The 113,058-nt window shown below is 39.0% G+C and overlaps 5 protein-coding genes across 7 annotated transcripts in view; 1 reads left to right on the forward strand and 4 right to left on the reverse strand.

Annotated features, from left to right (window-relative positions):
* Positions 1-5,485, forward strand: part of LOC139130691 (uncharacterized) — a 17,904-nt gene extending 12,419 nt beyond the window's left edge. For 2 of the 3 annotated variants that reach the window (XM_070696445.1, XM_070696453.1), the window contains exons 7-10: positions 1-761; positions 1,617-1,862; positions 2,222-2,282; positions 4,055-5,485. The exon at positions 1-761 is cut by the window's left edge and continues 322 nt beyond it. In XM_070696445.1, coding sequence (XP_070552546.1) covers positions 1-504 — 504 coding nt within the window. In that variant the 3' untranslated portion in view covers positions 505-761; positions 1,617-1,862; positions 2,222-2,282; positions 4,055-5,485. The remainder of the gene's footprint in view (positions 762-1,616; positions 1,863-2,221; positions 2,283-4,054) is intronic. The other variant, XM_070696461.1, reaches the window with a different exon arrangement.
* A 7,621-nt stretch (positions 5,486-13,106) lies between these two features.
* On the reverse strand, positions 13,107-19,074 carry LOC139130709 (uncharacterized). Its single transcript, XM_070696475.1, has 3 exons — positions 18,878-19,074; positions 17,046-17,684; positions 13,107-14,665 (listed from the first exon to the last, which is right to left on the reverse strand). The coding sequence occupies exons 2-3, from the start codon at positions 17,665-17,667 to the stop codon at positions 14,418-14,420; spliced, it is 870 nt and encodes a 289-aa protein (XP_070552576.1). The 5' UTR covers positions 17,668-17,684; positions 18,878-19,074; the 3' UTR covers positions 13,107-14,417.
* A 14,206-nt stretch (positions 19,075-33,280) lies between these two features.
* Positions 33,281-45,047, reverse strand: LOC139130714 (serine/arginine-rich splicing factor 3-like). The gene is made up of 6 exons (XM_070696487.1): positions 44,910-45,047; positions 39,182-39,434; positions 38,265-38,417; positions 35,844-35,951; positions 34,423-34,485; positions 33,281-33,545 (listed from the first exon to the last, which is right to left on the reverse strand). The coding sequence occupies exons 2-6, from the start codon at positions 39,391-39,393 to the stop codon at positions 33,464-33,466; spliced, it is 618 nt and encodes a 205-aa protein (XP_070552588.1). The 5' UTR covers positions 39,394-39,434; positions 44,910-45,047; the 3' UTR covers positions 33,281-33,463.
* Positions 45,048-47,808: 2,761 nt separating this feature from the next.
* LOC139130722 (zinc phosphodiesterase ELAC protein 2-like) lies at positions 47,809-98,841 on the reverse strand. The gene is made up of 23 exons (XM_070696500.1): positions 98,552-98,841; positions 97,321-97,377; positions 96,408-96,478; positions 95,339-95,406; positions 95,037-95,091; positions 93,713-93,781; positions 93,145-93,258; positions 92,448-92,512; positions 91,809-91,867; positions 91,248-91,308; positions 90,218-90,269; positions 88,035-88,194; positions 86,966-87,116; positions 85,763-85,848; positions 84,633-85,097; positions 84,084-84,222; positions 83,323-83,361; positions 82,516-82,625; positions 81,336-81,423; positions 80,799-80,919; positions 79,566-79,644; positions 49,338-49,488; positions 47,809-48,648 (listed from the first exon to the last, which is right to left on the reverse strand). The coding sequence occupies exons 1-23, from the start codon at positions 98,767-98,769 to the stop codon at positions 48,514-48,516; spliced, it is 2,613 nt and encodes an 870-aa protein (XP_070552601.1). The 5' UTR covers positions 98,770-98,841; the 3' UTR covers positions 47,809-48,513.
* A 2,831-nt stretch (positions 98,842-101,672) lies between these two features.
* Positions 101,673-105,714, reverse strand: LOC139130727 (ceramide-1-phosphate transfer protein-like). The gene is made up of 2 exons (XM_070696511.1): positions 105,358-105,714; positions 101,673-103,297 (listed from the first exon to the last, which is right to left on the reverse strand). Exons 1-2 carry the CDS (start codon positions 105,489-105,491, stop codon positions 102,778-102,780), a joined length of 654 nt encoding a protein of 217 aa, XP_070552612.1. The 5' UTR covers positions 105,492-105,714; the 3' UTR covers positions 101,673-102,777.
* Positions 105,715-113,058: the final 7,344 nt, after the last annotated feature.

Consider the following 113,058-nt stretch of genomic DNA (forward strand, 5'->3'; position numbering starts at 1 on the left):
ACTAGTCATGTTACACCAGATGACAACTTTTATATCAAAATGATCGCTGTCGTTGGCCCCGAGGGGGGAACAATATCTAGCTCTGAGACAGGTGTGTCGTTGTTTATACCCGAAATGGCAGTACCCGCTTACAAGAAGCAAAACGTCGAAATCCAAGTATCTAGTAAACTCTCCCCTTTTAACCTTAAATTTGATGACGAAGACAGTGGGCTCCCTTTGAGTCCAGTTGTCCACTGCCTTTCTCCGGGACGTAACGAATTCTGCAAGCGAGTGCAGTTAAAAATTCCCCACAGAGCTATCCTTGAAGAAAATTCGCGATTTCGTGTAAGGTACAGCCATTCCCCGCTTGGTACAAAAATGAAATGGAAGACGTTAGAAATGCCAAGTGAGAAACAACAGAACAATGTTGTTGATGATTCTCCTTCACTGTCGACGAGAAATACTTTTACATTTCCACCCTGCATTTCACAACTTTCCTTTGTGAATCGTGTGGTAAAAATGTAAATCTAAACCTGCAGTCAGTAATTTATGGCCGATACGAGTTACGGGATGGAGTCAAGCAGGAAGTTTACTTCAATGTCTATATTTTTGATGCCATCCTTGATAGCGAAAAGGCCATTGAAAGGAACGAGAGGGCGCATGCTCAGCGTTCCGAACATTATTCTTTGAAGCCCAATGAATCCATGAATCAATGGTGTATCGCTTTGCTTCAACCTCCCGACTGGAAATGAAAACTTGACCCGAGGTTTGACGGAAAACAGGTACATGTAGGCTGATACAATCTTTCTAAGATAATGCTAGATAACAAGATAAGAAAATCTTTACTACCGACAAGTATGTTTCAACTTGCAAGCTTGTTTTAATTTCTATGTTTGTATGTATGTATGTATGTATGTATGTGTGTATGTATGTATGTGTGTATGTATGTATGTATGTATGTATGTATATATATATGTAGTTCATTTATATATATATATATATATATATATATATATATATATATATATATATATATATATATAATAACACAAATTATTACTTCAAGTAAAAAGTAATAATATTTGTTACTAACTTACTTGAGTTTCGTGCATCCTGCAATCTTCAGACAGGGAGGAAATGATTCTTAGGCTGACACTCTCATTTATATGTTTGGAACGTACCATTCTATTTGTAGGTGGATGTTGGTTTTATAATGTCGCCAGGAAAACAAATATTATTTATCGAACTTTAACAGCATCTAAGGGTTTGCTACAGCTCTTCAAATAATTACCAAAACGCTCAAATTAATGATGTTAAGCTTATTCCACTATTAATATATTTATTCCTCAAAGCCTTTTGAAAGTTTTGCGTTTGCAACATCGTAGAGTAAGCGGAAAGCGGCAGCAATTTTATTTATTTACTTTATTTACAATCAAAGTAGAGATGTAGTTCGTCGGGATACTCCAAAGCTGATGACGTATTTATAGTGCATGTCTAGACGTTTACTGTTTGATATGACGGCTGATATTTTACGGTAAACGTCACTAGAATGAAGCGATGTGGGCATACATGTATGATAATTCCATGAATCAATCAAAAAGTGACCTTGATCTTGTCGTTACAATTATCAATCTTAGGATATAAAGATGGAAACACTGCACTGTCACTTCAAGTCGGATGCACCTGTACCACCCTTTGCCAAGTTCAAGGTCGTTGCTGTTACTGATGAGCCGAACAACAATCTCCATAGCCACATTGATGCAATGTTCACTATAGTACAAATCAGAAAGCCGCCATATGGATCCAATATTATTGAGGACTCTAAGACGAAGCAAAAGCTATCTCTAGATTTCAATTTTGCTGATATACAGCAAGATTCGAAGGTGAATATATTCAAGTTGTAACCTGTTTGATATCGGGACAGAAGTTATATGCAGTGTCGTCATATAAATTTTGAAGGTCGTCTGATTTTACCAAAATAATTTTGCACAAATAGACGTTCATAATGAAAGTTTTGAAATCTGAGTAAAGTGACATAGAAACTGCCAGCTCTTCAAGAATCACTTAGTACATAAACCATAGCCAGCAAACACTCTCACACTCTCTCTCTCTCTCTCTCTCTCTCTCTCTCTCTCTCTCTCTCTCTCTCTCTCTCTCTCTATATATATATATATATATATATATATATATATATATATATATATATATATATATATATATATTGTTTTGTTGTTTATTTCAGTCATCAAAGACTTTACGGCAAACAGCAACAGCTATCGCAGACGCGGTAAATGACCCTCGTGGTGAGTATCTCTTGCCTTTATATTTCACTACATCGAATGTTAGGACCATTTTACATTACGTTTAGAAACTTCGTGTTGCGTTGTACGTGAATTGTCTTAGGTTCACATATTTCTTTTGATTTACTGAATCGCGCCGATAGAGAATATTTGAGAACCAATGTAGATCAGGGGACAAAGGTCAGGAAGGACGATGCTGTTCACTCTGTCTCTTTTGTAACCTGAAAATCTCACTGGATTTTCAGCGAATAACGTGAAAATCTGCCCGTGTCTGATTAGACTCTCCAACAGTCCCTCATTGGCCACACTGTTGACGGTGTAGCTTAGTTCAGTGAGCTTGTGCAGCCAGCGAGGGACTGTTACAGTAACACTTTCATTTGTTGAATTTTTGTCTCGATTTTTCTTCTTGGCTGTAAGGTCTCAAGAACTCTCCTTTTTCAGATAAGATAATGCTGATTAAGTAGAAAATGGCAGTCGCATTTTCAGTAATTAATATCTGTGACACAGGTTAGGTGAAAACATGATATGATGATCAAGTAAGATATCGATTGATGTCGTGCATGGATAATAAACAATGGCAAGTCAAGCTGTACATTTGAAAGGCACCCAAAAGCAAATACTCCACTGGCCTTCATTCGAGTAGTTTGCTGAAATTGGGTATGTCAAGGACGGTTTAAACAAATTGAATAAATCAACACAATTTCCAAAGGAGGACGAAGGATAAAACCCGTAAATTGCTCCCTTGCCGTAAGATATCTGCCTTCAAGTTATGTTTTCTGCACAATCATAGATAGTGGAGCAGAACTGTCAATAGTACTACACTATGGGATTTATGACATAACACAGTCAAAAACTATAATGTGCCACCCACTAAATTCAGATCACAGATAATCACTCCTTTAATAAAGGTTTGCTGTTTCTTAATTTTACACATTTGTCTGGCCATGATACTACAAATATATTATTACCATTTTGTAGACGGTTCCATTAGAATACAGGTCATGGTGGACACTGTATAGGTGTCTGCGTAACATGAACTGTTATCCATTTTGATAACAGTGGAAGATATCCGCTGATCAGTCTTCCTATCTAAAATGAGTTGGACCCTACGAGGCATGAACCAGTTTCTTTCTAAGTAAAATGGTTGAGGCCGGGGAATCAGTTATCAATAAACAAATCCAAGGAAAATACTTGGAGTGAAAGTGTTAAAAAGTACTTTTCTGGCTAGCTGAGCCGGCTATCCTTGTGCTGAACCAGGCCTCACTTTAGACTCTCTCCCCGGGCTCTCTCACAGCCCCCTCGTCCGCTAGGCAGCTCTACCCTCAACCATGTGGTGACGCGCCCTCAACGGTCTTTCTAGCAAGCAAGGCTCGCCGAACCAGCTGGGTTACTGCGTAGGCCGGCTCGCTGAGGGCGGTATTATGGTCTGAGCTGAGATGAAGCCGGCGACGAGCTGTGAGAGAGTCTAACCTACTTGTGTACGTAGCCAGTGAGAGGCTGAGAGAGTTTAGTGTGTAATTACCTCTACTTGGGTCAATGTTTGCTTAATATGAAATACCGACCCCTATAAGTATATATATTTAAAGAAAATGCATATGCAGACATTGTTGTTAGGAAGTTTTTTTTATATTTAGTACCAACGTCTTTTACATTTCGTTAAATTAGTACAGTATTAACAAAACATTTTAGTAGAGGGGGATTTTACAATAATTTGACTTTGTTGAATTTTCGACGGAAATCCGAAGATTCTGTGAAATGTTAATTCTCTTTTTCAGTGGTCGACGACATAACATTGAATAAAGTTGCTGAAGATCTGGACGAGAATGGTTGGAAAAGCACGATCAGGCACTTGTTTGTTGGAGAAGGTGAAGAGGGAGATAACGTACTGAAAAATGTAGATCATGACCAGCGCACCTTCAAGGAAAAGAAGTACGCAAGTCTGAAACAGTGGAAAAGCATAAAAGGTTCATCCGCCACCTACAGTGAACTGCAGGACGCTTTGAAGAAGGCCCGGGCTACGTCGTTAGCATCTTCCCTACAACGCAAAGTAGACGAAACCAGTGTTCAGGAAAAGATAGAAATACAAATAGAAAGTACAATCTAGATCAGGAGAACAGTGCAAGATTCCCTGCACTCCCCGATAACTTTAACGTCCAGTAACAAAAGTGTAAATGTATTACTATCGGCCAATCTCATTACATTTTCAAACAAAAGGATACGGCAATGTCAGACATAATTCTTGTTTTTATTATATCGTCGATGACATGCGAAATAGCTTTTCCGGGGTAAGTGGCCACAAAGCTAGCACACATGTAAAAATCATCCTTGGTGAACTTCCCCTTTAAGAGTTCAGAACTTGTAATTTAACTGTGTTTGTTCAACTTACTTACTGATATTTTGGATTTGTCAGCTCTTTCCCACATAACAAATTATATAAACGTACTTTGTAAAATTGTTTATAAATCGCAGATTTTAATCATTCAGTTGTTTTTTATTTTGCAGATCATGGATAGTGAATTTTTCCTTTTCCTCTGTCACATTTCCGCTATGTTAGAGAACCTATAACCCAACGTTTAAGCTTTAGGGTGCTAAAGGTTATGGGATGACCACTTTTTAATTCGAACATCGAGAGAGCTTGATGTTGTACCGTCTCCCTGGTGAATGTGGTCTGAACGATTCCTGGGTACCTATTCTCCGAATCATCTGATCTTAAACAGGAAGCTGTTCGTCAATAGGAATTATAAGAAGTATATTTACTTGAGCCAGCAAAATGCATGAGTCAGAAGCCAAGCTTTAATTAATACCTGGTACAAGCGTTGTATCAATTTCAGAAATAGTTTGATGGTTTAGGTTGTTACATGATTTTTTCTTTGACATTATACAATAGAGTTGTACATTTGATATGTTTGCATTATTATTAGAATTGATAGAGGAAAGAGTAACTCAACTAATAAAAACACTATATTGAGTGTTGTACCTGAATATGATTTTTCTCTCTAGTGGTGGTTTTATATCGAAATAGCAGTTTTTTGTACAAAATTTCTTGAATTTTCATTTTATTTCTGTCATGTCTTTGAAGACACCTGTGTCACTGAATAGAATCGATATCCACATAGATTACGCTTTTACTTTTGTTTTTGATGTTCTTGTTATAAGTCAGGATTGAGTTTATTAATTTTATATCAAATATAATGCCCTTTAAGCAGAAAAAAGTGCGTGATGGGTGTATGTATTTGAAGTATGTTGAAAGTATATCAACGGAGACATTTCTATGAATTATTGTATCGTGTAGAGCGCCCCACAGTGACAGCTGCTAGATTTACAGACAGGCGTTTGCAACAGCTCTGTATAGATTTTGTGACTCCGCCATTGGCTCTTTGGTGATACGGAAAGTCACTGCAGATTGTATCGTAATTCCAAACGTAAGTGAGCCAGAATAAATATCTACTAACGAAGTCTAGTTTTAAATCTTTTATAATATTCATTGAACGTAGAAAGTAAGAATGTTGTAAAATTTGCTGCATTTTTTACCTATTTACAACAATGCAAAAGTCAATTTTGCAGTTAATGGTCATGACATCAGTCTCTTAAAAATATTTTAGACAGCCCAGCTTTCCAATTCTATTGTCTGCCACTTGATTTTACGTCTGTAGGTAACCAAAGGCTGTCAGCAAAACTTCTCGGCAGTCTCTCCATATAATCAACACAATGAAATATTCCGTCATATTAGCTCATCGCGACAAACCAGATGAACAAGATAAAGCGTATGGACAACATTACCCGTCTATGTGTCTTAAAATATTATAAATCAATTTTAAAAACATTTAACGACTCTGATTGAATCATGCTACGTGAAACATATACCTTTTAGAACTGCTTATTATATAAAACAAGAAATTTTTGATATGTCGAAAATTATAGTCGGTGATTGAGCGTTTCTCGTTTGTTAAAGCATAGACAGTGGAGCGGAAAAAATCAGTTGTGGTGATGGTAGGGAGGAAGTACGGCGTTTGACGGCGCTCCTTTAGTGCCGAGTAGGTGAGGGCGCTCTGTCCTGGATTGTTGACCAGATCCTTGTTGGTCGACACATAGAGAAACATGGATAGAGTGGCAACGGTTATTGTTCAAGGCGTGAAGCGGTTAGGTAACCCATCCATGTTCGCCTCGCCTCAGGTTGCTCTCGCCTCTCTTTTCCGAAGAGTGCCGACCATGAATCCTTCGGTAATTTACGGATTTTCGCCAATTGTTAAGCGAAAGTATGTTCGGCAAAGTTTGTGTTGTTGTTGTCGTGTGGTGCTGAGCAGAATTGACGTGCTGGCGGAAACAGGAGTGTTTTGAGCTTCGGAAAAGTGAGTTTTACTGTTTTAAAAATTCCTCTCATATTTTTATAAATATATAATGAGTGTGTTTGAACCAAATTTGAAAGTCTTTTATCGATACTGTCTGGTTTTACTCAATGGTTTACGGTCAGTCATACCCTCTTTTACACGTGCGTCAAGGAAGGACATGTTTATGAAACTGCTGGCGTGTTATGTTTAGATTGGCGTGAAGCAGTGTTTCTGGCCTGAGAGCTCACAAAGTAACTATGGTTGCTACGCGACTGGCAGTACGATGCCACCTCGTCGTATTTTTCGCATAATCTCGTGTAATTATCAACCACAAACAAAGCCTCCAAAAAGTTTAACACCTTTGAAGCTCATTTTAATATGAAAAGCCAATAGTCTACCGAGACGACCATGGAACAAAAGGCATGCAAGCGTTGCGACTCTGTCCATGTTTCTCTGTGGTCCACACTAAACAAGGTATTGATAATCTAAAGTACTAATAAAATCAAATCTGTCACAATCTCCCTCTTAAGCATCCTATTAACCAATATGTGTACTTGTAGTTGTTTTTCTGAAGTCATTTAAACTTGACTTATGCCAGCATTCAATGCAGATCGACGTCTCTTTACACACCAAATTTTCTTTTTCTCGTATATGTGCCGATATTTTTAGTTAACCAATGAAACATAAAATTGGTTGACGATGTGTTACATGCAACATTTTCATTGGACTTATTTTTGCTACCCTTAAGACAAGGGGACAGTGTAAATTGATTTCACACCGTGATCTTGGTGAAAAATTCAAGTGTACAGTTTTCCTAGATAATGTTTTGTGGAGTTTTTGAATTGTCAACTCGATCGTCATCAGGGCCTGTAACACCAAAATACTTGAAAGTAAAATGAATTACCAATGCAACTTCTGTCTTTAAAAAAGTAATGTTATATCATATTTAAAAGCATAACTATTTTGTGGCACGTATGACTAGATGCTTGCATTACGTTAATGCATCATAACTCTATTATTATTTCTAATCTTCCCAGCAATGTGTGGAAATGAATGAAATTTTGAATAGTTTGGGGTCTAACTGTATCACATTTACACCGGTACGAATGCTTCCATTACCTCGCTGACGTAAAGATGAATCAGTCAACTTGCCATGCACGTCTAGACTTGGTTCAAGTCTGTGATTTGTGAATGTTTGAGTGGACTGAACGCAATGATTTGTATTTTGCTTTCATGTGAAACGCGCGCGTGAGTGGAGTGGACGCTATACAGGGGAGTTTCACCGGCAAAACTTTGGAATCCAGCAAAAACTAACTCACTATACTGCGCAGACTCAAAGGTAACGCATTCAATCGCTCGGAAAATCTGCGTTACCAATTCCGAATAGGTTTGTACGAAATAGGAGAGACACAAGAGAAACTATTATAAATGATTTTAGTTTTTAAAAATTCACCGACTTGAACCAAGTCTAATGCAGGCCCTGTCCTGTTGTATACGCAACGCTAAAACCATAGTCCACAATATATATTGGGCGCCGTAAAATAAATTCTTTACTTGCCGTCCGCGTGCGGGGTAGGTTTTTGGGCGAAATCTGAAAACAAACACAGATCGTCTGCTCGAAAATACGGCGCGTTGATCTCTTCCTTTGTCCGCAATAACACATTCGGAGTGCCATCACGCAGCAGTTTTTACTTAAATGTCGCAAAAATGCAAATTTCGTACGATCGTTTCATTGTAAATCAGACTACCTATCGTAAAAGGGTATATCAGCCGCTGTACGTAAAGTGTACATCTCTTGTTGTAGTGGACTAGTGTACTGTACGATCGATCGATCGACCGTTTCAAAAGTTGATTTCCCCCTCAAAGTTTCGTGTCAGTGGAAGGGCGTGAAATTGTTTTGATCTCCACAAAAGACGAATCGAAAACAATTTTTGACTGGTTGGCTTCAAATAAGGAACGAAACTGAATTTCCATCAGCTTTTCCGCGATCCGCGATTGATCACGATATTGGATCTCAGTGCACCGGGGCAAGCAGGTATCGTGAAATGTTCGTTGTTGAATGCTCCAAATAGTTCGTACGCAGTTGAAGTCGCTCTTACTTTGAACAATTTTCCTGCTTTAAGTTCCAAACTATATGGTCATTTTATAAGTCCGGATTAGAATTCAGTTTTCAAAAATGGTTGTCTTGACAGTCGGCATTGCGTCTTGACAATCAGATATTGCATTTAGTATGCAATAGCACTGATCACTGAACGTCATTTTAATATGCAAAAGTAGATATTTGTCCGCATTTTCCGCAAGAACGATGAAAATAAAACCTGCTGATGTTACAGTGCATACTAAAAGTCACATTACTTCTATGAATTTATGGCTCCGACTTCAAGCTGCAATAACAACCGAGCATACAACAACAAAATTTGTCCGAATTTCAGGCAGCAGCACACTAGTGTCCGATTTCGCGCGCATACAGCTATATTTAGTAACAAATGTGACATCACGATCGGCGCTATTGGAAGTCGGCTAAAAGACTAGTTGATACGCAGAATTCAGAATAAATAGCCATAAGTTACAGCTAATGGAGCATTTAACTCAACAGGAACTGTGCTCGGTACTTGTACTATTTGACACTTGATTTACACTCAAGGCTGTTATGATTTGCTAAGCTACCCACTCTCCTTACTAAAAAGAATTGTAATTGTATGAAAGAGACAGTAATTTTAACTTTTACCAAGATGTTTAGCATTTGTTTATAGAGTGACAAGTACATACTTTGTTATACTAAGTAACTTTTGCAGTTTAATATTTGAAAATTTTCAGGTTTTAAAAGAACACTTTTTGTTAACAACATTTTTAAATTCATAGTGTACAGGTTGTCAAAACAACTATTACTATTCGTTGTTCTCATGTTGTTTATCTCGTTATATCGTCTTGGTCTGCTTTTACTCATGAGCTCGTCTTGGCTTGCTGAAAGGTACTGGAAATCTTCAAATGACTGCACGAAATGTTCAGAGTTCGTTGGTACTACATAGATTTTATTTTTCGGTAGACAAGCTTGACAGGTGTCATCGCCCAAGATACTTGCTAAATGCTTGGACTTCTCTTGGTCTTCTCCCTGCCCTGTCTGTTGTATTTTTCTCTCTTGTCCTTGTATTCCCTTTCTCGTATTATTTTAGAATGGGATTTTAAACGTTATCTTTAAGGCGTGGCTTTGATCATACTGTCTCGTAGCGTGGTTGTGACCTAACTACTGTCGGGTACGTACACTGTGTGGCAAGGAACGTCAGGCAGTAGAGACGGCAACAGGTACACAAATATACTTTAAGTCGTAGCACTTTATTCAGCTTAGTAACATGAGTTACATGGTAAAACTTCTATGTCTCAGACTAGTCTAATAATAGGCGTCGGTCACGGTCAGTGTCTTCTGGGGCGTCTCAACAGATTCTACAAAGACGTGGTCCACCACAGTCAAACAGATTGGGCTTCTCACTAAAGTCGGTACGTCAAAGTCTCAGAGCGTCTACATCTCTTTACAGGAATGCGTCAAGACGTGAAGTGAAGAGTCTCTCTGTCTTGAAAGTACACAACTTAAATCGTCTCTAAATCTGCATATTGTCATGCCTTTGGTATGCATTAACTCGGTAGTAGAGTCGGTAGTAGTGAAAGACAGGAAAGGTCGCTCCCATCAGTACATCTGTCAACATAGCGTCCGGTCGATACTAATGACTTAAGTAGTTGTCAAAACAATAGATCACTGAAGACGGATGAACGGTTACATCAAAAGGTCATGAAAATAAACAAGGGAATCGTTCTCACGATGCCCCCACGTGTAGAAGGGGTCAATGTCGGTCATTCATTGTCAGTCATACAAACTAAATTCAAGTCATACAATATTAAACTATCGAGTGGCTATGTCACAATACGATAGATATGAATTAAACATAAAATTATACGTCTAATCGTAGACATCAGTACAGGTCTCGATCTTAAATTTACATGTCACAATTAATATTCAAATGTCACAATTAATATTTAATTTGACACGTTGCAAATCCATCACGGGGAATTGTCATGTTCCTTTATCAAGTGTTGACCACCTTCATCATTCTAAATATAATACAAATATATTCTTGTTTTCGTCTAAACTTCGTAAAAATCTGTTTTGAATTTGTCGCAAATATACTTTGTATTCATAATTGAGATCTTGTTATTTTAATTGATAAATTTGCTGCTGCCTATGACCACCTAGATAGTGCATAAACCTACGTCAGAGACAAACCATCTTCGTAACACAACCAGTTGATTACTATCACACTGTATGGAATTTTTGTTCAGACTCACAGTCACCTAACTGGAAGCATGCTTGTTTTACTAATACAAGTATAACTTGTGTTTCCGAGAATTGCTTTCAACGTGCTTATTGTACAGCACAAGAAACACTGCATTGTAAATGTAATAGTTGAGTTTTTATACTTGTTACCAATGGAAAGTCAAAGTTTATGCGATTGATCTCTGTTGTGTTTTTCCTGGGGTTTTGGGGGTTTTGGGGGTTTTTTTTGTTTTGTTTTTGTTTTGTTTTTTTTGCTTACTGGCTGGTAGATTTTACAAAAATCCAAGTACGGCAAATAAAGAATTTTCATTCTATGGCCTTATAACCTAAACATTGGATTACACACTAAAGGGTAGATGACCATTTGTGTGATGTAAAGAGGGCAAATGTTCTCTTGCTTTGTGAGTAAATGGTCCCATGTTTCGACTACAATAATTTTATTACATGTCTCTTACATAATTTTCACTCGAAATTTTTGGGTTTACATACAAATGGCAATTATATGCTCTATTTCCATGTTAGACAAAATATGTTGGAAAAATAAAATGATTTTTAAAATGATATTCATCTCACTGTTATTGTTTATGGATTTTTTCTCAAAAAAACCCCCAAAATTTTGTAAAGACAGTATTTTCCATGTAAAATATATGTCATTTTGAAATTTTCAAATCCAGAAGTTCTTTAGGTGAAAATAGTTCCGGTTCACTTTCGGTTAAATGATGATTATGCGCTCAGCGACATCATCATCGAGTTAACATTAATCCTATGGAGCGTGCGACGTTCGATACACGAGGCCGGCAATGAAAGCATTTTAACGATCATTTCAATCAACGGCATTACTAGGAAAATACATCTTCCTCTATGCTAGTACTGGTGTTGATCGTTATATACACCATTTGTACTTTGTATGAAGATCCAAAGTATCTCTCAGCAAAGTAAAATGAGTAAACCTCCTCAAAAAGGGGAGAGGTGTCCTCATTCACTAACAGTAACAACGACAGCAACCACACAGCATGATTTTTAAAGTCCCACAAAAAAACGGCACGACTACCACCTAAAATGATTTTGATCAAGTAAAGAAAAGACTAGATGACGAGACTAGATTGTAATTTTATTCTAAATGTTTAAATTTTGCTTTAAAATGCCCCTAATCCGCAAAAAAACAAAAGAGAGTTTCTGGATTTGTTTTTGAAATTGGAGTATACTCGATTTTGTCCCCCTGAGATCTTCAGACTTCAACAAAGTGAGTTAACACAAGCTGTTGAGGGGAGAAAATCATTTGAATATCTAAGAATATGAATGGTTATCACCAAGGCACGTTCGATCAGTATGGAAGAATCCCCACGTATACGTCCACGAATACTACGAAAGGAATGTAGCACCCAGTAGCCGAGGTGGCAATTGCACTTTCATCAGACTCTATCGGAAACCAGGTATTAAAGCTTATTACCTGGTAAAATGAAAGAAAATCGATATGTGTGTAGGCTAGAGAAGGGCAAAACACTGTCGCATTGTGCTGTAATTCATGTAACTCAGATCGAATTGCTTTCGGTATAATATTTCGACTGAATCACTCAGCCGTCAGCTCTACCCTGTCATTGTGAATGGGACGATGACGTAAACGGTCCACTGACCGCAGGAGGGCGTTGTAAACTACTGGAATTTCCATCCCCTCATCCCTATTGAGGACAAGTCATTGTGCTTTGATTTCAATGGCCCTCTCTCACTCTACGTTTGACCAATGATCTTCACATGACATGATCTTGACGTTATCAGGATTGGTTGAATGTCCTGTCTTTTTGCAGTCTTATAAATTGCAGAGGTTCTCGACTACGGTGTTCCGTGATTTTGTGAGTAAAAGGTCTGGGTGCGAAAAAAATTCTATCGGACAAAAATGTTGTTTTCAGATGATCTGAGGAACTAAAGGCCTGATATCATCATGGTATTCAGAGGCTTTAGCGATGCTAGATACAAACCTATGTAGTAAATTATACAACCTTACAAATACAAAGGCTGATACAGAGGCCTTTGTATTTTGTAAGGGTGTATAATTTACTTTGAAAACGAGGCTGTGTTTTAATCGCCATAATGATGACGATTATAAACTTCAAGGCGCGTACGGATGAACATTTGTGTTGCTGATGTAACTAACAAACCGTAAAATACATGATGTTAAATTTTACACATTTTTTATTAAAAAATAAACGTTTCAACAAAGTGTAAACAATTTACATGTGTAACTGCATATTTCATAAAATGTTTCCATAACGATATTTCATGACATGACAAGCATTGTTTTTGAGTATATTGTCATGTAGCGTGGTCTCTTCAAATGACAGGAGGCAAAATTATTAGACGGTAATATTTATGTCCACATTAACTCGGGAAGTTGGGACTTTTGGCATTAAATAAATAAATAAATACTAAAAAATCTTTGTTTTACAATGTTCGCTCAATTAAACTGTTGCGGTAAATGCATATAATCATATACGATATTGTAAGGTTTTCCATGAAAAATTGACACTATGGAAATTAATTTTGTATTATTGTTAATAAACTTACAATGAGATAAATTGTAACACACGAAGTGGAAACGGTCATAATTATTATCACAAAAAAGTTCTAATACAAAACAGCATTAAATCCCCAGTGTCGCTGAGTTGTTCTGCAACCCAGTCAAGTATCTGTATATAAGTGTCTGTTTCTTTCTTATTCATTCTGAAATGCCTAAACTTACCAGCAGTGATAGGCGTGGAACATGGCATCTACAGTTTTGAAAATTTTCAAACAAAATTTTCGAGCACTATTGAAATTTCAGTTAAAATGTTATGTTCGACCATGACAATAATGCATGTTTAACAACACAGGCAGTGGTGCGAGAGCTGAATACTTGGTATTTCGCATGTCAGCAGTGCATAGGGAACTGAATATGCATGATAAGGAAAACATCGCGTTCAGTCAAAGTCACTAAAAGAAAAAAAATCACATAAAACAGAGTTTGTAGTTGTCAATAGACGAAACCTCAATATATCTTGGCACTGTGCGGAAAATACACTATGGAAATGCGTTGTTTTTTTCATTTGGTAAATAAAAAAGATTTCTGTAAACTGGTTTCATAATTGTGGTTTGTCAGGTAACAGGAAACACATCGTTACCTCTTGGTAATGTAAATAAGGCACTTTTCTAATACTGAACATGTAAGACACATTCATTCTGGGCGCTCTCCAGAAATTGTGGTCGATGAGCACAAGAATTCAAAAGTCATAGTCTGTAGTTCATATTTCAAAACTAGCCGTTGTTGAAACTGAACCCCCTCTGCCTTCTCTGAAATTAACAACGAGTTGCTTTGGTTGAGACGTTGACCGTGGACTCTGTGGACTGCTGAAAATAAAGTTTGATGCAACAGCCTGTGTGCAAATCGTTGGATCTTGCATTTGTCCTCTAGTTGATGAATAATCCTCTTCAGTAGTTACGATGATCCCATCAGCAGATAACAGTGGTTCTCTCGTGCTCATTGATACTGGTTTCTATGGTAACATCGCTGTCTTTAGTAAATTTGCTCTCGGTATATGCCGCAGCAGTGCTGTCACTGAGAGTTACTTTGTCGAACAATTCTTCTTTGGAACCCAACGGCTTCGTGTCTTTGCAATTCAGCGACCGGAGGAATTCCGTTGTTGACAACCGTTGTCTTGAAAACAGACGTGGTCTACGTATCGTGTAGCCGTTGTTATCTGTTCAGGGTGAGAACAGTGCCAGGTTAGAATTTTCAAACAAAATTAATCTACAGCAATACTCTTTGCAGAACACTCAGTCTCTCTATTCTCAATCAAAATCATTTATACTGACTATAATACGATTGGAACTAATTTGGGAGCGAATTGGATCTTTTAATGGTTCAAATTTATCAAAAGCGTTGTATGCCCTGTAGCTCAAAGTTACAATATTACAAATTATCCATAAAAATAAGTTTTTTCACAACAAAAGAAAAGCAGATGAGCTTACATTTGCAGATCACACAAACATTACTGCACTATCCAATTTATCCCAAATTCGTTCCAATCGTGTTCAATATCGTCTGAGTCTGTAAGTTGTCAATGTATGTATGTTCAGTGAACGTCAAAGTTTGATGTGAACTTCAACTTGATTGTAGTCGTATTATATAAGGGTCTGATCAGGGTTCTCTGTAGTGTCTAATGACCGCTACATAGCCTCAGTTTATTTGAAAAGGAGGCCGCTGTGTCTTTACACTTACAGAGTGGAGAGCATTACCCCGTCTTTACAGGAGAGCGCATGACCTCATTACATTTAGGTCAAAGGTGAAAGAATTTATTTAACCTGTTTGACTTTGACGACGTTCCTGAGTGTGCTTGATCATTTTGGAATGACTGCAAATACAGTTGTTACGTTTCATGGTCGTTTTTCCCGACCACGACGTTAACCTGTGAGACTTCATAACACTAGGTTTACTTTTGCAAATAAAGATCACTCCACACTGCAGCAGAGTGTTACTGGCTTCAAATGGCTTTTATGACCTGTGACCACGTCCATACCCACTTTATCAACACCGCCGTGACGTCGAAGAGCAGACGTCACATCTTATTTAAATATGAATAAGTCTGTATCAGGACCTTTTACAAGGCCACTCCAAATATGGACACACCTACGACTTTAATATACGTCACACCACTATCTCTGATGTCACAATGGGCCAACAAACTTTGCTGTAGCAACAATTCTAAACAATATGTAGTTGGTATTTGACGCAAATCGTTTGCACTTTTGCTGTGTCAATATTTCTTAACAATGAAAAAAGATGGTGTTTGACGCATGTTACAGTTCACGATCTTGCAGTGACCAAATTGTGAGTTAGCGATTGAGGTGGATTGACCTAGTTCAAATATTGAAAGCTTTTCACTTGAAATTTCAACTTTGAGTGTTATGTATTGAAGAAAATGTATCATGCAGTAGGCCTATCTCTGAAATTTTTCTGTGGCCATACAAAATACGTCATCAACAAAATGCCAAGAAGTCAAATTCAAAAATTCAGAATTTTGATTTTTCAAAAATATTTATATCTAAGTAAATTGTTTCTACACGTACCTACTGCTAACAGTCGGTGTGCAGGCTATGAGAGTTGATTACTAGCCGAGAAAGAGATTCTAAACCCGTGACTTTTTTCATCACATGAAGTGTTTGCCCCCTGTACTTCCTCTTGGCTTTATCCATAATGCTAATGGACATCCTACGAATCGAACGAATACCGCGGCAGGATATTACGCCAAACTTGCCGAAAAACAAACCGTCTTTCATTGGTCAGCTTGTATTCAAAGGCGAATCGGAAATGATGATTGACCATAGCCCAGGAGTCAACACCTTGGGAACACGGACGTGCAACATGTTGGCGTTGTACTTGCACATGTCGATTCCCTTTCTTTTTGAATTTGCTTTTCACTTCGTCTCACTTTTCGCCAACTCACCACTTAGCTTAGAGCAACGGGAGCGACACAGCCCAGTTATGATAGATCAGGAGATGCATGTTGCGACAGCTTAATAATTATAATTTCAGATCACTTTGAAATTATGAATATTTCGTGGTCCAAACGATACAGGCGGACTTTAGTTTTGGCGGTTTTTTCATTTATAATTTTCATATACATATACATATATAAATGAAAAATCAGCAGGTGCATGTTGCGACAGCTTTAAACTACTATTTCAGATCACTTTAGAATTATAAATAGAGTTCAAAAACAAGACAGGCAGACTGTATAATTTTGGCGGTTTTTTTCATTGATAATGGATATTGCCACTCTTTGCAATGCGGAATATGTCACATGTCCAAAGTCCATGAGAAAGTCAGAAAGAATTTGTCCGCATTGTCTGGTGGAATGTGTGTAGGTGCATGTGCATATGAATGGATTGGAGACCTTGTCTTTTCAATACAACCAGCGTGGCTTATTGAACAATTGGCAGTTCTAGTTTCGTTTAGGCTTCCATACATACATACTCACATATATACTGTATTTAATATATATATATATATACACTCAAGTATATGAATTATATGACAACAACTTTACATTTTACGGTAATTTGACCGTTTTTTCTTACCTGTTTCTAAGAAGACACTATCCTCCATGCCTTGTGCCTTCTCTGCGTCGCTGAATGAGACGTGTTTTACAGGATATTGCACACAGCAGATGTACGCAATCAGGACAATGACAATGGTGACAAGTGCGATGACTATACCAGCCAGGACATAACATATGACTTTCCATTTGTTCAGTTGATCTGTCGTGTCCTCGCATGGTATACGCAGTTCCTCTGCTTCGACTTCTTGATCAATGTCTGTGGCGCTTTCGCCTGCTTCTGGATCAAAGGGGAGAAAAGTCCTGAATTCACCGAGGTCGCTGGTGACTGCTTCTCTGTCTGTGACACTGTCGGTGGGTGATTTTTTTAGCAGTTTGCTGGGGATTTCCACCTTGGCGCGCTCTGTTGGTGGCGGCCGGGTAACTACAGGTGTAGCGGTACAGACAGTGTCTTTGAAATCTTGGCACGGGCTTTCCTCGCGCTCTCCAAGTTCTTCTACACAAACTGTGCATGGTTTGCAGCGGAATGTACGCACTTCATAGTACCACCCATCATCCGCACATGGCCTCGACTGACTTCGTGCATGGCAGTCTATCACTGAGAGAAGTACAACGCCGACGATCGTGACTGCTTGGAATTTCATATTGCCGAGTAACGTGCCTGAAATTCGTAGATTGATATAGAAGTGGTTACTGAAAAGCTACAGATTGCGCAAGTTTAACAATAGGTGCACAGGTCGTACATTTTTCAAATACTAGGGCACCAAAAAATCTGATACTTCCTATGGATATTTTAAAGGTTTGTCAGAGGCCAGACAACTTAGAAGAGAAGGTTATGACACTCAGTTTATTGCAGGACAACTGAAGAATGACAGAATATATTGTAGGACCCCCTTTAATACAAACATTAACCTAAATCTTTATGCAACAGTGTTGATCAAAGTACGAGTCAATGAACCAGATCTTATCTCTAGCTCTCGTCACGGTAATCAGCCTGTTTTGTACGTGTTGTCAAGACTACAAACAGCCGTACTAGAGGTGTGTAGTTCACTGGTGCTGTTGTCGCGTCACGCTTGTCGTGCCGTCTATGTCAAACTGACCATGTTACGTCGCAACCAAATGTCATGGGCAATTTCAATGGCGAATACTTAACTTGAACCACCCCCCCCCCCCCCCGACACAGTCTACATGTCTATGCGTACAATGCATGTACTTCATTATCCCCACAAGACATTAGTCCACAGGCATATAAAGGATTTTATCCAACGTGGTTTTAACACTGCAAGCACCATAAGCATTTTTCACCGATCGGTAGACCGACACAATCCTTTCGGTGTGTCGTATTGGTCGACATGACATACAAAGTTGTGGTAGGTCAATAACGGGTCGCATCTAGAAGGTAGAGCGGAACGAGCACGTTTCTGACGGTATACGACGTATACCTCCTTGGTTCACACATGACCTGTGACCACGCGAAACTATGTAGAGAAGAATATCAAATTTATGCTGTGGAGGAGAGCAGATTGACATACAGTGGGTAGTCGCCAGTACAATTTCAAGCTAAGTACCGGGTTCGCCAGCTCAACATAGCTCCGTTCCCAACTTCAACTTGATCGAAGAAAACGCTGACAACAGACAAGCTACTGACAAATCCCCTAGTAACTAGCAGTCGGCTATGTTTACCGTTGATCAGCAGACCAACCAAACGTCATGTAAAAGGGTTTGCTGCAATCAGTCGCTCAACCTGAACTAGTAGCTAATGCACGGTCCCTGAATGGTTGGGCGACGGGTTGCTGTAAGGAAAGGAGTTGACAGCGACACTGTGAATGGAAGAGTTATTGTCTCGTGTCTTACCTTCAACAACTTAAAAGCGCGTTTTCTTGAAACCCTTTGGAATAACCAACCTCCGACTTAACTAGGATTTAGTCTTGAAAGTAGATTATCAGCGCAGTACAGGAGCTGAGAACCTTCCTTACGTTAGCACTGAACTCTCAACAAGACTGTCGCAACTTGAGGTGTATCACAGTCCTTCAACTATCGATGAATGAACTGGCTAGCTGGGTTACACACCCCTCGACGTCATTTCTATCAACCAATCAAAAGGTCGACGTCCGAAAATTGAGCCAATGACGTATGTACATTGGTGACGTACACACCCATCTTAGAAGTGGGTCAGAAGGGGCATTATGTCCTGCCTGACTCACTCACCACCATAGGAGGTTGACCCGGTGCTTGACACGGGCGCTGGGGGTTTCACGGTAAACCTTGTCCTGTTCTCTGCGTTTCTTTTACACCGTACACTCCTAGAACCTGTAGCCTGTGCTGACGATCGATCTCGATTCATGGGCAACATCGTAGAAGAGGCATACCAATAAATGAAAGAGCTGTGTACTTATGTAAATGAGGTCAAAGGTTACGTTCTGAACGGAGCGAATTTTGTTCATTGTAAGAGATAGGAAAAGGACCAATCTGGATGTAGAGTACGGCGACGTCTTTATAACTACTCGGTATTCTCTTGCTGTCGCCTCTCACTACCAGGCGACAGCAAGAGAATACCGCGTGGTAAAGACGTCGCCGTACTCTACATCTGATTTTAATCAGATTGGAATGGGACGTGTAACCTCAAGGGGACTTTATTGAAAAAAAGGGTCCAAATTTTCACTTCATTCCTCTATTGTGTCATCGATCCGAGCTCTCTCCACGTCTTCTTCAGTTGTATGGAAGGAAATAAACAGAAAAAGGTGTTATTTCTTGAATATTTTTTTTTCTTTTGGGAGGGGTGTTGTTTTTTTTTCCTGTAATAACCAATACCCTGCTGGGGCTCAAACCCAGCATCTGTCAGGTGTGAAGCACGACCTATCACCTGTCACTCCACGAGAACAAGTTGCAAGAAGGGGATGCAATGTTACATACAAAGGTTAGAATAGTAATGCTATGCTGGCACTGGTTGATTTATACCTCTTCACTTGTATTGGACATTTTTGGTTCCTTTTTATCCAGTGTTTGGCCATGCATTTATTTCTTTCTTTACTTTGGTTCTTTACCTTACTTCATTGCCGTGTTTGGTGTGATATTGGTTCAAAATACTTTTATATCATTTGTCGCATTTTCACTCAGACTAGTGTGGTTGGTGAGGATGTCATATATGTTGATACCTCGTGTTTGACATTCATTGTTGAATTTTATCGTTGGCTGCTTTTATACAAAAGATGAGTGTTCAATTTTTGTCGTAATGCAGCTAAAATGAAAGTTGTCCATCACTCAATAGGCTTATGTATGCAATGCAATATTTCATTTATATAGCAAGTGACAATGTGAACAACTTAAATCGTTGAAGATGTCACAAAAATTACATAAAAAAAATCAACCAAATTGATAAAATCTCATGTATTCCTAAATGTGCTGTAAATGCCCTCTATTCATCAGATATAAGCGTTAATCCTGACCGAACGAATCAATTAAATCAAAGGAATTAAAGTTTCGCATCACGCAGGTCAACAGAAATAAAAAGCAACAAGCAGAAGAATCGCGATCAATGTCTCCATAAACACCCAAAGTTCGTCATGGTATCGACCCCGGCAGTATCATTCCGATACTTGAATTCATCAATGTCCACGATACAGCCGTGGCCACCAATCTGTTTGGCGCATGATGATCGCGGGGATAAGGAAACAAATGACTCGACAAAAATTAATCCAATCAAATTACGTATTTGGAAATAATACACAGATGTGATTTTTGGTTTGTAGAAGTAATACAAATGAAAACATACAAAGTTTTGTTTTGTTTTGTTTTTGTTTTAGTTGTTGTTGGTTTTTTTGTTGTTTTTTCTGTCATATCGAATGCTATATACATTTGAATATACGCTGACTTCTGTTACGTAATAGTTTGCCTTCTTTAGCAACTGCACTGAGTATTTGATTTGGTAGAACCATGGATGTAAAAAATAGATTTTTTACATCCATGGTAGAACGCGCTTCGGGGACAGGTACTAGTAGTCCGTGGGCTAGAGGGGGTCTACGTGCACCCCCCCCCCACAGGATAACAAACCTGTTTTTTCAGAACCCTTGGGATCCCTAGAATACGAAATGGAATTTTAACAGAAAAAATATAGGGACGCAATAGCTGTTATGGTCATGTTTTGAAGGGTACCGCAAAATCATGATTTTCCAAGCCAAATGCATTTTCGTCAAATCTGTCTTCTTGTAAGTCATGTGCTGAGCTCATTTTTTAACATAACCTCACTTGTTTGGTATCATTAGAAAGGGAATTTATTCTTCTTTAAGATGACATATTGCATTATGCAATATCTTCTACAGTTTTTGTCAATTATAACAAAAACTTACCCCTTACCCCAAAATTTAACATTACAAATTACAGAAAATCTCAAATTCTACCAATTTTTTAGCTAGGCATAATAAAAAATGCAATGCTTTGTTTGAAATCTATTTTATTTGATACAGGGACATGTCACAAATATGAAATAGACTTTTAACAGAAAAAATATAGGGAATCTACAGCTGTAACAGTCATATTTTGAAGGGTACCGCAAAATAATAGTGTTGCAGATTTGCATGCATTTTTGTTCAAACTGTCTTCCTATAAGTTATCTGTTGAGCTTGTTTTTGAATATAACCTGGCTTGTTAGGTATCATTAGAAAGATAATTTACTAATCTTTAGAATGACATATTGTAACATGCAATATCTTCTATTTTTCATGATATATAACCAAAACTTACCCCGTACCCCAAAGTTTACATTGAAAATTTCAGTCATAGCTAAAACCAAATTCTACAATTTTTTAGCTGACACAAAAAATATGGCCGTTTTTGCTATTAAATGTTTTTATTTGGTACAGGGACATGTGAGAAATATGAAATAGACTTTTAACAGAAAAATATTGGGAATCTACAGCTGTAACAGTCATATTTGAAGGGTACCGCAAATAAATAGTGTTGCAGATTTGCATGCATTTTTGTCAAACTGTCTTCTCATAAGTTATCTGCGGAGCTTGTTTTTGAATATAACCTGGCTTGTTAGGTATCATTAGAAAGATAATTTACTAATCTTTAGAATGACATATTGTAACATGCAATATCTTCTATAGTTTTCATGATATATAACCAAAACTTACCCCATACCCCAAAGTTTACATTGAAAATTTCAGTCATAGCTAAAACCAAATTCTACCAATTTTTTAGCTAGAAACAAAAGATCTGGCCCTTTTTGCCATTTAATCTGTTTTATTTGGTACAGGGACATGTGAGAAATATGAAATAGACTTTTAACAGAAAAAATATTAGGACTCTACAGCTGTAGCGGTCATATTTTGAAGGGTACCGCAAAATCATAGTGTAGCAGATTTGCATGCATTTTTGTTAAATCTGTCTTCTTATAAGTTATCTGTTGAGCTTGTTTTTGAATATAACCTGGCTTGTTAGGTATTATTAGAAAGATAATTTACTAATCTTTAGAATGACATATTGTAACATGCAATATCTACTATAGTTTTCATGAAATATGACCAAAACTTACCCCATACCCCAAAATTTACATTGAAAATTGCAGTCATAGCTAAAATCAAATTCTACTATTTTCTTTACCTAGACATATAAATTCCGGCATTTATTTGTATGAAATCTATTTCATTCGGTAATGGGTCATGTCAGAATTATGAAATAGACTTTTAACAGAAAAAAGAATGGAATTCTGTAGTTGTAACAGTCAGATTTTGAAGGGTACAGCAAAATCTCAGTATTCCTGACTTGCATGCATTTTTGTTGAATCTATCGTCTTTTAAGTCATCTGCTGAGCTTCTTATAGAATATAATGTAAGTTTTTAGGTATCATTAGTAAGATTATTAACTAGTCTTTAAAAAGACATATTGTAACATGCAATATCTTGTACAGATTTTTATGAAATATGACCAAAACTTACCCTATACCCCAAAATTTACATCGAAAACTACTGTCATAGCTAATGTCAAATTCAAGCAATTTTTTTACGCAGACATAAAAAATTAGGCAATTTTTGTATGAAATCTGTTTTATTTTGTACTTGGCCATATCAGAAATATGAAATGAACTTTTAACAGAAAAAATATTGGGATTCTATAGCTGTAACAGCTGTATTTTGAAGGGTACAGCAAAATCTCAGTATTCCTGATTCGCATGCGTTTTTGTTAAATCTGTCATCTTATAAGTCGTCTAATGAGCTCGTTATTGATTATAACTGGGTTTGTGTAGCATCATTGAAAAGGTAATTATATAGTCTTTACAATGACATATTGTAACAGGCAATATCTTGTATAGTTTTCATGGAATATGACCAAAACGTACCCCATACCCCAAGGTTTATATGAAAGTACTGTCATAGATAACGTGATCAAATTCCGTGAAGTTTTAGCTAGACATGATAAAAATAGCTCTGTTTCGGTATTAAATCTGTTGTATATGGTACTGGGTCATGTCAGAAATGTGAAATAGACTTTTAACAGAAAAAATATTTGGACTGTATAGTTGTAACAGCCATATTTGAAGGGAAATGCAAAATCGCAGTACCGCAAACTGGCACCTTTTTTGTTAAATTCTTCTTCTTGTAAGTCATCTGCTGAACTTATTTTGTGACACAACCTGGCTTGTGAGGTATCATTAGTAGGGAAATTTATTCTTCTTTAAGATGACATATTGTAATATACAATGTCATTCATAGTGACCTCGAATATGGTCAAACTTTACCCCATACCCAAAAGTTCAAATCGCAAATTACAGCTTATCTTAAATTCTACCATTTTTTGCTGCACATAATACAAAAGGCAATGCTTGTTTAAAATCTGATTTATTTGTTACAAAAGTATGTCACAAGTATAAAATTAACTTTTAACGGGAAGATGATACAATTTAGTAGCCATTTGGATCATTTTTGGAGGGGAACCCATATATTGCAAATGTATGTGTTTCGGCAAATTTGCCCTGATACCTGGGTACCCTTCCAAATATGATCCAAAAGGCTACAAAATAAAAATTATATTATGTTCCTGTTAAAAGTTAATTTCATATTTTAACATACTTTTTTAACAAAAACACATATTTCATAGATTGCATACAAGCATTGCCTTTGGTATATAAAGTTAATAAATTGTAAAAAATGGTAGAGTTTCAGATTTGCAGTAATTTGCTGTGTAAACCTTGGGGTATGGGTAAGCTTTGGTCCTATTTCATGAAACCTAAACAAAACATTGCATATTACAATATATCATTTTAAAGACTAGTAAATTACCTTTCTATTGATACCTAACAAGCCAGGTTATGTCAAAAATCAAGCTCAGCAGATGACTTTTAAGAAGACAGATTTAACAAAAAAGCAAGCGAGTTGGCAATACTGTGATTTTGCGAGACTCTTCAAAATATGACTGTTACAGCTGTAGAGTCCCAATATATTTTCTGTTAAAAGTCTATTTCATATTTCTGACATTCCCCGTACCAAATAAAAAGATTTTATATAAAGCATGGCTTATTTGTTATGTCTAGCTAGAAAATTGGTAGAATTTGACGATAGCTACGAAAGTAATTTTCGATATAAACTTTGTGGTATGAGGTAAGTTTTCGTCATATTCCATGAAAACTATATAGATATGGCATATAACAATATGTCATTTTGAAAAGTAGTAAATTAGCTTTTCAATGGTACCAAATAAACATGGTTATGTAATAAAAAAAGCGCAGCAGATGACTACAATGGGACAAAGTTAACAAAACACATATGAGTCTGCACTGCTGTGCTTTTGCAGTACTCCACAGAATATGCCTGTTACAGCCATAGAATCCAAATATACTCTGTGAAAAGTCTATTTCATATTTCTTACATGTTCCTGTACCAAATAAAACAGATTTAATAGCAAAAACGGCCAGATTTTATATGTCTAGGTAAAAAAATGGTAGAATTTGGTTATAGCTATGACTGAAATTTTCAATGTAAACTTTGGGGTATGGGGTAAGTTTTGGTTATATATCATGGAAACTATAGTAGATATTGCATGTTACAATATGTCATTCTAAAGATTAGTAAATTATCTTTCTAATAATACCTAACAAGCCAGGTTATATTCAAAAACAAGCCCAACAGATAACTTATAAGAAGACAGATTTAACAAAAATGCATGCAAATCTGCTACACTATGATTTTGCGGTCGCGTCAAAATATGACCGCTACAGCTGTAGAGTCCTAATATTTTTTTCTGTTAAAAGTCTATTTCATATTTCTCACATGTCCCTGTACCAAATAAAACAGATTTAATAGCAAAAACGGCCAGATTTTTTTGTGTCAAGCTAAAAAAATGGTAGAATTTGGTTTTAGCTATGACTGAAATTTTCAATGTAAACTTTGGGGTATGGGGTAAGTTTTGGTTATATATCATGGAAACTATAGTAGATATTGCATGTTACAATATGTCATTCTAAAGATTAGTAAATTATCTTTCTAATGATACCTAACAAGCCAGGTTATATTCAAAAACAAGCTCAACAGATAACTTATAAGAAGACAGATTTAACAAAAATGCATGCAAATCTGCTACACTATGATTTTGCGGTACCCGTCAAAATATGACCGCTACAGCTGTAGAGTCCTAATATTTTTTCTGTTAAAAGTCTATTTCATAATTCTGACATGTCCCTGTACCAAATAAAACAGATTTAATAGCAAAAACGGCCAGATTTTTTGTGTCAAGCTAAAAAAAAAATTGTAGAATTTGGTTTTAGCTATGACTGAAATTTTCAATGTAAACTTTGGGGTATGGGGTAAGTTTTGGTTATATATCATGAAAACTATAGAAGATATTGCATGTTACAATATGTCATTCTAAAGATTAGTAAATTATCTTTCTAATGATACCTAACAAGCCAGGTTATATTCAAAAACAAGCTCAACAGATAACTTATAGGAAGACAGTTTGAACAAAAATGCATGCAAATCTGCAACACTATTATTTTGCGGTACCCTTCAAAATATGACTGTTACAGCTGTAGATTCCCAATATTTTTTCTGTTAAAAGTCTATTTCATAATTCTGACATGTCCCTGTATCAAATAAAACAGATTTCAGACAAAGCATTGCATTTTTTATTATGCCTAGCTAAAAAATTGGTAGAATTTGAGATTTTCTGTAATTTGTAATGTTAAATTTTGGGGTAAGGGGTAAGTTTTTGTTATAATTGACAAAAACTGTAGAAGATATTGCATAATGCAATATGTCATCTTGAAGAGGAATAAATTCCCTTTCTAATGATACCAAACAAGTGAGGTTATGTTAAAAAATGAGCTCAGCACATGACTTACAAGAAGACAGATTTGACGAAAATGCATTTGGCTTGGAAAATCATGATTTTGCGGTACCCTTCAAAACATGACCATAACAGCTATTGCGTCCCTATATTTTTCTGTTAAAATTCCATTTCGTATTCTAGGGATCCCAAGGGTTCTGAAAATACAGGTTTGTTATCCTGTGGGGGGGGGGGGTGCACGTAGACCCCCTCTAGCCACCGGACTATAGGTATTCAGACTCTCAAAGATTTACAATTCTTTTCTGATCTATCACTTGTGGGGGCTCATTTTAAAGCTCTTGATGTAAGAAAACTTTTCATCGGCATAGTTTTTCGAAAATCGAAAATTTCATTTTTCTCCTTAGAGTTAACACGGGGATAGCTGCCTTTTTGGATCTTTTAATATCAGTTATACCACTCTCCGCCTCGTGCCCATTGTTCTAACCATGCTCTCTAATTTCCATAAGCGAATATTTTATAATATACCACCTGGCTTTCTTTTGTTTAAAAAGTGTCCGATTTAAAGTTCTTTTGTTTAAAAGTGTCCGATTTACTAGTAAATCGGACAGTTCTTTGTTAAAAACTGTCCGATTTACTAGTAAATCGGACACTTTTAAACAAAAGAACTTGTAAAATGGACACTTTTTAAACAAAAGAAAGTCACGTGGCGACGAGTAAAAAAAACAAATGCGAGACATTATACCAGAAGAAATTTATTTCACCAATAAGTACAGAGTAAAGACACTTTAAAAGAATCACCGGACTGAATTAATTTTGCACGACTGTACATCTCAAAATCAATTACAGGTCACCGTGAAATAACGGCATTGATCGCAAATATCACTTCAGTGTTAAGGTTATTGTTATCACGATCATTCGAAGCTGAAATTTAAGACTTCAAAGTCAGTTATCAACACTGAATGTAGAGGTTTCAGTCGCCTTTGGTAAAGTTAAATCTAGCTACAGGCAAACACACACGCAGTACCACAGTCATTGTGGATCTACACGTATTTTTTTTTTTTTTTTTTTTTGTACTTGCAGTTTCTGTTGCGCCTTTCTCTGACGTGGCTGTGTAGCTTGGTCTTCCGATTGTGGCCGTTAGCACTGGCGTGACAGGGGGACTTTTCTTTTCCATCTTTGGCTTTGGTACTTGAAGTGCACCGGATACAGCTTTCATTTGTACTTCATCCGCCATATCGATATACGTAGAGCGACTCGGCAATTGCGTGTATGCTGCTCAAAGTTTTCGACCCAAATGAGCAAAGCGTGGCTCTAACGTCGATCTGCAAACACCTTTTCACTTCATTCAACTAACCAATCAATCAAACTTAATTCATACAATTCAAATCAAACCAGGTGCTCAACCACGTCATCGCACTACAATAGCAACACATGTCAACTTTGTTTTATCCAATCATGGTTATTTTTTTATATACTTTCGTTCAACAAGGTGTCAAAACGCGTCAATGTTTCCTGCCAAAGTTTCAACTTGCACTGCACTAAAATTACAAATAAAAACTTTCGGCGTGCAAACAAGGCCTAAAACTCGGCAAATTCGTGGTATAACACGGTCAGCGAACTCGTAGTCGGCGGTTTACGGAATTTAACGGTACAGTTTGCCATAAAACTCCTCGGCCCTGCGGGCCTCGGAGTATTACTGGCAAACTGTACCCTTAAATTCCGTAAACCGCCTCTTACTCGTCCGCTTACCTATAGTAAATCTTGTGTTATTGGTTTCTCTAGTACCAAAATTTGCTCGGTGACCCTCGATTTTTATTCTTGATTTTGTAAGAGAATGGATAAAATATTCCTTGAGCAAAAGTTTACGTCTTTCACTTTAGAGGGTCAGTTTGTGCATGACAAAATATTTGATGTACAAAATGTCAAATGTAAGAAAGGTGACATTGGGCCTGGAATGACACCTAATTACTGCTGCGATTCCATGAACTAACCTTAACCCTAAAATGTGTGTTAGTCTTCATTTGCTTGATTTTGTGAAACTTCACTCGCTAATGCTCGCTCAGTTCTGACAATGCGGTCAGCTAACCCCAATTCCTGACACCCCATCCCCAATGGTGCTTGACCTAGACCTGACATAACAACTGAGCGGTCAGAAATTGTGAAAGAGAGACTCTGTATTTCAATAATATCATAGCCATTTAGTGAATCTGGGACAAATAAGAACATAAAATTGTTTAAGGGCAAAAAAGAACAAAGACAGTGAAAATATTGTCAAAGTTACACCTACATGTATCCCTTTAAGATGCTATTGTATCAGAGGCAGCCCTCACACACTCCACTTCTCTCTCCATGCCTCCTCCCTTGTAGTTCTACATTATTCCACCAACAGCAATGGTAGTACTATACTGTACCTTAATGTGGAACCGTCATATAATCGATGTAGTTAACGAAACCTGAGCAGCAGACATCCTGTAACTTATCTAATACAGAATTTCTGTTTCAGTCGAGTCATCTTCCTTTGCAATCATGTGACAGATGGTAAACCATTGCTGATACCATTTACAAGGCTTGGCACTTTGATAATTGAAATGCTCTCTGAAACATGTAGACAGATTCTATATAATGTGTGCAAAAGCCATTTATCCGATGAAGGAAGAGAATGTGAAGAAGACTATGATGTCTTGATCTATATTGTGGAGAGAGTCCAAGGGCGTGTATGTGCAGAAGTTTGAACACAATGCAATGACATACAGGAAGCCAGGGAAGCTGTTTACTAACACGCGTGTTGTGGTCAGGTTTCTTAGATTACATGTCTTTCAGGTTGACCTGTAAGTGACAATTCTTGCTGCTGTGTTTTGAGCATGATGTAAGCGCTGCAATTAACCAATAGGGCAAGCCATACAATAAAGCACTGCATTTGTCCAGCTTTGATGATATAATGCCACGCACAGTAAGTGAGGCTACCCACAATTACCCTTGATTTGTTCACGCAGACATTTTTATCAGTTTCTTAACAATTTTTAACTTACAATTTAAGTCCAAGATTATTTGTTTAAACTTTGTTCTAAAATTATAGATTATGTTTAAAGTTCAAAAGTAAATTGAATGAGAAGTCGATGTTTGGAGGTTCTAAAAATTGCACACTTTTCAAGATAAAGTTATCAGCAACTAAGATGGTCTCATTATACCACCTGTCAGACATGCAAATTTCCTTTGTTAAGAACATTAAAAAAAATCAATACCCTTTCTTTGCCAACAAAGATGCAACTTATTCCCTTAGTTTCCTTGAAAGTATTGTGTATGGCTGTCAAAAATCGACAAAATTACAAAATTGCTATCTCCTCCACAGAAAAGGGGTTGATCTTCTCATTATTCACAGTGAGAAATCAGAAAATTATGATTATCAGAACTATGTTGCCAGAATTTTGAAATATGGACCCAGTTGTTCTGTATACAGAAGAAATTTCCTTCAGATCAGTGAGTGATCTCCGTGTGTACAGATCATGGAGAATTGTGGGTAGCCTCACTTACTGATCGGATGAGCCACTGATCGGATGAGCGCAGCAAGGATGAGAGTGGCATAGGAATCTTGAGACAAGTACTACCTGATGCCTCCAGTTCCGTGGGGAAGGAAGTGAGTGGCACGGCAGGTGGTACCTCAATGGGTAAGCCCAACACACAGGAGTTTATCCCTCATTTTGTTCAAGCCTCTTTGTGTGCCAGGGTTGCAATAAAGAAAGCTCAACTGGTTGGTTTTACATGTAATGTGACGTAGTCGAGTTTGTCTCAAGATTCCGGCAGTAACTTCAAACACCTAAGGACATCCAACAAAGTCATATGCAGATGCCAAGCATCCAGACTAAACATTGAAGATGATGACATTACATTCATTCCAGTGAAAGCATATAACATATAAAAGAGAACGCCAACACATTTTATTTTCACCTTGCTGTAATGGAAAGGTTTTCTAATAAACCGACGCAGTCTGAGTGATTGCCAAATCAAGAGAGGATGTTTTTTAGAGTATGTTCTCAAAACTTCAAGCAGCTCATCTAAAAATTTACTTGATAGGTTTCGATGACCACATTGCATTCAATTTTCTTCAAACAATAAACTATGACTTTGCCTGTACAACCAAACTATGAACAGCAACACCTTTTACTTAACCACTTTCTTCCTACTGTACATACAGCTGTAAAAAAGCAAAATTTGCATGTAACAAATTTTGAATAAGTCTATGAAATGAAAAAGAAACAGCTTGAGATTTGTAAATAACTTTTCTCTTAAATAACACTTGTCAAGTATCTCTACGGAAAGCTAAATGCTGCAGTTTGTCTCCTTTCAAAATGTATTATGAAGGGCCATAAAAATACAAATTCCAGTACAACCTACTTGCACATTATAGTACTTTTCCTGGCTTAGCATATTTACTCACCCTACAAGCTATGGGGTTTGCTATCCTGCAATGCGCCCCCAAGTTAACATTAGCAAAGTCAGTTCATAGTTTGAAGAAAAAACAGTGTGGTCATCACAACCTTCAAATTAAATTTGAAAGCTTTTAGATTAGCTGCTTCAAAAATTTTGAGAACAATGAGACATTATCAGTAAAATATTTGCATTTATATGATAATGCGAACTTGAATGGGGCATCCCAAGGAATGTGTACCATATATTACATGGAGATCTTGAACATTGATGTTCTTGACATTTTTGTATTTGCTAAAACCGTTAGCATGTGTTAGACTACCATGGTCACTTGAAGAAACCACCACTTGTAACCTTTCATTGATCTTCACATCAAATACTGAGGGGAGATGCATCCAGCAGCCTGGACCTGTTCACCCCTAATTCCCTGTAACGAGGTCCACAATCACCACTGATAACAATGGGTTTGGGCAAAACCATGGTGGCAAAAGGGTTAAGTTTTTAAAGTTGACAGACATACAGATACAGAGACATTCATCCACCAACCCCAGCAGCTCCCATTGCTGCATAAGTACATAAACAAATGGGAGCTAATACCATTGTATCTATGAATAGGCCATCGGCTCCACACTCAACAGCCTCTTCATATTCTTTCTTTCATTGATACACAAATGCCACATAGTTTCATTTGAACACTAAAATTTATTTCTACTCTGCAGTCGTGCATTACAGCATGTGTACATTTCACAAGAGACCTAAGCAGTGCCTAATGCTCAGGTCAAACTTTAGAGAATTACGTATAAAAGGTGGCCATACTTACAGAGAGTTTTGTGATCAAAATTATTTTTTTCTATTAAACATCGATAACTGGCATGGCATGACACTTTATAAAACATCCACACACCAGGAAACACTCCCCCAGTGGCAAGCTGATAACCAAAACTTTTAAAACACTTTTGTTTAGTCATGAATAAAATATGCACCTTGTTTCGAAAAAATTTCATCTGGTAACATACGGTCAAAAAATTAGTACAGTCATTTTCGAACAGAAAAGGGGAAACACTGTATTGTGAAAAGGAGAACTTAAAAAACATAGGGCCAAAGTCCCTGAAGCTACTATAGACATGGATACAAAATTAAGTATTTCCTGACTGTATGAAATTATCTCACTAGGGTCATCCTACGGACAAGTAAACTAAATATTAAAGCTGTCTGACCAGCGGTTTTGAAAGAACAAGCAACTCAACAGTTGACAGAGCTCTGTTGAGTTATGTAGAGAATAACCTTTTGTGACACATGTATTGATGAAGAAGGTGGATATCTTTGATTAACATTGTGAGTTCTGTTTAATAAGTTGAGACTGTACATACTCAGAGAAAGCACACTGAAGAGACAAAGGTTTGAAACTTAAGAAGTTCAAGGTCATCAAAAGCATTATAAGGAATCATGTTACACTTTCATTGCACTGTTTACACAGATTGCATAATTGCTATAAATAGCACATGAGGAATCTTTATACAGCCCAGCTTTACCATAAAAACCCTATCACTTTGACCACTCTTTTAATTGACCACTCTATTTTTCCTCAAAAAGTAATTTTATTTTATCCTTACCAAGTCAACCATAAATGGAAATTAGAACTTTCTCTATCTCTATCTCTATCTATTGACTATTTTGAGCAATTTCTTTTAGATAACATACAGGGCACAATAAATGACGGTTCAGAATATGTCAAAGTTGGGATTCAGGAAAGTTGCCTTTACATGTTTTAATCCTCCAAGATGGTAAGCATTTCACTATGAACTGTCAAAAAAAGTTGAACTTTCTGATAATTCTACACTAAAATTATTTTGGCTTTGATGATTTCCTAATTAATTCAATTATTTAAAATCATATTAATTATTTTTTTCTGGGTGAATTGATAGGGTTTATACAGTACAAGAATTACATACAATGTTAGTCAAATTTTGACCAAAAATGACAAAAAAATTCCTTAAAAATACAGATTTGCATATTTCATCACAATTTGAACAAGTCTAAGTTGGGTTACCCCTAGGGACCTGTATACCAAATAACAAAGCTGTCTGACCAGCGGTCATGAAGAAGAAGATTTTTTACCAAAAACACCTTTTTTGGCATTAATTTGCCTATTTTCAACAATATCAAAAAATTAAAAAAAATAGTTTCTCAAAATCGTATTTTTCATCTACACAACAAATATCAAATCAGTAAGTACTGCGGTTCTCAAGATATTTGAGTGGACGGACGCCTCACAAACGGACATACATACAAACATACATACATACATACATACATACATACATACATACATACAGACTGACGACGGACGCCGGACGGATACCCATCCCAATAGCTTCTATAGACTATAGTCTATAGTAGCTAAAAATAATAAATATGTAGTGGCACATTCCTCTGTTGACACTAAAGTGGCTTAGCAAGGTTTACTGATCCTATAGACATCTAGTTCCGCACAGTATCACTGATATAGGTCAAAGGATTTTCATTTCATTCATAAAACCTCTCTCTAAACACTGAAGAACAAATAATGTAGATGTAATGTTTAATTTACGTGTAAAAAATATCTGTTGAAATGGCACAATGAATGATTCAATAAGACATCTACTGGTAGTACCCTTTATGTCTAAGACTGTCCTACTATGTGTTCCGGATATTTAATTTTCCATGGGTAAGGGTGTCTGTATTCTCTGGCCTCTAATCCTCATCTCCGGATACTTCCCTTACAGGGGAATCGTCACCATTCCGACTCTCTTCCGCTTCAGGAGTTGGAGAGTGGCTGTCAAAAAAGAAACAAAATTCAATTACTTGGTCTTCCTGACATTCTGGGTAGTGTCTAGTTTCTCTCCGTGACAAGACTGAAGCATACAAGGGCCAACACCCTACAAATTTTTTTTAAATCCACATTTTTTTTCAAATCCACATTATCCTAAGGAGTCCTACTTCTTATAAACTATGGGAGGACCACCTAGGTAAACCCAATTGTTTTTGTAAGGAAGATCTAGCCTAGCATTCTTCAGGTGTAAACTCTCTGACAAAAACAAATGACAAGTTGACATTCAAGTTTACATCATATTTTGCATTGAGTTTAAATTGGTAACACTGTTACATTTTGCAAATGCTCAACCCCTTCTTATAGTGACCATACACTGAAAGTCCCTTGGGAATTTTTTTTCAACAATATTCAAGGACTTCTTAAGGTCCAAACTGCCATTTTCAAGATATCATTTTGACAATATACAGTGTTCTCTTAAGAGCTTTAAGCATAATGCCACAACTCTTTAATTTTATTATAACAAAAGAATTAATTAACATAACAATTGATTTTATTGTTATGCATATAAGCCTTTGTGCTATCAAGAAATTCCTGGATGGAACGGTGGTATATCATTTTCATAGACCATTTTCAATGTCATTTTCACAATATCACAAATGATGATCTTCTCAGTGTCGTTTTTGAAAAACAGTGGGCATATCATGAATTTTCCAAACTTTCAAGAACTCAATTTCATTTCCAAGGATTTTTCAGGACTTCCAAGGAGGCTTTCAAATTCAAGGGCTTTCAAAGAGCGTACAGACTCTGCCACTGGGAGCAAGACACATTTGAAAATATCTCATGTTCAAACTGCACCATCAGATATTGCACACACACATACCTCTTTTCACGGGATTTACGTTCGCGAGAGTATGACCTCTTCCTGTCGTTAGACCTTCGACCTCTGAAATGAAACAAAGAGAGGGACCTTAATGGAAACAACAGAAAATCTGGTGAGAAGCAGTTATGTTTATCACTTTGCCAATGAACAGTAATGGTCTGCACTGATTTGAGAGGAACAGATCAATTCACATTCTCACATTCCTGGTATGCTGGCAATGTAAGAACACCAGTGTTGGAATTACATTTAACCCTTTTCCTGCCAAGTCCGTATTTCACCACCAGGTCAAAATGGTTAAAATTAATGAACAACGTATTCCATATGATGTATTTTAACATAATACTGTACATTTGAAGGCTGTTAAAAACATAATACTGTAAACTTGATTTTTTGGGATGAAAGATGCTATAACATACCAAGCCAAGTGGGTCATGTTTTGGCTCAATACTGCTTTTTACTGACTTGGCTGATGCGGAAGTGATACAGTTATTTCTGTCTGGCAGGAAAGGGTTAAATTCTAGAGCATCAACTTTTATGATCAATGACCCCTAATGCAGTTAGAGGTGTACATTTGTGATAAGAAAAACTTCATCAATATTTACACAGCATTTTTGGGGATGTTTTTTGAAGAGGAATGATATGAATCAAAGAAAAACATTGATGATAATAGTGCTTTCTGCCTTTAAATACAATTATTCATTAGCTGTGATTTTCTGCAAGTATTAAAGGGACACAAGAAAAATAATCCCCAATACCAATGGGCTGAGATGAGATGGAACATGTGACACGAGATAGGAAATTTCTGGTTCACACAAGAAAGAGGAGAGTGTGAGATGGAAATTGTGTGGCTTTTATGCGGGACGAAATTCCCCTGCAATTGATACAAATATGCCGGTAACGTCCTATTAACATTCAGTGAAAGGAACCTATCACATGGAGTTGGTCAGCATTCTCAGTTTGTAGTAACTATCAGTAACTTATCTTCACCATAATTGTAAGTTAAAGTTATACATAGATAGAATGGAAAAAATTAGCATATCATGTTACTACACATTCATTGAGCTTGTGGAAAGACGGCACTGTGGTGCATCAGAGACTAATCTTGCAATTCTGAGAATTGGCTTGACCAACAAAGGCAAAGAAGAAAACTATGGTAGTGATCTAACATGGCCTACGGCAGTTACGTCAGGTACAGCAGTGATTCGGCAGTGATGTACAAACGGTGTTTCACATCCTTGACAGATATTCGAAAAAGCAATTAGGGCCATGCTGCTGTTAAATGTTGCAAATTTGTAATCACAAACACATTTCAAGCCTGTGATTTTATCCCAACTAAACACATAATATATATAAGAATTACAATCTCATTCTTCAATGAAATGTAGATCTGTCACACTTTGAAAATAGAAAGTGCAACATACCTGCTTCCACTTCGGCTACGACTTCTTGGACTGCGCGGACTGCGAGGGCTCCTACTACGCCTTGGCCTGCGCCTATGAACTGGAGATCTTGAGCGTGACCTTGGTGACCTACACAACAACAAAATATGTTAGACAACAACATACCCACAGTTTCAATGCAAAAACCTGTATGCTGTTATGGCCTTTTCATTTTTTCAAAATCAAAGTTCAGTAAGCTTGGCAATCCCTCCTGGGCATTGCCGTTGTTTTTTTATCAACATATGAGTAAACCGTTATTGTCTCAAAGCCTCATATGATCTCCAACTTGAATTGTACAATTTTGTGAGATATAGAAACTACCGGTAGTATGGATTTCCATGTGACATGCCCTATTACAATTTTCTGCTTTGTGTTCAGGTTCTGGAGACACGGGATACCACCACATGCAGAAAACTTTTGCAGTCTTCTCCGGCTTGAACCCCTACGTTAATTCAGAGGACTCAGAAGGGAAGACTGTTTTGATTGTATCATGAAATTCTATCATGTAAAACTACGTGTACAGGTACAAGTAGATATCGTTTACGCCCAAACAAAAACATGAGGTAAAACTCTGGCAAAATGTAAAATCTTGCAGATCTAAAGTTAAGAGATGTTTTGTTATTTTACAAGTACACACAGCACTGTAAAACTTCCGAGCTGAAAGTGAACCTGATATTTTTTTCCTTTCACGGCACAATCAAAACATGTTACTATGTATTTAATCTTCAATTAATTATTGCTGTTAACTTTCACCTACTGAGATCTAGAAGTCTTTAACAGGATACTCCTTTTTTTCGATTTCAGTAAAGCCTAGAGTTCCAGGCTTACCAGCAATGAATTTGGTGGGCTATGCATAAGCCTCCTACCTGCCTCAGAAACACACACGCGGCGCAGATTTCATCATATGGGGGTCAGAAACGTTCAACCTTTACAACTTAAGTTAAGGTTGATGATGGCAGTGTTGATAGAAAACAAAAGGTGGCAGTAGTAGTTGTTGTAGAGGGCTGGAGGAGTTGTAGTAGTAGTAGTTGTGGTGGTGGTGGCGGTGTGGCGTGGCTTGTCGCAGAATTCGCTTACGCATGCTCGTAAATGTTGCATGATGTTGAACACTGAAGTGGTGGAGGTGAAGGTGATGGGCCGAAGGTCGAAGGTCGAAGTTGAGTTGAACATTTTTGGAACATGTCGAAGAAGTTGTACTGCATGAGCTGCGTACGTACTTGTTGTTGGAGAACTAGTTGTTGTTGGAGGGCTAGTCCCTGAAAAGGTGTGCACCCATATTATTATTTCAAACAAATAGTACAAGAAAAGAAAAAATTACCCAAACATAACTGAAGGAAAAATTGACCCTATCCACTGAAATATACATGGCACAAACTTAAAATCTAATACCCATATCTTTGATTTAAAGTCTAAGAAAGCAAATTTTATGAAAATATGTCATTGATGTTTCAAACTTGTGTAATTATAAAACAGACTAAATTGTTTCAAATCATCCTGTACAAATCTGCAAATATTCATACACCTACGGTATCAACCTGTTTCTGAGAAAACTGCAAAACATAACAAATTCTAAAGTCATCTAAAGTCAGCTCAAGCAGGTGCCATGCAACAACTGATTTCTACACATACTCAAAACTTTGGTTCTCTAGGTCTCAATCGTTTGTTCAAAATCCTATCTTCTCTCTTTGCATGGTTGGATAAATTTGATGTTTACCAGTAATATCAAGCTTGCAACTATTAAAGTGTATTCGAAAGTTACACCAGGGGTGTCTGAAAGAATTTCTCTGTTAAACACCATCTTATACAAATTTTGACATTGACAAGCACACCTTCCTACCAACTTTTACTTTAAACATATAGATTAACAAATTCCTGCCATACATGTATGTGATAATGTTCTTTCATATCAAAGTATCCGATGGCCTGGCAGCATGTGGCAGAGATATCATTACACAGGCATACCAAACATAATCACTGGTGTGTCAGCAGTTGCTGAATAATATTGTATACATTCGCGTTATCAGTCTACCCTAACCCATACAGTGACAAAATAATTATCAACAGAAAGTTCACTGATGTTCGTTTGATTGAGTGTGTTTTAACCTCTGAGCAACTCACAGCTGAAACATTCCGAGACAATACCCTGCAAATACTTTTTCAAGATTCTTTGCAAGATTAATTACTGCAGTTTTACATAATTGCACAATGATCTCTTGACATGTTTTACATATTCCTTCTGGTCTAAAACGACATCAAACTACTTATGCTCTTTGGTCATCAAAATGTACTTATTCGGCTTGAAAGGAGACAAAATCTCATCTTTTCATCAACTTCATCCAAGTTTTGCACTTCCTGAAATGAATCGCTGAGACAAATATGGTGCATGTCCATTTCCTAACCTACCTTCTGTATCTATCGTATCTGTCGAAGCTTCGATCCCGGTCTCTGTCATCATAATACGAGCGCCTTGCAGGTGGAGGCGGTCTGCCCACATATCGACCTCGACGGGTCTTGCCAGAAGACAGTTCAACTCTAACACGACGTCCACAAATTATTCTAAAATTGTGAAAATTTGAAAAAAAGATTGATGCATCTGCACACACACACTGATAAGACACACAAGAGGTACTTTAGGATATGGTTGTAGAGTCAGTTTAGCCATAACAAAAACTTTGCTCAATTTCTCAATAAAGACAGACAAGTTTCCTACAAGTGACATTCCTACATATCAAATGATGAGAACTGGAGTGCAAGAGAGCAACAAGCCTCTATCAGTTTGAGAAGTAAAAAGGTGATATACACATATGTATGCCTCTACTAGCTACTCCAGGTAGTGTTGCAATAACTTTGGAAAGCATTACAGTCTGTATACCTGATTGAACTATTTGCCCGATATCATAATTACTATAATAGTATAAGTAATCCTAATTAGAGTTTAAAATCAGGGTAAAGACAAACTGTGAAAACTGATTTTGTTTGCCTGTTCAATCTTATCTGGCCAAGTTCATATGTATGTCACCATGATTGCAGTTGGTTAAAACCAGTGAGGCAATTACTTGTCCCATATGTTGTAGTGTGACAAAGATTTGAAAGACACCGATACTGTAAACATGATTTTCACATTCTGATCCTGCTGCATGTACAACATGCACCGCCCATGTGGGTGAAAATGCACACTGTTTTGGCTCAATACAACATTTTGCTGACCAGGCAGATGGGGAAGGGTGGTGGGCTCAAGCACAGTGTTTGACTTGATCTTAAGATGTGCAATGAATTGCTATTCAGAACCACAGACACTACACTGACATGGACATCCTTACCTTCCATCAAGTGCTCGAACGGAATCGCTGGCATCCCTGGGATCTTCAAATTCCACAAAGGCAAAACCTGGAGGATTCCTGGCCACCCATACATTGCGTAGAGGTCCATAGTGGCTGAATGCCCGCTCCAACTCATGTTTGGCAGCTCCAGAGCCCAGATCTCCGACGTAGACTTTACAGTCCAAGGGGCAGGTATCCCGCCAGTGAGACATGGTGTGTTTAAGTTACCTCCCCTTCTGTGTTAGTAAAGTCCCTGCAAAAAAAACACAAATACATATATTGTAGGTAAACTTTAGGTAAATGAATTTTTCAGGCATAGCTCAAAATATGGTTACATGTCAGGGTTTGAAATACCCATTGGCCATGCGTCAAAAGAACACCAATTATCTTATTTGGACCACCAGATTCTATTTTGGGTGGTCAATCTTGACCACCAAGTTTTTGGAGGTCACAATAGTGCACTGCAGAGCTGTAAATCTTACATGCCTCTCACAGTTTATTGCTAGGAGTATCCAGAAACAATATATTTTCTTAAGAGATAGATATTTTAGCAGTTATGTAGTACACATCTTGTCTGTCCAATTACAGTCCCTCCATCGTGGTTCAATGTCAGTCCTTCAACCCCACTCCACTAAATACTCAACTGAGTGTTTCTTTGGATAGACAATGTCTCTCTTTGTTTTACTGTTTACTGCTATGATTATTGTGATAAAGTCTGCAAACATTGAATAACATCTCCTAGCAAATTTCGTCTAGTCATTAAAGTGACACAGATCAATGTACAAAACTCTTACAAAACTTTGTAATAGTCCAAAAAAAATGCAATAATTGTCATGTTATCAGCTGTAATTGTCATTTCTTTATTACACAGTAATTCTGTAAAAACTTAAAATCTGTAACTCAAGTCCTTTGCATATAACCAGTCAGTCAGTCACTCACTCATGCAGCAGTCAAGTTGTTCTGTAAATGACTGAAAACTTTCCAGTGGATTTACTGGGCATCCAACATACATGTAAACCAACTTAACATGTGTAGCAGTATGGTGAAATGGTTCCAAAACAGCATGTACAGCCCACAGGTTATCGTAAGGTTGCTTGGATAGTTGTTCGAGGCAGGCGGCCGCAGGTCGCCGTTTACTTGGAAAAAATAGAAAGGTCAGACACCGATTTCAGACAAGCAGCCTAAAAGAAACAAAAGAAACAATCTGGCGTCAAATAAATGATCCCCGACTATCACAAATACCTTCAAATGTTTATTGCTCCAGTATGGTCGGCCTAGAAACATTACATGTGCCGAAATTTGGCAATATTCACTTCCTGGGGATTCCACACACTTGCCCTGTATCCGCCTACTGACTTAATTGGACTTCGCATTGAATTGTGGGTAAGGTAGTTCAAATTCAGTATGGCGGATACAGGGCAAGTGTGTGGAATCCCCAGGAAGTGAATATTGCCGAATTTGGCACATGTAACGTTTCTAGGCCGACCATACTGGAGCAATACACATTTGAAGGTATTTGTGATAGTCGGGGATCATTTATTTGATGCCAGATTGTTTCTTTTAGGCTGCTTGTCTGAGATCGGTGTCTGACCTTTCTATTTTTTCCAAGTAAACGGCGACCTGCGGCCGCCCGCCTCGAACGACTATCCAAGCAACATTACGATAACCTGTGGTACAGCCCACTATTCACCCCCATGGACCCCAACCTGCACAAGATTTACTCTGATATGACCAATTTTTTGACCACCAAATTTTGCAATTGACCACCAAAATTTGAATTTGGTGGTCAAACTTGACCATCAAACAAAAAAATAATTTCGAACCCTGCATGTGTACCTGTTTGTATGTCCAGGTGTATCAAATTTATATAATGTGTATGCTCAGTGAAAATGAATTTCAAATTTTAATAAATTGGAAATAAAATTCACACAAAGTTGAGGAAATTTTTTCTGTGAAAAGCAGTTGTGTGATATGAGTACCTCTGAGGTATTATGCATATTACCTCCACGTATGTACTATGTACCAATAAAGCAGTTTGGAAACTGACTTACTATACAAGTAGTCATGGGGGTTAAATGTAGAAAGCGAGTACTACATGTATCTCCGAGATAAAAAGGACAATTAAATATTCAAACAAAGAGACAAGGTCAAAAGTCATCAACAACCAGTTCAGGTACAGGTAAATCTCCCATAGTCATAGTCTTTGCAGCTGGAAGCACGTGATATATTGTGATAATGGTTAGATTATCTTTGTCTGATGTAACATGATTTATAACGATTATTGTGGTGGACCACAGGTTTAGTACACGGCAAAATCCTCTGTGTAGCATAAAAATGGGCAAGTTGGGAAACAAAATGGCCACAACAAACACATACTGTAGTTTGGAGACTGATTTCCCTCACAAAAAAAGGCACAATTTATCCAATAAACCAGCATCAGTGGCTTCAACTTCCTGTCTAAATTCATACCTGCAACCCTTCTTCTGTGCATTTTGGGGTGTGGTTTCCAAGGGGTCATATGCTCTAAACAATCCCTTTTGGTTCACATTTGCTCTACACCTACATGTATAGTATAGGTTCAATCAGCATTCCCAAATTCAAATGACTCAACTGATCACACACTTGACAGCAGATATACAATCGCAGCATGGCTACTTTCAAATGTTCAACAGATGTGGCCTACTTAAGTCTGCCTTTCAATATATACCGTACGGTAGTACTTCGCTGTAGGTTACCCCTAGAAATCACGCTACAATATGCATAGAAAATTGATTTTGACACAAAGAGAATAGCAGGCATGAATTTAGGGGTGGAAGCCATTGATGCTGGTACATTGTTGAATAAATTGTACCTTTTTTGTGAGGGAAAGCAGTGTCAGAATCAAGAAATATGTGCCACTTTGTTTGTAATTTCCAAACTGTTTCTTGCTTACCGGGGCCTTTGCCGTGTACCTAACCACATCCCAACTGTGGTTTTACCATGGTATCTTAGCTGTCATTCAGAAAATGCTAACAGTGTGTTATAATGCCAGTTACTTTGTCTTTTGGTAATTGCATTACTTAATCATGAATGTTGTAGACATTCTGCCAATAAGTACATTTCAGACAAATCATAGTGCATGTTCTAAAAACGTGAGCAGGTCACTTTTATACCTGTCCCTTTCAATCTCTTTCAGTCCCTTGCACAATCTCTTGTTGCTTGCTGTGGTCTGCCAAAGATTAAAGAAGCCCTAAAACGTTCCACGTTGTGTTCAAACGAATCAAAAACCATTCTTTCCCTTACAGCCAGTATCAGAATGGGCAATTTGAGTGAATGTGGTCCTATAATGACCTCTTCATGTTCAGTTGGACAGCTTGAACATTACATCTTGACAATAAAACTCAAATCTTCTACCTTATACGTCTCGCTATCAACTCATATCAAGTCTGCCTTTCAATAGGACTTCGCTGTGACACACTATTACTGTAGTCACTGAACAATAGATGGAGGTCAAACCATAACGTATAGCTCAAAGCTGTATTAACGGCCATATTGGAAATCGCAAAGGATTATGGGGCGACCGCAGTCCTGTTGGAGGGGCAAACCCGAAAACATGTCACTCAAGCCATAGAGTTCTAGCATACACATCGTATCAGATACTCCGCTATTTCCGATCATATCGTCTGCAGAACTATTACTTAAAGTTCAGATTTAAGTTCTTTTACTTGTTTTCTGTCGTGAAAAGTATTATTATTACCGTCCAGCCGTTTTAGAAGATTTTTGAAGACCCAAACGACATGGTTTGTTGCTCCATTGCCAGGGATGCCAAGGAAAGGCGCCGACTTATTTTTTTTAGTTGAATAAAATGTTCCTTTTGTTTGTGTTAGTCAATTAATCAAAATATCAGGTTCCAATTGAGTAAATCATAGACAGTCTCGATTCTTCCGTCTATCATTCGATATTTACTGACTCATTCTTTCTATTTTTTGTGTTCGAAAAGCCTTCTTGATTACATCTCTCAACACGGGGCAATTGAAAATTCAAAGCCAAATACTTGGCCAGGTTGTATATTTTACGAGTTTGCTCTCATCAGCGGTCGCGATGAAAAAAATTACACAGTGTCTCTGAAGTCGGTATCATTGCTCCGTCATGTTTACTGTTGGTTGTACGACTAGTTTGACAGATATTTTCTAAACGATAAAATTTATATTGCCATTCAATATTTTACGCACGAAGTTGCATCTGCATTTAAATACGTCCATTCGGAAGCAAAAAACTTAAAATTTTACAGACTTTTGATAGTGATGACTTGCTCCAGGCTGTGAAATGTCTCCAGTTTACGTTTTCCCGCTAAAAGATGCGATGTTACCAGCATTCGCGTTTAAAGGATAGATATTTAACACGACTGGAGTAATTAAAACAGAGTGATGGCATCGACCTGAAATCGACATCATTATCGAGCGTTAACCGTGAACCATTAAATAAATGTCGGCAAAATAAAACATAAAATATCTAGACTTGTCACGAGAGAGGGGGGGGGGGGGGGGTTACAGTCACTAAACAGATATCGAAAATGTACATGCTTTCCCGACATTTGATTAATCATATTACGAGAGTAGAACAAAACGAACACTGTTGAAGTTACTCTTCATATGTTTGTTTCAGAAGTTTGCTAAAGTTAGAATTATTCTTACCGAAAATGGTCGCCGTAGTCTTCTGTTAAAAAAATATGTTCTTCAACACCACGTTTCTTATGATCGGTGATGTCAGATTTTATTATTTTCGTAAGTACAGACTAATGCACTAAACGCCTTTGGATTCTTACCTGCTTGTCAATACTACATTATATACAATTATATATTTCCACTTACTCGTAGTTTGAATGACAAATTTGTCGATCTCAAAAATGTTACCGTTCATGCTATGAATCTGTCATCACATAAAAAACCCATGTTTCGCGTAAATTTCATGATTATGGTCCTTTCTATTAATTTGACGATTGAATTGTTTCAGCGGTGTTAATTTCCGATTAATTAAACGATTTCAAATCGAAAATATTTTTTCTGGTGGAATTTAGAGCGGTTTTAGTAGTTCTGTAGAAGAAATGATCGGAAATAGCGGAGTATCTGGTACGATGTGTATGCTAGAACTCTATGGCTTGAGTGACATGTTTTTGGGTTTGCCCCTCCAATAGCACTGTGGTCGCCCCATAATCCTTTGCGATTTCCAAGATGGCGGTTTAGCAAATTACAACTTACAAGTAGCACGATAAGAAAAACTAAACAGTACAATTTTCGCACATTATATGATGAATAATTCTACCGCCGCCTTTCTTCATCAGTCGTGACGTTCAGTGGATTTTTTTACGAAAAGGATTCCTCGTTATATTTTACTACAGATAATAGGCCAGCATTTTGTAGTTCGCGAAATACGAGACGTTCGATTTCTACAACTATTATCGTGATATTCCAAACACTGCCATCCCGCCAAAATTTGAATTACCCTGGGCAAAAATTAACACTGCTACGACAAAAATCTAAAGCGCATAAATTGAAATGTTGAGATCAAGATCGCCAAAAAACGTTCAAAGGATGGTTCTTTGTTCTCGACAAAGGAGCCGAAGCGAGTACCCACGCGCAGCGCAGACAGCTACAGCATTGGCTTGGCCTTCACGTGCGGTTAACTTTTAAGTCGATGCGCCATACACTATATCGAACACATCATCATTATCAATCAAACAACTTATTACCTTATATCTAATGCACCTTCTGGCCGGTGAGGACCGACATAAACGGCAAAGATGTGTTTGCGGAGGCCAAGTAATATACGTGTGAAGAAACTTGGCCTGGCACAAACAAAATGGCGCTGACGATAACGGCGTCGGTTTTAACGAGACGTCGAGGGCGCTTTCCGAGATTAGACTCGTTCCAGGCTAATTTTTACGTCGCTAACTTGAATACACTTGTGCACTTGGTATATACCCCCCAATTCACTATTTGGGAGGGCACGGTCCCTCCTTTTGTGGAGGGACTGTGGGGAGGGTGACATTACGATTTGGTCCTCTTTCCGCTCACTGAACGCCTATTGATCACACCTGAAAAAAACTTACACGGCAAGTCAAATAAAGTATGCATATGCTATATTGGACAGTGGCTATAATGTGATTTTCCATGCACTGCAGCAGGAATTTAGTTAAACTACAAGGGCCTCATTCTCCTATGATGATGATGATCATGATCATGATCATGATGATAATGATGATGGTGATGATGATAATGATTAAATATTTAAAACAATGAAGAAAAATAAAAATATATTTGGACTCAGTAAATTTGTTGTTGTTGTTGTTGTTGTTGTTGTTGTTTTTGTCAATAGTATTTGCAGAAGAGAACAAAGTATGCGCTGCAAAATTCAATACAGCCTAGTTACACACATGCGCTGCAAAATTCAATGCAGCCTAGTTACACACATGCGCTACAAAATTCAATGCAGCATACCTATACACATGCGCTGCAAAATTCAATACAGCCTATACACATATGCTGCAAAATTCAATGCAGAGTAACTGTACACATGTGCTGCAAAATTCAATACAGCCTTACTATAGTTAGGCTGTATTGAATTTTTCTGTCCCAAAGGTGCAAGCCACCTTCAGTAACTAAAAGATTAACTGATGAAAATTAAGCAACAGACAATGATGTCTTTAAACTGTGTTTGTGTAGGATTTCACACTGAACTATTCAACAAAATCAATCTGGGGTAGGTAAGGTATTTTTGCCATGAACAATTGTTTGCCACTTGATTATTATTATTTTTTTTGCATAGTGGGATATATTACATGGAAGAATTGATCAATACTGTTTATCTGTTATAGTTAGTGTGTGTATGTGTACATGCATAGAATAGCACATACAAATATTGCACTTTTATATATTATAGCCCAAACAAGGGACTATACTAAATGTGCCTGCTGTATGGTGACAATTTGCCTGACATCAGGACGGCAAATAGTCTCCTGCCTTGAGGGTATTAGTCCTTTGTTTTGGCTATGTTTTTAGTACATATGCCTCCCATACAAAGTTTCACTCCTTAAAGTTTCAGGTTAATTTGCATATGACAATGCCTTGTTTCCATGATAGACAAAAATCTTTCCAAAAGAAAGAACGATTTTCATCATCAAATGCTTCATTGAGTTGGCAGTTTATCAATATTTACATAAATTTTCAAAAAATGGATTATGTAAAACATGTAATTTGATCATTTAAAATCAAAAGTTGTGGAGACTAAAACAGTTGTGGGTTACTTTCAATCAAGTGCTATAACTACACAGCAAGATATATCATCAACAAGCTACCATTGAATTTTTACAGGGCACTTAACATCTAATATATCAGATTTGAAATAATATCTGTGGAGGGAACAATTCAGCTGGTCACGTGAATTGATTACTTCCAATTTCGGCTATAACACTGACATCTTTTAACTTTGACCATTCCATGTATATGTGGCGTATTGCCAAGTTTTGCATTTCCGTGTCTTCTGTTACTTTTTCTATGTACTAAGTGAATATATATATATATAATATATATATATATATATATATATACATATATGTCTGTCTCTGTGTCTCTGTCTCTGTTACAAAAAGCTACAAAGCACAACTGAATTGACACAGCATGACATCCGAAAAATGTACATTTATTCCAATTCACAATTCATTTTAAACTTGACATCCGTATTAAATATTTAAAAGTGCAGTCAGATGCCAGGGTGGTTTCTCTAATTACTGGCCGAAATGTACCATGTCATTCTGTACCTGTGTCCACTACTGTATACTGCCTTAATTGACAGGTACTTTGAGTGTGTGAGGTAATGTATACGGGTTGAGTAATAATTGCGGTTTCGTATAGTCTTGAACTAATCCTGTTTCTGTTACATTTGATATTTTTTTATCTTTCATATCTTCTTCAAGACAAGTGTTTCTTTTAAAGAATTCTAATGGCGAGTCTTCCTTGTACATTCCTACATCAGAGATTTGACTACACTGACATGACAGAGCTCCAGTAGAACAAGATTCTTTGGTGGCCAGACTGCTCAAATACCAAATGTTTTTGGTGTACTGGTACATCTCTACAGATAAACTACTTAGGCCTCTCTAGCATTCATCTGTTTTAAAAGTGCTTTCTCAGAGTGAACACAGACACTTGTGTTTCATGTTTTATGCATTCAAAATTGCTGATGATATTCATGCAATAGAAACAATGGATGTTGGATCTATCTTTGTTAGGATACTTAACCCTTTGAGTGCTGTAATTTTTCCCACCAAAATTTTAGTGCAACATTTTACCAAGTTTTAAGAATTTTTGTATTTTATTAACAATTTTGGACCAAACAGACATCACATTTCATTGGCTACAGTGTTTCATCAAAATTTTGGCAAAAACCTGAAAAAATATGACCGGGGTACATTTTATAAAACAAAATTTGACTTTGGCGCTCAAAGGGTTAATGATTGGAAAAGAATTTCCCATTGTATAATTAGATCCAGGGATCAAAATACATACCTTTAATTTTGCAGACAAGCTCTGAAATCTCTAGATCTGTTAATCTTATAAGCTCACTAAAATCAATACTTCAACTAATTGGTGTTCAATTTAATATTCACACATTTTTATTGAATAATTCATTTATGTGATTTGCATAGTTTACATGTTCATATTCAAAGAGGGCTGTGTGCTGATAAATAAATACTGGATATTTCATCATGTTATTTACAGTCACTCAGGAAACTCCAGTAAATTCACCAGACCAAAATATTAAAAAAAGTTGTCTGGTATCTATGAGTGAATTTCAAACTCAAAACAAATGTCTTGTGTTTACAGAACCCCAAATAAACATTAAAAATATTAGACTGTGAAATTTTCATAAAGTTACAGATCACAAACTTTTCTTCCCGACATTCAAAAATTTCAAGTTCTGAATTGAATCATCTTCCATGAGGTTTGAACTCCTAACTCATGGTAAGGATGTATCTCACCAGACTAAGATGTCAGCTGTCAAACTAAATAAATGTGAGAAACAACTAAAATAATACCAACATGGTGACTTTATCTCTCAACCCTTTCACCACCATGGTTTGGCCCAAACGTATTGTCATCAATGGTGAGTGTGGATCTGTTTAAAGGAAATTCGGGGTGAACAGATTAATTTAGATGGGTTTACGTGAAAACTGTGACCCAATTTAAACTTCAATATGACACACAGAGAAGGTGTGAATTAGAACTCTAGAAACCCTGTCAACATTGATTGTCATATTTCCTGGAAACATAAAATCCTATGCCTACAGGATGTTGTTAACTTTTCAGAGATCTATTTTGTCTCAGCGAGCGCTTCTGTGACCTCATTTCCATATCTGCCATGGATTCCGCAAACAGACACTGCAACACGGGCAGCGACTTCGGCAATATCTGCATGTTGCCAAGCGTTACCTGGGAATGAAATAACAAATTTGCAAGGTCATGCCACATTTTTTGATGAATCAAGTCATCTCTGATTGACATGTTACAAGTGTATGCTGTAACGAAGATTTCTGCAGCAAGACACTTTTCAAAACAATAACTGAGAGCAGTTCTTTAACTTCTGACTGACAGTTCAAATGTAAAACAATCATTGCAAAATACATACATGACTGTTGGTATACCCGGGGAATCCTCAAAAATATTTATTAGCCTGTGGTCTAGAACAAAAATCCTGTGATGTTTTCACTTGACAGATATTTGCTTGACTGATCCTGCTAAATAATATACCCTATTTAATGGGTCTAAGTTGAATTATGTATTGATATAAGACTTTCTTGTTAACCTATTGATATGGTAATGAGTAAGCATGATAAGTGTTTACATGTAAATTACACATTTTGAATTGAATACTCTGCAAACTCTGACTGCTTGATGTATTGAAGCATTCAATTAATATCAGTACATTTCACTTGAACAGCAAATTATTCAAAGTACTACAAGTAAATGCATTTAGAGAGTTTGAGTTGTTTGTTAATTGTTTATTGCAAAATCTATCTTGCATAGTACTGGGATATCGGTTGTTGGTTAAGACGCCATTCATATTCTGGTATAGTGTACAGCTCCGAGAAAGCCATCGTATTACAGTCTAATTTACATACCTCCATGTGGTCAAATGCAATTCCTGTCTTCTTCATTTCCTCATCAGCTGTACTGATTATCGGGATCTTGGGATATCGTTGGCTGAAGTGCGTCAGCAACAGGAAGCCAGCATTCATTTTCCTGCTGATGTCAACTGCTTGTGGTATGGTGCTGAGACCGCAAATGTGGAAAAACAAAAACAAGATGAGAAAAAAAAATTGCTATATGAATAAACACTAAAAATATGTTATCTGCATTAGAATGAGGTCAATTGAGGTCAATCAGGGGGCAAAGTTGAAGTCAACCTGGAGCACAGCAGTGCTCAGCAAAGAAATGATACAATTTGTATCTGTATCACTGGGAACTAAAGGCCATCATGTTTATGGGTAGTATTAAAGCATTTTGCACACCATCTCACATGCTCTCATTGAGAGATAGCTGTATTCTTATCACTATATACCTTTGTCTAAAGTCAATTGACATTGTCCCATACGTTGTCAAAACCTGACTCTTACAAGTTCACACTCTGTTTGGAGTTATCATGTATCAATGAACCACTGCACTTGACTCTCAGAACTCTCACACCGACTGTGACAACACTCTGCGTGAAGTTACCATCTATCCATGAACCAATGCACTTGACTCAGTGGGTACACTCACACCTGACTGTGACAACACTCTGCGTGAAGTTACCATCTATCTATGAACCAATGCACTTGATGCTGTGAGTACACTCACACCTGACTGTGACAACACTCTGCATGAAGTTACCATCTATCTATGAACCAATGCACTTGATGCTGTGACAACACTGTGTGTGAAGTTACCATCTATCTATGAACCAATGCACTTGCGCTGTGAGTACACTCACACCTGACTGTGACAACACTCTGCATGAAGTTACCATCTATCTATGAACCAATGCACTTGACGCTGTGAGTACACTCACACCTGACTGTGACAACACTCTGCATGAAGTTACCATCTATCTATGAACCAATGCACTTGATGCTGTGAGTACACTCACACCTGACTGTGACAACACTGTGTGTGAAGTTACCATCTATCTATGAACCAATGCACTTGACGTGTGAGTACACTCACACCTGACTGTGACAACACTCTGCGTGAAGTACCATCTATCTATGAACCAATGCACTTGACTCTGTGAGTACACTCACACCTGACTGTGACAACACTCTGCATGAAGTTACCATCTATCTATGAACCAATGCACTTGATGCTGTGAGTACACTCACACCTGACTGTGACAACACTGTGTGTGAAGTTACCATCTATCTATGAACAATGCACTTGACGCTGTGAGTACACTCACACCTGACTGTGACAAAACTGTGTGTGAAGTTACCATCTATCTATGAACCAATGCACTTGATGCTGTGAGTACACTCACACCTGACTGTGACAAAACTGTGTGTGAAGTTACCATCTATCTATGAACCAATGCACTTGACTCTGTGAGTACACTCACACCTGACTGTGACAACACTGTGTGTGAAGTTACCATCTATCTATGAACCAATGCACTTGACGCTGTGAGTACACTCACACCTGACTGTGACAAAACTGTGTGTAAGTTACCATCTATCTATGAACCAATGCACTTGACTCTGTGAGTACACTCACACCTGACTGTGACAACACTGTGTGTGAAGTTACCATCTATCTATGAACCAATGCACTTGACTCTCAGAACACTCACACCTGACTGTGACAACACTCTGCGTGAAGTTACCATCTATCCATGAACCAATGCACTTGACTCAGTGGGTACACTCACACCTGACTGTGACAACACTCTGCGTGAAGTTACCATCTATCTATGAACCAATGCACTTGACTGCTGTGAGTACACTCACACCTGACTGTGACAACACTCTGCGTGAAGTTACCATCTATCTATGAACCAATGCACTTGATGCTGTGAGTACACTCACACCTGACTGTGACAAAACTGTGTGTGAAGTTACCATCTATCTATGAACCAATGCACTTGATGCTGTGAGTACACTCACACCTGACTGTGACAACACTCTGCATGAAGTTACCATCTATCTATGAACAATGCACTTGATGCTGTGAGTACACTCACACCTGACTGTGACAACACTCTGCATGAAGTTACCATCTATCTATGAACCAATGCACTTGACGCTGTGAGCACACTCACACCTGACTGTGACAACACTCTGCATGAAGTTACCATCTATCTATGAACCAATGCACTTGATGCTGTGAGCTCACTCACACCTGACTGTGACAACACTCTGCATGAAGTTACCATCTATCTATGAACCAATGCACTTGACGCTGTGAGCACACTCACACCTGACTGTGACAACACTCTGCATGAAGTTACCATCTATCTATGAACCAATGCACTTGATGCTGTGAGTACACTCACACCTGACTGTGACAACACTCTGCATGAAGTTACCATCTATCTATGAACCAATGCACTTGACGCTGTGAGCACACTCACACCTGACTGTGACAACACTCTGCATGAAGTTACCATCTATCTATGAACCAATGCACTTGATGCTGTGAGCTACACTCACACCTGACTGTGACAACACTCTGCATGAAGTTACCATCTATCTATGAACCAATGCACTTGACGCTGTGAGCACACTCACACCTGACTGTGACAAAACTCTGTGTGAAGTTACCATCTATCTATGAACCAATGCACTTGATGCTGTGAGTACACTCACACCTGACTGTGACAACACGCTGCATGAAGTTACCATCTATTTATGAACCAATGCACTTGATGCTGTGAGTACACTCAAACGTGACTGTGACAACACTGTGTGTGAAGTTACCATCTATCTATGAACCAATGCACTTGACTCTCAGAACTCTCACACCTGACTGTGACAACACTCTGCGTGAAGTTACCATCTATCCATGAACCAATGCACTTGACTCAGTGGGTACACTCACACCTGACTGTGACAACACTCTGCGTGAAGTTACCATCTATCTATGAACCAATGCACTTGATGCTGTGAGTACACTCACACCTGACTGTGACAACACTCTGCATGAAGTTACCATCTATCTATGAACCAATGCACTTGACGCTGTGAGTACACTCACACCTGACTGTGACAACACTCTGCATGAAGTTACCATCTATCTATGAACCAATGCACTTGACGCTGTGAGTACACTCACACCTGACTGTGACAACACTCTGCATGAAGTACCATCTATCTATGAACCAATGCACTTGATGCTGTGAGTACACTCACACCTGACTGTGACAACACTCTGCATGAAGTTACCATCTATCTATGAACCAATGCACGTGACGCTGTGAGTACACTCACACCTGACTGTGACAACACTGTGTGTGAAGTTACCATCTATCTATGAACCAATGCACTTGACGCTGTGAGTACACTCACACCTGACTGTGACAAAACTGTGTGTGAAGTTACCATCTATCTATGAACCAATGCACTTGACGCTGTGAGCACACTCACACCTGACTGTGACAAAACTGTGTGTGAAGTTACCATTTATCTATGAATCAATGCACTTGACTCTGTGAGTACACTCACACCTGACTGTGACAACACTGTGTGTGAAGTTACCATCTATCTATGAACCAATGCACTTGACTCTGAGAACTCTCACACCTGACTGTGACAACACTCTGCGTGAAGTTACCATCTATCCATGAACCAATGCACTTGACTCAGTGGGTACACTCACACCTGACTGTGACAACACTCTGCGTGAAGTTACCATCTATCTATGAACCAATGCACTTGACTGCTGTGAGTACACTCACACCTGACTGTGACAACACTCTGCGTGAAGTTACCATCTATCTATGAACCAATGCACTTGATGCTGTGAGTACACTCACACCTGACTGTGACAACACTGTGTGTGAAGTTACCATCTATCTATGAACCAATGCACTTGATGCTGTGAGTACACTCACACCTGACTGTGACAACACTCTGCATGAAGTACCATCTATTTATGAACCAATGCACTTGACGCTGTGAGCTACACTCACACCTGACTGTGACAACACTCTGCATGAAGTTACCATCTATCTATGAACCAATGCACTTGACGCTGTGAGCACACTCACACCTGACTGTGACAACACTCTGCATGAAGTTACCATCTATCTATGAACCAATGCACTTGATGCTGTGAGTACACTCACACCTGACTGTGACAACACTCTGCATGAAGTTACCATCTATCTATGAACCAATGCACTTGATGCTGTGAGTACACTCACACCTGACTGTGACAACACTCTGCATGAAGTTACCATCTATCTATGAACCAATGCACTTGACGCTGTGAGCACACTCACACCTGACTGTGACAACACTCTGCATGAAGTTACCATCTATCTATGAACCAATGCACTTGATGCTGTGAATACACTCACACCTGACTGTGACAACACTCTGCATGAAGTTACCATCTATCTATGAACCAATGCACTTGACGCTGTGAGCACACTCACACCTGACTGTGACAACACTCTGCATGAAGTTACCATCTATCTATGAACCAATGCACTTGATGCTGTGAGTACACTCACACCTGACTGTGACAACACTCTGCATGAAGTTACCATCTATCTATGAACCAATGCACTTGACGCTGTGAGCACACTCACACCTGACTGTGACAAAACTGTGTGTGAAGTTACCATCTATCTATGAACCAATGCACTTGATGCTGTGAGTACACTCACACCTGACTGTGACAACACGCTGCATGAAGTTACCATCTATTATGAACCAATGCACTTGATGCTGTGAGTACACTCAAACGTGACTGTGACAACACTGTGTGTGAAGTTACCATCTATCTATGAACCAATGCACTTGACTCTGTGAGAACACTCACACCTGACTGTGACAACACTCTGCGTGAAGTTACCATCTATCCATGAACCATGCACTTGACTCAGTGGGTACACTCACACCTGACTGTGACAACACTCTGCGTGAAGTTACCATCTATCTATGAACCAATGCACTTGATGCTGTGAGTACACTCACACCTGACTGTGACAACACTCTGCATGAAGTTACCATCTATCTATGAACCAATGCACTTGATGCTGTGAGTACACTCACACCTGACTGTGCAACACTCTGCATGAAGTTACCATCTATCTATGAACCAATGCACTTGACGCTGTGAGTACACTCACACCTGACTGTGACAACACTGTGTGTGAAGTTACCATCTATCTATGAACCAATGCACTTGACGTTGTGAGTACACTCACACCGACTGTGACAAAACTGTGTGTGAAGTTACCATCTATCTATGAACAATGCACTTGACGTTGTGAGTACACTCACACCTGACTGTGACAAAACTGTGTGTGAAGTTACCATTTATCTATGAACCAATGCACTTGACTCTGTGAGTACACTCACACCTGACTGTGACAACACTGTGTGTGAAGTTACCATCTATCTATGAACCAATGCACTTGACTCTGAGAACACTCACACCTGACTGTGACAACACTCTGCGTGAAGTTACCATCTATCCATGAACCAATGCACTTGACTCAGTGAGTACACTCACACCTGACTGTGACAACACTCTGCGTGAAGTTACCATCTATCTATGAACCAATGCACTTGACTCGTGGAGTACACTCACACCTGACTGTGACAACACTCTGCGTGAAGTTACCATCTATTTATGAACCAATGCACTTGATGCTGTGAGTACACTCACACCTGACTGTGACAACACTGTGTGTGAAGTTACCATCTATCTATGAACCAATGCACTTGATGCTGTGAGTACACTCACACCTGACTGTGACAACACTCTGCATGAAGTTACCATCTATCTATGAACCAATGCACTTGATGCTGTGAGTACACTCACACCTGACTGTGACAACACGCTGCATGAAGTTACCATCTATCTATGAACCAATGCACTTGACGCTGGAGCACACTCACACCTGACTGTGACAACACTCTGCATGAAGTTACCATCTATCTATGAACCAATGCACTTGATGCTGTGAGTACACTCACACGTGACTGTGACAACACTGTGTGTGAAGTTACCATCTATCTATGAACCAATGCACTTGACTCTCAGAACTCTCACACCTGACTGTGACAACACTCTGCGTGAAGTTACCATCTATCCATAACCAATGCACTTGACTGCATGGGTACACTCACACCTGACTGTGACAACACTCTGCGTGAAGTTACCATCTATCTATGAACCAATGCACTTGATGCTGTGAGTACACTCACACCTGACTGTGACAACACTCTGCATGAAGTTACCATCTATCTATGAACCAATGCACTTGATGCTGTGAGTACACTCACACCTGACTGTGACAAAACTGTGTGTGAAGTTACCATCTATCTATGAACCAATGCACTTGACGTTGTGAGTACACTCACACCTGACTGTGACAACACTCTGCGTGAAGTTACCATCTATCTATGAACCAATGCACTTGATGCTGTGAGTACACTCACACCTGACTGTGACAACACTCTGCGTGAAGTTACCATCTATCTATGAACCAATGCACTTGACGTTGTGAGTACACTCACACCTGACTGTGACAACACTCTGTGTGAAGTTACCATCTATCTATGAACCAATGCACTTGACGCTGTGAGTACACTCACACCTGACTGTGACAACACTCTGCGTGAAGTTACCATCTATCTATGAACCAATGCACTTGACGTTGTGAGTACACTCACACCTGACTGTGACAACACTCTGCGTGAAGTACCATCTATCTATGAACCAATGCACTTGACGCTGTGAGTACACTCACACCTGACTGTGACAACACGCTGCATGAAGTTACCATCTATCTATGAACCAATGCACTTGACTGCTGTGAGTACACTCACACCTGACTGTGACAACACTCTGCATGAAGTTACCATCTATCTATGAACCAATGCACTTGATGCTGTGAGCTCACTCACACCTGACTGTGACAACACTGTGTGTGAAGTTACCATCTATCTATGAACCAATGCACTTGACGCTGTGAGTACACTCACACCTGACTGTGACAAAACTGTGTGTGAAGTTACCATCTATTTATGAACCAATGCACTTGACGCTGTGAGTACACTCACACCTGACTGTGACAAAACTGTGTGTGAAGTTACCATTTATCTATGAATCAATGCACTTGACTCTGTGAGTACACTCACACCTGACTGTGACAACACTCTGCATGAAGTTACCATTATCTATGAACAATGCACTTGACTCTGTGAGTACACTCACACCTGACTGTGACAACACTGTGTGTGAAGTTACCATCTATCTATGAACCAATGCACTTGACTCCCAGAACTCTCACACCTGACTGTGACAACACTCTGCGTGAAGTTACCATCTATCCATGAACCAATGCACTTGACTCAGTGGGTACACTCACACCTGACTGTGACAACACTCTGCGTGAAGTTACCATCTATCTATGAACCAATGCACTTGACTCTGTGGGTACACTCACACCTGACTGTGACAACACTCTGCGTGAAGTTACCATCTATTATGAACCAATGCACTTGATGCTGTGAGTACACTCACACCTGACTGTGACAAAACTGTGTGTGAAGTTACCATCTATCTATGAACCAATGCACTTGATGCTGTGAGTACACTCACACCTGACTGTGACAACACTCTGCATGAAGTTACCATCTATTTATGAACCAATGCACTTGATGCTGTGAGTACACTCACACCTGACTGTGACAACACGCTGCATGAAGTTACCATCTATCTATGAACCAATGCACTTGACGCTGTGAGCACACTCACACCTGACTGTGACAACACTCTGCATGAAGTTACCATCTATCTATGAACCAATGCACTTGATGCTGTGAGTACACTCACACCTGACTGTGACAACACTCTGCATGAAGTTACCATCTATCTATGAACCAATGCACTTGATGCTGTGAGTACACTCACACCTGACTGTGACAACACTGTGTGTGAAGTTACCATCTATCTATGAACCAATGCACTTGACGCTGTGAGTACACTCACACCTGACTGTGACAAAACTGTGTGTGAAGTTACCATCTATCTATGAACCAATGCACTTGACGCTGTGAGCACACTCACACCTGACTGTGACAAAACTGTGTGTGAAGTTACCATCTATCTATGAACCAATGCACTTGACTGCTGTGAGTACACTCACACCTGACTGTGACAACACTGTGTGTGAAGTTACCATCTATCTATGAACCAATGCACTTGACTCGTGAGAACACTCACACCTGACTGTGACAACACTCTGCGTGAAGTTACCATCTATCCATGAACCAATGCACTTGACTCAGTGAGTACACTCACACCTGACTGTGACAACACTCTGCGTGAAGTTACCATCTATCTATGAACCAATGCACTTGATCTGTGGGTACACTCACACCTGACTGTGACAACACTCTGCGTGAAGTTACCATCTATTTATGAACCAATGCACTTGATGCTGTGAGTACACTCACACCTGACTGTGACAAAACTGTGTGTGAAGTTACCATCTATCTATGAACCAATGCACTTGATGCTGTGAGTACACTCACACCTGACTGTGACAACACTCTGCATGAAGTTACCATCTATTATGAACCAATGCACTTGATGCTGTGAGTACACTCACACCTGACTGTGACAACACTCTGCATGAAGTTACCATCTATCTATGAACCAATGCACTTGACGCTGTGAGCACACTCACACCTGACTGTGACAACACTCTGCATGAAGTTACCATCTATCTATGAACCAATGCACTTGATGCTGTGAGTACACTCACACCTGACTGTGACAACACTCTGCATGAAGTTACCATCTATCTATGAACCAATGCACTTGATGCTGTGAGTACACTCACACCTGACTGTGACAACACTCTGCATGAAGTTACCATCTATCTATGAACCAATGCACTTGACGCTGTGAGCACACTCACACCTGACTGTGACAACACTCTGCATGAAGTTACCATCTATCTATGAACCAATGCACTTGATGCTGTGAATACACTCACACCTGACTGTGACAACACTCTGCATGAAGTTACCATCTATCTATGAACCAATGCACTTGACGCTGTGAGCACACTCACACCTGACTGTGACAACACTCTGCATGAAGTTACCATCTATCTATGAACCAATGCACTTGATGCTGTGAGTCACTCACACCTGACTGTGACAACACTCTGCATGAAGTTACCATCTATCTATGAACCAATGCACTTGACGCTGTGAGCACACTCACACCTGACTGTGACAAAACTGTGTGTGAAGTTACCATCTATCTATGAACCAATGCACTTGATGCTGTGAGTACACTCACACCTGACTGTGACAACACTCTGCATGAAGTTACCATCTATCTATGAACCAATGCACTTGATGCTGTGAGTACACTCACACCTGACTGTGACAACACTGTGTGTGAAGTTACCATCTATCTATGAACCAATGCACTTGACTCTGAGTACACTCACACCTGACTGTGACAACACTCTGCGTGAAGTTACCATCTATCCATGAACCAATGCACTTGACTCAGTGGGTACACTCACACCTGACTGTGACAACACTCTGCGTGAAGTTACCATCTATCTATGAACCAATGCACTTGATGCTGTGAGTACACTCACACCTGACTGTGACAACACTCTGCATGAAGTTACCATCTATCTATGAACCAATGCACTTGATCTGTGAGTACACTCACACCTGACTGTGACAACACTCTGCATGAAGTTACCATCTATCTATGAACCAATGCACTTGACGCTGTGAGTACACTCACACCTGACTGTGACAACACTGTGTGTGAAGTTACCATCTATCTATGAACCAATGCACTTGACGTTGTGAGTACACTCACACCTGACTGTGACAAACACTGTGTGTGAAGTTACCATCTATCTATGAACCAATGCACTTGACGTTGTGAGTACACTCACACCTGACTGTGACAAAACTGTGTGTGAAGTTACCATTTATCTATGAACCAATGCACTTGACTCTGTGAGTACACTCACACCTGACTGTGACAACACTGTGTGTGAAGTTACCATCTATCTATGAACCAATGCACTTGACTCTCAGAGACTCTCACACCTGACTGTGACAACACTCTGCATGAAGTTACCATCTATCTATGAACCAATGCACTTGAGCTGTGAGTACACTCACACCTGACTGTGACAACACTCTGCGTGAAGTTACCATCTATCTATGAACCAATGCACTTGACTCTGTGGGTACACTCACACCTGACTGTGACAACACTCTGCGTGAAGTTACCATCTATTTATGAACCAATGCACTTGATGCTGTGAGTACACTCACACCTGACTGTGACAAACACTGTGTGTGAAGTTACCATCTATCTATGAACCAATGCACTTGATGCTGTGAGTACACTCACACCTGACTGTGACAACACTCTGCGTGAAGTTACCATCTATTTATGAACCAATGCACTTGATGCTGTGAGTACACTCACACCTGACTGTGACAACATCCTGCATAAAGTTACCATCTATCTATGAACCAATGCACTTGACGCTGTGAGCACACTCACACCTGACTGTGACAACACTCTGCATGAAGTTACCATCTATCTATGAACCAATGCACTGATGCTGTGAGTACACTCAAACGTGACTGTGACAACACTGTGTGTGAAGTTACCATCTATCTATGAACCAATGCACTTGACTCTCAGACTCTCACACCTGACTGTGACAACACTCTGCGTGAAGTTACCATCTATCCATGAACCAATGCACTTGACTGCAGTGGGTACACTCACACCTGACTGTGACAACACTCTGCGTGAAGTTACCATCTATCTATGAACCAATGCACTTGATGCTGTGAGTACACTCACACCTGACTGTGACAACACTCTGCATGAAGTTACCATCTATCTATGAACCAATGCACTTGAGCTGTGAGTACACTCACACCTGACTGTGACAAAACTGTGTGTGAAGTTACCATCTATCTATGAACCAATGCACTTGACGTTGTGAGTACACTCACACCTGACTGTGACAACACTCTGCGTGAAGTTACCATCTATCTATGAACCAATGCACTTGATGCTGTGAGTACACTCACACCTGACTGTGACAACACTCTGCGTGAAGTTACCATCTATCTATGAACCAATGCACTTGACGCTGTGAGTACACTCACACCTGACTGTGACAACACTCTGCGTGAAGTTACCATCTATCTATGAACCAATGCACTTGACGCTGTGAGTACACTCACACCTGACTGTGACAACACTCTGCGTGAAGTTACCATCTATCTATGAACCAATGCACTTGAGCTGTGAGTACACTCACACCTGACTGTGACAACACTCTGCGTGAAGATACCATCTATCTATGAACCAATGCACTTGACGCTGTGAGTACACTCACACTGACTGTGACAACACTCTGCATGAAGTTACCATCTATCTATGAACCAATGCACTTGACTCTGTGAGTACACTCACACCTGACTGTGACAACACTCTGCATGAAGTTACCATCTATCTATGAACCAATGCACTTGATGCTGTGAGTACACTCACACCTGACTGTGACAACACTGTGTGTGAAGTTACCATCTATCTATGAACCAATGCACTTGCGTGTGAGTACACTCACACCTGACTGTGACAAACACTGTGTGTGAAGTTACCATCTATTATGAACCAATGCACTTGACGCTGTGAGTACACTCACACCTGACTGTGACAAAACTGTGTGTGAAGTTACCATTTATCTATGAACCAATGCACTTGACTGCTGTGAGTACACTCACACCTGACTGTGACAACACTCTGCATGAAGTTACCATTTATCTATGAATCATTGCACTTGACTCTGTGAGTACACTCACACCTGACTGTGACAACACTGTGTGTGAAGTTACCATCTATCTATGAACCAATGCACTTGACTCTCAGAACTCTCACACCTGACTGTGACAACACTCTGCGTGAAGTTACCATCTATCCATGAACCAATGCACTTGACTCAGTGGGTACACTCACACCTGACTGTGACAACACTCTGCGTGAAGTTACCATCTATCTATGACCAATGCACTTGACTCTGTGGGTACACTCACACCTGACTGTGACAACACTCTGCGTGAAGTTACCATCTATTTATGAACCAATGCACTTGATGCTGTGAGTACACTCACACCTGACTGTGACAAACACTGTGTGTGAAGTTACCATCTATCTATGAACCAATGCACTTGATGCTGTGAGTACACTCACACCTGACTGTGACAACACTCTGCATGAAGTTACCATCTATTTATGAACCAATGCACTTGATGCTGTGAGTACACTCACACCTGACTGTGACAACACGCTGCATGAAGTTACCATCTATCTATGAACCAATGCACTTGACGCTGTGAGCACACTCACACCTGACTGTGACAACACTCTGCATGAAGTTACCATCTATCTATGAACCAATGCACTTGATGCTGTGAGTACACTCACACGTGACTGTGACAAAACTGTGTGTGAAGTTACCATCTATCTATGAACCAATGCACTTGATGCTGTGAGTACACTCACACCTGACTGTGACAACACTCTGCATGAAGTTACCATCTATCTATGAACCAATGCACTTGACGCTGTGAGCACACTCACACCTGACTGTGACAAAACTCTGTGTGAAGTTACCATCTATCTATGAACCAATGCACTTGATGCTGTGAGTACACTCACACCTGACTGTGACAACACGCTGCATGAAGTTACCATCTATTATGAACCAATGCACTTGATGCTGTGAGTACACTCACACCTGACTGTGACAACACTGTGTGTGAAGTTACCATCTATCTATGAACCAATGCACTTGACTCTCAGAACTCTCACACCTGACTGTGACAACACTCTGCGTGAAGTTACCATCTATCCATGAACCAATGCACTTGACTCAGTGGGTACACTCACACCTGACTGTGACAACACTCTGCGTGAAGTTACCATCTATCTATGAACCAATGCACTTGATGCTGTGAGTACACTCACACCTGACTGTGACAACACTCTGCATGAAGTTACCATCTATCTATGAACCAATGCACTTGACGCTGTGAGTACACTCACACCTGACTGTGACAACACTCTGCATGAAGTTACCATCTATCTATGAACCAATGCACTGACGCTGTGAGTACACTCACACCTGACTGTGACAACACTCTGCATGAAGTTACCATCTATCTATGAACCAATGCACTTGATGCTGTGAGTACACTCACACCTGACTGTGACAACACTCTGCATGAAGTTACCATCTATCTATGAACCAATGCACGTGACGCTGTGAGTACACTCACACCTGACTGTGACAACACTCTGCGTGAAGTTACCATCTATCTATGAACCAATGCACTTGACTGCTGTGAGTACACTCACACCTGACTGTGACAAACTGTGTGAAGTTACCATCTATCTATGAACCAATGCACTTGACGCTGTGAGCACACTCACACCTGACTGTGACAAAACTGTGTGTGAAGTTACCATATCTATGAATCATGCACTTGACTCTGTGAGTACACTCACACCTGACTGTGACAACACTGTGTGTGAAGTTACCATCTATCTATGAACCAATGCACTTGACTCTCAGAACTCTCACACCTGACTGTGACAACACTCTGCGTGAAGTTACCATCTATCCATGAACCAATGCACTTGACTCAGTGGGTACACTCACACCTGACTGTGACAACACTCTGCGTGAAGTTACCATCTATCTATGAACCAATGCACTTGACTCTGTGGGTACACTCACACCTGACTGTGACAACACTCTGCGTGAAGTTACCATCTATCTATGAACCAATGCACTTGATGCTGTGAGTACACTCACACCTGACTGTGACAAAACTGTGTGTGAAGTTACCATCTATCTATGAACCAATGCACTTGATGCTGTGAGTACACTCACACCTGACTGTGACAACACTCTGCATGAAGTTACCATCTATTTATGAACCAATGCACTTGATGCTGTGAGTACACTCACACCTGACTGTGACAACACTCTGCATGAAGTTACCATCTATCTATGAACCAATGCACTTGACGCTGTGAGCACACTCACACCTGACTGTGACAACACTCTGCATGAAGTTACCATCTATCTATGAACCAATGCACTTGATGCTGTGAGTACACTCACACCTGACTGTGACAACACTCTGCATGAAGTTACCATCTATCTATGAACCAATGCACTTGATGCTGTGAGTACACTCACACCTGACTGTGACAACACTCTGCATGAAGTTACCATCTATCTATGAACCAATGCACTTGATGCTGTGAGTACACTCACACCTGACTGTGACAACACGCTGCATGAAGTTACCATCTATCTATGAACCAATGCACTTGATGCTGTGAGTACACTCACACCTGACTGTGACAACACTCTGCATGAAGTTACCATCTATCTATGAACCAATGCACTTGATGCTGTGAGTACACTCACACCTGACTGTGACAACACTCTGCATGAAGTTACCATCTATCTATGAACCAATGCACTTGATGCTGTGAGCTACACTCACACCTGACTGTGACAACACTCTGCATGAAGTTACCATCTATCTATGAACCAATGCACTTGACGCTGTGAGCACACTCACACCTGACTGTGACAAAACTGTGTGTGAAGTTACCATCTATCTATGAACCAATGCACTTGATGCTGTGAGTACACTCACACCTGACTGTGACAACACGCTGCATGAAGTTACCATCTATTTATGAACCAATGCACTTGATGCTGTGAGTACACTCAAACGTGACTGTGACAACACTGTGTGTGAAGTTACCATCTATCTATGAACCAATGCACTTGACTCTCAGAACACTCACACCTGACTGTGACAACACTCTGCGTGAAGTTACCATCTATCCATGAACCAATGCACTTGACTCAGTGGGTACACTCACACCTGACTGTGACAACACTCTGCGTGAAGTTACCATCTATCTATGAACCAATGCACTTGATGCTGTGAGTACACTCACACCTGACTGTGACAACACTCTGCATGAAGTTACCATCTATCTATGAACCAATGCACTTGATGCTGTGAGTACACTCACACCTGACTGTGACAACACTCTGCATGAAGTTACCATCTATCTATGAACCAATGCACGTGACGCTGTGAGTACACTCACACCTGACTGTGACAACACTGTGTGTGAAGTTACCATCTATCTATGAACCAATGCACTTGACGTTGTGAGTACACTCACACCTGACTGTGACAAAACTGTGTGTGAAGTTACCATCTATCTATGAACCAATGCACTTGACGTTGTGAGTACACTCACACCTGACTGTGACAAACTGTGTGTGAAGTTACCATTTATCTATGAACCATTGCACTTGACTCTGTGAGTACACTCACACCTGACTGTGACAACAACTGTGTGTGAAGTTACCATCTATCTATGAACCAATGCACTTGACTCTCAGAACACTCACACCTGACTGTGACAACACTCTGCGTGAAGTTACCATCTATCCATGAACCAATGCACTTGACTCTGTGGGTACACTCACACCTGACTGTGACAACACTCTGCGTGAAGTTACCATCTATCTATGAACCAATGCACTTGATCTGTGGGTACACTCACACCTGACTGTGACAACACTCTGCGTGAAGTTACCATCTATTTATGAACCAATGCACTTGATGCTGTGAGTACACTCACACCTGACTGTGACAAAACTGTGTGTGAAGTTACCATCTATCTATGAACCAATGCACTTGATGCTGTGAGTACACTCACACCTGACTGTGACAACACTCTGCATGAAGTTACCATCTATTTATGAACCAATGCACTTGATGCTGTGAGTACACTCACACCTGACTGTGACAACACGCTGCATGAAGTTACCATCTATCTATGAACCAATGCACTTGACGCTGTGAGCACACTCACACCTGACTGTGACAACACTCTGCATGAAGTTACCATCTATCTATGAACCAATGCACTTGATGCTGTGAGTACACTCAAACGTGACTGTGACAACACTGTGTGTGAAGTTACCATCTATCTATGAACCAATGCACTTGACTCTCAGAACTCTCACACCTGACTGTGACAACACTCTGCGTGAAGTTACCATCTATCCATGAACCAATGCACTTGACTCAGTGGGTACACTCACACCTGACTGTGACAACACTCTGCGTGAAGTTACCATCTATCTATGAACCAATGCACTTGATGCTGTGAGTACACTCACACCTGACTGTGACAACACTCTGCATGAAGTTACCATCTATCTATGAACCAATGCACTTGATGCTGTGAGTACACTCACACCTGACTGTGACAACACTGTGTGTGAAGTTACCATCTATCTATGAACCAATGCACTTGACGCTGTGAGTACACTCACACCTGACTGTGACAACACTCTGCGTGAAGTTACCATCTATCTATGAACCAATGCACTTGATGCGTGAGTACACTCACACCTGACTGTGACAACACTCTGCGTGAAGTTACCATCTATCTATGAACCAATGCACTTGACGTCTGTGAGTACACTCACACCTGACTGGGACAACACTCTGTGTGAAGTTACCATCTATCTATGAACCAATGCACTTGACGCTGTGAGTACACTCACACCTGACTGTGACAACACTCTGCGTGAAGTTACCATCTATCTATGAACCAATGCACTTGACGCTGTGAGTACACTCACACCTGACTGTGACAACACTCTGCGTGAAGTTACCATCTATCTATGAACCAATGCACTTGACGCTGTGAGTACACTCACACCTGACTGTGACAACACTCTGCATGAAGTTACCATCTATCTATGAACCAATGCACTTGACTCTGTGAGTACACTCACACCTGACTGTGACAACACTCTGCATGAAGTTACCATCTATCTATGAACCAATGCACTTGATGCTGTGAGTACACTCACACCTGACTGTGACAACACTGTGTGTGAAGTTACCATCTATCTATGAACCAATGCACTTGACGTCTGTGAGTACACTCACACCTGACTGTGACAAACACTGTGTGTGAAGTTACCATCTATCTATGAACCAATGCACTTGACGCTGTGAGTACACTCACACCTGACTGTGACAAAACTGTGTGTGAAGTTACCATTCTATCTATGAACAATGCACTTGACTCTGTGAGTACACTCACACCTGACTGTGACAACACTCTGCGTGAAGTTACCATTATCTATGAATCAATGCACTTGACTCTGTGAGTACACTCACACCTGACTGTGACAACACTGTGTGTGAAGTTACCATCTATCTATGAACCAATGCACTTGACTGCAGAACTCTCACACCTGACTGTGACAACACTCTGCGTGAAGTTACCATCTATCCATGAACCAATGCACTTGACTCAGTGGGTACACTCACACCTGACTGTGACAACACTCTGCGTGAAGTTACCATCTATCTATGAACCAATGCACTTGACTCTGTGGGTACACTCACACCTGACTGTGACAACACTCTGCGTGAAGTTACCATCTATTTATGAACCAATGCACTTGATGCTGTGAGTACACTCACACCTGACTGTGACAAAACTGTGTGTGAAGTTACCATCTATCTATGAACCAATGCACTTGATGCTGTGAGTACACTCACACCTGACTGTGACAACACTCTGCGTGAAGTTACCATCTATCTATGAACCAATGCACTTGATGCTGTGAGTACACTCACACCTGACTGTGACAACACGCTGCATGAAGTTACCATCTATCTATGAACCAATGCACTTGACGCTGTGAGCACACTCACACCTGACTGTGACAACACTCTGCATGAAGTTACCATCTATCTATGAACCAATGCACTTGATGCTGTGAGTACACTCACACCTGACTGTGACAAAACTGTGTGTGAAGTTACCATCTATCTATGAACCAATGCACTTGATGCTGTGAGCTACACTCACACCTGACTGTGACAACACTCTGCATGAAGTTACCATCTATCTATGAACCAATGCACTTGATGCTGTGAGCACACTCACACCTGACTGTGACAACACTCTGCATGAAGTTACCATCTATCTATGAACCAATGCACTTGATGCTGTGAGTCACTCACACCTGACTGTGACAACACTGTGTGTGAAGTTACCATCTATCTATGAACCAATGCACTTGACGTTGTGAGTACACTCACACCTGACTGTGACAAACACTGTGTGTGAAGTTACCATCTATCTATGAACCAATGCACTTGACGTTGTGAGTACACTCACACCTGACTGTGACAAAACTGCGTGTGAAGTTACCATTTATCTATGAACAATGCACTTGACTCTGTGAGTACACTCACACCTGACTGTGACAACACTGTGTGTGAAGTTACCATCTATCTATGAACCAATGCACTTGATGTGTGAGTACACTCACACCTGACTGTGACAACACTGTGTGTGAAGTTACCATCTATCTATGAACCAATGCACTTGATGCTGTGAGTACACTCACACCTGACTGTGACAACACTGTGTGTGAAGTTACCATCTATCTATGAACCAATGCACTTGATGTTGTGAGTACACTCACACCTGACTGTGACAACACTCTGTATGAAGTTACCATCTATCTATGAACCAAATGCACTTGACGCTGTGAGTACACTCACACCTGACTGTGACAACACGCTGCATGAAGTTACCATCTATCTATGAACCAATGCACTTGACGCTGTGAGCACACTCACACCTGACTGTGACAACACTCTGCATGAAGTTACCATCTATCTATGAACCAATGCACTGATGCTGTGAGTACACTCACACCTGACTGTGACAACACTGTGTGTGAAGTTACTATCTATCTATGAACCAATGCACTTGACGTTGTGAGTACACTCACACCTGACTGTGACAACACTCTGCGTGAAGTTACCATCTATCCATGAACCAATGCACTTGACGCTGTGAGTACACTCACACCTGACTGTGACAACACTGTGTGTGAAGTTACCATCTATCTATGAACCAATGCACTTGACTGTGTTGAGTACACTCACACCTGACTGTGACAACACTCTGCGTGAAGTTACCATCTATTTATGAACCAATGCACTTGATGCTGTGAGTACACTCACACCTGACTGTGACAAAACTGTGTGTGAAGTTACCATCTATCTATGAACCAATGCACTTGATGCTGTGAGTACACTCACACCTGACTGTGACAACACTCTGCATGAAGTTACCATCTATCTATGAACCAATGCACTTGATGCTGTGAGTACACTCACACCTGACTGTGACAACACGCTGCATGAAGTTACCATCTATCTATGAACCAATGCACTTGACGCTGTGAGCACACTCACACCTGACTGTGACAACACTCTGCATGAAGTTACCATCTATCTATGAACCAATGCACTTGATGCTGTGAGCTCACTCACACCTGACTGTGACAACACGCTGCATGAAGTTACCATCTATCTATGAACCAATGCACTTGATGCTGTGAGCTCACTCACACCTGACTGTGACAACACTCTGCATGAAGTTACCATCTATCTATGAACCAATGCACTTGATGCTGTGAGCTACACTCACACCTGACTGTGACAACACTCTGCGTGAAGTTACCATCTATCTATGAACCAATGCACTTGACGTTGTGAGTACACTCACACCTGACTGTGACAAAACTGTGTGTGAAGTTACCATCTATCTATGAACCAATGCACTTGACGTTGTGAGTACCTCACACCTGACTGTGACAAACTGTGTGTGAAGTTACCATCTATCTATGAACCAATGCACTTGACGCTGTGAGTACACTCACACCTGACTGTGACAACACTCTGCGTGAAGTTACCATCTATCTATGAACCAATGCACTTGATGCTGTGAGTACACTCACACCTGACTGTGACAACACTGTGTGTGAAGTTACCATCTATCTATGAACCAAATGCACTGGATGCTGTGAGTACACTCACACCTGACTGTGACAACACTCTGCATGAAGTTACCATCTATCTATGAACCAATGCACTTGATGCTGTGAGTCACTCACACCTGACTGTGACAACACTCTGCATGAAGTTACCATCTATCTATGAACCAATGCACTTGATGCTGTGAGCTCACTCACACCTGACTGTGACAACACTCTGCATGAAGTTACCATCTATCTATGAACCAATGCACTTGATGCTGTGAGCACACTCACACCTGACTGTGACAACACTCTGCATGAAGTTACTATCTATCTATGAACCAATGCACTTGATGCTGTGAGCTCACTCACACCTGACTGTGACAACACTGTGTGTGAAGTTACCATCTATCTGAACCAATGCACTTGACGTTGTGAGTACACTCACACCTGACTGTGACAAAACTGTGTGTGAAGTTACCATTATCTATGAACCAATGCACTTGACGTTGTGAGTACACTCACACCTGACTGTGACAACACTGTGTGTGAAGTTACCATCTATCTATGAACCAATGCACTTGATGTTGTGAGTACACTCACACCTGACTGTGACAACACTGTGTGTGAAGTTACCATCTATCTATGAACCAATGCACTTGATGTTGTGAGTACACTCACACCTGACTGTGACAACACTGTGTGTGAAGTTACCATCTATCTATGAACCATAATGCACTGGATGCTGTGAGTACACTCACACCTGACTGTGACAACACGCTGCATGAAGTTACTATCTATCTATGAACCAATGCACTTGACGCTGTGAGTACACTCACACCTGACTGTGACAACACTCTGCGTGAAGTTACCATCTATCTATGAACCAATGCACTTGATGCTGTGAGTACACTCACACCTGACTGTGACAAAACTGTGTGTGAAGTTACCATCTATCTATGAACCAATGCACTTGATGCTGTGAGTACACTCACACCTGACTGTGACAACACTCTGCATGAAGTTACCATCTATTTATGAACCAATGCACTTGATGCTGTGAGTACACTCACACCTGACTGTGACAACACGCTGCATGAAGTTACCATCTATCTATGAACCAATGCACTTGACGCTGTGAGCACACTCACACCTGACTGTGACAACACTCTGCATGAAGTTACCGTCTATCTATGAACCAATGCACTTGATGCTGTGAGTACACTCAAACGTGACTGTGACAACACTGTGTGTGAAGTTACCATCTATCTATGAACCAATGCACTTGACTCTCAGAACTCTCACACCTGACTGTGACAACACTCTGCGTGAAGTTACCTTCTATCCATGAACCAATGCACTTGACTCAGTGGGTACACTCACACCTGACTGTGACAACACTCTGCGTGAAGTTACCATCTATCTATGAACCAATGCACTTGATGCTGTGAGTACACTCACACCTGACTGTGACAACACTCTGCATGAAGTTACCATCTATCTATGAACCAATGCACTTGATGCTGTGAGTACACTCACACCTGACTGTGACAAAACTGTGTGTGAAGTTACCATCTATCTATGAACCAATGCACTTGACGCTGTGAGTACACTCACACCTGACTGTGACAACACTCTGCGTGAAGTTACCATCTATCTATGAACCAATGCACTTGACATTGTGAGTACACTCACACCTGACTGTGACAACACTCTGCGTGAAGATACCATCTATCTATGAACCAATGCACTTGACGCTGTGAGTACACTCACACCTGACTGTGACAACACGCTGCATGAAGTTACCATCTATCTATGAACCAATGCACTTGACTCTGTGAGTACACTCACACCTGACTGTGACAACACTCTGCATGAAGTTACCATCTATCTATGAACCAATGCACTTGATGCTGTGAGCTCACTCACACCTGACTGTGACAACACTGTGTGTGAAGTTACCATCTATCTATGAACCAATGCACTTGACGTTGTGAGTACACTCACACCTGACTGTGACAAAACTGTGTGTGAAGTTACCATCTATTTATGAACCAATGCACTTGACGCTGTGAGTACACTCACACCTGACTGTGACAAAACTGTGTGTGAAGTTACCATTTATCTATGAATCATTGCACTTGACTCTGTGAGTACACTCACACCTGACTGTGACAACACTCTGCATGAAGTTACCATTTATCTATGAACCATTGCACTTGACTCTGTGAGTACACTCACACCTGACTGTGACAACACTGTGTGTGAAGTTACCATCTATCTATGAACCAATGCACTTGACTCCGAGAACTCTCACACCTGACTGTGACAACACTCTGCGTGAAGTTACCATCTATCTATGAACCAATGCACTTGACTCTGTGGGTACACTCACACCTGACTGTGACAACACTCTGCGTGAAGTTACCATCTATCTATGAACCAATGCACTTGACTCTGTGAGTACACTCACACCTGACTGTGACAACACTCTGCGTGAAGTTACCATCTATTTATGAACCAATGCACTTGATGCTGTGAGTACACTCACACCTGACTGTGACAACACTGTGTGTGAAGTTACCATCTATCTATGAACCAATGCACTTGATGCTGTGAGTACACTCACACCTGACTGTGACAACACTCTGCATGAAGTTACCATCTATCTATGAACCAATGCACTTGATGCTGTGAGTACACTCACACCTGACTGTGACAACACGCTGCATGAAGTTACCATCTATCTATGAACCAATGCACTTGACGCTGTGAGCACACTCACACCTGACTGTGACAACACTCTGCATGAAGTTACCATCTATCTATGAACCAATGCACTTGATGCTGTGAGTACACTCACACGTGACTGTGACAAAACTGTGTGTGAAGTTACCATCTATCTATGAACCAATGCACTTGATGCTGTGAGCTCACTCACACCTGACTGTGACAACACTCTGCATGAAGTTACCATCTATCTATGAACCAATGCACTTGATGCTGTGAGTACACTCACACCTGACTGTGACAACACTCTGCATGAAGTTACTATCTATCTATGAACCAATGCACTTGATGCTGTGAGCTCACTCACACCTGACTGTGACAACACTGTGTGTGAAGTTACCATCTATCTATGAACCAATGCACTTGACGTTGTGATTACACTCACACCTGACTGTGACAAAACTGTGTGTGAAGTTACCATCTATCTATGAACCAATGCACTTGACGTTGTGAGTACACTCACACCTGACTATGACAAAACTGCGTGTGAAGTTACCATTATCTATGAATCATTGCACTTGACTCTGTGAGTACACTCACACCTGACTGTGACAACACTGTGTGTGAAGTTACCATCTATCTATGAACCAATGCACTTGATGTTGTGAGTACACTCACACCTGACTGTGACAACACTGTGTGTGAAGTTACCATCTATCTATGAACCAATGCACTTGATGTTGTGAGTACACTCACACCTGACTGTGACAACACTCTGTGTGTGAAGTTACCATCTATCTATGAACCAATGCACTTGATGCTGTGAGTACACTCACACCTGACTGTGACAACACTCTGCATGAAGTTACCATCTATCTATGAACCAATGCACTTGATGCTGTGAGTACACTCACACCTGACTGTGACAACACTCTGCATGAAGTTACCATCTATCTATGAACCAATGCACTTGATGCTGTGAGCACACTCACACCTGACTGTGACAACACTCTGCATGAAGTTACCATCTATCTATGAACCAATGCACTTGATGCTGTGAGTACACTCACACCTGACTGTGACAACACTGTGTGTGAAGTTACCATCTATCTATGAACCAATGCACTTGACGTGTGAGTACACTCACACCTGACTGTGACAACACTCTGCGTGAAGTTACCATCTATCTATGAACCAATGCACTTGACGCTGTGAGTACACTCACACCTGACTGTGACAACACTGTGTGTGAAGTTACCATCTATCTATGAACCAATGCACTTGACTTGTGAGTACACTCACACCTGACTGTGACAACACTCTGCGTGAAGTTACCATCTATTATGAACCAATGCACTTGATGCTGTGAGTACACTCACACCTGACTGTGACAACAAACTGTGTGTGAAGTTACCATCTATCTATGAACCAATGCACTTGATGCTGTGAGTACACTCACACCTGACTGTGACAACACTCTGCATGAAGTTACCATCTATTATGAACCAATGCACTTGATGCTGTGAGTACACTCACACCTGACTGTGACAACACGCTGCATGAAGTTACCATCTATCTATGAACCAATGCACTTGACGCTGTGAGCACACTCACACCTGACTGTGACAACACTCTGCATGAAGTTACCATCTATCTATGAACCAATGCACTTGATGCTGTGAGCTCACTCACACCTGACTGTGACAACACTCTGCATGAAGTTACCATCTATCTATGAACCAATGCACTTGATGCTGTGAGTACACTCACACCTGACTGTGACAACACTCTGCATGAAGTTACCATCTATCTATGAACCAATGCACTTGATGCTGTGAGCTCACTCACACCTGACTGTGACAACACTCTGCATGAAGTTACCATCTATCTATGAACCAATGCACTTGATGCTGTGAGCTTACTCACACCTGACTGTGACAACACTCTGCGTGAAGTTACCATCTATCTATGAACCAATGCACTTCATGCTGTGAGCACACTCACACCTGACTGTGACAACACTCTGCATGAAGTTACTATCTATCTATGAACCAATGCACTTGATGCTGTGAGCTCACTCACACCTGACTGTGACAACACTGTGTGTGAAGTTACCATCTATCTATGAACCAATGCACTTGACGTTGTGATTACACTCACACCTGACTGTGACAAAACTGTGTGTGAAGTTACCATCTATCTATGAACCAATGCACTTGACGTTGTGAGTACACTCACACCTGACTGTGACAAAACTGCGTGTGAAGTTACCATCTTATCTATGAACCATGCACTTGATGTTGTGAGTACACTCACACCTGACTGTGACAACACTGTGTGTGAAGTTACCATCTATCCATGAACCAATGCACTTGATGTTGTGAGTACACTCACACCTGACTGTGACAACACTGTGTGTGAAGTTACCATCTATCTATGAACCATTAATGCACTGGATGCTGTGAGCACACTCACACCTGACTGTGACAACACTCTGCATGAAGTTACCATCTATCTATGAACCAATGCACTTGATGCTGTGAGCTCACTCACACCTGACTGTGACAACACTCTGCATGAAGTTACCATCTATCTATGAACCAATGCACTTGATGCTGTGAGCTACTCACACCTGACTGTGACAACACTCTGCATGAAGTTACCATCTATCTATGAACCAATGCACTTGATGCTGTGAGCACACTCACACCTGACTGTGACAACACTCTGCATGAAGTTACTATCTATCTATGAACCAATGCACTTGATGCTGTGAGCTCACTCACACCTGACTGTGACAACACTGTGTGTGAAGTTACCATCTATCTATGAACCAATGCACTTGACGTTGTGATTACACTCACACCTGACTGTGACAAAACTGTGTGTGAAGTTACCATCTATCTATGAACCAATGCACTTGACGTTGTGAGTACACTCACACCTGACTGTGACAAAACTGCGTGTGGAGTTACCATTTATCTATGAACCAATGCACTTGATGTTGTGAGTACACTCACACCTGACTGTGACAACACTGTGTGTGAAGTTACCATCTATCTATGAACCAATGCACTTGATGTTGTGAGTACACTCACACCTGACTGTGACAACACTGTGTGTGAAGTTACCATCTATCTATGAACCATTAATGCACTGGATGCTGTGAGTACACTCACACCTGACTGTGACAACACTGCTGCATGAAGTTACCATCTATCTATGAACCAATGCACTTGACGCTGTGAGCACACTCACACCTGACTGTGACAACACTCTGCATGAAGTTACCATCTATCTATGAACCAATGCACTTGATGCTGTGAGTACACTCACACCTGACTGTGACAACACTGTGTGTGAAGTTACTATCTATCTATGAACCAATGCACTTGACGTTGTGAGTACACTCACACCTGACTGTGACAACACTCTGCATGAAGTTACCATCTATTATGAACCAATGCACTTGACGCTGTGAGTACACTCACACCTGACTGTGACAACACTGTGTGTGAAGTTACCATCTATCTATGAACCAATGCACTGGATGCTGTGAGTACACTCACACCTGACTGTGACAACACTGTGTGTGAAGTTACCATCTATCTATGAACCAATGCACTTGATGCTGTGAGTACACTCACACCTGACTGTGACAACACTCTGCATGAAGTTACCATCTATTTATGAACCAATGCACTTGATGCTGTGAGTACACTCACACCTGACTGTGACAACACGCTGCATGAAGTTACCATCTATCTATGAACCAATGCACTTGACGCTGTGAGCACACTCACACCTGACTGTGACAACACTCTGCATGAAGTTACCATCTATCTATGAACCAATGCACTTGATGCTGTGAGCTCACTCACACCTGACTGTGACAACACTCTGCATGAAGTTACCATCTATCTATGAACCAATGCACTTGATGCTGTGAGCACACTCACACCTGACTGTGACAACACTCTGCATGAAGTTACCATCTATCTATGAACCAATGCACTTGATGCTGTGAGCTCACTCTAACCTGACTGTGACAACACTCTGCATGAAGTTACCATCTATCATGAACCAATGCACTTGATGCTGTGAGCTTACTCACACCTGACTGTGACAACACTCTGCGTGAAGTTACCATCTATCTATGAACCAATGCACTTGATGCTGTGAGCACACTCACACCTGACTGTGACAACACTCTGCATGAAGTTACTATCTATCTATGAACCAATGCACTTGATGCTGTGAGCTCACTCACACCTGACTGTGACAACACTGTGTGTGAAGTTACCATCTATCTATGAACCAATGCACTTGACGTTGTGATTACACTCACACCTGACTGTGACAAAACTGTGTGTGAAGTTACCATCTATCTATGAACCAATGCACTTGACGTTGTGAGTACACTCACACCTGACTGTGACAAAACTGCGTGTGTGAAGTTACCATTTATCTATGAACCAATGCACTTGATGTTGTGAGTACACTCACACCTGACTGTGACAACACTGTGTGTGAAGTTACCATCTATCCATGAACCAATGCACTTGATGTTGTGAGTACACTCACACCTGACTGTGACAACACTGTGTGTGAAGTTACCATCTATCCATGAACCAATGCACTTGATGTTGTGAGTACACTCACACCTGACTGTGACAACACTGTGTGTGAAGTTACCATCTATCTATGAACCATTAATGCACTGGATGCTGTGAGTACACTCACACCTGACTGTGACAACACGCTGCATGAAGTTACCATCTATCTATGAACCAATGCACTTGACGCTGTGAGCACACTCACACCTGACTGTGACAACACTCTGCATGAAGTTACCATCTATCTATGAACCAATGCACTTGATGCTGTGAGTACACTCACACCTGACTGTGACAACACTGTGTGTGAAGTTACTATCTATCTATGAACCAATGCACTTGACGTTGTGAGTACACTCACACCTGACTGTGACAACACTCTGCATGAAGTTACCATCTATCTATGAACCAATGCACTTGACGCTGTGAGTACACTCACACCTGACTGTGACAACACTGTGTGTGAAGTTACCATCTATCTATGAACCAATGCACTGGATGCTGTGAGTACACTCACACCTGACTGTGACAACACTGTGTGTGAAGTTACCATCTATCTATGAACCAATGCACTTGATGCTGTGAGTACACTCACACCTGACTGTGACAACACTCTGCATGAAGTTACCATCTATTTATGAACCAATGCACTTGATGCTGTGAGTACACTCACACCTGACTGTGACAACACGCTGCATGAAGTTACCATCTATCTATGAACCAATGCACTTGACGCTGTGAGCACACTCACACCTGACTGTGACAACACTCTGCATGAAGTTACCATCTATCTATGAACCAATGCACTTGATGCTGTGAGCTCACTCACACCTGACTGTGACAACACTCTGCATGAAGTTACCATCTATCTATGAACCAATGCACTTGATGCTGTGAGCACACTCACACCTGACTGTGACAACACTCTGCATGAAGTTACCATCTATCTATGAACCAATGCACTTGATGCTGTGAGCTCACTCTAACCTGACTGTGACAACACTCTGCATGAAGTTACCATCTATCCATGAACCAATGCACTTGATGCTGTGAGCTTACTCACACCTGACTGTGACAACACTCTGCGTGAAGTTACCATCTATCTATGAACCAATGCACTTGATGCTGTGAGCACACTCACACCTGACTGTGACAACACTCTGCATGAAGTTACTATCTATCTATGAACCAATGCACTTGATGCTGTGAGCTCACTCACACCTGACTGTGACAACACTGTGTGTGAAGTTACCATCTATCTATGAACCAATGCACTTGACGCTGTGATTACACTCACACCTGACTGTGACAAAAACTGTGTGTGAAGTTACCATCTATCTATGAACCAATGCACTTGACGTTGTGAGTACACTCACACCTGACTGTGACAAAACTGCGTGTGAAGTTACCATTTATCTATGAACCAATGCACTTGATGTTGTGAGTACACTCACACCTGACTGTGACAACACTGTGTGTGAAGTTACCATCTATCCATGAACCAATGCACTTGATGTTGTGAGTACACTCACACCTGACTGTGACAACACTGTGTGTGAAGTTACCATCTATCTATGAACCATTAATGCACTGGATGCTGTGAGCACACTCACACCTGACTGTGACAACACTCTGCATGAAGTTACCATCTATCTATGAACCAATGCACTTGATGCTGTGAGCTCACTCACACCTGACTGTGACAACACTCTGCATGAAGTTACCATCTATCATGAACCAATGCACTTGATGCTGTGAGCTTACTCACACCTGACTGTGACAACACTCTGCATGAAGTTACCATCTATCTATGAACCAATGCACTTGATGCTGTGAGCACACTCACACCTGACTGTGACAACACTCTGCATGAAGTTACTATCTATCTATGAACCAATGCACTTGATGCTGTGAGCTCACTCACACCTGACTGTGACAACACTGTGTGTGAAGTTACCATCTATCTATGAACCAATGCACTTGACGTTGTGATTACACTCACACCTGACTGTGACAAAACTGTGTGTGAAGTTACCATCTATCTATGAACCAATGCACTTGACGTTGTGAGTACACTCACACCTGACTGTGACAAAACTGCGTGTGGAGTTACCATTTATCTATGAACCAATGCACTTGATGTTGTGAGTACACTCACACCTGACTGTGACAACACTGTGTGTGAAGTTACCATCTATCTATGAACCAATGCACTTGATGTTGTGAGTACACTCACACCTGACTGTGACAACACTGTGTGTGAAGTTACCATCTATCTATGAACCATTAATGCACTGGATGCTGTGAGTACACTCACACCTGACTGTGACAACACGCTGCATGAAGTTACCATCTATCTATGAACCAATGCACTTGACGCTGTGAGCACACTCACACCTGACTGTGACAACACTCTGCATGAAGTTACCATCTATCTATGAACCAATGCACTTGATGCTGTGAGTACACTCACACCTGACTGTGACAACACTGTGTGTGAAGTTACTATCTATCTATGAACCAATGCACTTGACGTTGTGAGTACACTCACACCTGACTGTGACAACACTCTGCATGAAGTTACCATCTATTTATGAACCAATGCACTTGACGCTGTGAGTACACTCACACCTGACTGTGACAACACTGTGTGTGAAGTTACCATCTATCTATGAACCAATGCACTGGATGCTGTGAGTACACTCACACCTGACTGTGACAACACTCTGCTTGAAGTCACCATCTATCGATGAACCAATGCACTTGACGCTGTGAGCACACTCACACCTGACAACTCGCATACACACCTGTGTCTCTTCTCTAGAGCTTCTTCCTCCAGTCCCTCTTCAAAGGTTCCTTCATGGATCAAGATGTCAGCGTCTCTACCTGTGAATGAAAGGACCATTGAAAGGAACTATGCTATGACACACACAAAATTCATCACAGTGTTTTAACCAACAACACTGAACTGAATGTATGGGTAAATCCTGTGATTGCCAACAAGTTTTGTAATTGTGGCTCACACAACCTGTGTCAACCTGCAATCTAGTGTGATGGTTCTGCACACATTCTTAAACACATGGTGGGTCATTTTCATGACATCCACATGACCTATGAAGCATCACATCCTGATGTTATTGTGGCATTTGGCATTCAAAAAGTACACATTTTGCTAGCTATGAGTAATATGCAAATTTTCACTTGAATATGAAACTGTATGATAATTATGCACAGAGTTCAGCGAATATAATTGACTGGCTGCAGAGTTTCTGCCGTACTGGAGGTTTCATACTGATAAAAATACCAGGAGCACATTGTACATCATCAAGCAGTTGCTGAAACTGCCAATGTGATAAGTATTTTTGATGGGCTATCTATGGTAGTGGCCAAAAAGTTGGTGGGCCATAACCTAAGTTGGTGCAACGTGTGATAACTCAACAGGTTGTTGCCAATTGGCTATTTGAAAATACAATAAAATGTGCAATGGTTCGATATATTGTAGCCGATTGTTTATTTCAAAATAAAATAGAATATGCAATGGCTATCTTGAAGCTGACTGGCTGTTTGTAAACAAGACAGAATGTCATTGGCCAAATAAGTTGTAGCTGACTGACTTTCTAGGAATGATTCATTAGGGTTAACAGTATTCAGCCAGCCACTAAGCTGCAACCTTTAAAGAAGCTGTGCATTGGCCCACTGTATTGTGTCACCTCCAGGTAAGTGATATTCCCCACACAGCGACATTACCTGACACAACATTGCAATACAACAACCTCTACATACAAGAACTCAGTATCTCCCCAAGGTATATTATCTGACTGCTGTCCATTTGAATTGATTTAAACTTTGCATGAGCGATTTTCAACAGATAGCGTCTTCGCCTGGCAATTAATCATCTTGTCTGACACCATCACTTTAAGATACAGGACCATATGTTGCAGTTGTTCTCATTGCTACACAGCAGACTCAAAGCAATGCTAACGTTCATGGGTGGCTAGAATTAGACTATTGGTCAGTTGAACTTTGACTGACTTACTCACCGATATCAATCAAGCCATGGCATGGCATTGTGTCGCCAGAATACACAATCTTCCATCCGTCTTGATGAGTTAAGGCAACACCATGGGGTTGTGAAAAGTGATTCACCACAACTGTCTCCATCTGACACGATCAAAACGAAAATAGGAATCTGTCAAATTTAGCTCTAATCATGAAACAACCTCATACACAATACCATATCTGTTTAATACCGTAATCTAGAATCAAATTTTTATCCTCAAGAACATTCTCATATCTCATGATTTGTCGTTATGCCAATTCTGTTGCATCTCTCATAGGCAGATCAGAAAGAACATCTGCTACAGTAATAGGATAATTATACAGCATTAAGAAGCATGTCTACATGTACCGTATGCAAGAGCTGTAGCCTGGTACAACTACCTGAGCTCTCCACATCCTTTACCAGGTCATAAAAAGTCATTAAGGATTTTAGGGCCAGCAGATATTTTACCCTGTCTTCAAAATCGATGTCTTTCAAAAAATTCAACTAACAGCATACTGTACAGCATATCACATACTTTACTGAGCTGTAGCTGGGTGTGCATTTTGCTTATCTCTTCACTGCTCTCTGTCCCAACTCTCAACAAAGTTTTGCAAGGGATAAACCTGTAATTAGTGAAACAAAAATCGTACTGTGATTTTTCTGGTGAAAACTACTGTAAATAATACCTGAGTGGTGCACAATCTGTATATAATCTGGTATGCAGAGTTTACATTTAAGGAGAGGGGGATTCTTAGCACGAGGAACGTAACACTCAACCTGCATGTCTCACTCAGAAATCTTGAGGTGATTGGCTAGGAAAGAAGACCAAAGATAAGAAAGAGTGGACGACTTTTTCTCGCATTCCTGGTCACTGGGAGTGTGGGATCGACAGTGCGGGAAAAATCGATCCCACACTCTCAGAAACCATCCCACACTCTGCAGTATATAATACATGAGCTCTGATAGGGTTATAAATAGCCTTTCGTTCCCGCACGCAAAATATTATCCAATTGCACAATGAGTAGCAAACGGACCGGAACTAAAAAGTAAGCAGGTCAGAGTACGGGGGCAGACGGCAGCATTGTCATGATTTTGGATAATGGTGTGCGTTGATTGTGACCCTGGGATGGTGACAGATTCACAAAAAAACGGACGAATTTTCCAAATAATTGGTGAACATAGGCTACTTGGAACATATGGCTATTTTTTTTCTGTTGGACATCTCGTCCATAGCAGAAGTTGAAGTATCGGCAGCGGAACTCGCCACAAAGTTCACGTGTACCGGTAATTGACACGGAATACTGTAGATGGCCACGAAGTAGGATAGTCGCCTATACAGTACAACATTCAATGATTCGAGTATGAATTTAACGCATTTTGTGGTCATGTGAGAAAAAGAATCTCACACACCAAGGACCTGGGATCAGATTTCTCACACAAGTTAGGGATATTCACACGAGCCTGCGGCTCGTGTGAGACAAAATATCCCCAACTCGTGTGAGAAATCTGATCCCAGGTCCTTGGGGGTGTGAGATTCTGTTTAGTCTTTTGCACAGCTACCAATCAATATCAGGTTGGTTACCCCCTGATATTTAACACCAGCCATATTCTACACACCAGTTTGGGCTGGGGTGATGGATATGGCAAGGCTAAGAGTTTAGTAGGTAATAACAGGGGGGTGTCTGTCCTATAAGTTAAATCAGCATAAATCTTACCTGCTATTTTGCAATATTGGTTGGAATTCCCTGTTATACCTGTTTAACCATGTGATTAGTTTTGTAGGAACCACCAAATTCAGTGGTTTCAAATTCATTCCTGAGACTTCCTGCAAATAGAGAAGTAAAGGATACATTTTAGCCAATCACAATTACTGAGCAGAACATCGAAAAATAAATGTTAAACGCCAATCAGCAGCCTATGGTATATGGATTATATAAACAGTTTGTGAGAAAGTTTCGGGCAATCACATTTGATCACATCATAAAACAAATTGTGCATGTACGTATGTAAAGTTGTCCTTGGGACAAGTTTAAATGAAGTATGTTCAGAAATGTCTGTAAAATGATTCCTGATAGAAAGACAAATGTTCACTGCATGGCGCTCATTAACAAGCTCGAGGCGGCGTTATACCACAACTTTGTCCTGTAGCCACTAATAGAAATTCAAATTTGATTTGTGGGCTTCACTGCCAGTATCATTGCCCTTGATGTTCTGCACATTTTATGTTCTATTAGTCCTAATCTGCCATGGTTTGAAAAGATTCTACATGGCTAGAAGAATTACTACGTAAAATATTACAGGTTTGTGCCTCTAATAAATTGGTGTTTCAGAAATTTAGTCTCCTCTTTAACAGTTTTAGTGTTATCTTACAAAGAAACTGCTACAGACTCTGTCATGTAGCCTCACACTAACGTGATAGGTATGGATATTAAATCAGAGATTTTCTACAAAACTTACTGAAACAATTAAAGTGGATGAAATATGAGATGTTGTGCGTGTTGATGAACATATTACACACTTACCGCAATTTTCTGTCGTTCGAGCAGCAAATTTATTAAACCCTGAAAGTCAAAGTAAGAGGGTATCTATGTAAACAACAGTAGGTAGAATCATCAACTGGAAAGCCATTTTGTCATCTATCCATAATGTATTACAAACAACATAGTTTGTTAACCAAATCAACACTTACACAAATGGTTCACTGTGCTCAGGAAAAATTAACTTTTGTTGTTAAAGAATAAGCTTGAAAGAATGCCACTGTGAGTAGATTACTAGTAATTTTCCACTAGGTTGAAAAAGTTGAAATGTGTCTATTGTTTGAAGGGCTCATCAAAGATGTTGTAAGCTCTACATTCAGGATTCGTTCCTCATACTTTCACAGTGTCATGCGAACATGTCGAGACATAGCTCTACAGATTGCATTTACACAATTTCTCAGATCACATCAAGCAATCTTCTATCATTTGAGCATTATGATCACATCTTTCAATTCAACTGTGATTGTTACAGAAAACAGTGGATATCGACAATGATATGATGCAGGTTAGTATAACACAAAGTTAACAACTTGGGGATATTCTGCTAGACTTTAAACAGCGTCCTCTCAGGTGAAATTACTCAGTAAGAGGTCCTGCTAGATATTTGACACTGCCCACTAAGGTGAAATTGAGTAACAGAACTGTTTGGCTTTTAAAGAAATAATAACCATTATGGTGATAAACTGAGCATTAAATGATTGATTGATCGATCACTTATTGATTGATATCATTTCATAATCACATACCATGTGATGGTCCGCATGCAAATGAGATACATAAATACACTGTAACCGGGTCAGAACATCCACTGTCTGGTTACCATAGTGACGGTAAAGCTGGCCCAGAGTTCCCTCTCCACAGTCAAGCAAGACTGCTGCACTTTCACTGTCAAAGTGAAAAAAAATTCAAGTCAGATACATGTATCAACAATGCACTTTGATGTGCTTGTAGTACTATCACATCCTCCAGTGTAACAGTCAGTGAAACAATGGTAGTACATTATCACAATTTTCTTATTCAAACTTTAGGGCTGCTTGTTTGGATTTTAGTAAGTAAGATACTCAACTGTTACCAAAGGATAGCGCAAGTTTGGATTCAAATGATATGGTATTAAATATGGTATCACATCAAAGTTATAATCAGAGTTCTGTAAACTTATCCTGCAATCCTTAACATGGGCAATACACGAAAAAGTGTTCTCCACTAATGTTCATCCTGTAAGGACAGTGGTGGTAAGCACACACCAATGTGAACGGGTCTAAACTCTGGAATTCTGACATATCCAATCTACATACCTTGTTTGAAGCAAGATGGAGCTAACATTTCTTGTGTTGCTTGGTAACGCCGATCCAGTTCCTAGGAAAATAACCTTAGGACTTTGATCTAAAAGAGAAATTGCTTCACTTTGTTGACTCTTTGAAATTCCACTGTTTAACAAGTCACTTTGTTCTTTTACACAACAATCAGAGAGTTCAGATTTTTCAGTCCTTTCAGTTTCCAGAATTTGATCAGCGTGTTCTACTTTCATTAGAGGGTCTCTGTTTTCATTTGCTGCTGTATCCATGGTTACATTGTCTGCTGAGGCAGTTTTCTTGGCAACACCATCTGCCCCTGACTCACTTTCGCATGCAGTGGCAGTTTTGTCCTCCTGGCCAATTGAATTGATAGACTTTTTAAACTCTTGTAAATGCTGAGTAAACCCTTCAATGGAATGGACTTCTTTTTCTAAGTCTTCCCTTGTAAACACCGGTACTGAACTCCTGGGAAAACAAATTGGGATGTAGTGAGTGGCCTCACCGGCACAATATGTAACATGGAAATATTCAATATCTATCTACCTTCCTATCTACCTATCTATCTGTCTATCTATCAAACAAATTATATCTAAACCTAATATCCAACGTTAAACAATGCTCGAGTGAGGGGCACTTTGAGTAATAATTAAAATGCTCTCTGAAAGATGTACGTTTTTAAGTGTCTTTTGAAATTGTTGACATCAGGAGAAATTTTTGTGTTCTAGGGTAAAGAGTTCTTGATGTTAGAATCAAATCAGCCTCTCACTTTTAAAAGTTCAAAACTGTTTGTCACTTTGTGAATTTTTGAAACTTCTTCGAGCCAGACTTACGACAATAAATATGATATGCAAAATTTGCTTCAGTAGAAAGAGGACTTGTTTGAGTCATTGGCACAACAAGTGGACAAACAGACTGGAATATTTGCCGCTTGGGGTGCTCTCTACGAGACAGATCTTTGAGTCTACTGGACTAATATAGGGCAAAATGGTATACATGTCAGCAAAGTCCAACACCAATACACACTTGTTGTCACAGCATGGAATCCCTTCAGTAGGGTCCACTGATAGCTGTATTGAAAGATGCAGGTTAGTGACTGAGGAGGGGGGAGTAAGAATTCATACAGTCTATACCTGTCCCATTTGCCCAGTGGTCTGAGTGAGTACTTGAGTAAACACTCTGCAAACTTGGTGGCGCCATCTTCACCCTCTGTCTCCTGCTTTGAAACAAATCAGATACACACAAATGAAAACTGCTTTGAACTCGACATGAAAGAAAATGACTGGTCTGTATGTCAGACACCTTTGACTATTTTGGCATACTACTTCAGTATTTGTTGGCATGACTCCATCAGTTTGATTCAACACTGAAACAACAAAGGATGTTTGATGGTCTGTACTGACAAGTCCATGCAACTTGTTTATAGCAAAATGTTAAAGTTTGCTCACATAAAAACTTGAATTTTTAGCATCATGTAATGCAAAAAATACCATCATATCAGATTTGGAATGCAATGGAATGTTAAAGGGACAAAGTCAGGCCATTTTTCATGAATTTTGTTTGATATGAGATACTACTTATATTGTTTAACCCTTTGAATCCCGCTCAGACAGAAATGTCCGATGACGTCATAGAGTACCAGGAGGTCAGGGTGCAAAGGGTTAACATGTTGGAAGATACTCAATAAATGGGTGACAATGCATATATTTGACCCCTGTTTTAGATACGATACATGAAATCATCGCGAAAATGAATTAATGGTCATGACCATTAATTCATTTTCGCAATGGTTTCATGTATCGTGTCTAAAACCAGGGTCAAATATATGCATGGTCACCCATTTATTATCTTCCAACATGTCAAACAATATAAGTAGTATCTTGTATCAAACAAAATTCATGAAAAATGGCCGACTTTGTCCCTTTTAGTGTTGGTAATATCGTGTAAAACAGTCCATCAAATATTTTCCTCAGGATTTAAAAAATTGCAATAAAAGAAAATTTCATCACGAAAAATTTCGGTTTCAAATCTTTCTGCATTGTTACTTGACTTCTTGACAGCTTTTATAAGTCAGAATATCTTTATGAACAGAGGACAAAAAGGTCTTAAAAGTTTGGAGGTTACGACAGAAGACGATCAGATTCACCAGTTTACTTTACACATAAAACAGAGCAGTCTGCGTGAAGACATTTGAGTGCAGTTCACAGATATACCCATAATAATAATGTAATCAATATATAGGACCACCGTGATTGCAAACATCCCTGGTGATATTAACAATGAAAGAGAAGTTAATTGTAGGAAGAAGGAGATGAGATATATAAGGGAAAATTTACCTTTCCTTGCGAGACAGGAAAATTAACTTTAAGGTTTGGAAAAATGTCTGGATGAACCATGTTGAGTTTTGCTTGATTTATCATGGATTTCAAAAGGCCATGACTTTCAGCGTCTTCATTCATTATCATGTGATCTGTTTTCTTGCCAAACCTAAATAGTGCAAAAAGAAATACGCATAACTTACTGATCTCTAAACAAACTACCTCCTTCTATTGAAAAAAGCAAAATAGCAGACTTTAAATGATTCTGAAATCAGCTGTACCGATGATTTACATTTCAGATTCCTTTGTTTAAATAAAGAAAAATATTTCCATAAGTCAAAATGCTTTCTTGCTTGAAAGCAAGAAATTATTATATCGCGACCGCACACATCATTCACAAAGTCTCAGAACATATGGCGAGTAGTAAATATAAATGATGTTGCATGTAATTTATAAGTTTAATTGGACGCTGTGTAAAGGTACTTTAAAGGGACATACGCTGTAACTTGTGGCAAGTTTTTCAGTATTCTGCTTCTGTATATCAACAACCTTGTCTGACCTTAATCCATTTGTCATGCTGAAATTTTGAGTATTTTTGTCAACACAGCTTGTATGTGTGTAGTGATCATTGTTTATTGTTTACAAATGAATTCTAGTCCAGACTTGAATACAATTTTCAACAATAACAATGTAGATTATACTCATATAGGTTGTGTTGATATGCTAAATACTTGGCATTAAATTACAGTTTAGGGATTCAATGTAGAAAGTGTAGGGAAACTACAAAACAAAAGTTCTGAAAAAATAGCAAATAGATACAGCTTATGGAGCTTTAACAAAAGCCATGATAGAATATGTTTATGACGTTGATAACATTTTGAACTTCAAGGTCTCTTGGAAGAAAGTAAATGGTCAATAAACTCAACTTCTCTTTTCAAAATCTAGTGAAGGAGAATATCACATCTCTATTGTCATATTGAGGTAGATTTTTCCTCAAATTAGTGTACTGACTGATGTGGTTAAATTGGCTAAAATAGGATGCTAGCAAGATACGGCATGTTTTCAGTAAAACTTTACTTATAACTACCTTTTCATCCATGTTTGGTATCTTTCTGTGTTAAACACTTTGGTTGGTGTTATATGAACTATCAATGCCACAGGTTTTTCAATGTCTTCTTGTTGAAACTGACAAAGTTCAGCTGAGTTCTCCAGACTGTCCATGAAATCTTCAGATGGACACTCCATAACTACATGACGGAAAATCACGACAAATCAGCTGATTAGTTCATAAAGTGGCATTGTTTTCATTAGTGACATTCACATATATCTTACTTTTATCTCTACAGTCAATATTGAATCCTGATTTGACAAAAGTATTGTTTGAAATTGACAAAAATAGCAGGACTTGAGGCCGCAACCCTTTAACCCTTTTCCTGCCAAGTCCATATTTCACCATCAGGTCAAGATGGTTAAAATTAATGAAACACGACATATTCCATATGGTGTATTTTAACATAATACTGTACATTTAAAAGCTGTTGAAACATACCGTACTCGTCCGAGTATAAGCCCCTGCTCGTGTATAAGCCCCCTACTGATTTCAGAGGATTTAGAAAATGCATTACATCCGTGTATAAGCCCCTACCCTAGTGTAACTCAAATACAGAAAGGTTAGGAGAGTATATTTGGTCATTTAACTTTTTAAAATTACTTTTAGATAATAAAGAAACTATTAAAAGATGTTAAAACAATGGGAAACTGGAGTTCCCTTGACAGCATCGTAAGGAAAATGACACGTTTTCCCAGTACTATCTTGATTCTTTGACCCTGCTCACCCCCGTCGCCTAAATAGAAAAGTCCCACTCACGTCTGCCATTGTTTATTTTCATTCACGGCCACCATGTTTTCATGCTCAAACATCTCGAAACATGCAGTTTCTTTTGTTTGAAGCAATTATCCTTTCATTTGTGAAGACTTTTCCTGGTGACAATTATAATTTTCACTGCTATGTTGTTGTTTTCACAAGATGTAGACAGTTTGATACTGGAATATTGAGTTGCCTTTCCGTGTAGGCAATGCATGCCTGTTCACATTACTGTTGATCAGCTGCATACACAACGTCTTTGTTTCAAGTTTGGGTTTTTTTTCGACGCTGAAATTTCACCAAAATGTCACTTCTGTATTCAGAGATTGTACAATCAATTTCTTTGGATGTGTAAGTCGATTTTGAAAGCGATAGAAAGATCGAGTGGTGTTGAAAAAAAATCGTGCATAAAATTAGCATAAATTAAGCGTCCATGCCAGATAACATGGGGTTGCTCGAGTATAAGCCCCTCCCCTAGTTTTGCCGTCGTTTTGTGTTGCCGAACCGGGGGCTTATACTCGGACGAGTACGGTAAATACTTTAAACTTTATTTTTTTTGGACTAAAGATGCTAAAACAGATCAAGCCAAGTGGGTGAAAATGTGTCATGTTTTGGTACAATACCCCTTTTTACTGACTTGGCTGATGGGGAAGTGATACTGTCTGGCAGGAAAAGAGTTAAAATTCTACACTTCATGACTATTCCTAGTTTTGATTGAATGCACTCTAAAAGATATATTATAATTCTGACAGATACTACTGTAGCGTATCCACAACACACGCATGCAAGTATTGTTCAAGTACCGGTACACTGTATATTGTACAACATACTTCCAAGCTCCGATAATATGAGTGCCCGTAATGAAAATTTGATCTTCAGAAATTCAAATACACTGGCCATCAAAATGCAAGCTTGTGAGAAAAAGTCACAAGTTTTTATTGAATCTCACTAAATCTGCACATGATTGCAAGATTAAATATTAACTGCTGGTGTTAGAATTTGGTAATCAAAGAGTGCTATGAACAGTTAAATGCTACAAAACATCGTGTATAATCTCACATTGTCTGCTGCAAGTCAAGTACCAACATTGCAAAGACACTACTGAACTGACAGACTGTATGGTCTGAGGTGCTGGAGCACCGTAGCACCGTAGCACCGCACACATCTGAATCTTTCAGTTTGAGACACCATGACCATAGTTTTTTTTCTATCACAACCACATTTTTTTTCTATCGTGTGAAAGTTGACAATTTTCGGTAGACTCGCTTTTATTGCAGTACTTCAAATATCTAATAATCTTGAATCCAATTTCAAATATCTTGAATCCAGTGATGCTACATTCAAAAACAGCACTGCATGGTAAACAGCTCATGAGAAGGAAGATGAAAAATACAAGTCATACCTACCTATAAAAATTGGGCCAGGAATCTTTGGTGTTAAAACATCTGATGGAAAAATCTGTTTATAAACACAAAGCAATTTTATTACTGTTGAATTAATTGAAACTGACAACGACTATTCAAAACTGCTTCATTAAAATTCTTTTGAATTTTAAAATTTGAAAGTCTGTATTTGTGTTATTACAGCAATAACAGAAGGGCTGGAATGTGCAAGAGCCTGTATGCCACACATCCAGAGCAGAAAAACCTGTATCAAGGCTATAAAGATTTTATAATATACCATGTGGAACGATAAAAATGTAGTTAAAATAACAATCTGCAAAATTTTGGAGATAAAACTCTGTGTGATATCAAAAATTTATCATCATATGTGTCAAGTTTTCAGAAAAGCGATGACCGCATGCCATCATGGATTGATAAATATTATGATGTCAATTGTTTATGTGTAGAACTTGCAAAGCAACATGCATCTACCAATAACGAATAAAATATCTTAAATTATATTGAATATGCTGTCAGTCTCTGATTTTAAATCTAGAAGACGTTTTTCTAATCTTGCGCTGGCTTTGTTTACATATAGACCGTTTGGGGATGGCAGTGCATACAGAAACCAGAATGAAGGTAGTTCAGTGATGAGAGATACATTGAGCTTGTAAACTCAGCCTCTACATGCGAAACTGCGATGTTATTGTTTACCTGTGAATTCTGATCCAGACTATAATTCAAATATCGACAATAACAATATCTTTCACACATATAGACACTACCGGTATGATGACAAGTTAAACACAGGTGTTCCGAAATTTTTTGGGAGTAGAACAAGATCTTGCGATTTACATACAAAACAAAATTTAGTGAATGAAGTCATCAAAAGTTACAGCTACTGTTTCAGTGATATAAATGGTCTAATAAATATGATTCAACAAAAATAATTACTGAAGACAGTCCCATAGATGTACGCATGTCTAGATTGAAAAAATACTTTTAAAAATGCCAATATTGCCGACTGTGAGTGACAGAAACAAGAATAGTTTACCTCTTTTCCATCCTGTGTTTTCACAGAATTGCCTTTCTTTAGTTCTGAATATGCTGGGCCTCTGAAATAATAAAGGGGGTGACTAAGGATTAGTGGACAAAGCTTTGCTTGCGAACTGGGAATTTCTTAGGGGGCTCTAAATGGTGTGAGTGGACTCCCTATGTTACCAATTATTCAAACAAAATTTCTTTATGTCCACTAATCTTCAGTCTTGCCAAACAAGGGTCAGAAGATGGTTTTTCTAAAATAACCTCCGAACAAAAAACAATGAACTCAGATTGAAATTATGGACTGTGCCTCTTTTTTATATATGATTTCATTTCAGTGCTACATATGTATGTTGTGATTGTGGACCATATGTACAAACAGATTACACAGTTAGAGAAATCCAGCAAATGTGTTGCAAGATACCAGGAGCAACATCTCAAATACCTGTAAAAATTCCAGTTACACACATACTCACAAGACATGTACTAAACACAGTAACACAGCAAAACATCTTGCTGCAATAATACCGATAACATTGATTGAGACTGATAAACAGTGACTCTTCCTACTTACGGAGGTAGGCCCAGTGCTACAGCTTTTTCCACAACAATGTTGCCCGGTTTATCGTTCATCTGAAATCAACAGCAAATACAAATCATCAATTGCAAGGAAATGATTTTGTTTTCTGGACACTTTGTAATCGGTACTAACAGAAAAAGATCAGACAGGGTATATAGTTTGGTACATACTTTGTTTGCCATAGTTGGTGAAGTTGAAAATCATACATCAAATTGGGATGAAATGTGTCATGGCTATTACAATTTGTCTATGAATTACTGCCACATACATGTTTAGGTTCACTTATTTCCCAAATTGTCTATTCTTTTTCAAGGTCAAGACAATCCATCACTTTGCAAAGACACCTCATTTGCTATTTAACATATCTGACTGAACAGATTTGGTAACCTGTGATATACATCAGATATCAATAAGTATCTGAGTAAATGAGAACATTTACATCGGTTTTATTTTACTCGTATGCTCAGTTTAACCCTTTCACCACAATGGTTCAGCCCAAAGCCATTGTTTAAATGGTGATTGTGGACCTGTTAAAAGGGAATTGGGGTGAGCAGATTAAAGTTGGCCATCTAATTTTTGTTCATGAACTTTGGTTTGTTGGTTCAATTGTTTTTTTACTCAATTCACACGTACCTTAAAAATATACGCAACACTTGTATCAGCTTCAACTATCTCACTCAGCTTCCTTCTCTTAGGTTCTGTAACAAAGCAAGCAGACGGTAAATTATCAACACATCACTCATACAGTTGTCGAAATCCACTTGGCTCCGGACATATATGTAGGTCATTAAGGTACAGTAAGTACTCACATGAAGTTGAAAGTCTAAATTTTTGCTTATACTTTCCTCAATGAAACTTCAAACCATTCCCTTCAGAAATCAAGAATTAAACTCAAGGGTTACCGTTCAAAGTTTGTCACTGGAGCAACAAATTACCTAATATTTACTGACATTTTATATCAAAATGCCCCTCCCCAACCCCTGTGTTAACTCTGTGGGGCAAAATCATATTTTTGATTTTCATAGAAATAAGCCTGTGAAAACTTCGTAAAAGTTTGATAGTCCCAATATCTGTCCCAAAGGCATATTCTACTTAATTGGTCAGTTGAGGATATGAAAATCCACAAAATTTAAGATGTGCCTTACACCCAGTGGCTAAGGATCACTGCTAAGACAAGGTATTGCGTTTTTCCAATGGCAAGATCTGAATGCTCTTGGATTGCATATATTGCTATCAGGCGGACCACTAGATTTTTCTTGAAATGGTCCTGAGGAAGACAACAGGCTATAATGGGATTTGCTCATCCCTGAATCATACACAGATGACTTACTTGGACTTCCAAATGATGTACTGTGTTCCACTTTCATTCCCTGGATCACATTTTCTAACAGGAAAGTTTCACTTCCTTCAGACTGGTTAGAGTTGCTTTCTTCTCCTTGTTTCCCTTTCAAGTGATGGCAAGGCAAGGTCAACACAAAACTCTGATCGGTTTTTACATAAATAACAGGCACATTTAAAACTCTTGTAACATCGAGTGGGATTTTTCTACTGATATATTTAATAGGCAATCAACTTTCATCAAACACACATTACATGTTTCAGGCAATCTTGGCATCTAATATGGACCATGATCATGAATGGCTTTGGTAGGATAATTTTTTCAACCATGTGTTCGAAATCTCAGGAGTAATTTCAGACTGTCTTCTGACTTTTAGCAATTGCAGAAATGCAACTCTTGAGTGTATGAACAATATCAAAAATACATATTTCTGAATGAATTTTTTAATGTGTCTATTCTAAAGACTTGTAACTTTATCCTGTAAAGAAGAATGATGGTGATTTGATTGCCTTCATCATTTGCAGAATTGCTAACAGTAAAGAAGCATACCGGTACTTACCGTGGATGGGCACTGCTTGCACTGACATTACATCATCTTTCAAAGCCAGCTCTTCATAACTCTTGCATACTAATAAAGTAAAAAAATACCGCAATTATACGGTGTCGCTCAAATTTGATCAGAATTGGTACATACCAGTATGGGTACCAAAGATCAACAATAAATGTTGTTTCTATCTGTTCAGTGCAGGAAAATTCTACGTTGATGTTATGACAATGATTTCTGCACAGTACAACCAGAAAAACAACAAGAAATATTTAAACCAGAAAAACAAGAATGACAAAAGTAATTAAGGTCTGAAACTTTAGGTACTGGAGGTCAACTTTAGCAACATGCATAGCAGAAAGGCAGCTAGCCCTCCTTAGTTTGACCACAGACGGTCTTCCTCCCCTCTACTGCATATGGTTTGAGCAGGTCTGTTAATATGTAACAGTTCAATGACAATGACAGGAAATGACTCAAGTCAGTGGAGTAAGCCTGTTTCAAGCCTGTTTCAGAATTTCGCTTTTTCTTACCTCATTTGCACATTTTTGACACTGATGTGTTCATTTGAACAAATTCACATCTCAACCCCTACATCTACCTGTACACCAAGTACTGAGACGGTAGCTTTGGCAGTATGGGAGCCTTTGTGTGTGATGGACATACATCCGCACATACCCACAAATATACAGACATAGATGCCACTTAGACTCATCATATAAGCTCTTTTTGGTATTTATATATAAAACCAAATATGAGCTAACAAAACTATTCAGCATATCTTGGGATAAATTATTTATTTATTATTTATTTATTTATTTATTTATTTATTTATTTATTTATTTATTTATACCAGTTGTTACTATCATGCATTACTTTTACATTCTGCAGACGCAATTTTCTCAAAGCCTGAAATCATGCAGTAACAGACCGTCAATACTCTGCTACAATCTTTGTCATAGAAATTTCAAAGACATGATGAAATTTCCTGGACTTTACATAGCTGTGACTCTCAGTTCAGTGAGGATGAGTTGAGTTCACCATAAACAGTGGAGGGAGAATGAGATATTTCACGCTGATGCCTACATGTAGTGATCACGTGACGGTTATGTAAATGAATATTTCAGTCTGCACCACAAATCAGGTAATTCCCAACATGAACAAGTATACACGTACTACAAAAATACTGCCAAAAGATAGTGACTTTGTCCCTGGAACATCGTAAGTGACAAATCTGTGGCATCATGAACTACATGGTGCATCTCAAAATACATTCTTATGTGCAGTAAATGTGGACAGTGCTCTTGTCCAAACTCAAGTCAAAGGTCAAAGGGTGACTCACCAATATTAATTCCATCAAGTTGGGCAAATATCTTCACCGCCGACATGATCACAGACTGCGATAAAATTAAACAGTGACTAATTAACCAATTGTTCAAAATACATATATTGGTGAAGAGGAACTTGTAGAATACCGGTACTAATCACTAAATATTTCAAAGTAATTTGATTGCATCTGCAAATATGACCACAGACTGCCTAAGTATGGTTCCGAATACCTGTTTTTGTTGCAAAAGATCTTGTGAATATAATTAGAGATCTAAATAATTTTCCACGAACTTCTTAGTAGTTTGAACAACCTACCAATCCCGGTGGACCATAGTATGTCACTTTTTTTGATGTTCCTATGTCTCTCAATGTCAAGGTTAAACCTGTAAATAAAATGCACAGATTGGCAGTGTAGTTATGTCAGCTGTCCCACCCAAGCCTAGACATACCATCTCTCTCAAATCAACACTGAAGTTGAAATTTTCAACTTACATTCCCCATTACATGGACTTGCACATTGTGATGGTTAAGTCTGAAAAGTATCAAAACCTTCAATATGATGAAACTCTTGCTAAGAATGACAAGGAAGCAATGAAGAAGGAGGTGTACATAAATGACGGACACATTGTCTATTCAACTTATGAATTTGGAAAATTGAAAAATTTGTTCTCCATGATGCCCTGATCAGAGAGTGCAATAAAAGGACAACTGTACACAAGTTTATAACATTTAGCCGACACATTTATGCTTTCCCTTCAAAGATCAGCATCTGTTGAGTGATCAGACTGGGAACTGTGTACTTTTTAAAATGTCTGTCCTGAGCTTATTTCTCAGTGTTAGCAGCAAGCTACTTCTCTACGCATTTGATGATGAGGTCAGTATAGCTGCCATTTATGTATTCGATAGTTTGTTTCATTATTATTTTCGACAACATCATTTGGGCTTAATTAAAGGGCCAGGATCTGGTACTTTTGTGAATTTTTTCATTTTTTTGTTTCATTTGTGAATTATAAGTTCTTGTTCTACTTCCTAAAGCATGTTCAAACATCAACTGTATAGCTTGTCATCACATCAATATGAGTAGCATGCATAGTTATTGTTTACAATTGAATTCTAGTCCGGACCAGAATTCACCAGTCAACAATGACACCGCAGTTTATACATGTACAGGCTGAGTTGACAAGCTGGTGTATCTCAACATGCTTTTGGGAATGAACAGGAAACAGTAGTTGACATTAGCAACAAAAATTTAGATGAAAATTTTCAAAAGTTACAGCTACTGTTTTTTTAAAGGAAGTTTTGCGAGAACACTTTTTAACACTTAGAGAATTCTTCGATAACTGATCATCTACATATAGTGAAACCATAACTTAATGATACATACCGACCACCCCTCCTATGCTGTTCCATGAAAGACTCGTCAGGAAAACACTCTCAACTTTTGAAAGCCACATTCTGAAATGTAAATAAACAACAAAGCACATTACATCACAACGTAACCAGATCATATACATGTATCTGATCACTCAAAGAATTTCAAATCATTTTTACGTGATCTTTAATTCCTCTCTGACGTCATTTCAATGATTTGGTAAATTTACCAATCTGATTAAAATCTGATGTAGAGATGGGTTGGTCTTTTATGCCATTGCGAAAAAATAAAGACCACAATATGGCAGCGTAAAATACCAACCCATCTGATCTCTACATCAGATTGAAAATTGACATTCTATTGATCTGAGCAATCAAGAGATGCTCTCAGAACCTTACTTCACTGATAAGAGGTCGTTCAATTGAAAAGGTGTCATTAAGCTATCAAAATGAATTTTATTCTACTAAATCTTGACATGTTCAGAGTGTGATAGTCCTTAATTTTCACATATACCGGTAGAGTTTGAATACTTATCATACAAATATGAAGATACTGATACCAATCTACACACCAGGACGCCCAAAATGAAGATTGAAATCAAATATAGACAAAATTATGGAGCATCCTTTCCACACACATTATTCTCAACCTTTTCAGCGTCAAAGTCAATTTTTGTCACCTTTATGAAACATATCACAATCCAATTTTCAGGTTTTTGCCAAAATTTTGATAAACAACTGTATCAGCCAATGAAATGTGATACATATTTGGTTAAAAATTATCAAAAAAATTACAGTAAAATTCATAAAAATTTGTAAAATGTTGCACTTAAATTTTGGTGGAAAAAACTACAGGACTCAAAGGGTTAAGTTGTTCTACAGATTTGGTGAGTCTTCAAATCAGCCAAACACAATCAGTTACTTACCCATGTTCCATCATCATCCTCTGAGTTCCTTCACCACAATTGATCAGATACCGACAACTGCGCAATCCAAATACAAACACACAGAAATTAGTTTTGTCTTCATTTGTGGAACAAAGGAGCATGCATGGTAGATTCATGATAGGAATAACGCAGTGACACTCACTAGATAACTTACGTCTCATGTTGCTATTATCCTACAATTTTATGCAGTTTTATAATGTATTAAAAATTTCTCACATGAAACTATCACATCTGTACCAATATTGAGAAAGGAAGAAGCTTTATGTATTCGTTGCTTGGGTAATATACCCTCTCACTAACTCCATTCATAGGCATATTCATGAGTATTTTGTAACTGTATTAACATTCAGGGATCTCCAAGTTCATGGTACATCTACCAGATCTGGAAAAGAGTTTATCATCTGTGCCATACATGTATCTCCTGGTACAATACAACAGACGACTTCGTACATATACATGTTCAGTAAATTTCTTATTTGGAGCTAAAACTGCATTGACGAAGTCACGAAATAGTCATATCATTATCAATGTAGATGCATCTTTAGCTAGGGAGCCGTCATTATTTACGACCTAGGGGGGGTCGGAGGAATGTGAGGGGTCACTCAAAAAATTGAAAACTTTAAGGGGGGATGCTCAAAATGTGGAGAGGAAGAGGGGCGGTTACTCAATTTTCGTGCAAAATAAATTGAAAAACCTCTCAAATTGTACCATTCCACACATCAAAATTAAACAATGTTATATATGGTTGGTTACTGGTTATAGCATGAGCTTTCATATCTGTATTTTGTTGTCACCTTCAATTAATTTTGTTGGTTTAACCTTTTTCAACCGTCCTGAGATAAAAGATAATAATCTAGCAGGGTACATCAGTATTTGAAAGGTCTTGACTATTGCTGTATGTTGTAAATTTTACAAATACATGTATTGGTATTTAACTCTTCTACGTTGGGAAATAGGGTCAGTCAAAATTTCTGGGTTTCCGAAGTTTCCGATGAAATTCCTTCGACCCCCGAACCCCCAGGCCGTACATAATGACGGCTCCCCCAGCTCTGCGTGGCACTCACAAAGCTGTGTGTTACCGGCTTTAGCCTACAGGAGGCCTATAGCCGATAACACATGAGCTAGATCGTAGTTTGAACCCCCCCCCCCCCCCTCCATTGGTGCCCGGCTGGTTATTTGGCAGTCGGTGGGTTAAGTTGACGATACTTACTCTGCAAAATCCGAATAGAGAAACAACGATGGTGGACAGTGCGGAGGACCTGACCCCACCACTTGAAGGTAACAGTTACTTGCTCCCTGCGTTCTCATGTCTTCTGCTTGATGCCTAGAAAAACATGACACGGTCCAAGAAACGTAGCGTTTACTTTTCAAGCAGCGTCTTATTGTAGAAAAAGCGAGGCTGTTCTTTACAATTGATGAAAGTGCCATTAAAACAACGGTCTTCGTAGGTTACCGACGATTGCACATGTGTTGCACAGAAGATGATGTCGGGTCAAAGGTTACGTGTAGCGCCCTCTATAAAAGACTCGAACTTTTATCCCGGACCCGATCCCATTTCAATGTGCACTCTAATTTCAGGACAAAATTTCCTAATTCGACTTCAATAATGTTGCTTTATTTTGCACGCGAAAATAACATTCCACCTCTCAAATATAATATAATCTCTCTTATTGTTTAGTCTCAAAGTAGCTCTTTAAAAAGGCCGCTGATAATTTAATTCCAATCACAGCTGTCCCTCCACTGTGTTCCAATGTATACTCTTTGTTGAAGAATTTCAGTGGATCATGGATGTAAGTTTTGTTACGAAGTTCTGGTGTGGTTCATTTGTTTCATGTCATCACTACACAAATTCATGTGTCATTACGAATTAATTCAACAACTCTTTTGGAGATATTTGCCTACACATTTTTTTTAATACTTCTGTCTTGGATTGTTCCTATACCTTAACGATCACCATAGCATCCATTGCGCAATATGCATGACCGATGTGTTCCACCAAAGTTGGTATTGGGTCAAACGTTAGGTGCATTCAATTCACCACTGGGGATGGTACCACCCACAATTGATCTTAGGTGGTCAACAACAGAAACACTAGGGGACTGAAAACGGCGAAAAAAGTCATGCTCAATGCCATTTTAGGCAAAAATAATCACAATTTACAGGACCTGGAACTCTACCAATCATGTAGCAGATTTAAATAAGACAAGAAACAGACATACATGAGTGTTTTCTTTGGCATAAGTTTTTAATTTCAAAGAAAACAATTTGACAGCCATTGCATAAATTATAATATAGACTCTGTATTTTTTACATGAAGTATACATGTCTTGTTTTTTTATATGCCTGCTGCCTTTCTTTTATGATATATAATTTTTGCCTTTAATATCAAAACACTGCATTAAGTGTTCACTCATGAGTTAAAATTTTATCAAAAATATACGCCCTACATTTATCATTAAAACAAATGTGTGAAATTCAAGGACTCAAAATTTCAAATATTTACAAATCTCTGAGTTATGTAAATACAGAAAGATGTCAACATTGAAAATGTCCGTGTGCTGGTAGGTGTAGTACTTTTAAAAATTACATTCAATATAAAAAAGTGGATGGCATTACAAAATAGGTTTCAAAGTTATCAAACTTCTCTGCTAATACATTATCAATTTCAAACAATTTTTATTTCATTATTGTCCAAAAAGGTTAATTTTGGTACATGCACTACAAATTTACACCCATGGATCAAGGAGGTCTGAACCTTTTCACAACAGTTTGGCCCAAACCATTTGTTGACAGAAGTGACAGTAGAACTGTTCACAGGAATATAGGGGTGTAGACGTAAATGTAATAAATAGACTGTAAGTCAGAAAAAACTTCAAGAGGTATGTGTTTATAATGAAAGATTTTGGTTCATTCCATTATGAAGCCCCATCAATATTTCTGTGACAGTTTCACTGTAAACAGTGGCGATCTCAAAGGGCCGCAAACATTTCTGATAAGGTTGTTCAAAACACGTCTGTAAACACAAAAGGTATATTACGTTTGAACTCCTATATTCCTGGTTTGGATTGTGGTGCATAGAAAAACACAGCCAAAAGAAAGACATCAGTACAATGTATACTTTTGCAAAGAAAACTGTCACTCACAAGTGCAATTGTATATTAAAAGAATTTTTCGTTTCAACAGGAATTAAGACACATGACGTTGAATTATTGCTTTACATGGCACATCAGCTTCATTCTTTCAAAAGTTTGTTTGCAATTTAATTCTACATCCAATTAAGATCCTTCTTTAGGACTAATCAGAGTGAAAATCCTCTATATTGGTAATCCATGACAATTGCTACAGGAGATTAGATTGGGCAACTAAAGTATACAATGCAAGAGCCGAGGTACATGAATATTCCGCATTGATTAAGGGTCATTAGCATAGAATTTTAATACCGAAACAATGCTCATTAGTGTAATCTGCATATTTGAATATCATTATACCTCGCATCTTGCACTAATAGACTAAAAGATATAGATTGTTGACTTTGAAATACCTGTACCAGACTTAGGTAGACACACAGTTCAAAGTGCGCATGTTGGAAAGGTTAATATTCAAAATTATTTCTTGTAATGTACGTGCCTGCGTTACCATGTATTTCACAGTCAGAGTAGTTGCTCTACTTGAAAAAGACATTCTCTATGATGGCAAAAATGGGGTTTATTTTTTTCTCCTCTCCTAGTAGTTCTTTTGTGGTTTTTTTCTGTGCATATGTAACAATGTATCTCATTGTAAATATCTGCACTCATGCTTGCTTGTGTATTCTCATGCCACTAGGATACGGTGCACCTATCTACTATCAGATATGAGAGAATTAAATGATCAAAGCTCTGCTGATACTGATAGCAATGTGCTTGCTATCTTTAAAAGAGGAGATATTTCTTGTGGACACGTCACACATTCTGGGTTGTTGTGTTTATCACCCCCACACAGTAAGTGAGGCTACCAACAATTCTCCATGATCTGTACACACTGAGATCACTCATTGAACTGTTCAAACAAATTCCTTCTGTACATAGAACAGCTCGGTCCATACATTTCAAAATTCTGACAACATAGTTTTCTGATTTCCCACTGTGAATAATGAGAAGATAAACCCATTTTCCGCGGAGGAGATAGCAATTTTTGTAATTTTGTCAACAGAGATTTTTGACAGCCATACACAACATTTTCAAGGAAAATAAGGGAATAAGTTGCATCAGTTTTGGTAAAAGAATTCTAAGTTTCAAATTGTTAAGAAACTGATAATATTGAAGAAGCTTTCAGCAAACAATGTCTGAGCGCACAAATCAAGGGGAATTGTGGGTAGCCTGACTTACTGTGCCCCACATGATTGAAACTTGTCGCTTCCCAGTTTCACAAGGAAGACTACATCAAAAAATACAATCATAATCATCATACGCCAACTTCTGTGTTCTTTCTGAAACGAAATTGAACAGCTTTGTTACCAGTTGGTTCCTGCTTAAAGGCCATAGGCTTTCATTATACCATTAAAATCGAAATATCGATACAGCACTTGTGCAAGCATGTCCGTACTATTTCAAACATGTGCAGTCCCTTCACAAGTGCGCCATGTTTCACAGCACTTACATGCTACCAACGGAGTCTTACATCTGCATTATTAGAATATTTATGTAATAGAGCTGCTTTCCAGTTTCAATATATTTAGGATTTAGATATATTCAGCATATTTAACTGTGGATTCAATGTTGATACATTCCGGCAAAGTCACCTATCCGTATCAAAGTGTAAATCTTTGTTTCTGCAATCATATGCTCCAAATAACAGGTGGCATGCCTTATGGAAGTGCATATTATTTACCTATTATCTATTTACCATTAAATTCAGTGCTCTCAAAAAGGGGAAGATAGAACATGGCTGGTTCATTTGCATGTTATGTACAATATTTACATATAATTTGCATAAAATTTGCATATATTTTGAAAAGTCAACACAGAGTTCCTCTTCATTATCTCTTGAAGGAAAATGATAGATCAGATATTACAGTAGATAAATGGCCAGTTTCACGAGGAAGCCTGCATTGAAAAATACAATCATAATCATCATACACCAACTTCTGTGTTCTCTCTGAAACAGAATTGCACAGTGTTGGGCGATATCAGGAAATAACTGGTAAATATCTATCTGCTTATTATCTTTGCATTTCAACAGACCAATACCAACTACCCATTATGCCAAAATATGACAATATCTTCAATTGCTTTTTCATAGATGTATTGGAACTTGAAGTTGGGAGTCAATCAATATAACAACTATTTCTTGTATCACATAATTTTTGAAGTTTGACTTCTCTATGAACATCACTGAAAGTAAAACAAACTTTGAATAATCGCAGTTAAAATATCTTGATGGCTGAAAGTTAGGAAAAAGTCACCATAACTGCAACAAATCATACTGTTTGTATAATTCTTCGATTTCATCATAAATAATCTGTATAGCATCCACGACAGGTGTGATCAATTCCACAACTTTCTCCGGTTCTTGTTTACACAGGGTTTCCATCAGTTTCCTCCTTCCTGGCAAGGTGTAAACTGCAACGCCTGCCATCTTCCGTATTATCCACATATGGTGCTTTGCCAGGGTTCTGTGATACACTTCCATGGCCATAGTCGGAATCTTCTCCGTGTCATCGCTGTCCCGGAAGCGTCGCATGAATTCAGTGATGAATTGCAAGGGCCTGTGGAGTCTCATCAACAGCCGGGAACCTGAGCGTGAACCATTAGGCAATTTTCCTTTTGCGTATTTGTTTTCGACTTCAAACTTCATCATTGACTGTACAGTCCTGTAGTGGTGATGATGATCCGATTTCTGGTGTTGTTGAAGAGTGTCAATTTTATCTCTGAGATCCTTGGCAACAAATCCAAATATTGGTCCCAAAAGGTCAAAAAATCTGATGTAATAAATAAAAAAGAAAAATTATGAAAGAAATGAGTTACGATAGAATGCACATGGGGACAGATATTTGGAGCCTCAAATTTTTCCAAAACTTTTCCGAAAACTGCTCGTAGACACTCATTATGAAGCCATTGGATTAAGTAAAGTTTTCAAGTTCACCATCTTAGTTTTGTGAAAATTAAAAATTGCATATTCCCCATGATGGTGGGTGTTTTGAATTCTAAGTACAGGTAAAAGTTGAGTAATTTGATTTTCTCATATCAAAAATTTGCACAGCGACTCCCTATTTCATTAAAGATTTGGTACAAGGGAATGTTTCCTTGAAGGGCCAGTAATGCTAACTTTTGATAATATTTTCACCATTTTTATATTGAATGTGAACCTGGTTCTACCTCCCATGTTGATATACACAGTGTTCAGCTTGTCAACTAAGCCTATACATGTGTAAACTGCATTGTTATTGAAAGACAGTGACTTCTACCTTTTACACATATAAACGCTAAGTTGACAAGCTAAATGGTGGGTGTTTCAACACTTTGGGGGATTAGAATAAAAATTGATATATAAAATAAAAATAATGAAAAAAATCATCAAAAGTTAGCATTACTATTCCTTTCAGAAAAGTTTGAGCAAAAGTCTAAGTATTTAAATGGAGGCTGTCGTCAGAACTGCACTCAAAGGTACATGTAGCTAAGGACCCCTACGATTGATGTAAACTCTGTATCCAAGGCACGTTGGCAATAATTGATGAAAGTTACATATGTGTCATGTACATCATTAAATTTAAATATTGAATATGTTATTGCAAAGAAAAATAACAAATTACAGTCTCATTTGAAAAAGTGGCAACCCCTACTTCATCATTTACATTAACCAGCAAAATGTCGCTTATATGCCAAATTTATACTGTATCTATACTTTATTTATACATCTATTTATTTATTGTATGGGCAGGGAGTTTTTATCATTGCAGCTTTACCTTTCAGAAAATTTACAGTGCACAACTTTCAAATAAGAAGGCCTACATAATTAGATAAACAGTCAAGCCACCACTAATGCGAGAACCAGGGATATTGAAGACTGCCAAAGAAGGCGTATATACGAGCACAACAGTAAGTTGGCCTTAGGGGTGGGCCATTTGATTTCCCGAGGGCCTGGAAGATTTTCGAAAAATAAAAAGATTCCAGCAATTGTCGATGAAAAAAGTTAGACAGAGAAGGCTTGAGAAAAAGGATGGGAGAGTGGAAAAAAATAAATAAAGTACAATGGATCAGGTAAAACAATAATGCTACCTCATCAATCTTCCAGACCCCCCCCCCCCGAATATCAAATAGTCCACTCCTTATCTGTTTCAAATTACACTGTGTGCGGATGATGAGCGACTGGGTCCATGGAGGAAAGCCATGGCCACGTTACGGTTTATAGCAGGTCAAGGTTGGATAAAATTTACCAGCTGGAATTAAATGTGTATTGTCTGGCAGGTCAAGGTTGGTTAAATATCACCAGCTTGTATTATTATTGCACTCAACTACTTCCTGCCTAACGTTTGCGGTTTCCTGGCTAGTAAGCTTAAATTTGGCCGAAATCCACTCACTGGTGGTGTGAAGGAGTTTTAACGGCGGTCAAAATTAAAAACATCTATTCTGTTCTGAAGCATGTCTGGCTCGACTAATAATAGTGACTGTGCATTCCTATCCGAATTTTAATAGGAGCGCACGAGTGGTAAAAATGTGTCACAGTGACCCTATCATGGCCTGTGACAAACACTACGAAACTGAAAAAAAATGTATAAACACTATGGAAGTTTACTTATTAACTTGGTCCAGGCAGCAGGTTTTGATATTGGCAAAGTATATACAGTGGAACTTTGTTTTGGTATCCTGATTTGACTGTGCCAAACAAGGATTCAACTACGACACGCGTAAAGAATAAATGACGTACAGCTTGACGGCGTGACGTAGGCGTGTTTGTCGCTGTGATATTCTAAAGGGCCGCCTTATGTATCACAACTAAAAATTTAAGCAATACGCCAGATTATGATGAAGAAAAACTCACCGAGCCAGTTCGCAGTAAGCGGCGAGGTACTTATCGAGAAGTACGACGTTTTCTTCTGGGTGACAAGCGGTTGCCTCTTTGAGCACTGTGCCCAAATCAAACTTATTGGCATGCCCCATTGTCGAGAAAGTCATTCACTGCACCCAGAGCAGAGGAGATTCCGCCGGCGGTTCCACTTCCAGTCACGGTCACGACTGTCGTCTGACTTATAAAGATGTTGTGTGAAGTATCCACTCCCTTACTAAGCAGACTGTCACCAATCATCCAAGTTACGAGAGCACGGTCAGACGGATTTCGATCAATTCACTTTTTTCCTGTTTCGTAACCCACCGTGGATTGTTTATGACCCCATTCAAACAAAGCGGCAATAACCCCTCACCTGCAAGTACGCGTGACCTGTTAGCGGTTATATACGGTTACCCATACTGCTCTTCGGTCCTAACAATGACAGGGGTAACTCGGGCCACGGTTTGGAATTCAATCAATGTTTATTGTACTCAACACACACTAGTAAAGTGTGTAGTATGGTGCATTCCAAAATTGGACAAAGTACAAAATTGAACACTGTCGTTACACTGAACACTCCAACGCGCCTGTGACTCGGGCCCAGCGCCTGTGGGATTATTCCTCAACTTTATATCTTTTATCGGATTTGGTAAGGAAAAGTGGCTGGAATTCAGCCTATATTATTCGTTTTCGAGTACATGTAGGGGAAAGTGAACCATGGATGTAAAAACTAGATGTAACATTTCAGCTGCTCCCTCCCGCCACTGAAAATTAATGTTTGCTGTCTAGGTAGTTGATTACTATAGTATGCCATGGAGGTTTTGTTTCACCCGCAGGACAAAATAAAAATTTGTAAGTGTATACGTTTCTGTAACATAAACAAGGTCATTCATGTATTTATTTATTTATTTTGAATGAGGTGCGACCTAATGCGCGGCTAGTGGTTGTGTATCGGAGTGTTTTCAATAAGGTAGAATGGGTTACTGGAAACACAATTTATTTTTATTTGGTCTATCACTATTATTTTTGTTTTCAATGTACAGTCGTTTCGAAAAACCTGCGGCGAGTAAATAGTGTTTGTTGATCGATTTATAGATTGATTGATTGGGGTCACTTAAAATTTACTTCGGCAGAAAAACTAATATGAGCGGTTTACCTGATGAGGCCATGATGTAGGTCGCGATCGCTCGAACGAACTTGACGTCAACACTGCAGTAGTCTAACTAAACCTTGCTAACATACGAGGCACATAATGTGGCAACTTTAAGAAAGTATGAACCTCGAAACTTAAATACTTAAACTTTTGCCCAAACTTTCGTCAATGAAAACGTTCACCATTTGCAATTGAAGAAAAGACATCAGGGGTCACCATGCAAATTTTGGTACCAGAGAAACAAATTGCCCAATAACGGTAACAAAAATTCAAAATGGCCGCCATCTCTATATGCCAACTTTTACGCGGGAAATATCAAATTTCGATTTTCTAATTAGCAAGAAGATTACAATTTTCCTTACTCCAATTGCTTTAAAATGGTTCCCTGTAACTGGCATGACAGAAAAGAATTGTGAAAATTTGATGAGTCCGATATCTGTCCTCTAAGCGCACCATTCTACCATGAAAATATCCAAGTCACAGTAAATTTAAATGTAGGTGTATAACTCAGTTCTGTTCAGTATACTTTGTAATTCCGAAAAGGGCGACAAGAACTTACACCGCATATTCGGAAGCTGTCCTTTTGCAGATTTCATAATGGTACACTTCCACCTAGCAAACATCAAGATATCTCTGACATATATCTCTGATTTATTAAAGTATGGCGCCCGAAGGGCGCGCCGAAAAATGTGAAACACCCTGACTTCTCTGATATATATGTCTGATATATCAAAGTCATGAGCCGACTCGAAGAGTGCGCTCAAAAATATGGAACAAACACATATCTTTGACATACCGGTATGTATTTCTGATATATTAAAGTCAGGTGTGGTGGAAAATATGTCTGGTTGTTAAAGTTACGGGCCCAAAGGGCGCGCCGAAAAATGTAAATTTGTGCCTGACACGATGCATTTTAGGCAAGATTCAAAAACACAGTGACCAACCCCACCCCGAAATTGGGCATTTCAAAAACATGGTGTGACCACCTATCACCAAAGTAAAATAAGGGTGACCGTCCATGAATCCACCGTCCCCCGGCCGAAGAAATTGAACAGTCCCTTCAGTAAGCGAACCACAAGTGACAGTCCTCAAAATCTAACACTCCCGGCATAGGTGCATGACTGACCATAGAGCCCTAACTGTAGAGGGCGCCCTCTGTAAAGGAAAATTGCTGAATTGAAGTGCCATGAATAGGTAAGGCCAATAAATTGAAAAAAAAATAGCATATGTAGTTCGTATACTAGCTTTCTAGAATTATTCAATTTGATTTTCGATTTTTTTTCGTTTACATGGTTCAAAAACCTACGTGAAAACAACGAACAAGTAATTCATACATTCATACTCGTGACAAGATGACCATAAAAAGGGTCGCTGGTACCGGTCAACTGTGTACTTCGTAGCTGAGGTATTATAATTATTTCAAAATTTCTACCGATCGTAACACACATCCGTATATTTGATGTTAATTTTTGTCGGACATGTACAGTAACTATTATATATATATATACAAAAAAGCTGACGTGGTTTATCTGAATGGAGGGACTGTGTGTGGGTATAGGGGCAAAGGGTAGTGATTCAGAACATCTAGACACATTCAGAATCTTACGCACATTGGATCGTAATGTGCTGCAAGATGTTATTCAGTGTAAACATGGATAACTGTGATCTGTAGAGGTAATATAAGAGACAAGGAGAATTTTTCCTTGTCTCTAATAACACATAGAAGCATAGACCCTGGAGCGACGGGTCTAAGTAGAAGCTACTCACGCCATGAGAGAATATACCCGCTGCAACTTCTTTCTGAAGCCGGTAATGTGAACTTTGCGAGGACAAGTTTGAAGATTTGGCAAGTTAGAAAAAAATCAGTCATGTTTTGCAGATTGACGTGCATATTCCTTTACTTCAAGGTAAAATGTTTGCTTCGATGAATGAAAAATTTAGCTTCACTGCGCAATTACATAATATCATATCATATCATATCATATCATATGTTGTACTGAAATTCTTCAGTGATTTCATGTGTACTCCGGTGTACAGAGACGCGTTCACACACACCATGCAGTTTTTAAATGAAACAATAGTAGGAGATGAGATTCTACAAAGGACAAATGTTTTAACCAGATCTGAGCGAAGGACAACTGTTCTTCCCACCGCAGTCCCTCCTCTTTAAAATTTGCACACAGTCCCTCTATCCACCGCTCTGGACCGTGGATAGAGGTGCTGTGTTCCAACCAGCTTTCATTTAACACGATTGGAAATAATTTAGGATAATTGGATCTTTATATTTTTCTCAAAAGTGTTAGCTGCCTTATAGCTAAATGTTGCAATATTACAAATTACCCATAAAAACGGGAAAAGCAGATGAGTTTATATTTGCACATGTAAGCGACATTGCTTCTCCATCCAATTATCCCAAATTAGTTCCAATCGTGTTATTTGTAGAATTCGGGCGATGACAGGAAATTGACGCGATTCGCTGACTAATTCACACCTTGGACAAGCTTTGGCTGAATTGCTTTCTTCAGGAACAATCTCTTCTGCTGGAGAATTTGTAATTAGGGCCTGTCCATGAAAGGGCCCAGGCCCAGTCATGTGCAAATGCGTGCGTACCATTTTTGTCTTACAATAACCCGTGCCACCATCCCACCCATGCGGTGATCTAGCACTTTCCCTGCATGTACTGTATGCAATGTGACGCTCTGGTTATGTTCAAGCGAAGACCTCGGTAAGACGTTGCCTCAACGATAGAATCTTTGTATGGGAACCGGGACTGATAAGTTATCAGACAGAATATATACCTACAAGTTTAGAATTTTTAACATAATTGAATAATGCTGTAGGGATTTCTTTAAACTCTGTAATTCTGAAACTGTCATTGCTCCATTTTAATAGCATATTAAAACAACTATATGAGTATAATCTCCATTGTTATTGTTGAAAATTGTATTCAAGTCCGGACTAGAATCATTTGTAAACAATTAGGCCTATCACTACACACATGCAAGCTGTGTTGACAAAAAAGAATACTCGAAATTTCAGCATGACAAACGGATTAGGGTCAGACACGGTAGTCGATATACAGAAGCAGTATATTGAAAAACTGTCCCCTTAACCACTTGTTTGCATTTCACCAGAAACAAGGCTATAGCTATAGATTAGCTGCTCAGGTTTCTATTGTTTGAAAATCAATGCAGTGCATTGTGGCGTGTACTCGATACATTCTCTCACACCATTCAAGAAATTACAAATCAAAGGCGTGACACTGTCAAAAGTTGTTTGCAATGTCGCCCCGTGAATGTCCCATCACGGTTGCAATGAGATTTGTAGAGATTTATTGTTTTTGTACTACATTTTTATTTCCAAACGAACCTATAATTGGGGCAACCTGTTGGTTCGAGATTAAATAAAAGAAATAAAAAAGATGGGGTATTCGGATCGCAAATGACCTGCGCTTATGTTGCGGAACTGCCGCTAGGGACTGCATACTGCTACTTCAGCTTGCAAAAACAAAATTGTAGACATTGGGAATGTACATTTTGCAAACGGAATTATGGCAAGAAAGACACATCGGTCGTTACAGCTGGTGGACAGATAATCTGTCCACCCTAATTGCCTGTAAACGTTTCCACAATCAGCATCGATGACAATAGGTTTGGGTGAAACATGATAACGAAAGGGTCAACTTACTTCTATGTCTGCAGTTATACTCATGTACGCTTTCCTGCCCCTTTTTAATGCAGCAACGAAAAAAATGTCCAATGGAAATTATCGGTTCCCCAAGCTCCTTTTGAATAGGGAATAAATCTACACTACAAAACTGACCATATCCTCGGTATTACTGATTATCAGTTGTTGTTTTTCTAACAAACTGCTGTGGAATGTGACAGATAATTGCCAAATCTTTCCCCCGACGTTTGCGCATAGTACGCTTCCAATTCTCTGCTTTTATACGTGAAGACTAGTAACCTTACTGCAGTCTGAGTGACGATGTACCGTACTCCCCATCGTCGTAAACCACGTGCCTCTTTACGGCAACAGCTTAGCGCTACCTTGATCACAGGGCGTGGCAGGAATTATTAGTGTAGAAGTTATGAATATGATCAATAAATGTCTTGTATTAAATATTTTTCATAATACAAGCCTTACCTGTGTCTAGTGTGTGCCTATTACTTTACGCTAGCTATCTCTGTATTTCAAAGAAAACAGTCTATATCTGTTAATTGCCCTCCCTAATCCCCTTCATTAATTTGTTCTGCCGATCACTGACGCGGGGGTTTATCGCCCTGACCAAATACCTCGTTAGCAGCTCATAAGGTAGTAGACACAAAACTTTTTCTTTTGACTCTTTGCAAGTCCCCCACCTTTCTGAAATGTCAACTGTCTGATGTGACGCAAGTAAAATTATTGTAGCTGGAGACATATATTGGTGAAAATACATTGATTTGTCTAAGACTTTGCTGTGGCATCATCGTGAAATAAATGATCGGCAGCGTTCATTGTGGCGATGGGAATAACCACATTCAAAAACTTTCCTATTTTAAAGTATGTCCGACAGTTACACGTGATACACCACGAGAGAGAGAGAGAGAGAGAGAGAGAGAGAGAGAGAGAGAGAGAGAGAGAGAGAGAGAGAGAGAGAGAGAGAGAGAGAGAGAGAGAGAGAGAGAGGGAGAGATTGTATCCAAGATACCGACTATGCTTGTTTTTGTAGTTACTCTTTAGGTTCGTTTATTTTTTTGCCTGTCGGTTTTTGCTTTTTTGCAATTTCGCTGGTTTAATTGCTTGTGTTACAGATTCATTGACATTACTGGATCTTTGTGTTGTTCATTATGTTCCCTCCTTTGGATAAATGTAACTGAGGTACGTTTCGAATCAAATATTAAGCAAAGATATGTTTAATTTATATAAGTGATGAACCTTACAAATAAACGAGAATATTTTGATCCATTTTGACTTTCCCCGTTGATCCGGCTCAAAGGTCAAGTAGTAAACCCAGCGATGACTCGTCGTGGAATGATGGATGTTGACGTTTACTTGAGGAAATGTTTTTGAAATGTTACGAAATTCTATCGGGAAATTAGTAGTTACTGAATGCTATATTTTTACGACCATGGTGTTTTGTACAAAGCCAAAGGGAGGCATTACAAAACAGAATAGAGCGGCCTTAATTTCGTTTTAATTCAATTACATTTTCGTTACCGTTTGCGCGACATCTCCGTCACAAGATAGTTCGTCATTGGTCTGTACGTGGTCTGTACACGGTCCTGCCGGCGAGACCGTGGCCTGTATACACGGGGGTAGAAAGAAAGAGGGACCTCCATAGTCTGTACAATGACCGACGTAGAGAAAGGAGGTATAGCTACACTTGCCTAAGTCTGACGCGTCTGTGGCATTTAGATATCAAAACAGAGTGGTAGAATTACAGGAATTAACTTCGGCAGACTGTTGCGTTAGTTGTGAGGTTGTCGCGAGATACGAGCAACACGTACATGTCGCGTTGATCGTGGAGTGGAGTTTGGAAAGACATGCTACAGCGTATGGCTAAACGACCCAAGGCCAGTCTAGTCTTGGAGATAACATAGCAACCTGTACGCTTCATAATCAGTTGATATATATATATATATATATATATATATATATATATATATATATATATATATATATATATATATATATACCGCACGATTACATCTACCAATGTGTCAAGCAAATATACCATTACAACGTTATTTTACAAAAAATTTTGTCAAGCTTTTATGTTAAATAACTCAGCAAAAATAAAACGAGCGGAAACCTAAAGAACATTAAGTTTTCTTGACGGGTGACATGAAATGTCAATCATACAGCAAGCCGTTAATAATAAGCGAAAACTGCATTTACAATGTAATTGATTAGATATAAACTATGACGGAAGTCATTTGACTGGCAATGTCGACTGTGTAAAGGTTATATCATTTGCAAATTCAGGTTTTACTGTTTTGTAATATGATTTCCCGATAACGTTTCAATCGACATTTTCAAGGACAATAACATGACTTAGACTACAAACGCTTTCCACGGTATGGATCTAGCAGTTTGAATAAACACTGTAACAGCCAAGCATATTTACTTAATTATTTATAAAATTGCTATTTTAACTCATTTTCCGGCAACAATTTGCATTTCATCAAAACACAAGAACTGCATTGTGCTTGCTAAATACCGTAAAAAATGTAAACAGCGGCCAAACAAGTTTAAGCATACGTCAATGGAGATCCCTTTTTACTCATCACTGCGCACTGTTGTAATTGTTATGTCCTTTACATGATATTTTAATGTTTGATGCACAATGGCATGATATCAATTACATTACAAACCCATTAGATATTTCTCATGCCTCGAACTTTAACAAATGTATAGCCAAACCCACTGTAATTTATCTTGTTAGTGTTAACTGTCGAACGCCAACCGTTGGTTCATTAAAATATGTAAAGTGGGACGACATTTATGGCTTAATTTGGATTTATTGCTGTGCAAATTAAGCGCCGCCGTTTATCCAATCA

This window comes from Ptychodera flava, chromosome 1 (assembly GCF_041260155.1).
Source record: "Ptychodera flava strain L36383 chromosome 1, AS_Pfla_20210202, whole genome shotgun sequence".
NCBI classification, from domain to species: Eukaryota; Metazoa; Hemichordata; class Enteropneusta; family Ptychoderidae; genus Ptychodera; species Ptychodera flava.

Coding starts and splice junctions, on each gene's coding strand:
- LOC139130709 (XM_070696475.1), bottom strand. CDS start 17,667: ATGAAATTCCAAGCAGTCACGATCGTCGGCGTTGTACTTCTCTCAGTG. Junction 14,666..17,045: donor TAGTGTCTTCTTAGAAACAG/GTAAGAAAAAAC, acceptor CACCCTGAACAG/ATAACAACGGCTACACGATA.
- LOC139130714 (XM_070696487.1), bottom strand. CDS start 39,393: ATGTCTCACTGGCGGGATACCTGCCCCTTGGACTGTAAAGTCTACGTC. Junction 35,952..38,264: donor AGATACGATAGATACAGAAG/GTAGGTTAGGAA, acceptor GTTGTTGTGTAG/GTCACCAAGGTCACGCTCAA. Junction 33,546..34,422: donor CGTAAATCCCGTGAAAAGAG/GTATGTGTGTGT, acceptor CTTTTTTGACAG/CCACTCTCCAACTCCTGAAG.
- LOC139130722 (XM_070696500.1), bottom strand. CDS start 98,769: ATGGCACTTTCATCAATTGTAAAGAACAGCCTCGCTTTTTCTACAATA. Junction 85,098..85,762: donor CCACTGGGCAAATGGGACAG/GTATAGACTGTA, acceptor TTGTTTTCCCAG/GAGTTCAGTACCGGTGTTTA. Junction 84,223..84,632: donor TCCATCTTGCTTCAAACAAG/GTATGTAGATTG, acceptor TCACTTTGACAG/TGAAAGTGCAGCAGTCTTGC.
- LOC139130727 (XM_070696511.1), bottom strand. CDS start 105,491: ATGACTTTCTCGACAATGGGGCATGCCAATAAGTTTGATTTGGGCACA. Junction 103,298..105,357: donor GCTTACTGCGAACTGGCTCG/GTGAGTTTTTCT, acceptor TTATTACATCAG/ATTTTTTGACCTTTTGGGAC.